The sequence below is a fragment of the Schistocerca gregaria genome, chromosome 3, assembly GCF_023897955.1.
Source record: "Schistocerca gregaria isolate iqSchGreg1 chromosome 3, iqSchGreg1.2, whole genome shotgun sequence".
NCBI classification, from domain to species: Eukaryota; Metazoa; Arthropoda; class Insecta; order Orthoptera; family Acrididae; genus Schistocerca; species Schistocerca gregaria.
Window position 1 is genome coordinate 382,125,196 of NC_064922.1, and position 144,179 is coordinate 382,269,374.

A 144,179-nucleotide genomic window follows, 5' to 3' on the forward strand; every position below is an offset into this window, starting at 1 on the left:
GTAAATATTCTCTGATGAAACAATGACTTTTGACTACATTTAAAGAAAGTGCAGAGTGTCAAATTAAAAATCTCTTGAGTGGTTTAGAACTTGTTCAAGATAATGAGATTAAGATTCTTCGAAAAACAAATAGGCAAATACAGCACAGTAGAAGTATAAGCAGGACAGAGTTTGATAAAATGGTAAATATTGCTAGTATCATTTTTAATTTGGTACACGGTGTAAATGTGAAAAATATGTCCAGCCAGTGGCCAAATAAGTAAAACTAGAAAGGGTAGCTGCAAGAACACAGTTTCTACCCCGGTAGCAACATCAAGCTGCCAGTATTGCGTATGTTAAAAATCATAATGATGGACGATATTTTCTGGTAGATATCAGCAAAGATTTCTCTGTCATACCAGTATCAGAAGGCAAGAAAGTTAAACTATCTGACTTCAGTCTTTACACTGAGAATGGGTCAGAGATAAAAACTTATGGTTTATAGTTGTTAACCATTGATTTGGGGATCAAACGCAATTTTAAACAGCCATTCATTGTAGGAGACATGTCAAAAGGCATATTGGGGGTCAATTTTCTTCATCATTATGCTTTACCTGTTATCTCAAAAATGAAAGGTTGATAGACAACATTGGCAAATTAAACATTTCAGCAGAGGTAGCCACTGTGAATGCTAAATATTCAGTAAGCTCATTGTATGCTAAATACCACTTTTCCAAACTTTTGGGGAAATTTCCTGAACTAACAAAACCATCCATAGTACCAAAGGCATTGAAACACAAAGTGCAGCATTATATCACTACATATATTGGTCCACCTGATATAGTAAGGCTCATAGAATGGACTCTCATAAATTACAGATTGCTAAAAAATAATTTCAATTTCTGTTAATTAATTGTGTTATATGTCCATTGCATTTGCAATGGGCTAGCCCACTACACCTTGTTATGAAGCACATTGATCAGTGGTGAGTTTGTGGAAATTATTTTCATCTGAATGACAGGACTCTCCCACACTGGTATCCAGTTCCATTAGTTGATTATGTAAATTTCGTGCTTCAAAATTAAAATATATTCTCAAAGGTTAACCTACTGAAAGCATTTTACCAAATTCTGTTAGTCGAAGAAAGTAGACCAAAATTAGCTATTATTACACCTTTTTGGTCTTTATGAATTAAATTGCATGCCCTTCAGACTTTGTAATGCACCTAGCACAATCCAGAGATTTTTGCATGGAGTTGTAAGAGAACTAGAGTTCTGTTTGTACTGTACACGGGTCTCCAGCCGGGTGCAGCATTTTCAAACCACGATATTTTGACAGTGTTCCTTGTTCTCATCTTCCAGTGATACCTGCAGAATGAGTGTCTCCGCTGAATCTCCTCCCCTTTATACTCTGATTGCTCCCCACCCCTTCCCCCATGTCCTGCCGCACGCGGTGCTGCTTGGAGGGATGGTGGGGAGGGGTGGGTTGCTGGCTGCTGGATACGAACTGTGGATCATCAGATGTTCTGTGGCCTCCATCGGGCGTGGAAGTCACTTTGGGTCGGTGCTGTGCTTTTAGTTGGCTGAGTGCTGGGTCCCAGGCTTTGCTGAGGTTGAACCCAGTGTCTCTGTTGATCAGCTACATGTATTTCAATCGCCTCCTTCAGAACACAGTCCCAAAAAGATGAGGCCTGCCGTAAAACTTCCATTTTCGCATACTCCATTGTATCTCCAGTACTTGGAGACTTGTGTAGAAGTGGCACTGTGTCAAGACAGGTCCGCATGAGCCCAAGCGACAGTGTCGACCACTCCCAAGAATCAGGTGAGAGCAAACAAGCCATCCCTAAGTGGAGTGCGAGTAATTCCTTCGATGTCGTGTCTAGCCACCGACGGGGGGACTGGATCCTTTCCTTTACAAGTGCCAAGGCCGAACATCACAAAAGCAGAAAGAGCTGCCGTTCGAGAACTACGGAATGATCCTGAAATAGTTATTTTCCCGCGGATAAAGGAAATGCAACTGCACTGCTTCCATTATCAGAGTACAATCACAAAATGTACGAGCTACTCGAGGATCCAGCATACAGAAAACTGAAGGGAGACCCAACCAACAGGGTGAAAAAGAAGACTGTTGAGCTTCCACATCAGTGCCTGCCAAAGGAAATCGTCAAGAAGCTCCGACCTCGAGCTGCTGCACCCCCAAGGCTCTACGGGTTACCAAACGTGCACAAAAAGAATGTTTCTTTGCGCCCTATCGGCAGCAAGATAGGCACTCCTACGTATCAGCTAGCCAAAGATTTAACAACGGAATTAAGCCCTCACTTCGGGAAATGTCAGCATCACATCAGGAATTCAGTACATTCCTTTCAACGGCTGCAGGAGCTGCGCCTCCATAACTAGGACCTCATGGTGAGCTTCGATGTGTTCTCACTTTTCACCAGAGTACCACTTGATGACTCTCTTAAGTTGATTAGGGAGAAATTCAACCCGACAATGACTAAATTTGTCCTCACATTAACATTCTTTCTCTTCGATGGAAACTATTACGAACAAACGGATGGTGTTGCCATGGGGTGTCCCCTGTCACCGGTGGTGGCAAACTTGTTTATGGAGGACTTCAAAGAGAAAGCACGGGAAACTGCAGCACTGAAGCCTATGTGCTTTTACAGATATGTTGAAGACACATTTGTAATATGTCCACATGGAAGACAGTGGTGGTGTGTTGGGGCTTACGGGCGCTCAACATCGAGGGCATCAACGCCCTGACACACATTAAAAGGAACAAACGTGGACAGACCTAAGAAAACTAAAGCACACACTCAAAGAAAGCAGGAAAAGAAGGAAAATGCTACATAAGAAAGTAATACCTAAGGAAAGGGGAAACATAGCAACAAGAATGTCACAGGAAATTGTTATTGGCTGGCCACTTACATAAAATATGGGCTAGCTTGTCACACAGTGAGCAAATTAAAATCCTCTCCCTAAAATCTTTGTAAAAAACATTTGATATGTCATAGAACTTTAGAACTTTAGCCACATTAGTCCGAGTGTTGACTAAAAGAGATGGCAGGTCCGCTGGCAAGTCAGCTGCGGCCCGCTGGTCAGAAAATAAAACGCAATCCAATAAAACGTGGCGCACAGTGACCTGGACGCCGCAAGCACCACACATTGGAGGGTCTTCTCACCGGAGCAGATAGCTATGCGTCATAGGGCTGTGGCCTATTCGAAGCCGAGTGAGGAGAACCTCGTCCCGTCGATGGGGCTGAAAGGAAGTACACCACACACGTGTTGTGGCTTGACTATACGGAGCTTATTGTCAGTCACTTCCAGCCACTCATCCTCCCACCGACGCATAACCCGTGAGCTCAACAGCGAGGTGGGTGCGTGCAAGGGGATAGCACACTGAGATACTTGTGGGGCAAAACACACCTCCTTGGCTGCGAGATCTGCCCTTTCATTCCCAGCAATGCCGACATGCCCCGAAACCCAGCAGAAAGCTACAACCTTCCCCAGTCGCTGTAGTCGGAAGAGGGCATCCTGGATGGTATGGACAGCTTTGTCTGCCGGATACAAACGTTGCAATAAGTGAAGAGCACTGAGTGAATCGGAACAGGCAAGAAATTTAGGAGAGGAAGAATGTCTCATGTGCTCCAGTGCCCGCAAGATCGCAGACAATTCTGCATCAATGACAGCGAAAGTCTAAGGCAGGCGGACCTTGAAGACACGATCTGGAAAAACAACTGAGCAACCAACAGAATCCCCTTGTTTCGACCCATCCGTAAAAACAGCTACACAGTCGTGGTGCTCAGATAAAATGGCAGAAAATGCTGCATTAAAAACGGTGGCAGGAGTGCAATCTCTATTGTACTGCAATAAATCTAAAATCACTCCGGGCCTCTTCAGTAACCAGGGTGGCAGGCGGTTAAAACCCTGGATTTGGGGTTGTACAGACTCCACACCGAGGGACTCTAGTACACGTTGCACACAGATCCCAAATGGCAACGTAGCCCGGGGACGGCGGGAAAAAAGGCGGTCCAGAGGTGGATGGGCAACAAGATGGTGAGCAGGCGAGCTGGGAGCTGCAAGAAACTTACAAGCCTGGCGCATCAGCAAGAGCTGCCGCCGGATGGTAAGTGGCGGTTCCCCAGCCTCAGCACAGAGGCTGGGTATGCGACTGGTCCGATAAGCACCCGTGGCCAGTCGAATCCCAGCATGGTGAACAGCATCAAGGATCTGTTAATAAGAAGGCCTCGATGACCCATATACTGTGCACCCATAGTCCAACCATGAACGCACGAAAGCTCAGTGAAACTGAAGGAGATGCGCCCTGTCCGCTCCCCAAGACCTGTGGCTGAGGCACTTGAGGATGTTGAGTGCCTTCAGGGTTCTGGATTTTTAGTCACGTAGGTGGCAGCCATGACAACCTGGAGTCAAAAATTAGTCCCAGAAACCGCACTGTGTGTCTAAAATGTAGGACAGTATCCCCCATATGCAAGGCAGGCAAAGTAAAAAGATGACGAGAACGATTAAAATGAACACAAACACACTTATTGGCAGAGAACCGAAAACCCGTCTTTGCAGCCCACTCCTCTAACCGCCGCACTGTTAGCTGCAACTGACGGCTCACGGTTGCAACACTGGAGGAGGAACAGAAAACAGCAAAGTTGTCCACAAATAAGGAGCACTGTACTGGACACCTCACTGTAGACGTTATACTGTTGATGGCTATGGCAAAGAGGGTAACACTTAAAACGCTGCCCTGGGGGACACCGTTCTCTTGCTCAAAGCGATCAGACAGTGTGTTACCAACGCAGGTCCGAAAAAACCGCTGAGACAAGAAAGACCGTGAAAATTGGGAGGCGGCCACGAAAGCCCCATTGATGCAGTTGTGCAAGATACAGTATCTCCAAGTAGTATCATATGCCTCACTGATATCAAAGAAGATACCAATACAGTGATGCTGATGGAGAAAAGCCTGCTGAATAGCCGTCTCTAGGAGGGTCAGGTTGTCGACCGTGGACCGAAATTTTTGGAATCCACACTGAAAGCGGCTAAGGAGCTGTCTGGTCTCTAACAGCCAGACCAGACGCCGGTTAACCATCCGTTCCAGGGTCTTTCTGACACAGCTTGTCAAGGAGATACTACGATAAATACTGGGACATGTGCGGTCCTTTCCTGGTTTTGAGGAGAGGGATGAGGATTGCCTCCCGCCACGAGGTGGGGAACACTCCTGTCTGCCATATGAGATTAAAACATTCGAGGAGGATTTCCTTTGACGCCGCTGGCAGATGTTGAAGCATGGAGTACCGGACACGGTCGTAACCTGGTGCAGTGTCAGATGTCTCACTAAGAGCCGATTCAAGTTCCCACATGGAGAAAGGGGAGTTGTACGCCTCAGAACTGTTCGACCGAAAGTCCAAGTTCGCTCTTTCGACAGTCGCCCAGTAGCGACGAAACACTGGATCCTGATTTGCAGTGGCAGTACTTTGTGCAAAATTCTCTGCCAGCGTCTGAGCAATGGCTCTGGGTGTCGTTTGAAGGCATCCCTGGTTCAGGACAGTAGTTATTGGTAAACGGGTATGTTTACCGGAAATCCTCCGGATGGCTTCCCATACTTTTGTGGAACAAGTGGAACGGTTGATGGAGTCCAGGAACGCCTGCCATGACCTTTTCTTGCTCTCTTTAATGACAGGGCGTGCCCTGGCTCTCGCGATTCGAAAGGCGGTAAGACTGACCGCTGTTGGATGGCATTTAAATCGGCGAAGAGCCGCACGCCTGTCCCGGATGGCTGAACGGCACTCCTGTCCACCAAGGCACAAGGTGCCGCTTAAGAGTGCCATAAGACTGTGGTATGGACAGGTCAGCAGCATGATGGATCACAAGCGTTATGTGATCCTCCCATTCTTGGATGCTATTGTGGCGGCCAAAGACAGCCAACCAAGTGAACAGAGGCCAGTTAGCCCTGCCAATTATCCACAATGGTGGCCGCTGTTCCAGCAATACACCATCCAGGAGATGAAGTGGATAGGAAAGTGAACGCTGGAATGAAGGTCATCAATGACCTCCCAGTGAACAGAGTCGGTGAGGGTTGGAGAGCAGAAATATAGGTCAATGGCTGAGAATGACCCTGTAGCAGGAGAGAAATGAGTCGGAGTACCTGTGTTAAGGATGCACAACATTTGAGATGTTAGGAGGCTCTCCAAAATTTGACCTCGAGCGCAAAGAGAAGTGGAGCCCCACAGGACATTATGGGCATTGAAGTCTCCCAGGAGGAGAAATGGGCGGGGGAGTTGGTCGATAAGATCTGTGAGAGCGTCTAAGGTCATTGCATCCAGAGGGGGTAAATAAAGTGAGCAAACGGTAAGCCTCCGAGGTGAATAAATTTCAACTGCAACTGCTTGCAGGTCAGTATCCAGGGGGAGAGCAGAGGAGTGATGGTCATTATTGACAAACACAGCGACTCCGCCTTTGGCTTTTTCTCCAGTCAGGTCATCTTTGCGATATGACGTATAGCCCCTTAGTACAGGAGCATCAGATGGTTTTAAATGCGTTTCCTGTAAACACAAGCACGGGGCGTTGCCGTGCTAGGAGGTGCAGTTCCTCCACATGTGCCCGGAATCCATTCATGTTCCACTGTATAATGGGAGCCATCTATCAGGGTGGGAATACCTTCATTCTCACTTTCTGTCGGGGAGGAGAGCCCACAACAGACAGAGGCTCAGTTTTGGGGCGAGATGAGTGCCCCAGTCTGACATCAACCTCCATTGCCTCTGAATAGGAGTCGAGAGAGACGTCAGAGAGAATGACATCCACATCAGCAGACTGTAGAATGTCGGTCTCCTTTAGCGGACGAGTCTTCACCTTTGTCTTTGGCTTCGATTTTCTGGCCTGAGGCGGCATTGGTGCCAAAACCTCAGAAGCAGTAGGGGGTGTAGCAGTGCTGGGCAATGCACAAGACTGGACCCGGGAAGGGGCAGGAAGTTCCATGACGTCAGCTACCACGGCCTGGTCAGAAGGCCGGGGGTGGGAGGGGGGGGGGGGGGAGCAGCAGGCTTCACAGGAACGGCAGCAGCACATGTACATTGACAAACGTAAGTGATAGTGCTGACAGTAGCAACCTCCGTTTGTGTAGTGGCATCGGATTTCAACACTGGCTGTTTGAGAACGGAAGAAAAGGAAGCAGCGAACGTGGGTGGCTGCACGGACTTGTAAATTTTCTTCACCTCACCATACGAGAGGCGTTTTGTAGTTTTAAGTTCCTGGATCTTCCGTTCCTCAAGGAAAACTCTGCAGTCCCTACTCCACACAGGGTGATCCCCAGAGCAGTTGACACACTTGGGAGGAGAGGCGCAGCCAACTCCCTCATGGGCGGCTTTACCACATTTCCCGCAAGTGGCTTCCCCTCTACAGCCGAGAGTAGTGTGTCCTAAGTGTTGGCATTTAAAACATCGCATGGGGTTGGGGTAATAAGGCCGTACACTGAGACGAAGGAAACCGGCCTTCACATGCTCTGGCAATTTGGTGGTGTTAAATGTAAGGATAAACAAGTCAGTCTTTACGAGAGTACCATCCACCCGTTTCATAATGTGTTGCACGTCGACAGTTCCTTTCTGGGACCATTCAGCCTTCAGTTCGTCTTGGGGAATGTCAATGAGATCTCTGCAAGTCACAACACCCTTGCTGTAGTTCGAGGTGTTGTGAAATTCAGTCTCTATCGCAAACTCCCCAAGAAATTGCGCCTACTGAAGGTTCTGGGCTTGCTGGAAGCTAGATGTTTCAACCAACAAGGTGCCATTTCGCAAGCACTTTACAAATTTTAGAGTGTCAGCAATGCCTTCTAAGCCCTTCTGGATATAAAATGGTGAAACTTTTGCGAAACTCCCATCTTTTCTTTTAATTACAAGAAACACATTTGGCAAAGCAGCATGCGTTCTGTTACGACTACCTGAATCAGGAGGACTGGCTACACGAGCCCTCTTGTTAGATTGGGTGTTAGAATCTACCAGTGGCCCACCCTCCCCGCTGGGAGGAGAAGAAGAAAAGTTCGAGGGTTCCATCTCGGTCCCACGAGCAGCTAGGGAACTAAGAGTCCACCTAGACAGAGCCCCGCGTGTCTAGGTAAGCCTTATACAACTGAGGTGCGGCAGGTTCCCCAGAGGTTGCCCGCTAACAACTGTTCCACCTCAACAGCCATGCATCTCATCGGTGCGCAGCACACCTTGAGATTGAGGGGTTGTTTATAGAGGTTTATTCCATCCTCGTGATCCGGGGGGCCAAGCCAAGATCCCGACTCAGTGAGACACACAACATTCCACCGCCGAGCCGGACGGTGGTCGTTGAAGCATGCCCAGAGCTTACGGTGACAGGGGACTGGTGGTGCTTACCAGTCCCCAGCTCAGGAACCCCGGGGTCGCCAAGCCCGTACCCAGCAAATGAATGCTGGGCCCCTGGGGGCCACATGGAAGACAAAAACTTGAAGAGTTTCTCCAACAGCTGAATTCTCTGCATCCTTACATCAAATTCACCATGGAGGTGGAAGAGAATGGTGAACTCCTGTTTCTGGATGTCCTAGTCAAGCGCAAAGCGGATGGCACAGTGTATACAGGAAAGAAACCCACACTGATCTGTATCTCCACGCTACCAGCTGCCACCATCCTTCACAGCATGAGGGTGTACTGCAACACTGGTACACAGGGGCCGCGCAATATCGGATGAGGAAAGCCTACAAGGAGAACATAACCACCTTAAGGACATTTTCAAGAAGAACGGATATAACGAGAGTCAAATTCGATGTGCTTTCAGGCAGAATGTGCAAGCACAGCAGAGAGAGAAAGAAGAGGACGAGAAGACAATGGCGTACCTGCCTTACACCGGCAAAGTATCCAACAAAATTGGCAGAATTCTGGCTCAGTGTGAAATCAAATGTGTCTTCCACCCGCCTCTGAAAACACATGCCCTGCTAGGTACAGTAAAAGATGACCTGGGGCTCCACTGGGTATTTACCGTATTCCGTGTAAATGCGATAAGGCATACAGCGGGCAAACTGTACAGACAATCGAAGAAAGATGCCAGGAATGCAGAAGGCACACTGAACTGAAGCAGCCTACAAAATCTGTGGTTGTGGAACATTACATGGATACTGGAGATACTATGGAGTATACAAAACAGAAGTTCTACGGCAGGCCTCATCTTTTTGGGACTGTGTTCTCTTTTTGGGACCGTGTTCTGAAGGAGGCGATTGAAATACCTGTAGCTGATGGGCTGATCAACAGAGATGCTGGATTCAACCTCAGCAAAGCCTGGAACCCAGCACTCAGCCAACTAAAAGCACAGCACTGACTCAAAGTTATTTCCACACCCGACAGAGGCCACAGGACATGTGATGGTCCACAGTTCACATCCAGCAGCCAGCATCCCGCCCCTCCCCACCACCCTTCCACACAGCGCCGCGTGCAGCCAAACGCAGGGAAGGGTTGGGGAGCAATCAGAGTATAAAGGGGAGGCGTTCCAACAGAGACGCTCATTCTGCAGGTATCACCTAAAGATGACGGCAAGTAACGCTGTCGAAATATCGTGATTTGAAAACGACTGCACACGGCTGAGACTCGAGAACAGTACAAACAGTTAATTCACCAGGAAAGCCTAAGATCACACAACTAGAGTTCTGTTTGCCACATTTTGATGATATTTTAATAGCGTCTGAATTCCTCCTTTAAACATCTGAATGTGTATGGTCTCATATTAAATGCTGGAAAACGAGTATTTGATGTACAACAGCTAAAATTCTTAGAACATTTAATTACACCTGCAGGAATGAATCCAAATCTAGAGAAGATTGTGACAATAGCAAACTACTAACAACCCAAACCACTTGGTGAACTTAGAGCACTCTTAAGTATCGCAATTTTTATCATCGGCATTTGGAACTTGCAATTGAAAACCAAGTTTTGCTGAATGATTACCTAAAAGGTACAACTGAGAATGAGTAAAGATATATTGACTGGACCAAAGAAGCAACTGCTCAGTTCCAAAAATGAAAAGAAGACCTTGCAAATGCTACACTCCCAACATTTCCTGGATTGTACAATCAGTACACATTATTTGTGGGTACATTGTCATGTTTTGTGGCAGATGCTGCACTGCAACAATGACAAGATAAATAGCGAAGACATACTGTTACTTTTTCTTTCTTTTCCCCCCAAAAAATTCACAATGGCACAGAAGAAGTATAACATATATGACAGACAGATATCTGTCAGCAGGAAGAGACTTCATTCTTTATGCTAATGATGCTCCTCTGACATATGCATTTAAACAAAAGAATGAGAAAGCACTGCCAATCCAATTACACTCTCTCCAGTATATTTAGCAATTTACTACAGATCTGTGACATATATCTGGTAAAGAAAATGTTACTGATAGCTATCTCAGGTTTGAAGAATAAATTCCAGTGAACTATAAAGATATAGCATAAGCATAAGATAATGACAAAGAACTTCAATAACTACAGTCCAGCCATCATATATCACTTAAATTAAAATCCCATTTGACACATGGAGGAAACCAATTGTGGCATGATATGTCAAAAAATATTATTCATCCTTATATTGCTGAAGCATTTAGATAACCTATTTTCCAAAACTATCATAGTCTGGCTCAGCCAGGCATTAAGTCAACTGCAAACATGATCTCATCAATGTTTGTCTGGATAAATATAAAAAAGAATGCCCAAAACAGGGCGAAAACATGTACTGCTTGTCAGAAAAATAAAGTATTATGATATATTCAAGCACCATTAGGACACTTTACTAGTAATGATGAACACTTCAAAATAATTTACCTTGATTTGATAGGACCAGTGCCTCCTCCCGGTGAATATACTAATTGTTTAACATGCATTGATAGAGTTACAGAATGGAAAGATGCAGTACCTCTTCGAAACACACAAGCAGATGCAGTAGCACGAGCATTTTTCAATTTTTGGGTCACTAGATTTGGAACATTATATTTAACTCTGAGATATTCCAACCACTATCAAAAATATGTGGTGTAACCAAACCGAAACTACAGCATATGATCCTCATTCAAACACAAACATTGAAAGATTTCATTGGGCATTTAAAACAGCCATCCATGACCATGTAACTTCTAAATGGAGTCACACTGTAATCCTTCTTGGTCTTTGATACTCTTTTAGAGAAACTGTGCTACAATTGCAGAAATGTATTATGACTAAGCCATCAAGATACCAGGTGATTTTTTCCCCAAGAATATGGCACAAAAGAGATACAGACTTACTCAATTTGTGTCACAACTGAAATAGTATATGAATCATCTGAAACTTGTAAAATATCCCCAAAAAGCAAAGGAAACACCATTCATATGCAAGGACCTCAGAAACTCAATACGTGTGTTAGACAGGGTTGATTGAGTGAAGAAAGCATTAGATCCTCCATATGAAGTCCCATACAAAGTAACTCCAAAATTTTTTGGATTTAAAGTGAAAATAATATCTCCATTGGTCAATTAAAACTCACGTACCTGATGAATGAGAATGATAAACAGCTTGAAGACACTACAGTTGAACTATCAGCACAGGACCAACAACCAGACTCTACAGAGGGTGAAAAACTGAAATGAACAACAAGATGATCATGAAATTCAATTTCCAGCATGATTAGTTGAAATCCTCAACTGACTATGTTATTGATAAGGGTTGATGTAGGAACATGACAAATTACTATTTGTATTCGTATATGTTTGTAAAATGTTTGTAGTGATAATGGTGGCATAATAGTATTATTATTCTTTGGAATTTTAAAAAAAAGAAAAAAGAAGTTGGTTACTCTGTAGTTGTCATTGGGTGTGCAATAAGAAAATAAAAATAATTAAAAAGTCCAGGTGAAATTGGGTCCTTAATAAACTTCATGTGCGACAGACGACATTCAGTCTTACATTTTCTTGTCAAAGTTAATGTTATGGAAACATCAAAGTACTGTCACTGTCACTCACCTGAATGTGTCACAAAAATAATAGGTGCAGTCCAAATTACAGGTTATGTGAACCAGAGGTGATCCAGTTGTTTATCCAGCAGCAATGTGCACTATCATGCCATGTACAGGGCCTATATGACAATGACAAATGCAGTCGGGCAAAGCTCATTCTCCTCAAAGTCTCCTCACATAGATATTTCCATTGTGATGCTCTATGTAAAACTGCAAATCATCTTTAAAGACAAAGTGATGCCACTTCCGTGTCTTTATGTTGTCATTGGGCACAACACTGTTGGTGGGACACTATCTGCTGCCATGTCAAGAGAAGCTGTAACAATGGTCACTGTGCTGTCAGTCTGCGGCTCTCCAGAAGCTGCCACACACTCTGAGTGGTTACTTATTTTGCTCCAAACAAGCCCATGTCCTGACTCAAGGTATGTGAACTGTCTTACAATCCTACTCAAACAAGTGAACGATATGTTTATCATCTGAGGCACGAGGCCAAACGACCAACATTCAGATGTGATTTGTGAATAAGAAACGTGCTGCATCATGATGATGTCTTATACAGGATGTTTCAGGAGGAACTGCAATATTCAGAGGTACGACAGGAATGATTATTTTAACCAAAAGACTTCATATGGACATATGCCATATTTCGAATGGTTTCCAATATTGAACACATTTGTTGCATACTGATTTTTATTTTTGGTGTTATTCAAATCACTGTCAGGTTTACACATGTATAATAGTAAACATTACAATTTGTGTTTTACAAAGTATCAGATGAAAAATACATATTTTAACACATTCATCTCTAATCATCATCATACAAGCCATATTACAGCTGTTGTACAGTTCACAATAAATGTTCAAACATCCCACCATCAACTTATTGCATTTGTGCATTCGTGGGAGAACATGTATTGTTTGTCTGAGCATCTCTACACATTCCCTAATGTGAGCAGCAGCACTCATGATGCAGCCAAGCAGTTCATCTCATGTGTTCACCTTTTGATTGTACACCTCAGACTTCATCCAATCCCATAAACACAAATCTAATGGTTTATAAAGTCTGGTGATCTTGGTGGCCAGTTAATTGTACTGCCACAACCAATCAGGCAATTAGAATAAGTGGGGCTGAGATGTTCCCTCACATATTTGATAAAATGTGAGGAGTCCCACCATCCTGGAAGTACATTGCAGTCCACATGGCCTAAGGAATGTCCTGAAGATGCTCAACAAACAAATTTTCCAAAAAATGCAAGTAATTCTGTCCTATCATTCCAGAGTGGCGATTCTTCTGGAAAACCTGGAATTCTGAGAGAATTACGCTTTATGTAGAAAAATCAGTGAAATCTCAGGGAATTTCATAACCGTCAGAGTTATCTGGATACTTCCCACCAACACCAACCTATCCGAACTCCGGAGATGGGAACTCGCCCTTCAGTATATCCTCTCTTCTCGATATCCGCCAGGCCTCAACCTCCGCTAATTTCAAGTTGCCGCCACTCATACCTCACCTGTCTTTCAACAACTTCTTTGCCTCTGTACTTCCGCCTCGACTGACATCTCTGCCCTTACTCTTTGCCTTTAAATATGTCTGCTTGTGTCTGTGTATGTGCGGATGGATATGTGTGTGTGTGTGTGTGTGCGAGTGTACATCTGTCCTTTTTTTCCCCTAAGGGAAGTCTTTCCGCTCCCGGGATTGGAATGACTCCTTACCCTCTCCCTTAAAACCCACATCCTTTCATTTTTCCCTCTCCTTCCTTCCTTCCTGATGAAGCAACTGCCAGTTGCGAAAGCTCGTAATTCTGTGTGTGTGTTTGTGTGTTTTGTTCATGTGCCTGTCTGCCGGCGCTTTCCCGCTTGGTAAGTCTTGGAATCTTTGTTTTTAATATATTTTTCCCATGTGGAAGTTTCTTTCTGTTTTATTTACATACATACATACACAGACACAAGCTTATGTAAATATGTCTGCTTTTGTGTGTGTGTGTGTGTGTGTGTGTGTGTGTGTGTGTGTGTGTGTGTGGGCGCGCACACCCGAGTATATACCTATCCTTTTTTCCCCCTAAGGTAAGTCTTTCCGCACCCGGGATTGGAATGACTCCTTACCCTCTCCCTTAAAACCCACATCCTTTCATCTTTCCTTTTCCTTCCCTCTTTCCTGATGAAGCAGCCACCGGTTGCGAAAGTTCCAATTCTGTGTGTGTGTTTTATTCATTGTGCCTATCTACCGGCGCTTTCCCTCTTGGTAAGTCTTGGAATCTTTGTTTTTAATATATGGAATCTTAAAACAAAGATTCCAAGACTTACCAAGCGGGAAAGCGCCGGCAGACAGGCACAATGAACAAAACACACAAACACACACACAGAATTACTAGCTTTCGCAACCAATGGTGCTTCTTCAGGAAGGAGAGGGAAAGACGAAAGGATGTGGGTTTTAAGGGAGAGGGTAAGGAGTCATTCCAATCCCGGGAGCGGAAAGACTTCCCCTAAGGGGGAAAAAAAGGACAGGTGTACACTCGCGCACACACACACACACACACACACACACACACACATATCCATCCGCACATACACAGACACAAGCAGACATATTTAGGCAAAGAGTAAGGGCAGAGATGTCAGTCGAGGCGGAAGTACAGAGGCAAAGAAGTTGTTGAAAGACAGGTGAGGTATGAGCTGCGGCAACTTGAAATTAGTGGAGGTTGAGGCCTGGCGGATACCGAGAAGAGAGGATATACTGAAGGGCGAGTTCCCATCTCCGGAGTTCGGATAGGTTGGTGTTGGTAGGAAGTATCCAGATAACCCGGACGGTGTAACACTGTGCCAAGATGTGCTGGCCGTGCACCAAGGCATGTTTAGCCACAGGGTGATCCTTATTACCAACAAACACTGTCTGCCTGTGTCCATTCATGCGAATGGACAGTTTGTTGCTGGTCATTCCCACATAGAAAGCGTCACAGTGCAGGCAGGTCAGTTGGTAAATCACGTGGGTGCTTTCACACTTGGCTCTGCCTTTGATCGTGTACACCTTCCGGGTTACAGGACTGGAGTAGGTGGTGGTGGGAGGGTGCATAGGACAGGTTTTACACCGGGGGCAGTTACAAGGGTAGGAGCCAGAGGGTAGGGAAGGTGGTTTGGGAATTTCATAGGGATGAACCAAGAGGTTATGAAGGTTAGGTGGATGGCGGAAAGACACTCTTGGTGCAATGGGGAGGATTTCATGAAGAATGGATCTCATTTCGGGGCAGGATTTCAGGAAGTCGTATCCCTGCTGGAGAGCCACATTCAAGGTCTGATCCAGTCCCGGGAACTTTTGGGGTTCTTCTGTGGGAGGTTCTGGGTTTGAGGGGATGAGGAAGTGGCTCTGGTTATCTGCTTCTGTAACAGGTCGGGAGGGTAGTTGCGGGATGCGAAAGCTGTTTTCAGGTTGTTGGTGTAATGGTCGAGGGATTCAGGACTGGAGCAGATTCGTTTGCCACGAAGGCCTAGGCTGTAGGGAAGGGACCGTTTGATATGGAATGGGTGGCAGCTGTCATAATGGAGGTACTGTTGCTTGTTGGTGGGTTTGATGTGGACGGATGTGTGAAGCTGGCCATTGGACAGATGGAGGTCAACGTCAAGGAAAGTGGCATGGGATTTGGAGTAGGACCAGGTGAATCTGATGGAACCAAAGGAGTTGAGGTTGGAGAGGAAATTCTGGAGTTGTTCTTCACTGTGAGTCCAGATCATGAAGATGTCAACAAAAAATCTGTACCAAACTTTGGGTTGGCAGGCTTGGCATACGAGGGGGCCATCCTGGTACCCATGGCTGTTCCCTTTAATTGTTGGTATGTCTGGCCTTCAAAAGTGAAGAAGTTGTGGGTCAGGATGAAGCTGGCTAAGGTGACGAGGAAAGAGGTTTTAGGTAGGGTGGCAGGTGATCGGCGTGAAAGGAAGTGCTCCATTGCAGCGAGGCCCTGGACGTGCGGGATATTCATGTATAGGGAAGTGGCATCAATGGTTACAAGGATGGTTTCCGGGGGTAACAGACTGGGTACGGATTACAGGCGTTCGAGAAAGTGGTTGGTGTCTTTGATGAAGGATGGGAGACTGCATGTAATGGGTTGAAGGTGTTGATCTACGTAGGCAGAGATACGTTCTGTGGGGGCTCCCGGGATTGGAATGACTCCTTACCCTCTCCCTTAAAACCCACATCCTTTCGTCTTTCCTTCTCCTTCCTGAAGAAGCAACCATCGGTTGCGAAAGCTAGTAATTCTGTGTGTGTGTTTTGTTCATTGTACCTGTCTGCCGCCGCTTTCCCGCTTGGTAAGTCTTGGAATCTTTGTTTTTAATATATTTATCCCATGTGGAAGTTTCTTTCTATTATATAACAAAGATTCCAAGACTTACCAAGCGGGAAAGCGCCGGCAGACAGGCACATTAACAAAACACACACACAGAATTACTAGCTTTCGCAACCGATGGTTGCTTCTTCAGGAAGGAGAGGGAAAGACGAAAGGATGTGGGTTTTAAGGGAGAGGGTAAGGAGTCATTCCAATCCCGGGAGCGGAAAGACTTCCCTTAGGGGAAAAAAAAGGACAGGTGTACACACACACACACACACACACACACACACACACACACACACACACACACACACACACACACACCATTTGGGATGTGTGTGTGTGTGTGTGTGTGTGTGTGTGTGTGTGTGTGTGTGTGTGTGTGTGTGTGTGTGTACACCTGTCCTTTTTTTTTTCCCCTAAGGGAAGTCTTTCCGCTCCCGGGATTGGAATGACTCCTTACCCTCTCCCTTAAAACCCACATCCTTTCGTCTTTCCCTCTCCTTCCTGAAGAAGCAACCATCGGTTGCGAAAGCTAGTAATTCTGTGTGTGTGTTTTGTTAATGTGCCTGTCTGCCGGCGCTTTCCCGCTTGGTAAGTCTTGGAATCTTTGTTTTTAATATATTTTTCCCATGTGGAAGTTTCTATTACAGGCTGTAGGTCAAGAATGTACCAACATGGTAGCATCAGGTGATAGGCATAATTGAAAATGGTCAATCGATTATGATGGCCCTCCTCTATGATATGGATATGGTACCTTCTTGCTGTATGAGTTATTTTCACATTGGCACTGGCTCCTTACTACAGAGAGCCACAATTAGTAAAAATTGATAATCTATACATGTTTTTGCAATTACTGATTGGCAAATAAAAAATATTTAAATCTTTGTATGAAACTTAGTAAATTTTATGTCTCCTTTTCAAATCCAAAATAAGAATTTTGATATACTTTTGGAGAATATATTGCAACCCAAGCACAGCAGTAGAATCACACCCAGAGTACCGGGTGAAGCTTTTAAGGCTTTATAGCTTTTATTATAGACAAATTAAAATTATAAATAACACATTAAATGAAAGATCAACTCCAACAATTTTCCTTGCGAGTGTTCATTGTGAGAACCTTTCATCACATGGCACACATCAAGTTGATAGGTGAGTTCTTCACAAACCTTGATCAGTGTGTCTGGAGTAATTGTTGCAACAACTGCTTCAGTCCTGGTTCTTAAGTCAGGTAGATAGCTGTCAGCAGAGGCAAATACACATAACCCTTTATGGACCCCCTTGAATAAAGATTCCATGGTGTCACATTTAGTGACTGTGGAGGCCATGCAAAACAAGCTCTGTTGTCGAGTCCCTTGCAGCTAATCCAGTGGTGAGGGACAATGTCATTTAACCAGTCATGTACTGAGTTATGCCAGTGAGGCAGCACACCATCTTGTTGCCAAATAAAGTTCTGTGGTTCAGCTTCTTACAGTTGAGGAAAGAGCCATAGTTTAAGTGCATCAAGATAAGACAAACCAGTTACAGATGCTTCACTGAAAAATAAACTTTCCATTGGTATGTGACACAAAAAGCATCCTATTTAGGGGAATCTTGTTGCAACTGTACCATCTTGGGATTTGTTAATCCTGAGATGTGCACTTTATGTGTGTTCACATTTCCACTTAGGTGAAATGTGAATTCATCACTGAAGATGAGACAATCCAGAAAATATTCATCACCATACAGCAACATTTTGTTGGCAAATTTGGCACATAAACTAAAGTCTCTAGGCTTTAGAGCTGGTAACAGCTGCAAACAATGAAGACACAGTCATAAGTGTGTTCTTAAAAGTCTCCACAGACATCACTGGAACTGCTTGATTCATGGTTAACCTACAGAACTGATTTCTTGGGGCTACATGTGAAAGAGTCTCACTCATTCAACACATTGTTCAAATTTTCTTGATCATCACACACTCCACCCTTTCCAAGGATGGCCAGTATCTTCAAACTGATGATGCCATCTAAAGGTGTCATTATTGGAGGATTACAATGGAACGTAATACAGAATGCATGTTGCACGTAACAACAGATTCAATCCTTGCAAACTGTTAAACACAAAAAGCTTCCTGATCACTAGTCACCATCTTTGCTTCTGACAGAAGACACAGAAAACAGTGCATGCATGCATGCAAGAAAACAAACCATTTGAGTTCCTCTTTCCTGTATTATTTATAATCGTAAGTTGAATGTAATAATTGCTACAAAACCTTAAAAGCCTGATATACATTTTGAAACACTCAGCACATTGAAACAAATGAGCACAGCCTGGCTGTTGCAGGCATAAATATTGCATGTCATGACTGCATTAAAATGAAGTGTCACTAGCATGACACGCAAGACTGCAATAAAGAGAAGCCAAGTATCGGAGTCACATAATGTTGTAGAGCTAGAGCTTGAAGTGAACAGATAGTTGAATGACATTGCTATCACAAGGTGCACCTCATCTCCTGCCCAGCCACTACTGCAAGGACAAGGTACAAAAGTTCTTGACCTGACAGTGAGGTACTACTTTTTAGGAAAAAATGTATTTTTTGTGATATCGTCCCATTATAGGGCACTGCAATTTCTCCAATATTTTTCTGTTGAGTAGATTCCATTATTTAAGTGAGATGTGGGAAGGATCGTAGAATGCTCATCTAGTGAGGAATAACATTTTAAATGGACTAAAAAAATTCATTTTCTTCTTTCTTTATATACTGAAGAGCCAAAGTAACTGGTACACCTGCCTAATATCGTGTATCATGTAGGGCCCCTGCAAGACTGCAGAAGTGCCTTAACATGATGTGGCATGGACTCAACTAATGTCTGAAGAAGTATTGGAGGGAACTGACACCATGAATCTTGCAGGGCTATCCATAAATCCATAAGAGTACGAAGGGGGGGGGGGGGGGGGGGGGGAGAGATCTCTTCTGAACAGCGCATTGCAAGGTATCCCAGATATAATTATGTTCATGTATGGGGAGTTTGACGGCCAGCAGAAGTGTTTAATTCAGAAGAGTGTTCCTGGAGCCACTATGTAGCAATTCTCGACGTATTGGGTATCACATTATCCTGCTGGAATTGTCCATTGCAAGGTATCCCACATATAATAATGTTCATGTATGGGGAGTTTGATGGCCATCAGAAGTGTTTAATTCAGAAGAGTGTTCCTGGAGCCACTCCGTAGCAATTCTGGACGTGTTAGATGTCGCATTATTCTGCTGGAATTGCCCAAGTCTGTCAGAATGCACAGTGGACATGAATGGACGCAGGTGATTAGACAGGATGCTTATGTACATGACACCTATCAGAGTTGTATCTAGTCGTATCAGGGGTTCCATATCACTCCAACTGCACATGCCCTACACCATTCCAGAGCCTCCACCAGCTTGAAAAGTTCTCTGCTGACATGCAGGGTCCATGGATTTATGAGGTTGTCCCCATACCTGTGCACGTACATCCGGTCAATACAATTTGAAATGAGACTCGTCTGACCAGGCAACAAGGTTCCAGTCAACAACAGTCCACTGTTGGTGATGACGGGCCCAGGCGAGGCATAAAGCTTTGTGTCTTGCAGTGATCAAAGGCACACAAGTGGGCCTTTGGCTCCGAAAGTTCATATTAATTATGTTTCATTGAATGGTTATCACACTGCCACTTGTTTATCATCTCATCCAGCATTGAAAACTGCAGCAATTTGTGGAAGCGTTGCACTTCTGTCATGCTGAAAAATTCTCTTCAGTTGTCGTTGGTCCCGTTGTTGCAGGAACTTTTTCCGGCCATAGCAATGTCAAAGATTTGATGTTTTACCAGATTCCTGATATTCACGGTACACTCAGGAAATGATTGTACAGGAAAATCCCCACTTCATCACTACCTCAGAGATGCTGTGACCCATTGCTCATGCACCAACTATAACACCAAGTTCAAACTCATTTAAATCTTGATAACCTGCCATTGCAGCAGCAGTAACCGATCTAACAACTGTGCCACACACTTGTTTTCTTATACAAGCATTGCCGATTGCAGCGCTATATTCTGCCTGCTTACATCTCTCTGTATTTGAACATGCAGTCCCATACCAGTTTTTTTGGTGCTTCAGTGTATTTTGGAATTGGAAGATATTTGGGATTGTCAAATTCAATAGATGGTGCTCCAACTATTTATTTATCACACCCATTTCCATTTGACAAAGCACTTTAGTAGGAAGGTACTGTTTCCTAGTGAAAGGGTTTTTTTTTCTTTTGCAGCTTTGGTCCCTTCTCGTGCAATTATCAGTTGGTCCAGAAGACTTGTGAAGTAATCACCAATTGTTGCTTTGTCCTCTTTTGTAAAGGGTGATTATAATTGAAGTCAAACTTTCAAAACACTGTAGAAATAACACCCATGGTCAGAACGATGTCAAATTGTAACAGAATATCATCAAAGAAGGGGGAAAACATATGGCAGAAGAAAAAAAAAATAGTGTGAAAATTGATCAAAAGATGCGCTATATGTGTCAGAATACGTAAATTAAATTCCTGTCATGTGCACGACCCATTGAAGTTGGTATAAACTCTCTGGGTACACTGCTTTTCCTCCTTTCATGTCTGCAATGTTCACCATGACTGTCTCAACACAGGGTTGTGCTCAGCTTGTAAAGCTGTATTACAAGAATAATGACTGTGCATGCGTCACTCTGCAGAAGTTCTGGACACTGAAGGGTTGGAAAAACAGTGTTGGTCCGATGACTGCCCTGGGTCTGGAGAAAATGATTCAGAAATTCAAAAAGACTGACGTTCTTTTGGTGTGTAACCTGGTAGAGGGAGGAAACAAATTGATTCCACGTCAGTGAAAGCAGTGATCATGGTTATGCAAGAGGAGATGAGTTGTGCTGTGCAAATGTCTAGTACATGGAGAATAGCCCGAACATTGGACATACCTGTGAGCATGATGCATGAAATCCTATGAAACATCCTTCTTTGCTATACATTCAAAATTACCCTTGTGCATGAGTTGCTTCCTATTGACCTGCCAGCAAGAAAGACCTTTGCTTTAGAATTTCTTGCTCACATGGAAGTGGACAATGATTGGCCATGGAAGATTTTGTGGACAGATGAAGCCTACTTCCATCTGACAGGATATGTCAATACACAGAGTTGTTGAATATGGGCAACAAAAAATCCACATGCAAATCAACCAGTACCATTTCATCCGAAAAAGGTCACTGTGTGATGCAGATTAACGGCATCATTTACCCCCAGGGCCATATTTTTCTGAGACACAGATGCTTCCTTGATCCCCTTCTGCACCATTATATTGTTGTCTAACACATTTTGGAGCTACTCCATTTTACAGGACTATATAGTATGACTGAAAATGGAGTAGTAGATCCAAAATGTATTGGGAAATAATTAGAAGATAAAAAGACTGGTGACAAGAATGTTATTAATTAATAATCCCCTAACTTAGAAGTTACAGTCACGAACATCCCATAACTTAACTGTCAATTAATAACATAATTCCATCAGCATTGCCTGATTTAATTTGACTACATCCATTACCCTTGTTTAATAATTACTCTGTCCATGTTATGACTATCATCATTACTATTATTATGTACAAATTAACTTACTAAACGGTTAGGTGTAGGAGAAGGCCTGAAGATGCTGATCTTGCCTTGTGAAATAATGAATAATAATTATGCTTCCGGTCCTGTGTACCTCATTACTGTTTTAGTTCTGAATTTCAGACTCACTAATTTGATGAATTTTAATGACAGCTGTAGCATTTATATGTATAATTAATTATTTATATTCAGAAAAAAAACACAACACCTCGAATGACTAGAGACAGGACATCCAAACTCACAGGATATGTACAATAGTATGTTCTGCAGAAATGATTACCATTTCAGTCCCCTTGGTTGAAAATGTTTCCTGTTGCCTAGTAGAGTTTCCACGCATACATGATGGCATCCTGTGGTATTGCCATCCACGCTGCATTCACCTGGTTCCAAAGTTCACCTGTGGTGGTTGGTATTGTGTCACAGTGCTGCACACGTCACTTCACCATATCCCACACATTTTCTATTCGAACAAGCCTGGTGATGTGGTGGACCAGAGCAAAAGGTTGACATTCTGTGACACCAAGAAAGCATGTATTCATGCAGCAACATGTGAGCATGCATTGTCTTGCTGAAAAATGGTGTCTGGGATGTTGTGCAGAAAGGGTATGGCTATGGGTCGCAGGATGTGATTCACATAGGTCAAACTGGTCACTGTGCCCTGGACACACACCAGCTGTGATTTGTGGCTGTACCCAATAGCATCCCACACCATAAAGGCTTGATTTGGCACTGTATGTCTTATGTGAATGCAGTCACTGTGATGCTGCCCCCCTCCCTAAAGAAAATGCGGCATTCATTTTTAAACAAACAGAACCTGGCTTCAACTGAAAACACTATCTGATGCCATTCCATACACCATCGGTCTAACATGTTTCTGCGCATTCATGAATGGTAGGCAAGGAAGTGGACAATACACATCATAATAAATGGCTATGGACTGCCACTCCTGATAATGTATGATGTGTTACACTGTCCCACTGGTGCACCAGAGCCAAAGGAGGATGCAGATGTGTCCTGCAATTCCGTTAGGATGAGGTGTCGATCTTCTCAGGGGGTGGTCTGAGTCGTGCAACCTGACCCATCTTGTCGTGTTCTACAGCCTTCCATGAACCATTCGGCACATACCTACTGCACTGCTGAAACATGTTGTCACCCACAAGTAACAATTTCACACCTCATTCTCTCATGCCAATAATGCGCTCTCTTTGAAACTCACTGAGTTGACAGTGCAGTTCATGCATACGTCTGTGAGGCATTATGCATAGCTTCTCATGTCACACTGATCCATTACCCCCAGTTTAGATTTCTTCAGAACATACTAATGTACATGTCCTGTCAATATGAACATCATATCTCTAGTTGTTCAAGGCATCCTATGTTTTCTGCACATGAGTGTATTTTCTGTAGGTGCCACATTCTCCAGATTACATCTCCTAATATTCCTGGCTTAGCTATTACCTTAAATCTTACATTACGTCTATCTCTAATTACTGACACATGCATTGGGGTTATCATCCTAAAACATTTTCTCTATACAGTTCCTTATTCACAGTATAAAAATCCTTATGCCTCTTCTGGTTTATCGATACAAAATTAGGGTACCCAGGGTTTTCTATGCTTGAACCAGGCACTCTCTGTGCACTGCCTGGCATAACGCCCTTTTTTTTTATGGCAATTCCAGCTTACTAAGGAATGTGGCTCGTATCGTGCTGAGTGCCCACATAAGTTGTACTGTTTGCATATTACTGGAGATAATGACTCAGTCCCCAGTCAATGAAATGATAACATTACTAGCCTGAAAGCAAGAGGAAATTAAATCCCTTATTTTTTGCAAGGGCATGTAGCTCTGCTGTATGGTTGAATGATTTTGCTTCCTCTTAGGAAAAGTTGTCCCTTATTTGTATATCCCTGAAGGGGCTATTCAGGAGGATCTTGTTGGCAAGGAAAACCAAACTAGCATCCTATGGATCAGAGTGTGGAATGTTAGATCCTTTAATAGGGTTGGTAGACTAAAGAATTTAAAATGAGAAATGGACAGGCCAAAGTCAGACACTTTGTTGATTTGGTGAAGTGTGGTGGCAGGAAGAATACGACCTTTGGTCAAGTGAGTACAGGGCTATAAATAAAAAATCAATTAGTGGATAATGCAGGAGGAGGTCACACTGAATAAGAACACAGGAATGCAGGTAAGCTACAATGAACACCATAGTGAGTGCATTATACCCTGTCCAATCACATTAATGTGACCACCACCTATGTTCAACATCAGTCTGCAATAACCTCTCACAGATGGCAAGTGGCAGCACACAGGGTACATAAGGTGTGTTGAGGAGGGGCACAGACAACAGTGCAGTCACTGTCATACTGTGGGAACTGAGTAATTTACCTGACATCCAAAAGGGCTTTGTCATTGGCTTTCAGTCCAAGGTTGGAAGCATTTCCAAAATGGCTAACTCTGTAAACTGTTTGTGTACTGCGTGGTTAAAGTATACCACGCATAGCATCCAAAACTGGCACCGAGGCAACTGTTATGCACCACGGACCTTAGATGACAGGGGTAAACGACAGCTGTAGAGGCTTGTACAGATGAACAGATTTGCGAGTGTTGAGCAACTGACCACCCAGATGAACCAACAGTATCTCCTCAATGACTGATTAGGGAACATTGCTGCAAACGGGTCTTCACAGCAGGGGCCTGGCTCATACACCCGTACTGAATGCTGTTCATCAGTGATAAGGGCACTGGAATCTGTATGCCAATCCCGCAGCTGCACATCTACTGTGTAGCAACAGGCAGCCTCTTAAGATGAATCACATTTTTTGCTCCGTCTGACAGATGGCCATTGGCATGTACAGTGTTAAATGTCTGGAAGTAAACACCCTGTAACAAATACTGGAAGGATCCAGACCAGAGGAATGAGTGTTATGTACTTGGGAGTGTTTTTGTGTCATTCTCTGTATGATCTCGTCATTCTGGAAAGCACAATGTATCAATACAAATATGCCTCTGTCTTTGGGGACCATGTTTACTCCTACATGCAGAATGATTTTTCTTGGCACTGTGGCGTCTACTAGCAGGACAATGCAACATATCACACAGCTTGTAGTGTACAAATGTTGTTCGAAAAGCACCAGTTTGAGTTTATCGTATTCTCTTGGTCACCAAACTCCCTAGATTCAAACCCAATTGAGAATATGTGGGACTACCTCGATCAGTCTGTTCACACCATGGATCCTCAACTGAGAAACCTAGTGCAGCCAGCCACAGCACCGCAGACAGTGCCCTTTAGTGGCTCATCGATTCTCTTCCTGCACATTTTGCAGTGGTCTGTGCTGTAAAAGGCAGATTTTTAGGCTTTTTACAATGTGGCTGGACAATGGGGTAGTCAAGATAGATGCAAAGCTGACACTCACCACAGGAGTGCAAATTTATATGCATAGTAGCTCCACACATAAGGAAGAGATTGAAAGTAAGGATCATGAGATAAAATAAATTATTTAGATGTAATTGGAATTTGTTAACAGTAAAAGCAAGGAAAGGGAAAATTGTAGTATATTATGGCAGGCAGGGTGGTGGAGGGCATGGGGGGAGGGGGAAACCACCTCATAGAATACTGCACAGACTGTAATTAAATCATTGCCAACACTTTGTTCCACAAAGAAGGGGAAGTGACCTGGAGACACCAGATAGGTTATACAGCGTGTTTAACTAACACAAAAACAAATAAAAGATGTGAGCAGAGGACAACAAAATAATCCTATTACATACAGGTCCATAAAATAATGATTCCCTTGGTACCATGTATCCGTACACCCAGTCATGCCAATGTTTCAATACTGATGTGTAAATCTATGTTTAAACTGCAGCTTTCCTTTGGATGATTTTCCTTATGGTAGGTTGATAGAACATATCTTCAGTTTGTTAATGGAAGAAAGTGTGATGGCTAAAAATTGTACAGTAAGGTCAGTGATTCGATTACAGCAAGTAGTTTCAAATGGATGAGGTACAATAGTTGTGCAGAGATTAAGAGGTTTGCATAGGATGGACTAACAGGCAGAGCTGACTTGAACCATTCTTTGGACAACATTCAGTGCCAGCCCAACATATGGGTCCAAAAGGAGGATGGTAAATATATGATTTTGTCATGTCTAGTCTTGTGGTGTGCGTCCGTTCATTGACTCATTATTTCCACACTTCAATGGCAAAAGTCATGGGATAGTGACATGCACATATACAGATGGCAGTAGTATTGTGCACACAAGGAATAAAAGGACAGTGCATTGGCAGAGCTGTCATTTGTACTCAGGTGATTCACGTGAAAATGTTTCCAATTTAATTATGGCCTTATGACTTTCAATGTGAAATGGTAGTTAGAGCAAGATGCATGGGAAATTCCACTTCAGAAATCATGAGGGAATCCAGTATTCCACAATACAAAGTGTCAAGAGTGTGCCAAGAATACCAAATTTCACACTACGATCAACACAGTGGCTGACAGCCTCGACCAAGAGCAGCAGTGTTTACGTAGAGTCGTCTGTACTAACCGACAACCAAACTGTGTGAAATAACCACAGAATGCAGTGTGGGATGTACAATGATCATATCCATTAAGCCAGGGTGGCAAAATTTGGCGTTAATGGGGTGTGGCAGCAGATGGCTGATGTGAGTGCCTTTGCTAACAGCATGATATCGCCTGCAGCACATATCCTGGGCTTGTGACCATATCTTTTGGACCCCAGATGACTGGAAAACTGTGGCCTGGTCAGATGACTCCTGATTTCAATTGGTAAGAGCTGATACCACCCCCCCCCCCCCCCCCCCCCCCATGAACCTTGCCGTTGGTGGGGAGGCTTGCGTGCCTCAGCGATACAGATGGCCGTACCGTAGGTGCAACCACAACGGAGGGGTATCTGTTGAGAGGCCAGACAAATGTGTGGTTCCTGAAGAGGGGCAGCAGCCTTTTCAGTAGTTGCAGGGGCAACAGTCTGGATGATTGACTGATCTGGCCTTGCAACATTAACCAAAACGGCCTTGCTGTGCTGGTACTGCGAATGGCTGAAAGCAAGGGGAAACTACAGCCGTAATTTTTCCCCGAGGACATGCAGCTTTACTGTATGATTAAATGATGATGGCGTCCTCTTGGGTAAAATATTCCGGAGGTAAAATAGTCCCCCATTCGGATCTCCGGGCGGGGACTACTCAGGAGGATGTCATTACCAGGAGAAAGAAAACTGGCGTTCTACGGATCGGAGCGTGGAATGTCAGATCCCTTAATCGGGCAGGTAGGTTAGAAAATTTAAAAAGGGAAATGGATAGGTTAAAGTTAGATATAGTGGGAATTAGTGAAGTTCGGTGGCAGGAGGAACAAGACTTCTGGTCAGGTGAATACAGGGTTATAAATACAAAATCAAATAGGGGTAATGCAGGAGTAGGTTTATAATGAACAGGAAAATAGGAATGCGGGTAAGCTACTACAAACAGCATAGTGAATGCATTATTGTGGCCAAGATAGATACGAAGCCCACACCTACTACAGTAGTACAAGTTTATATGCCAACTAGCTTAAAATGACGAAGAAATTGAAGAAATATACGATGAAATAAAAGAAATTATTCAGATAGTGAAGGGAGACGAAAATTTAATACTAATGGGTGACTGGAATTCGAGTGTAGGAAAAGGGAGAGAAGGAAACATAGTAGGTGAATATGGATTGGGGCTAAGAAATGAAAGAGGAAGCCGCCTAGTAGAATTTTGCACAGAGCACAACTTAATCATAGCTAACACTTGGTTTAAGAATCATGAAAGAAGGTTGTATACATGGAAGAACCGTGGAGATACTAAAAGGTATCAGATAGATTATATAATGGTAAGACAGAGATTTAGGAATCAGGTTTAAAATTGTAAGACATTTCCAGGGGCAGATGTGGACTATCTATTGGTTATGACCTGTAGATTAAAACTGAAGAAACTGCAAAAATGTGGGAAATTAAGGAGATGGGACCTGGATAAACTGAAAGAACCAGGGGTTGTACAGAGTTTCAGGAAGAGCATAAGGGAACAATTGACAGGAATGGGGGAAAGAAATACAGTAGAAGAAGAATGGGTAGCTCTGAGAGATGAAGTAGTGAAGGCAGCAGAGGATAAAGTAGGTAAAAAGACGAGGGCTGCTAGAAGTCCTTGGGTAACAGAAGAAATATTGAATTTAATTGATTAAAGGAGAAAATATAAAAATGCAGTAAATGAAGCAGGCAAAAAGGAATACAAACGTCTAAAAAATGAGATCGACAGGAAGTGCAAAATGGCTAAACAGGGACGGATAAAGGACAAATGTAAGGATGTAGAAGCTTATCTCACTAGGGGTAAGATAGATACTGCCTACAGGAAAATTAAAGAGACCTTCGGAGAGAAGAGAACCACGTGTATGAATATCAAGAGCTCAGATGGCAACCCAGTTCTAAGCAAAGAAGGGAAGGCAGAAAGGTGGAAGGAGTATATAGAAGGTTTATACAAGGGCGATGTACTTGAGGACAATATTATGGAAATGGAAGAGGGTGTAGATGAAGATGAAATGGGAGATACGATACTGCGTGAAGAGTTTGACAGAGCACTGAAAGACCTGAGTCGAAACAAGGCCCCCGGAGTAGACAACATTGCATTAGAACTACTGACAGCCTTGGGAGAGCCAGTCATGACAAAACTCTACCAGCTGGTGAGCAAGATGTATGAGACAGGCGAGATACCCTCAGACTTCAAGAAGAATATAATAATTCCAATCCCAAAGAAAGCAGGTGTTGACGGATGTGAAAATTACCGAACTATCAGTTTAATAAGTCACAGCTGCAAAATACTAACGCCAATTCTTTACAGACGAATGGAAAAACTAAAGATTCTAAAGGTGGCAGGGGTAAAATACAGGGAGCGAAAGACTATTTACAATTTGTACAGAAACCAGATGGCAGTCATAAGAGTAGAGGGGCATGAAAGGGAAGCAGTTGTTGGGAAAGGAGTGAGACAGGGTTGTAGCCTCTCCCCGATGTTATTCAATCTGTATATTGAGCAAGCTGTAAAGGAAACAAAAGAAAAATTTGGAGTAGGTATTAAAATTCATGGAGAAGAAGTAAAAACTTTGAGGTTCGCCGATGACATTGTATTTCTCTCAGAGACGGCGAAGGAGGGAAGGAGAGGGAAAGACGAAAGGATGTGTGTGTGCGAGTGTACACCTGTCCTTTTTTCCCCCCTAAGGGAAGTCTTTCCGCTCCCAGGATTGGAATGACTCCTTACCCTCTCCCTTAAAACCCACATTCTTTCATCTTTCCCTCTCCTTCCCTCTTTCCTGAAGAAGCAACCATCGGTTGCGAAAGCTAGTAATTCTGTGTGTGTGTTTGTGTGTTTTGTTCATTGTGCCTGTCTGCCGGCACTTTCCCGCTTGGTAAGTCTTGGAATCTTTGTTTTAAATATATTACATATACTCTGACATTATTGATTATCTATGACCTTGTCTCTTGTATATTCTATGACGTACAGTCTCAGACATAAAACCTATCTGCTGGATGACCACTGCAGAGACTAAGTTCGAGTCATTCACTTAAGACGGCCAATAAAACCAGCCATCCCTTAGCATTTTTAAATCTGGCCCTATACACGATCTGACAAGGATGCAGAAATGCATGGAGAAAGTGCTAGTCTAGTGGAGAACATCACACAATGTAGATATAAAGTCAACTCTATTCCCTATATTTTTAAATCACATTCTGGTTGACTGCTCAAGTTATTAGTCTTATGGAATCTCGAAGATAATTAGCTGCATTTTCTAACTCATTGTAATAGCGAAGACTTCCAGAAACTATTCTGCCAAACAGCACATTCCTCCGTCAAGATCAGAACAGTTTATGTTTGAGAGTTTCCTCATCCTACAACAGCCACCAGATGCTGGTCATCTGCCACCCACTGCCTAACACCAGTCACCATCCACCAGAGGAAACGGCACAGTGCTATGAGTGTATTTATCATTTGTTATTTGAAATTCTAGTATTTATCTGCCAGTTACCTATTGGATTTTACATGCTTGAAACTTGTGAATGTTGTTCAAGAGTTGTAACATTTGGGACATATTATTTGCATTAGATTTAATAAAGGGGTGAAGGCAACAAAGGTAGCTCAGTCCTTTTATACTGGGTGTGGGTTGAGTGCCTTTGGACAAAAAATTTCAGAAAAGGATTTTTGTTTTTCAAGAAAGATCATTCTAGGATGAATGATTTTCCACATTCAGGAAGTCTCAATAGCAGACATACATGATGAACTAAACTAAACTAAACTCCTCCCAAACAGACCATGAAGGCCCAATGGTACCGACTGGCTGCAGTTTCATCCTCAGCCCACAGTCGTCACTGGATGCGGATATGGCGCGGCACGTTGTCAGCACACCACTCTCCCGGCCTTATGTCAGTTTCTGAGACCAGAGCCGCTACTTCTCAATCAAGTAGCTCCTCAGTTTGCCTCACAAGGGCTGAGTGCAGCCCGATTGCCAACAGTGCTCGGCACACCGGATGGTCACCCATCCAAGTGCTGGCCCAGCCTGCCAGCGCTTAACTTTGGTGATCTGACAACAACCGTTGTTACCACTGTGGCAAGGCCGTTGGCATGTGATGAACTGCCACCATTTAAATATTGTGTGACAGTTACATTCAACAGGCAAGGTTCAGAGGTTGAGTATAGGAGTACTCCATGCTAATGCAAAGCAACAAAAATCAAAGCAGTGATTATTACTGCTTTTCTGCCTGAACACCATCAGCTCATAAATAAAGCATTTCCTATGTGCTATTGTTACTGGCAGCAAGTTGTGATGCCTTTACATTAACTCCTTCGGAAGAAATTGATGGCAGAGCTGTAACAAGATACATATACTCAAGCAAAGGTCAGTGTGAAAGTATTTTGCATCATTGGCTAAAAAAGGGGGTTGTGTAACAGAATAGCTAAAAATAAGGCCTTTAGTGAGAGTGGAAGTGCAAGCCAACATAGCCTTCATTCGACATGTGACCACATTACCACAGAGCTAGCGATGAACTGCAGTATTCATCTCTCACTTATTGCCCCAGTGCTGGCTAGTACAGATAAACTGCAAAGTGAAAGACAAGATTAGTTGTGGTTTCCACATGGAATGTCTTTCCTAAGCTCAAAACCATAAGTTAATAACATTATGCCTCATATTAAGTGAAAATCACAAAGGTTATTCAATGGAAATGACATGTAAAATCAAGTGAATTTAGGATAATAATTCTGTGCCTTCCGGGAAGTAACTCATCAGTCACAGATTTGCCAAATTTATTCTGGATTGTTGCCAAGGTTCCTTTATACCACCAGCAGAAAGACTACCAGCAGATATGTGCCTTGAGCAGGCTTGGAATATCAGAAGAGAATATTGCTGAGTTTTACTGCCATTTCTGTAACTAGCTTTAGGGACTTGGACATAGTTAATTATAATACTTAGGTGCACCAACTGTAAATAAAATACAATAAATCAATAATTGTAACAATTATTTTTGTTTCTCTGTCTTAAGTGCACTGAATACTGAAAAGCTCATTTGCCAGATATGATTCACATTTTTGGAGGATTCCAGTGGTTTTACTGAAAACATTATGAGAAGCCAACACATCTTTCGATCATTATACACTTCGAAAATATTTTTCTTAAGAACACTTTCATTGACACTATTCCAAAAACAGAGAAACACAAATCAAAAGATAACACAGCATTGAGTTCAAACTGTGAACATCCACAGAGAGACTTCAAGTAGTCTAGTGTGCATGGAAACCATAAGAGATGATCAAAAAAGCAGTCTTCAAAAAAAGTGAAGAAAATCAAACCAGCTAACATGAAAGGAGAAGCAGTTTTCATCTGAACATAGAACAAGGAACACAGAATACTAACCCCTAATGTTTTCATATGAATAATGCCTCTAGGCTAACGTAACATTTAGAGAATTTTCTGGGACTGAGTCATAACACTTAACTTCCACTAGCTTGAATTATGGCCGAGACTCACATTCTGCCTGCTGCTCAGCAGGGGTGAAAATCATTAGGACCTCTGCATCCCAAACACAGACTCTGTATGCCAGTCAATCATGGCAAAATGCTCTAGGTTTACATCTTTCTGCCAGCACTTTAATTTCTTTTACAGCAGACTATCACCTCATTGTGGAGGTAAAACTGCTTCTCCTTTCATGCTAGCTGGTTTGATATTCTCCACTCATTTTGGAGACCACTTTTTCGGTCATGCTATATGGTTTTCATGCACAGCAGAGTACTTGATTTGGAATGTTATGCTATTCATAACTTATGAAGTCTCTCTGTGTATGCTCATGTTTTGCAATCAATGGTGTGCTGTTAACTTTCCATTTATGTTTCTCTGGTTTGAGAATAGTATCAATTAAAGTGTTCTTAATAAAAATATTTTCAAAGTGTGTAATGATCTAAAGATGTTTTGCCTTTTCATAATATTTACAGTAAAACCACTGGAATGCTCCAAAAATATGAATCGTATCTGGCAAATGTGCTTTTCAGTATTCAGCGCACTTAAGATAAAGAAACAAAAATAAATGTTACAGTTATTGTAACATTGTAGGTGATTTGCAGTTGGTGCACCGTAGTATTATTAGCAATTCTGCTCTAGTCCCAAAAGCCAGTTACAGAAATGGCAATAAAAGTCAATGACATTCCCTTTTGGTATTCTGACCCTCAGCAGCAGCATATTTGAGATGTAAGATGTAATAGCTTCCAGGTCTGCCCAAGGCAAATATCGGCTGGTATTCTTCCTGCTGGTGATGTAATGGAATCTTGGCAACAATGCAGAATAAGTTTGGAACTCTATGACTATTGAGTCACTTCCTGGATGGCATAGGATTATTCTGCTAAACTCATTTGATTTTAAGTGTCATTTCCATTAAATAACCTTTGTGATTTTCACTTAAGGTGAGGCATAAGCTTATCAATTTATGGTTTTGGGTCTAGGAAAGTCAATCCATGTGGAAACTATGACTAATCTCATCTTTCACTTTGAATTTTATCTGTACTAGCCAGCACTGGGGCAATAAGTAACAGATGAATACTGCACTTCGTCACTAGCTCTGCAGTATTTACTGATTAATTAATAATTTTAAGAATAATAATTATGATGGAAATTTGCTGGCACTACACAAGAGGCACAACAATAGTGAGTTCATTCAGGAGCACATGTCTCAGCTAATTTACTCACAGTGATGCAGACTCCGGACAGTCAAGCTTATGATTTTTCGTATTCACAAAAAAATCTGTAGCATATAATATTAGGTTCTTAGATGATAGTTCTTCTAGCATTGAAGTTATTTACCACCTCCTCTTTGTTGAAGACAATGTTACAGTGTTCAGCTTAATGTTTAAATATTTCGCTTCTTCAAAGTATTACAGTTACTGTTAATGCAGATAGATAGATCAGGTGAAATAAGCAACTATTAACTGAAGTGGACTGCGTACCATAAGAAGTAATATATTTCATATTATCAGTGAACTAAACAGAAATCCACAGCCTCTCTCTATCATGGGAAAAGACAGACAGTACAAGATCGATGAAACATCTCGTACGAGTTTTTACAAACAAAAGAACATTAATGTTTTTCATCTTTTCATGCTAGCTTTACAGGTTTGATTGCTGTCTGCCAGGTTTCTTTGCCTGTAGATGGCTAGGGACGAAACATGGATAAATTAATAAGGAACAATCGAAGCAGTGTGTTTACAAAAGCAAATTGTCTCTGAAGGTGGTGAAACCAGCCGACAAGGTGATGGTCATGGTTTTTTGGAACACACTTGGAATCATCTAAATTGATTACTTGAAAAAAAAGGACAAACATAACTGGAAACTTATTGAATAAGAAAAAGTCCTCTTCCATCACAATAATGCATTGGTGCAGACCTGACAATTTCAATGGCTATACTTCTTGAATTAAAATTTGAATTATTGAATACACACTGTATTCACTAGACTTCTGAATCTCTTCTTTTTAAATGCTATTACAGCTTATAAGTAGTGCTGAAATCTAAAGAACTTGATATTCAACTATAAGTGATAAATGACCCTAAATTATATAGAAGCCAAAAGTACCATGAGCATGCACTCATGCCACAGCACACTTCAAATGCTGTGACAGTCCACTGTAATCAAAGTAAGTAAGTAAATCCCCTTTTACTTTTGATGGGCTGACTAACATTATGTTAATTCTTCTTGCATTTGTCGGTGAACTCTCTATTACACCTGCAGTTCCCTCTATTGTTTGTAAAGTGGTTTGCTGGCCCACCTCTGTACAATATGGCACCTCACCTCAGAATTTTGTTGGTCATTTACCTTGACTTACTTTTCATAAAGACCACCTAAAATCTGCTGATTTAGCACTTCATTCATGCTTCTCATTTTCTAGAATTCCAACAAAGAGAATACCATGCGTCATCAGTAGCAGAGTGATATAAATAATTTCGGTTGTGTGACCTATATCAATACAGAAATGTTGGTCTTTCCAAATTCTTACTTATCTGCCTTGTTTTTAAGTTGAGTAATATAGTGCTATGCATATGAATTCCTTAGTGCTTTTAAATTTTTTCATAATTAAATAGGTCCACTTAAAAATTTATATATAAAAATTACTCAGCTCTCATTTATTCCTGATGGAGTGATTTCCATCTAGTACTGCAATCATGGATGTCATTACTTCTGCTGAAGTACTAGTTGGGCAAAATAAACTGCCCCAGAAAATAGACAACGCAACTTACATTATTCACACTGGGGAAGCTTATCTTAACAAGCATGAAATTTTTCCGGGTCAGTTTATTTTGCCCAGACTGTATACTGGATTGTTTACAACAAATATCTTGAGAGAAAAATGTCATGCTACACTACAGTTGTGCAATCCTAAAATCTTTTTTTCCAATTTTAATTCTAATAAAAATGTACAGCAAAAGTTTTGAAGAATCTGCCTTCCTAACTCCTGCTTGTGCTTTAAATTTATCACTGATGATGTATCTAGACATGGTAAATCTAATCTATACAATAGTGATGAAAAAATAGCAGGCCAAATAACACAAGGGGAAAAATTTGTTATATGCCAATGATCTGGCTATTACTGCACAAGGGAAGAACTTTGAGGGAGTACTGTAGAAGGAAAACTGGTTAAACACCATGTCAGAATGTTACCAAGAGAATTTCCTCAAACCACGCAAACCCCTCAAAGACGGAAGTTAGTGCTTTCCACCTCCACTCAAAACAGGCAAACAGAAACCTGAAAATCACCTGGAATGGCAGCAAACTGGAACATACAGAAAACCCAGCCTATGGATAAATCTTGTTATACTTGATAGTTATGACCCAGAGAATTTTAGTGCATACTGAATCCATGTTAACGGAGTCATTTTATATACAAAATATGTGGTTACGTTCATGTTTACTGGCATATTAACTTTAAAACAACATTCACCAGTGAACGACACAGGTTCAAGACCTGCCCAATCCACCCACCCAGGACTTCCTATTCCAGTCCTGTCACAGGCTTCTCCTACCCTATGAAGGGTCAGGTCACCTGTGAAAGCAGTCATATCATATACCAGTTCTGCTGCAATCGCTGCACAGCTCTTTATATTGGTACGACTATCAACCAGCTGTCCTCCAGGATGAATGGCCACTGCCAAACTGTGACTATGGGCAAAGTAGAACACCTGGAGGTACAACATGCAGCTGAAAATAACATGCTTGATTTCAACCACTGCTTCCCTCCATGACCAGCTTTTCCAAACTGTACAAATGGGCGTTATCCTTACAATACATTCTCTGCTCCCATGATTATCCTGGCCTCAATCTATGGTAATATACTGTCACCACACCCTCCACCCAAAAATTTCCACCCTCTCTGTCCTACAACCATCTCCCTATTCTCATCACCCACCCTTGTGTGCTGCCCTCTGCCAACACACCCACCCATCTTTTCCCTTCCCCACTCCTCTCCTTTTTTGGTCCCTGTCCCCTCCCCACCTCCATGCCGCAGCCTCCTGATGCCACATCTGTTGGCAGTCTACTCCCTGCTCCTCCAGACAGTGCTCTTCTCCCTCTCAACCCATTTACTGTTATCCCTTCCTTGCCCCCTCCAGATTGCTGCTTCCATTCTAAATGACAGTTGCAATCTGGTCAGAGCTGCCACAGATGACGGTTATGCGTACATGGAGTGTACTTACTTGTGCGAATTAATGTGTGCGTATTTCCTTTTCTGATGAATGCTGTGGCCGAAAGCTAATGCATAAGTGTATCTTAGTTGGATCTGTCTGTGACTTAATGCGTCATCTTTACAGTAAATAGCAATCTATCTTTTCTTTACAATGTTGATATTCTAACCTGGAGTTTCTATTGTATGGTTACATACTAATATTCATTTTTACTTTGGCATACTCCCTGAGATGTCTTCACATACTCCCAAGGTTATGACTAACCTCCAGAGGATATGTCTAGGTGGTTGTATACCAATTCCTTTAATTCATCTAATGAAAGGACTACAGACTGGTTTCAGTTTAAAGAACAAATACATGGCACAACCAACAGAAAAACAAGACTGGTTTCATTTGAAAAAAGAAATAATTCAGTCAATATACAAAACTACAACAAATTGTAAAACTGTTCTCCTTAGGTTGCTTCCGCAGACTGGTATCACTAAAAAAGGGAATGAATAGTACAACCACTTGAATCAATTGTTTTCAATCGGTTGCTCCCACATACTGGTTTTACTCAAACCAGTATGTAAAGCTGGAATCTCTTGATCTCTTGTTTTCATTTGGTTTTTCCTATAGCTGTGTGCTTCCCTTACTTTTTGCACTACCTTCTCTTGTAAAAAGTAATCTGCTAATCAAAAGTAACAAATAAAAATTATGAGAAATGAGAATAAAAATAATTATTATTTTGTAGAATTCAAAAGGTTATCAGTCAGAAACTTATACTATCAATGTAATGAAATTGTTTAATATCAGTTCTTATTTAATATGGTCATAACATAGAAAAATATAAGATACTTATAAAAAAACTATGCCTTTTTTCAATATTTCAAAAAAACTAATGTAAGTATTTTAAAAAAGAACATAACTAGTGCTTACTAACAACAATAAATTGCTATTCATCTGTACACAACAAGACTCATGTTGCTGGTATAGATCTCTCATGGAAATATTTGCAACACAAGATGACACAAACACAGAATTTTGCATATAAAGTTAGCATTTCAGTTATTCATTACATAAGAATAAATGACAATTCAAAGAACATTACTTTATATGATTGTGCAACAAAATTCACAGTGACCTGTGTAAGAAGCATGTGGCTTTCAAGGTTTTTGTTCCAAATATTAGTCCAATGTATCAAACGTGCAGAGCTGTTAACTAACACCCAGAAAAGTGCATAATTCTTCTTGCATATTTAATTTTGTTAACAGCCTCTTTAAATCAATTGTCATTCACAAATTAAACCTTTTTTGATAGGTGAAGTTTTTTTAAGGATAGTAAAATAATAAACAAACATACTGATACAGTATGATTCTTGTCATCTAGTCAGGCAATGTATGTCATAAATGCACAACACAAATTAACAAAATAGGTAAATTAAAATTACAATTGTCAAAAGCTGTCTGAAACTGGACGGATTAAAAAAGCTATATTTCATATACTGAGTTAGTGAAATTGTGCTTCACTCACAAAAAAAATATAACCCTCCCCCCTCCTACACACACACACACACACACACACACACACACACACACACACACACACACACACACACACACACCCCCCAGATCTTATAATGTGCTAAATACAACAACATACAGTAGAAACAAAGTACCTAATATGAAACATTATAGACTTATAAATACAACACACATGAAAAATATAACAATATTTTTGTTTTGTTTTACCAGTGTCTTTTCACCCGCTACTAAAACTATCGAATGGAGAAAATAGCTGAACCTTTCACTTTCATTCCCATTTATCCCTGCAAATATCCACAATGAATCCAATATGGGGATACACAATAAAAGTAACAATTTCCCTCCCACATTACCTGTTGAAATATATATCTGGGTAAAACATACACTATATACTTTTTGATAAAAATAATATTAAGTTGTCATATCACATTTAAAAGTGTTTAACAATAATGCTATCTTGTAAACAGTGACAGCTGACATTCTTCCTAAAAAATATTCTTTTTACAAATCAATCAATTTTTTGCAGACCTCACTCTTTGTCTTGCTGTTTTGATCCACAACTATTTCCTCTAACATGACTTTAAATTTTAATGCTTTGATTGTTTGTATACGTTAATGATAAAAAACTATTAATCCCAAAACTTTTCCTTATGTCATAAAACTTTCAAACATGAATAACTTTTCCCTGAGGTTTGAAGTTCAATAAACCATGGACAACATATACAATGTTCCAACTGTTGCTCTCAGCTCCTTTTGTTAAGCTAAATAATCCTGGATTTTCCATTGTTTAATGGTTTCATTTCCTTCTTCTCATACAAATTGTAGTTCACACATTAAACAAAATATATGATAACTATATGACAATGACATGGGTACTTTAATGACTGCCACTCCTAAACAATTTCCTTTTTCTAATTACATTAGGCAGCAGTCATTTCATCTCTCATTTTCAGCAAATTTCTGCCAAACTGACAATTGCTTTCCTTTCTTTTTCATTAATAAAAAATAAATACACAAAAATGAAGACAATTTAACTTATTACTTGATAGTCTCATCAATCAACCTTTGTGAGACTAACTGCAATCAGCAGTCTGAACAATGATATTCTACTAATCAGTTTAGAACATTACATTCAAAACAACACTGAAATACTCAGTTATGTCACAAAATGATAGCTTTTTAGGCAGTCTTTTTTAAAAGAGTTACCATTACACTACTTATTTTTCTTGCACAATAAATTTATATTACTTTACCTAAAATACTGAAGCAATGTGAAGTGAACCAGAAGAGAAATTTTATTGAGGGAGGGGGGGGGGGGGGGGGGGGGTGAACTCTCTAAGACTTTTCCTGCTCAACTGATATGACACAGGATTCTGTAGAGACACAGTAATACTGGAAATCACATTTGTGCAAGCACTTCTCAAACGACAATTTAACACTTTTCACACTGAAATCTGAAACATTTTCATTAATCTCAAACTAATTTTGCAAGTACTTTGAAACTGTGTAAATAATTACAACTCTTAATCAATTAGATGACAACTACCTTCAGGTTACAAATAGTTGGCATTCCTCTTGCAGAATTGGCCTGCGGTTAGAACTGTAGCTACTGGGAAGTTTGGGAAGATAATTCTAATCAGTGTGAAACATAAAATGGAACACAGTTGATCAATAATAATAATAATAATAATAATAATAATAATAATAATAACCATTATAATAATTCTCCACAACAGGTACACATGGTCCCCTTTCCTGCCGTCTGCATACAGGCAAACTTTTGACAAACCACCACAGTACACTAAACATTTTATAAACGCAAATGTCAGACGTTATCCCAGCTCAATTGCACTCTGGCAGCTTAGAATCGGTCTTTTGATCCAGCAACAGACATTTCAGGGTCCTGCAGATATTGAAGTTCCTGAAGTTCCTGGAATTTCTCATGATCTCGAATGTGTGCATAATTTGCAGAAAGGCACATTAAATAATGAATCTGAAAAATAAATAGATTTCTGTAATTCAAATTTAAATGTGATCACAATGAAATTAATACACTACTGGCCATTAAAACTGCTACACCAAGAAGAAATGCAGACGATAAACGGGTATTCATTGGACAGATGTATTATACTAGAACTGACATGTGATTACATTTTCACACAATTTGGGTGCATAGATCCTGAGAAATCAGTACCCAGAACAACCACCTCTGGCTGTAATAATGGCTTTGATACGCCTGGGCATTGAGTCAAACAGGGATGGCTTGTACAGGTACAGCCGCTTCACCACAATACCACAGTTCATCAAGAGTAGAGACTGGCGTATTGTGATGAGAAAACTGCTCAGCCACCATTGACCAGACATTTTCAATTGGTGAGAGATCTGGAGAATGTGCTGGCCAGGGCACCAGTCGAATATTTTCTGTATCCAGAAAGGCAGGACCTGCAACATGCAGTCATGCATTATCCTGCTGAAATGTAGGGTTTCACAGGGATCGAATGAAGGTTACAGCCACATCTGAAATTTAACACCCACTGTTCAAAGCACCATCAATGCGAACAAGAGGTGACCAAGACGGGTAACCAATGACACCCCATACCATTATGCCGGGAGATATGCCAGTATGGTGATGATGAATACACGCTTCCAATGTGCGTTCATCGCGATGTCGCCAAACACGGATGCGACCATCATGATGCTGTAAACAGAACCTGAATTCACCTAAAAAAATTACGTTTTGCAATTTTTGCACCCAGGTTCATCATTAAGTACACCATCGCAGGCGCTCCTGCCTGTGATGCAGCATCAAGGGTAACCGCAGCCATGGTCTCTGAGCTGATAGTCTATGCTGCTGCAAATGTTGTCGAACTTTTCGTGCACATGGTTGTTGTCTTGCAAACGTCCCCATCTGTTGACTCAGGGATTGAGACTTGGCTGCACGATCTGTTACAGCCATGCGGATAAGATGCCTGTCATCTCGGCTGCTAGTGACACGAAGCCGTTGGGATGCAGCACGGCGTTCCGTATTACCCTCCTGAACCCACCGATTCCATACTCTACTAACAGTCATTGGATCTCTACCAACGTGAGCACCAATGTCACGATACGATAAACCGCAATCGCGATAGGCTACAATCTGACCTTTATCAAAGTCGGAAACGTGATGGTACGCATTTCTCCTCCTTACACGAGGCATCAGAACAACGTTTCACCAGGCAACGCCGGTCAATTCTTTGTGTATGAGAAATTGGTTGGAAACTTTCCTCATGTCAGCATGTTGTAGCTGTCGTCACCAGTGCCAACCTTGTGTGAATGCTCTGAAAAGCTAATCATTTGCACATCACAGCATCTTCTTCCTGTTAGTTAAATTTTGCATCTGTAGCACGTCATCTTCGTGGTGTAGCAATTTTAATGGCCAGTAGTGTAAATTATCACAGTTTATTTTCTTATCAATCACATAGCTACTGAGATTGCAGCAGAAATATCGTACAAGACAAACAGCACGAAATAGAAGACCAAGAATTAAGGTTGATGCATTTCTTACCCTTTCATGTTCCTCTTTTGTCAATGACGATTAATTTTGATACTTGTTTTTTGTATTTAATTATTGTGTTGTGTGCGTTATCTACGAGTCAATTCCACCTACATCATGATGAAGTTTCTTTGCTGTTCTGTTGCACTCAAACTTACACAGAGATTTTTAACCTGAGGAGGATTTATCAAATCTTGAGATAAATTGCAGTTACAATCTATTTCTCTGTTGTGATCCATTTTTTGCCTAATTAAGGTGAAAACTGGACTCTTTCTAAATCATTTTTTGGCAAATTTAAATGTTTCTCCTAAGGGCCTCTTTTTTCTTTCTTGGGGTGGCAACTGACACAGTCTTTTGATTTTTTGTATGAAAAATGTCACACTAACTGCATCGCAGCATCAAACTGACAGTGCTGTTCTACAGCTTCTAACTCCACATCCATTATACTACCCCATTATACTACAATGGTAATGGACAGGTGCAGTTTATGGACAAGAGTAACACCAGTCTGCCCCCTGGCAGAAAACAAAATAATTTTCATTAAAATCTAGAACGTTTAAAATTGTAAGCTACAAATCACATAAAAGCATTAGAGGGGAGAGTTTGGGAAAGGTTGAGAAGCACCTCTGGGTGAGAGATACCCATATTTCCTGATGACAATGAGACACAACAGGTGGTATCAAAATTACGGAACACCTTCCATCTGAGCATAATGTTTTTGACAGTAGTACAGATAAAATCCTAACACTCAACTTTTATTAAAGCATGGTTTCAAGATGGCTAAAAAATAAAAGCAGTAGCTGTCGATCAACTGCAGTTTATGATGCCATATTGAGAGAGATGTCCCTAAAAGTGATTCACTGTAGAACTCTATTAATATGCTATGTGAAGGAAGGGCTCTGTACTTCTACCAGTTTTTTCAACTTTTATATTGCAGATATTCCTAATACTGCCAGCAGAAAATTCACTTACGGAGATGACCTAACTATTGGTATTCAGAGAATGTCCATACAGTAAACTAAAAGGATGCTGACAGATGATATTTCAATCTTGTGGCAACTCAGATCCAGTAAAACAGAATGCTTGTGCTTCCACCTTAAAAACAGGGAGTCCATCTATGAACAGCAAATCTATTTTCATGGAAATTCTATAAAATACAATTTTACTCAAAAGTGTCACATATTCTGTGCTCAAGCATAATGAGGTATCTTGAACAGAATAACCTCCTCCATGTCAATCAGCATGGTTTCCGAAAATGCTGATCACGTAAAACCAAACTTGCACTTTTCTCACAATACATACTGAAAGCTTTGGATCAAGGCAGTTAGGTACATGCAGTATTTCTTCATTTCAGAAAAGTATTTGGCTCAGTACCACAATAATTATTGTCAAAAGTGTGATTATGTGAGGTACAAATGAAATTTGTGACTATTGAGGACTTTCTGGTAGGGAGGACACAGCATGTTATCTTGGATGGAGCGTCATTGTCAAATGTAGAAGTGACTTTAGGTGTACCCCAGGGAAGTTTGTTGGGACCCTTGCTGTTCAAGTTGTATATTAATGAACTGGCACACAATATGATGCAGTTATCTATAATGAAGTACTATCTGAAAGAAGCAGCATAAATATTCGGTATTGATAAGATTTCAAAGTGGTTTGTTGTGATATGAAATGGAATAATCTCACACATTCAATCATGGGTAAAGCAGACAGTAGAGTTCAGTTTATTGGTAGAACACTGGGAAGTGCAATCAGTCTACAAAGGAGACTGCTTACAAATCGCTTGTGCGGCCCATCCTAGGATATTGCTCAAGTGTGTGGGACCCATACCAAATGGCACTAATAGGGGATATTGAACGTATACAGAGAAGGACAGAATCATTGATCATGGGTTTGTTTGATCCATGGGAATGTGTCACAGAGATACTGCAGGAACTGAACTGGAAGATTCTTGAAGACAGACGTAAACTATACCAAGAAAGTCTGTTAACCAAGTTTCAAGAACTTGCTTTAAACAATGACTCTAGGAATATATTCACAGGGGGATTGTGAGGATAAAATTCGAATAATTACTGCATGAACAGAGGCATTCAAATGATCATTCTTCCCACGCCCCATATGTGAATGAAATGGTGGTTTGCAGAGTATAGATGCAGATGTAGATTGTAAGAATGCGTTAATTTCCTATCTATACTATGAGAATGAAAGTCTCTACTCACCATATAGCAGAGATACTCAGTCGCACCTCAGCATCTCGCGACTCAGCATCTCTGCTGTATGGTGAGTGGCAACTTCACTTCTCATAATAATGTTACATTCCATCCTGGATTTTCTATTGTTTGACTTAATTTCCTATTTTATTCTCATATTACTCTACAGTCTCCGACTTGATCTTGAATGACACTCCAAATTAATTCCTGTGCTATCTCATTTCTGTGTACATTTATTTCTCTTTTGTCAGAAGGAAATTCTGGTTCTGAACACCAGTGATTCTATTTCCTGCTGCTTGTTAAGTAGAAATATTTCAATCAGGATGTATTCCCCATATACAAAAGATATTTTAATAATATTAGTGAACTGTGTAATTTTACTCACAAGACTGAGGATCACCAACAAACATGAGACAGACGCAAGAATAAACATAACTTCTGCACGTTCCACATAGTCTTTGCAGAACAGTTTCAGTTCATCTTCACACACTTCCATGTCTGCAGGGGGCGTCTTTGGAGGAAAGAGAAAGTCTGCAAACAACAGAAACTGTATTACACACAAACTGAAATGCTTCACATTGTATGTTCTGCATTAAGAGTACTGTTATTTGATGTTTTAATCTAACTTACCTTACATAAATTAAAATAAAGTTATGTAACTTTTGGTGCAAATTTCTCAGTATTTAAAAGTAAGTGTATGACAATTTTTTTAACATAATGCGTAGGCAATTAGATATAAAGTACATGGTTAACTACAATGAAAATTTTTAAGTCGTAGATCACATCAATAAAAACACAGAATTAATATTTTCAGCAGTTTTACTAATCTCAATTTTGAAAAATTTTGCAAGTTTTGTGGGTGACAGATTTCATGCACACTTCATTATTTTAAATTATGCAAAAAGTAACAAACAGGCTACAAATTCAAATGCATGATGATTGGTTGGTCGGTGACTAAATGGAGAGGTCTTCAGTCTCCCTGTCAAGAGGTGTCTCATCCAAAAGAAATTTGATCCAATTATGAAAACATGTAGAAGCAGTAAAATTAGGTTCTGAAACTAATATTTATGCCAGAACTGAGAAATGATTTAAGGGCAAATAAAAATATATGGGTCAGGCTGGTACATAGGTCAGAGGAGACTAGCAAATTCCCAGAGGTCATCCATGGCAATATAAACTCCACTCGTATCTGACCCCACACCAACTCAATTCAGACGAAGAAGTTACAGAGTATAAAATGCTTTCTAGCCAGGAGTTGCATAATGGTAAAAGCGAGTCAGCTTAAAATGGAATGGACATCAGTTGAACAGACGATAATAAAATAAGATGAGAGAAATAATCAGGTCAGTGCAGAGTTTATGCAAGGGGGCACTAGCCGACCAAATGATGTTCCATTTCCAGGAGAGAACAGATCTGATCTGCACTTGCAAGCCAAATGTGGGATTGTCAACATGAATGTTGGGCAATTATTTGCTTCTCTTACCACTTGGTCAGCTCATTCCCTAAGAGACTCAAATGACTAACTGAGAAAAAGACAACCGAGGTCAGAGAGAAAGACACAAATAGCAGATATCACAGTGGGACATGAGTAACATATGGAAATGGTCAGCAACTGGTTACAACCTAGCTTTCTGTCACTGGGAAAAGGATAGTAATTTCAGAGATTTACCGAGCTATCAACTAATAGTGGCCAGCAGCAGTGACAACACATTAGTTCAGAACTGTTTTGTCAATTAATTGGGAATATAGCGTTCAAAATACCTGTGTACATATGCATGTACTCGCTGAGTTTTGAGCCCCCAGGGGTGTTTATATGCATTTTATTTGTGTTGAAATGAATGCATATCCGTGCATCATTTTCCTTGCTTGTTTTCAAATTGGATTGGACTGTGTGATTCTTTATAAAGTGCACTTGCTGAGTCAGAGCTACAAAATTCTCTTGAGTGTGTTCATTGGTCCAAGGGCCTGCTGCCCCTTCCATGTGAATTCAGTGTATTCTTAAGTCTCGGTCAGATGGGCATCTGCTCACGCAGGCAGAATGCACTGTTGGTCGGAGCAGTTTTTCATTTTCAAATATAGAATGAACAGAGCACATTGAACCTGTTGTTGAATGAAGATAAATGCTAGTGAGTCAGCTGCTTTGTAGTATACATGAGTAATTGTTCTGATGGTGACCAACTGTAGCTTTTATTTGCACACTCTGAGGAAATGGAAGAAGTTGTTATAACATTTTAACGGCAAACGAGATGACTATTGTGAATTTCATTTACTTTGAATGGAACTGTGGTCTAGTGAACACCTTTTCTTCGGTTATCTTCGTGTGTCTCTTGGACAATTCTAAATGTTACACAGGCAAACTGCACCAAAAATCTCCGACTAACTCGAGCTTTACATAGTTAATTATCTAGTCAAAAGAGAGAAAGGGAAAATAATTAGACATCCAAGAATTGTATGTTGGAGGCAACAGAATCATTCGGCAGTCAGCTTCAAATGCTGGTTCTCTAATTTTTCTCAATAGTGTTTCTTGAAAAGAAAATCGCCTTCCCTCCAAGGATTTCTATTTGAGTTCCCAAAGCATCTATTAACACTTACATGCAGTTCGAACCTACCAGTAACAAATCTAGCAGCCTTTCTTCGATTCAACTTGGTACAGATCCCTAACAATCGAGCAATTCTCAAGAATAGGTTGCACCAGCGTCTTATACATGGTCTCCTTTACAGGTGAACCACTCTTTCCTAGCAGGACACTAGTAATATTGTAGCTGGACATTACTGGTTTGTTCTTCCTACACAACCTAACTAACTTACATTTTTCCACATTTAGAGCTAGCTGTCATTGATGATACCAACTAGAAATTTTGTCTATGTTGTCTTGTATCTTCTTGAAGTCATTCAACTGCGTCACCTTACTGTACACAACACCATCATTACCAAACAACTGCAGATTGCTGCCCAACCTGTCCATCAAATTATTACTATGTGCAGGACTAGTCTCTGCGCAGAAATATTTATGATGTAGAACTGTTGGCTGTAAGTTCGTGCAAGTTTAAATTTTGAGGACAGCATAGGATCCTCTGAATTCAGCAATAATGCAACAGTGGGCATGGACATCATCTATGAATCAGTGACAATTGCAAGAAGTCACACGGCTATCCTGTGTGAAGACTGGGACTATATTTTAATAATCAATGGAGTTTTAGAACCAGCTCTGTACATCATGAAATTCAATTTTTTTGTTTACTTCATTCAAACATTTTCTGAATAGTTTTTTTTTTTCTTTTTCTTTTTTCTCTCAGCTATATGAAGCAAGCTCGCTCGTTCTCTCAGAAGTTGTGCCACTTCTTTTGCAGGCAAATAGCACTGTCATGTACCACCCACCACCGCATACACTGTCAGAAAAAAAAATCACAACACCAAAAAATAATTAATATAGAGTTATCAAATTTCAGAAATACATTTGTCTAGGTAACATATTTCAGTGATTAGCATTGCAAGATCACAGATTAATGTAAGCACAAAATAAGCAACTATGCAAATGTGAAATGCTAATTCATTAATAACTGTTGTAACCGCCAGGATGTTAGATGCAGGCATGAAAACGTGCATGCATTGTGTTCTACAGGTACTGAATGTGAGTTTGTAGGATGGACTCCCACATCTGTTGCTCTTGGTCAGGCAATACAAGGATGGTTAATCCTGTTTACAGATGACACTGTAATTGTCATCTGATGATGTCCCATAAGTGCTCGATTGGAGTCAGGTATGATGATGGAGGAGGCCAAGGCAACACGTCAACACTGTATAGAGCATGTTGGGTTATAATAGTGGCTTGTGAAATCATTATCCTGTTGGAAAACCCACCTGGAATACTGTCCAAAAATGGCTGCACAATAGGTCGAATCACCAGGCTGACGTATAAATTTGTAGTCAAGGTGTGTGGTACAACCACAAGAGTGCTCCTGCTGTGGTACAAAATCACATCCAAACCATAACTTGTAGTCAAGGTGGGTGGTACAACCACAAGAGTGCTCCTGCTGTGGTACAAAATCACATCCAAACCATAACTTCAGGTGTAGGACTCAGACTGTCTAGCATGCAGACAGGTTGGTTGCAGGCATTATCCTTATCAACACATGGTCACTACTGGTGCCGGAGCAAAATCAGCTTTCATCAGAACATACCACTGAAGTTGGAAATGGCAGTGGTTTGGGGTCAGTGGAATACGTGCTACAAGGCATCTGGCTCGAAGCTGTCTGTTCTTGAAGTAACTAATTTGTAACAGTCTGTTGCATCACTGTGATGCCAACCAATGCTCAAACTGCTGCTGCAGATGCATTAGGATGTGCCAGAGCCGTATGCCGAATACAATGGTCTTCCCTCCTGGCAGTGTGGCCGTACATTCTTGTGACCACAGCTGCCAGCAACCAGGCAAAGTGGCTACATTACTGCCAAGTCTTTCTGCAATATTGCAGAGAGAACATTCAGCCTCTCTTAGCCCAATTACATGATCTCTTTCTAGCTCAGTGAGGTGTTGATAATGGTGTCCTTGCTGCCTTTATGACATTCTTGATAAATGTCAACTCGCCATGTCTTATCTTAAAGGTAACCAATGCTCATGAAAGTTACAGCATGTATTTAAAGCAAACCTGATTTGCATTCTCATAGTGGCACTATTAGCACCACTCTTGTTTGATAGGTGCTAAATTTGAATCAATATTATCTTTCTGATTGCTTTTTTCCTGTCAGTGTACTTGGCTGCCCCCACATCCATAAATTTAATTTATCATATTTGTATTTTTTCATCACCGAATCTGTCCAAGAAACAAGCAGCATACTACTGCATGACTATGAAAGACAGGACACTGTCTAGCCGATAACTAAGGACACAGCATGTAGCTTCTTTCAACAAAGTCTGACAGATTTCAGTTCATCTAAAAATTAATATTAAACATTGGAACTGGTAATTAATTGGGACTGTACCAAATTCAGCCAGATACAAAGCAGCAGTCATGTAACTACGTCTTCCACTATTATACCCACCCAATAAAAGTAGCGATAACAAAGAGAGTGGACAGAACAATAGTGTCCAGTTTCAATACTTCAAGTAAATATATTGCCATAATCAAACTTTAAGAAGCTAAATCAGAAACCCCAATTTGGTGTATTGAAAAATATGTTACTAAGCTCAAAACATAAATAGACAAATAAATAACAAAATCTCTCAAACCAAGGCCTGTGCAGAACATTATTAAAAACGATAACATGCCTGCTCAAAGGATAAGCAAAACAAGCATTTTTTTTTTTACTTTTGGATATTGTTAAAAACTTACCGAATTGCTTGAAATCAATACACTGATGATTTAACTGCACCCGAGAGCTGGAGCAAAGTGCCCAAAATATTGTATAAATAAGTGTTACTATCACAAGGAAACACAACATCAGCACCCAGGCAAGCTGCAGGATGTAGGTGATACTCATGAACTGAAACAGCCACAAAGAATGTAAAAGAACAGATTGCTACTTACAGTGTTGTTGTATTTTGAAGTTACTTCACGAAACTTTACTTGGATTTGCAATGTGATACTTCAAATGGTTGTTAATTTTACTACAATTATTTCTGTTACACAAAAACTGTCAAAAATATTTAATTATTCTCAAGGTGAAATCATGTACTGGACATCTAAATACCCAACTTTTTCATAAAATAACAGAATGTTGGTGACAAGAATAAAATCTACTCATACAGGTAACTTCCTCTATAGGACAATTAGAGCCTTCACAGAAGCATATAAGAATAAGCATTCAACATAGCAAATTAAAGAAGCTTGTTATCTGCATGCACATATAGTGAACTCTCTGTGTCTCAATAATATACAAGCTTCTTTCTATACCAATAGAGAGCTACAGATTCCATACCTACCCTCCACACTATTGAAAGTTTTTGAAACTGCATAGCTACATACAAATTATCATGTAAGAGCAATATTAAAATCTTTAAAAAATGAAAGTGCAAGCATACCAACAGGCACACTTCAGATGGCTAATTGCAAAAGCTTGTTCTCTATATGCACATATAATGAAATCTCTGCCTCCCAATGTTTTACAACTTCCTTTCTATAATCAACAGAGAACTACAGATTCCATACATACATACATACCTTAAAACTATTAAAGGTTTTCGAACTGAATAGCAATGCACAATATTAAAATAGTAATAATAGTAATAATAGTAATAATAATAATAATAATAATAATAACTCCACACTGCCGGTCCCAAGCCTGGGGCCTCATCTCGCAAGTGATGAGGAAGGAGGAGGGGGAGGAGTAATACTTCATAAAAAAAACTGCATCCATCTGGCTCCGGATGGTAGCACCCTGTGACGGCCCCTGCCTATGGCTACAGATGAAGCCCAGTCAATGGTCTCAAGGGCAGAAGAGGAACCCTAACTCCCAACAGCAGAGAGAGTGGAAGAACATAATGGAGAAAATTTTGAAAAATAATCATTTCGGTCTAGCTATTCAATCTTACCTTGCAATTTATTTCCTACCATGTACATTGTACAATTTCAATTGCAGACTGGAAAGGCCGCTAGAAAGAAGCACTACCCGAGCTGGTAAGTCTAAAGAGGAATCCACCATTGCTTTATGCAACACATCAGGACAAAGTTCTGGGGAGTCCCAACATCTGCATTAAGGATGAGTTGGAGCATCCTTGGTATTCTTCCAAACTCAAGTTCAAAAGGAAATTCTTTGCAGGCACCTTGAATGTAAACTCATTACCAAAAATTGGTAAACAGAAAGAACTTTAAATTCTCTTAGATAAGCATGAAATACAAATTTTAGCAGTTCAAGAAACAAGATCTTTGGATGAAAATGTTACAGAAACCAAAAACCATAGAATTTTTATCCAAGTAGAGGGGGAAGAAGATAGGGTCAAAATAATCCGAGGTGGGGAAAAAAAAAAAGAAAAAAAAACAAAAACATGAAAGACTACTGGAGAAAAAAGAAAGAATAACAAAGAAGGAAGCATTGAAACTGGTGCATGGTCCTTAGATGACCCAAACTAAGAAATAATAATAATAATAATAATAATAATAATAATAATAATAATAATAATAATCAGAAGAATACCAAAAGGCATATTTCACATGACAGTGGAAGGAAGGAAGATTAGAGATTAATATTGCATCGACAGCGGGTCATTAAAGACAGTGCATAATCTCCGATTACTAAAGGATGGGGAAGGGAAACATTTGTATCCTTTTCAGAGGAACCAACCCAGTATCTGTGTAGAGCAACTTATGGAACCACGGAAAATCTAAATCTGGATGGCTGGAGGGGATTTGAACCTTCATCCCCCCAAAAACAAGTCCAATGTACCACCTCGCTCGGTCACATGATAGTAATGTCACTGCAGTTTATGTCCAGTGTCCTATAATTACTCATATTAATGGATGGCACTTCTCTCACAGACTTGCTTTCTCTGCACATGCCTTTTCTCATGTTTCTTTAAAAACAAAAATTGAAAGCAAGAAGTGTGTCTTTTCCTTGCACTAGTGAGTATCAGAGTTATATTTTTTGTGTTAGTACTGTTTCTTTTGATGACAAAGACAAGAAACTGACAAACATACTCACCACTGCACAAGAGATTCGGCCCCCAACACGTGCTCCCCAGGCACGATAAACTTTGTGTCGTGTCGTCCCAGTTGCCAAACAGCCAACGAACAAAATCATAAGCCCAAGGGCACCCATGCTGGCTCCAATTATGACAAAAACCATCTGTACTGCTTCTAACCTATGCACAAAAATAATATTTAAGAACATACATACTGCACACATTAAGAAGTTACTCGACATTAAAAAAAAATAATAATATTTGCACAGCAAAAAACAAACATAAAAAATGGTAGCAATAACTTCTTCACATTCATATTAAATGAAAGCAAAAAGAGCTGCAAAGTTTGATTTAAAAATGGCACGTTAAATACTTGCACATTTTAAGGTTCCAGTTACCAGTTTGATACACACATGTATTATCAAAAATTAAGTTTCTTACCAGCCAAGACGAAGATGGAAGACTTCATTGAACATCAAGATGCTGAGTGTCGCACCACGATACATGGTTCCACAAAATACACCCACTCCCACAATGCACATAATTGTAGCAATGAGGGTGGCATATGGAATGCGCGTCATGCAATCACGGCACTTGTCACCTGTATCACAAATTTTTTGAAGAGAAGATAACCCTTGGTCATGTAGAAACAATAACTGTTGTCATGTGTAACTATTTTACTCTTATTTCAATTAAAATTCAGACAATTTTCACTCTGACAAAAAATTAAAATAGGAACAATTTATAAACAATTCTGACATCTAGAAATAACTAAAAATAATTAAAATAATTTAGGAGTAAAGGAGACTACTAAAACACACACACACACACACACACACACACACACACACACACACACACACACACACAAGAAAAAAAATACATGAAAGACTACTGGAGGAAAAAGAAAGAATAACAAAGAAGGAAGCATTGAAACTGGTGCATGGTCCTTAGATAACTCAATCTACCAAAAGGCATATTTCACACGACAGTGGAAGGAAGGAAGGAAGATTAGAGTTTAATATCCCATCGACAGCAGGTCATTAAAGACAGTGCATAATCTCTGATTACTAAAGGATGGGGGAAGGGAATCATTTGTATCCTTTTCAAAGAAACCAACCCACAGGCACAATGCAGCTGCAGAGGTGTGCAGGATTCCATGCTGGAATATCTACATGTACTATGGCTCATTAAAGGATTCACCAAAAAGCTAGTAAAGTTTTCATCTTTTTTATCCTGCCTGTCAATGAATCAATGCTTTTACTATTCAGTGAGTGGTTTTCTTTAATTGTAAACTATTTACATTCTGACAGAACTTTGCTAACTAAATTTAAAACAAAGACAGTACTTTATTTTCTCCTACTATGAAGATACATGAATGTTGTTCTAATATGAAAATAAATGAATGTTGTTAATTATTCCACTTAGTCACAGTCTTAAAATGGAAATGGAATCTGAAATTTGTAATTGTATTTCAAGAACCCACTGTGTGACATACCTGATATGAACAATGGTCACAAGGGAGTGAGCTACACTAAAACATATCTTTTGGAATTAAAAGTGTTGACACTAAGAACAAAAGGTGGTAGGAAAAAGGATGTAGCAAAGTACAAGAAACTACAGAACATGGCTATTCACAAAGAAAGAAAGATCTGGGGGTATCCAATATGTATAGCAGAAACGCATTCCAGAGGAAAGTTGAACAAGGGCCAATGCAACATGTAAGAAAGATAAATTTGAGAAAAGTTCTGGCTAGAAATGGAGTGAGCAAGGTAGTATCATGTTCCATGAATCATTTGCACAATAAGTTGTAATTATGTGGAATGGCTCATTTTACATTCACATCACAAATTATTTTGAAAATATAGCTACATGCTGATCATTTACAAGTTTCTTAAAAAAAGTCAGATGAGAGTAATTCCTACCCACCACCTTTTACACATTACAGTAATTAAAATTCTCTTACAGGATAGGAGTTGTCGAGAAGAAACCTTTTCAGTTTGTTTCCAATTTTTTCTTTTTTGTCTGTCAGACGTATTACATCACTAGATAAGAGATCAAAAATTTTGGCTGTAGCATTGGGCACCCCTTTTTGCATTTAAGACAATTGATGTATCAGTCTAACAACAACTTGTCTGGATCTGGCAACCATGCAACTCTGGTTTTTATTTATCAGATTTTTGAATCACTTAGCTGGAAGGAGGTAGTATATATCAATGTATCTTAATGCAATCTACCATTTATGGTTTCTAACTGTAACTGATCACTAGAAAATTAGTGACAAACATTTATGAACAATAGTTGAGATTTGTTAATTGCAGTATTTGTTAACTGCAGCATTTTTAAAAGTACAAAAGTGATTTTAGATGTGCAGGATTTTTAGTATTCATGGGTCACAAAACTTGGAGTGATGGGTATATATGCCTAGTATCTGCCTGCATTCATAAATGGAAATTGACAATGAAACTACTTAGGGAATCACTGCAGCTTGGTTTGAAACATCTGAACAGAAGATTTCAGTTGCCTGTAGCACTTGTGAGATATTGAACAAAGTTCAATTTAACACTACAGGAACACTTTCAGGCTGCTGCAGGATGTCTAAAGCTGCAAGCCAAACAAGTTTTCAATACATGCAAAGCATCACAACATGAAAGAAAGATGCCAGTTTGATCATGCATGTTAAAGCACCGCTTGCAGCACGAGGAGGTATGCTAGCACTCTATCAAATCTTGATGGCAGTGAACTGCCCAGCTAGATGTGGTTGGATGTGGTTTCTAGATGGTTTTCCACATCCACTAATACACAAATATTTAGAAAATTTCTGCTCACATCTAAATGAATAACACTACATGCATGCACTTGGGGTATACATATTCCGTCCCATGGGGTAACGTGGTGGTGACAGGAAGGGCACCCAGCCACCCCTTAAATCAGCCATGCCTAATCTGTTAATGACTATGCCTGTCCTGTGCCAAAGTGGTATAAAGGCCCAAGACAATGAAGAAGACAACCAAGTGAAAGAATGTATAGTTCAAAATTAACATAAAAGAAAAATCATGTAAATGATCAGCAAGCTGCTATATGTCACTGTAAAAGTATATTACACATGTAAACATTTGACAAACTTCAAACTACAGAAGGCTGCAGTTATGATTCATGGGACCTACACCTTAAATTCCTGTAAACTGATTGTGTTCTACTTGTGAGAGGAAGATACTACAAGAATGTCTAACCAGTAAAGGAAACAGTGAGGAGTCAAGTTGGGATGTCAAGTAAACATTAAAAGAAGAACAACGAAGTCAACAAAGCAGACAACAGAACAATGTGCAAAAATGCGAAAATAGGTCAACAATACATTGTAATTATGGAATAGATTTTTGGAATAATGCAGAAATCTGAAAGTATGCCACCTGGTAGAGCAACGCAAATGTGTGCCTAATCAGTATGGTGTCCACATGGCTATGATGTGCCACAAAGTTTGGTGGAAATTGCCAAAGATGAACTGAAATATCTTGCCTAACTACACAGCCAAACGCATGGCTTTCAAAGGTACACAGATGTTCATAACCAGGAAATTTGCTGTGTTAGCAGGCTCAATGCTGTTCTGTATGTCTCATGCTGCACTGTGATGTAGTTAATTGCCATTTTCCTCAGCAACATGAAAGGGGACAAATACACCTGTTAGGTCATATCTGGTGAGTTCTTGCCCGCTTGACAGAGAGAGAGAGAAGACACTGCGATATTCACGTGGCTTCACCATGTAGATGCAGTGCTGTACCTTCTGGTTAACAGAATTGGTCCAAAGATGTAGAAAAATATTTAGATAAAACTAGAAAAGAGGAAAAATTGTGACACTGAAAGTGTGAAAAGTATGACAATTTTTTTTAAAGAGAGAGAGAGAGAGAGAGAGAGAGAGAGAGAGAGAGAGAGAGAGAGAGAGAGAGGTAGTATGAAACGGGCTGTAATAAGTATTTTGAACAGCACTTTTGCATTATTACTTTTATTTATTGAGACACAACTTTCAATGCTATGTATTTCATTAATTGCCATTTATCTGAATAAATCTGACTTATGAGGCACTTGCAGCCAGAGCCCCCCACCCCCACCAAGCCAAAAGTCTTCCTCATTTAAACACAGTCCAAGACAAGGTAATGTCACTAACACAACTGGAAATAAGGGAAAGCTTTTTAGCATAATAAGATTTATGGTGAAATAAATTAAATTTACTTACACCCAAAAACACTTTCTCATCATTCCTATACAATGTCTCAAACTTCACCTTCTTAAAAGGCTACGTAGGTATAATACTGAACATATATTTGATATTTTTAACAGATCTGGCATTTGTAGATAAAATTATAACTAATTCACAATAGGCTGGCATTTTTTTATTGAATGGATAATGCAATCTGTAATTATCTGAGAGAAACATAGAATGCAAATACAAATGGGATGTATACCTTAATCTTTAAAATGTGGTTGTCTGTGTGAATGTGTGCACTTTTACCAAATAAAGAACAAGAACTCAAAAAGCTACTCTGAAAACTGTTTTTTGTTATGTTTTTGTATGTGCCAAGCATCCGTCCACTATAAATGAGTAGTTGCCGTTCCCATATTCTAAGCATTAAACTTTAAAATGTTATCCAATTTCTTGTCTCATTTTAAACTAACTAAAAACCAGACCCCTCATGGATTTTGATGCAAACCAAGCTATTAATGTTAGTCTGAATTCGCTATTAATAAAGGTCACCAATTCTATTCCACATATGGTTATATGATTTTAATTAACCCAATTGCCAGCATAGCCACTACTTTAGGAAAAAATTGCTTCTTTTTTTTTTTTTTAATTTGCCCTTACCAAGTGATGAAATGAAATCTTTTGCTCCTGGTGTAGTATTTATTACCTTAACATCCAACCTCTCCACAATATTCTTGTTTTGCTGGGTAAGTTATCAAAAGAGCTTCTGCAAAGTTAGGATTGGAAAGTAAATTTAAGTATTGCAGCCACTATTGTAAAGACAACTATATGTCATTAGTCATCTCAAAGGGGAATATTATTTGCCATAAATGTCATTAAAATGTAAATATACTGACACATGAAGATGAACATCTAGGTCCTAAAAGACACCTCTGCAAGATGTGCCATTACACGTGACTTTACGTAATACTCTGGCTGCCCATTTTTCTAAATATTTTATTGGCCATTGGTGCATTACCCTAGGAAAGCAGCCCATCAGAAAATAGGGGGTAAATGCATGCAAAATATACTAATAATTTTAGATGCAGATCAACATAACTAGAGATAGTTTAAACGCTAAAGCAAGCCAAAATTAGATGTTTAGTCGCCTTATGTTTTAATCATCATGCACTAAAAAAAGAAGTACCACAAAGGAATTATCAAAATGGGAAGGCAATCAGTAGATATGATGTGCACGTACAGACAAACAAATGATTACAATTTTTTTAAAAAAATTGGATTATTTATTCAAGAGAAAGAGGTTCAGAAATTGAGCAAGTCAATTATGTTTTGATCCACCTGTGGCTATTCTGTGAGCAGTTGTTTGGCTTGGCATTGATTGGTAGAGTTGTTGGATTTCTTCCTGAGGGATTTTGTGTCAAATTATGTCCAACTTGCATGTTGGGTCACCAACATCCCAAAACGTCTTCGGCCAGGAATCTTAGTGACAGGAGTAGAATTGTCTTCAGCAATGAGTCTCACTTTGAACTGAGTCCTGATGACCATTGAAGGTGTGTCTGGAGACACTCCAGATGGCACTGGGATGCCAACCCGACTGTCAGCCGCCATACCAACCAGGAGTGACGGTCTGGGGTGCCATTCTTTTCATAGCAGGACCACTTTTGTTGTCATGTGTAGCACTCTTACAGCACAAGTGGTACGTCAGCAATATTCTATGCCCCATTTTCTTGCTGTTCATGGCAAACCATCCTGAGATTAAATTTCAGCATGATAATGCCAGCCCTACCATGGCGAGAGTTTTTACTGCTTGCCATGCTTGCCAAACCCTACCTTGGCTAGCAAGTTCATCAGATCTCTCCCCAGTTGAAAAATTTTGGGGCATTTTGGGTAGGACTCTCCAACTAGTTCAGAATTTTGATTATCTAACATGCCAAGTGGATACAATTTGGCACAGTATCCCTCAGGAGTACATCCAACAACTCTATCAATCAAAGTCAAGCCAAATAACTGCTTGCGTAAGTGCCTGAGGGTGGACCAACCCGTTATAGACTTGCCCAGTTTGTGATGGTCTTTCTCTTGAATAAATCATCCAATTTTTCTGAAACAGCAATTATTTATTTGTCTGCACATGTACATCACATCTACCAATTTCCATCTCACTCTGATAATTCCTTCGCAATCTTAGGGTGTATTTCCATTTATCATCGATTTTTACAATAAGGTACTATATGTAGCTCTGTTCTAATGTGTGATTAGTATTATGTATTGCAAGAATTGGTGGGGAGGCTTGCGTGCCTCAGCGATACAGATGGCCGTACCGTAGGTGCAACCACAACGGAGGGGTATCTGTTGAGAGGCCAGACAAACGTGTGGTCCCTGAAGAGCGGCAGCAGCCTTTTCAGTAGTTGCAGGGGCAACAGTCTGGATGATTGACTGATCTGGCATTGCAACATTAACCAAAACGGCCTTGCTGTGCTGGTACTGCGAACGGCTGAAAGCAAGGGGAAACTACAGCCGTAATTTTTCCCGAGGACATGCAGCTTTACTGTATGATTAAATGATGATGGCGTCCTCTTGGGTAAAATATTCCGGAGGTAAAATAGTCCCCCATTCGGATCTCCGGGCGGGGACTACTCAGGAGGATGTCGTTACCAGGAGAAAGAAAACTGGCGTTCTACGGATCGGAGCGTGGAATGTCAGATCCCTTAATCGGGCAGGTAGGTTAGAAAATTTAAAAAGGGAAATGGATAGGTTAAAGTTAGATATAGTGGGAATTAGTGAAGTTCGGTGGCAGGAGGAACAAGACTTCTGGTCAGGTGCACACAGGGTTATAAACACAAAATCAAATAGGGGTAATGCAGGAGTAGGTTTAATAATGAATAGGAAAATAGGAATGCGGGTAAGCTACTACAAACAGCATAGTGAACGCATTATTGTGGCCAAGATAGATACGAAGCCCACACCTACTACAGTAGTACAAGTTTATATGCCAACCAGCTCTGCAGATGACGAAGAAATTGAAGAAATGTACGATGAAATAAAAGAAATTATTCAGATAGTGAAGGGAGACGAAAATTTAATAGTAATGGCTGACTGGAATTCGAGTGTAGGAAAAGGGAGAGAAGGAAACATAGTAGGTGAATATGGACTGGGGCTAAGAAATGAAAGAGGAAGCCGCCTAGTAGAATTTTGCACAGAGCACAACTTAATCATAGCTAACACTTGGTTTAAGAATCATGAAAGAAGGTTGTATACGTGGAAGAACCCTGGAGATACTAAAAGGTATCAGATAGATTATATAATGGTAAGACAGAGATTTAGGAACCAGGTTTTAAGTTGTAAGACATTTCCAGGGGCAGATGTGGACTCTGACCACAATCTATTGGTTATGACCTGTAGATTAAAACTGAAGAAACTGCAAAAATGTGGGAAATTAAGGAGATGGGACCTGGATAAACTGAAAGAAGCAGAGGTTGTACAGAGTTTCAGGGAGAGCATAAGGGAACAATTGACAGGAATAGGGGAAAGAAATACAGTAGAAGAAGAATGGGTAGCTCTGAGGGATGTAGTAGTGAAGGCAGCAGAGGATAAAGTAGGTACAAAGACGAGGGCTGCTAGAAATCCTTGGGTAACAGAAGAAATATTGAATTTAATTGATGAAAGGAGAAAATATAAAAACGCAGTAAATGAAGCAGGCAAAAAGGAATACAAACGTCTCAAAAACGAGATCGACAGAAAGTGCAAAACGGCTAAGCAGGGACGGCTAGGGGACAAATGTAAGGTAGTAGAAGCTTATCTCACTAGGGGTAAGATAGATATTGCCTACAGGAAAATTAAAGAGACCTTTGGAGAGAAGAGAACCATGTGTATGAATATCAAGAGCTCAGATGGCAGCCCAGTTCTAAGCAAAGAAGGGAAGGCAGAAAGGTGGGAGGAGTATATAGAAGGTTTATACAAGGGCGAGGTACTTGAGGACAATATTATGGAAATGGAAGAGGATGTAGATGAAGACGAAATGGGAGATACGATACTGCGTGAAGAGTTTGACAGAGCACTGAAAGACCTGAGTCGAAACAAGGCCCCTGGAGTAGACAACATTCCATTAGAACTACTGACGGCCTTGGGACAACCAGTCCTGTCAAAACTCTACCAGCTGGTGAGCAAGATGTATGAGACAGGCGAAATACCCTCAGACTTCATGAAGAATATAATAATTCCAATCCCAAAGAAAGCAGGTGTTGACAGATGTGAAAATTACCGAACTATCAGTTTAATAAGCCACGGCTGCAAAATACTAACACGAATTCTTTACAGACGAATGGAAAAACTGGTAGATGCAGACCTCGGGGAGGATCAGTTTGGATTCCGTCGAAATGTTGGAACACGTGAGGCAATACTGACCTTACGACTTATCTTAGAAGAAAGATTAAGAAAAGGCAAACCTACGTTTCTAGCATTTGTAGACTTAGAGAAAGCTTTTGACAATGTTGACGGGAATACTCTTTTTCAAATTCTAAAGGTGGCAGGGGTAAAATACAGGGAGCGAAAGGCTATTTATAATTTGTACAGAAACCAGATGGCAGTCATAAGAGTCGAGGGGCATGAAAGGGAAGCAGTGGTTGGGAAAGGAGTGAGACAGGGTTGTAGCCTCTCCCCGATGTTATTCAATCTGTATATTGAGCAAGCAGTAAAGGAAACAAAAGAAAAATTTGGAGTAGGTATTAAAATTCATGGAGACGAAGTAAAAACTTTGAGGTTCGCCGATGACATTGTAATTCTGTCAGAGACGGCAAAGGACTTGGAAGAGCAGTTGAACGGAATGGACAGTGTCTTGAAAGGAGGATATAAGATGAACATCAACAAAAGCAAAACGAGGATAATGGAATGTAGTCAAATTAAATCGGGTGATGCTGAGGGAATTAGATTAGGAAATGAGACACTTAAAGTAGTAAAGGAGTTTTGCTATTTAGGAAGTAAAATAACTGATGATGGTCGAAGTAGAGAGGATATAAAATGTAGACTGGCAACGGCAAGGAAAGCGTTTCTGAAGAAGAGAAATTTGTTAACATCGAATATAGATTTATGTATCAGGAAGTCATTTCTGAAAGTATTTGTTTGGAGTGTAGCCATGTATGGAAGTGAAACATGGACGATAACTAGTTTGGACAAGAAGAGAATAGAAGCTTTCGAAATGTGGTGCTACAGAAGAATACTGAAGATAAGGTGGATTGATCACATCACTAATGAGGAGGTATTGAATAGGATTGGGGAGAAGAGAAGTTTGTGGCACAACTTGACTAGAAGAAGGGATCGGTTGGTAGGACATGTTTTGAGGCATCAAGGGATCACAAATTTAGCATTGGAGGGCAGCGTGGAGGGTAAAAATCGTAGAGGGAGACCGAGAGATGAGTACACTAAGCAGATTCAGAAGGATGTAGGTAGCAGTAGGTACTGGGAGATGAAGCAGCTTGCACAGGATAGAGTAGCATGGAGAGCTGCATCAAACCAGTCTCAGGACTGAAGACAACAACAACAACAACAACAATTGCAAGAATCTGTACTTCATTGTTATTTATTTGAAACAGTGTAACAGTTTTGCATTAGTATTAAGTTGTGATATTTACTCTCAATTACTTAAAAGTCTGTTTAGCTATTATCTTCACAGTGTCAGATATGCCCATGCCACATGCAAACATTCTGGGAACCATCCTTGTGCTATATCTAATACACTGTCCAACATTTATTACAGGTGTTCTCCTGACATATATACAATAATAGTTCTGTGGGGTCTGGGATCGACAAGGAAAAAGCTACAGGCAAACTGATGCTCTGAATTAGTCCACAATGTATGACTGACTTAGCTAAAAAGAGTATTGTCAGCAAATGGCAAAGTTCTAGGCTACAAGTCCAGATTTAGCACACTACTTATAGCCATCAGGAAGTTTCACTACCTTGCAAAAGATTCACTCTTGTTACTGAGTTTCAATTTCTTGGTTTGGTATTAAGAAAAAGCAATGTCGGGGATTAAGGCCCCACTGATATAAATGTCATCAGATCGATGAATTGATAACAGCACTGGCTTCAAGCAGAATCTCAGAATTCACTTGAAATTATTTAAGGATAGGAAAAAAGGGGGTCATAATTTAGGAGAGAAAAAATGGAATAGAATCATCATTCTCCCAAATATCAGTTCCACAACTCCTCCGTAGCCTGTAAGAGCTTTGCCACTGATACGAAGCATCACTAATTACGCAGAAGATTTGTACAAAATGAACAATCTAAAAACAAGTCCACACTAAATATCACTGCCATAAATTGAATTGTTCTTGTTTAGCTCTGCTCCAACTTCTGTTTAGTAGACCCACTGGAATCGAAATACAGACATTGCTAAAAAGGTATTGCCTGAAAGATGATTATTATTATTATTATTATTATTATTATTATTATTATTATTATTATTATTATTATTATTATTATTATTATTATTATTATTATTATATCGGTATTAGTGCACGCGACATCATGACTCTCAGCAAACGTGCTGAATATGAATGCAAGCAGTTTATGAACCGAGCAAGGAAAGCTTAACTTAAAAATAAAAAAAATAACGTTTAGGATGCACCATTGAAATATAAGTTTCGTATGAGCAGTTGCCAGGGGGTTCATGCACATGCGCAGAGCTGAATTCACGCATGAGCAGTGCCTTCCTCCCGCTTTTAGCTACTTGAAGTGTGGCTGTCTGCTGTATGAGCAGTAGCAGCAAGTAGCCAGAAGCTACCCGGAAAAAATTTTTCTGACACACCCAAGCTGCCGGATTCGCGCATGTGCAGAGCAAGCTGAGTTATAGTGAGGGGGTGGGGGTGTCCTTCCCCATGTGACCCGTGTATGTGTTTAGTGTTTTCGTTTACAGCTCATGTCAAATGAAATCAAAACAGATTTCTGTAGCCGGGAGCCATCAAGTGAATTAATATACATTCTCATAACCATTAAAGACCAAAATAAGTTAGTAGTTTCAGTTTTCTGATTTTATATTATTTCCACGTTATTAGCAATCAACCATTAATGTCTCAATGAAGATATTTCTGTCTGTTTTATAGAGAAATTTAATTCTATTAATTTTTTTCCGTTGAGGCAGTTAGTTTATTTAAACGAAGTGTTTCATTCTGCACTATTGGCTACTTTCAACCTCGTTCAATTTAAAGTGCTTATTTTCATTTTCTGAGACGAATGACGGTATACCATAATAAAGAACCAAACATGAGAATACAGTACTGGACCTCCAAGAAAATTGGTATCACGAAAACCACATGAAAAGCTGAATATCAGGTACTTCAGAGTGCATCTGGACAAAGAAATGTGCAATTAGAGCAAAATGAAGCATTTTAGTATGGTTTATGAAATTCCGATGCTGCTGGAGTAATCTCTGATGTCCTGTTCCTTTTATGAAACTGTAAAATCTCTTAATGCTATACGAACATACGTAAACTTGAAACTGCCTAAGGAGGCAAATTTGGTCAGTAGTTTTGAACTAAATATTTTGTTTCAAATATAATGACACTGTAGCAGAATTTTACAAATCTGCCTTCTGTGAAACAGTATTTTTTAGTCACAAGGCACTTGTCTAGTACTTCCTTTAGGCCTGAAGTTATTTCTTAATTTGTGTTTATGTCTTAAATTTATAGAATGCCATTCTATGCTAAATTTTAGACTGACAGCACACCGTGTTTTATTGTTTTAACTCCCCACATGGCTTCATATTTATTCCTAGAGTAGAATACAAACTGTCAGTTGTACAGTTTATTTGCCTCACAGACAACCAGGTCAATTTTCCACATTTTGAAATAGTCACGAATTTTTTTTTAGTTTATTTATTTATTTATTTATTTTGCAAGAAATTTGTATTCCATCCTACTGTTGGAAATGCTCCATAACAATATTGCAGAAGACGAATTAAAACAAAACAAAAAATCTGTCAAAGTGACCCCTTAGCAAAATTTTATGGTACTTCGAGCTGAGGAGTCAAATTCTGAAATGCCAAGAACTGCTTCCTTATTTGCATCCTTTATCTGTGTGGGATATGATAAAACAATTGCTCTAAGTACAACTCAGTATTTCCTCTCAACAACATGCCGCAGGGCTGCACATGGTCACGTGATGTCCCACCACGCACAAAATTCCACTAGAAATACGACAAAAAGCGTATGAGCAGAGCAAGAATCAAGCACAGGCTGCCCACGTTATCGTAGCTGCGCATGCGCAGTACAGCTTGTTTTCTGGCGCTTTCCAGTAATTGCTCAAACTAACCTATGATCACTTACTGAAGAATGCATGACATCAATGTTTGGGAGAAATGTAAAGGACCACACTTATGTGACACACCTGCAGAGGGCCCAAACCAACTGGGGATCCCATAAATACTAATAATAACTGAATCAGCACTCTCTCACGTCACAAATTATATTGGATGGGACAGCCTAAAGGTTTTAACTTCTGCTTTTTACATAATTACTTTTAATTTGGAATTTTAAGCGTACTTAAGCAAAGAGTAAAAATAGGCATGATTGCCTGTATGTCATCACACGTTCCAGCACATGTACTCAAAGATAAATAAAATTACAGTTAGTGTTGACATAAAATGCTGCTTCGTGAAATAAATATTAACTGGATAAAAAGAGACCAGCTTTTTCCCAGAAGCAAGTGGATGTCTGATCATTAAGATACAAAATGGAGAAGTGCCAGCCACTCAATCATTAAAATCTACTCATGGAGGAGTCCCAGTTTCTCATAAAATGAATTCATCCAATTACCAATTGAAATAAAGGACTTGTTTCTGGTCAAAACTTTAATGTCGTCTTATCAGAGTACAGACAACATTCAGTTAAAATACAGCACACTGTTATAAGGATGCCATGTGCCATATTCTGGAGGCTCACTGTGAAGCAGGAGGAAGTCTTGGATTAAAGGGCAGCACATTACACAGAGGCGAGCTAGAATGCTTCATCTGAGCAGCTGGATGGAAGTATCAACTGTAACTGTGTGGACAAAAGACATGCGAAACAGCAGAAAATCATACAACTGTCGACATATAAAGATATCTTCACCACACTCTCTACTGCATCAGTTTTGCTGTTTACAGTACTGGCAAAGAGGCTGACGCTTAAAACGCTCCCTTGAAGGACACCACATTCTCTTACATAAAACTGTTTGAGTGCGCACCTATTCGATAACTCCATGTATTGTCGTCTGTGTTTCAAATACCAAAGGACACCCCAATAAAGTGCTGTCTGCATAGAACCATTCCAGTACACCCCTGTCAGCTAAGGTGGAATGATGTTTCCTAAACCCACACTAAAATCAACTAATTAGTTCCTTTCTCTCTTAACACCCACACTAAACAGAGGTTAACCACCTGTTCAATGGTTTTTTTTCCTATGCAGCTTGTGAAGTCAACACCACAGCATAGCTGCTTGTGGCACTACCATACTTCACAGGACTAAGGAGAGATATCATGATGGATTCCCTCCATGAATCTGGGTATAGTTTTCGTGATGGTGTGCAGCTGAAAAGGTGGGATTATTCTGATACTCGACACAATTGACATGGCATGCTATACATAACGGCATCTGATGCTGTGGTTGAATCCACAGCTGCAGGTAATACTTTTTCCAATCTCTAGGTTTGGAAGGGGCAGTTGACACAGTTACCTAGCTTAAATGCAACTGTGGCACCTTGGCAGCTTCTTTCTGGAACAGGAATGTGGGATATTTGCTGCCATCAGATGTTACATTATAGAAATAATTAGGCACTGCCTGTTCTATGCCAGCAGAAGTTATAATAATCCCACCATTCCTTAAGAAAGGAATAGGCGTCAATCTGCCTTTATCAGAGATCCTCTTGATCTGACTCATATTTTCATGGCTCATGATGAATGATTAATGAATTTCACAAACTTCTGTTCTCACTGTCCAACACGCCCTCACAAGTCAGATGGCTGTTCTGTTCTATCCTAGTGGTCTTGTCTTGAACCTTTGCAATCTCACTCAAGTGTCCTTGACTAAAATGTGACACCAGTCATTCCACCAAGGGGCAGGTTGTCTCTTAGGGTTTTTTGAGGTCTTTGCTATACATGTCTCAATGGCATGGTGGATCAAACTTTTAACATAACCCACTCAGTCGTCGTCACTATCGTCATATTCTTACATAACTAATCAAACAACAACCAGTTCCTCTGATGAGTTTCATTTAGGCAGTTTAATTTCAGGTTCTCTTCTATCTGGAAAGTGTATACATATAAGAAGTTCCTAGAATGCAGATCAGTGTCCACTTATCACTCTGCAAAATATGTGGTAGCAGATATGCAAAAGTACAGGACTCTGACTGATGATGACACTGCAGCCGAGGAAAAATTTGAAGCTTAGCCAATGTTCAAGACAGATGTACTTCAATACAATGAGCCTCCTATGAACTTAACTCATAGGGCAGGTGTTGTTGGAGACCCAAAGCACACTGTGCGCATTAAAATCCAAACAAGTAGGAATGGTCGGGGAAGTAGTCTAACAAGGTCTAGGAGAGCCTCGTTATGAAATAAATCATGAAGAGGGAAGTATACTGTACATTTTCATTGGTACATAGCTGACAGTAGTTATTGTTTGCAAGATGATTGTGAATGGGATAGGTGAAGGATGTGGCATCTAGTACTAATGAATAAGCCCCCATCACCTCTTTCATGCGAGTTCTTAATGGGAGCTACCCTCAGTGGGGGTCTTCTATTGCCTCTCTCTTCTATGGTGATGCACAGTGGTTGATAGGATAAAAGGGCGTTGGGATATTTAATTTCTCTATGAGGACATTAACATTAGCTACACTGCCTTTGCTGTCAGAAATTTACAGTATTTGACAAGCTGATGGTTTCAAACTGATTTACTTTCACTTTTGGCTGAAACACACTTCTTAACTTCAACTGGTGATTATAGTACAGATAATTATACTGACATTTCAGCTTCCTTAAACTACATAGCTTTGTTTAGTTGACATGAAAGCTTTGGAGCACTTTAAAATTAAGAAAAACTTCTCCTTCTGCGAGTTCAGCTATAATTACATTTATTAGCGCCCGAATATGATTTTTTGATGGTTTGGGTTGAAGCACTGCTTTTGTTGATGAGAGTTTTATGAGATGTTCCAAAGGACACAGTTGCCATTTCACCACAACTACTACTACCACCAGAAAATTTTCACTAGGGCTACTGTTTTTAGCATTGTACAAACTTTATGAGCTTTAATGGGTCTAATGATATAAAACATTCAATGAACTGTTAAATGTAATAATTAAAAGATTATCCTCTTGTGTGTACAACTACTTCCAATTTCGTTCCGCTGCTGTTACTACAATAAAGTGAAATTTTAGGTTCAGCTGCTCTTTTTGTTTAATATCCATGTGTTGACACAATACATATAAGAAACCTACAGTTATACAAATTATAACATTAAAGAAGTGCCCCAGTTAATAAAATTACCAAACAACACATTAATTAAACAAGATAATTTCTAAGTGGGATGTGCAAGTTAGTCACAATAAAAAAAATTCAATGTGTATCAAATAGATAATTAACAAATATTTATGTTTATTTAAAACAAAGTTGAGCAACAGGTATCCGGCCCTGAAATCTTGATGTGGTGACAAACTGGTTGTAAGTTGGCAAAAGCCACTAAATGTTAACACAAAATAAAGGCTGAGGGAACAGACTGGTCTGTAACATGTCCTGATGGTTTTGTTTATGCCATATTTAACAATTTTTTTATTATAAAAATTAAAATTGCATGTAGTGTAAGAAAAACACTACTGCACAATACACAAATCTCCGAGAAGTATTACGATGCATGTTTGGTAGGCCTACACATATCAACATCAACTGCGAAAAATGCGAAGGGAGAAGTTATAGGTAACACATAAAACTCATGAAAAAATTACATACCAAGGAAATTACTGCAACAGTTTCAACAAAATATTTCTAGTACTTAGGATGATGTTCTGCATTATGTGACCAAAAATAAACACCCATTAGAAATGATGGAAATAAGTTAATACATATATGGCACATTTCACTGTTGCATACTGAAAGGAGGGTGACATGTCTTTCCAAGACTACTACTACTAACTGTGCAGCTGTCTGCTATACACTAGTGAACACCACTTGATATTTGTAAGAAACTGATAGTGACCATAAAACAATTATTTGCTAGAAATGATGTTCCTAAAAAATTATTCTTTGCAAGTAACACAATAATAAAATTATATTCCGAATCTTAATTATTTGTAAAACCATTTTTATTGTGATTCTGCCATCTCTTAGTATCATTCTTTTTACAAAACAACAAAAATTTCTGCCTTTTTTATTAATGTTGTCATTTATTATTTTGGCAATATTTTATTTAAAATTTGAAACATCTGGCTTCGTCATATCTCTGACTTAATATTAATAATGTATACTTTTATGCAGCTACTCAGTAACATATCATCAACCAATGATTGAAGAAAGCTTTACAAATTCCACTACAGAGGTAAGCGACTACTCAGATTTGGCACAACTCTAAAATATAGAACAATTTTGTTTGCACAATTCTTTAGAATCCTGGAGATACTAAAAGGTATCAAATAGATTATATAATGGTAAGGCAGAGATTTAGGAATCTGGTTTTAAATTGTAGGACGTTTCCAGGGGCAGATGTGGACTCTGACCACAATCCATTGGTTATGACCTGTAGGTTAAAACTGAAGAAACTGCAAAAAAGTGGGAATTTAAGGACATGGGATCTGGATAAGCTGAAAGAACCAGAGGTTGTACAGAGTTTCAAGCAGAGCATAAGGGAACAATTGACAGGAATGGGGGAAAGAAACACAGTAGAAGAAGAATGGGTAGCACTGAGGGATGAAGTAGTGAAGGCAGCAGAGGACAAAGTAGGTAAAAAGACGAGGGCTGCTAGAAGTCCTTGGGTAACAGAAGAAATATTGAATTTAATTGATGAAAGGAGAAAATATAAAAATGCAGTAAATGAAGCAGGCAAAAAGGAATACAAAAATCTAAAAAATGAGATCGACAGGAAGTGCAAAACGGCTAAGCAGGGATGGCTAGGGGACAAATGTAAGGATGTAGAAGCTTATCTCAGTAGGGATAAGATAGATACTGCCTACAGGAAGATTAAAGAGACCTTTGGAGATAAGAGAACCACGTGTATGAATATCAAGAGCTCAGATGGCAACCCAGTTCTAAGGAAAGAAGGGAAGGCAGAAAGGTGGAAAGAGTATATAGAAGGTTTATACGAGGGCGATGTACTTGAGGACAATATTATGGAAATGGAAGAGGATGTAGATGAAGACGAAATGGGAGATAAGATACTGCGTGAAGAGTTTGACAGAGCACTGAAAGACCTGAGTCGAACCAGGCCACTGGAGTAGACAACATTCCATTAGAACTACTGACGGCCTTGGGAGAGCCAGTCATGACAAAACTCTACCAGCTGGTGACCAATATGTATGAGACAGGTGAAATACACACAGACTTCAAGAAGAATATAATAATTCCAATCCCAAAGAAAGCAGGTGCTGACAGATGTGAAAATTACCGAACTATCAGTTTAATAAGTCACAGCTGCAAAATACTAACGTGAATTCTTTACAGACAAATGGAAAAACTGGTAGATGCGGACCTTGGGGAGGATCAGTTTGGATTCCGTAGAAATGTTGGAACACGTGAGGCAATACTGACCTTACGACTTATCTTAGAAGAAAGATTAAGGAAAGGCAAACCTACGTTTCTAGCATTTGTAGACTTAGAGAAAGCTTTTGACAATGTTGACTGGAATACTCTCTTTCAAATTCTGAAGGTGGCAGGGGTAAAATACAGGGAGCGAAAGGCTATTTACAATTTGTACAGAAACCAGATGACAGTCATAAGAGTCGAGGGGCATGAAAGGGAAGCAGTGGTTGGGAAAGGAGTGAGACAGGGTTGTAGCCTCTCCCCAATGTTATTCAATCTGTATATTGAGCAAGCAGTAAAGGAAACAAAAGAAAAATTTGGAGTAGGTATTAATATTCTTGGAGAAGAAGTAAAAACTTTGAGGTTCGCCGATGACATTGTACTTCTGTCAGAGACGGCAAAGGACTTGGAAGTACAGTTGAACGGAATGGATAGTGTATTGAAAGGAGGATATAAGATGAACATCAACAAAAGCAAAACGAGGATAATGGAATGCAGTCAAATTAAATCGGGTGATGCTGAGGGAATTAGATTAGGAAATGAGACACTTAAAGTAGTAAAGGAGTTTTGCTATTTAGGAAGTAAGATAACTGATGATGGTCGAAGTAGAGAGGATATAAAATGTAGACTGGCAATGGCAAGGAAAGCGTTTCTGAAGAAGAGAAAGTTGTTAACATCGAATATAGATTTATGTATCAGGAAGTCATTTCTGAAAGTGTTTGTTTGGAGTGTAGCCATGTATGGAAGTGAAACATGGACGATAACTAGTTTGGACAAGAAGAGAATAGAAGCTTTCGAAATGTGGTGCTACAGAAGAATGCTGAAGATAAGGTGGATAGATCACGTAACTAATGAGGAGGCATTGAATAGAATTGGGGCGAAGAGAAGTTTGTGGCACAACTTGACTAGAAGAAGGGATCGGTTGGTAGGACATGTTTTGAGGCATCAAGGGATCACAAATGTAGCATTGGAGGGCAGCGTGGAGGGTAAAAATCGTAGAGGGAGACCAAGAGATGAATACACTAAGCAGATTCAGAAGGATGTAGGTTGCAGTAGGTACTGGGAGATGAAGAAGCTTGCACAGGATAGAGTAGCATGGAGAGCTGCATCAAACCAGTCTCTGGACTGAAGACAACAATCAGTCTGTGTGTTCAATCTTGTGAGCTTTTTACTAAAGTTTGATTTTAATCTACAGTAAGGTGATGACATTTTGAAACGCATAACAATAAAAAAATTTGCAGTCAAGGTCTTTCTTTATTTCAAAGCTGTACCCTTAGAAATCTCAGCAATGTATTACTCTTTGGCAATTATTGTTGGAAACAGAGTGTAGCAATAAATCCTGTGAAGTATTTGCTATAAATCAATTAGTGTTACCTTAGTCCTTTTTGCTTCAGTTTCTTTTTATACTTGGGAACACCTGAATTAGAAATAGCTACTTGTTTTGGTGTGTGTGTGTGGGGGGGGGGGGGGGGGGGTGATGGTGTAGGAAGAATGATGAATCAAATACTGTTTCCCATGACTGGGATCTAATTTAGCTTTACAGTGACCACTAATGTGGAAGTCAACACAGGATAGGTAAGATTCAATGGTGCAATGTATGTTTCAAGCAGTACAGACAGCAATCACTTTGTGTGCTTTAATGTACACTATTTACGGTGAGTATCATGAATAAGAGAAAACCACTACCACAAGAACAGTCAGATGAACATCAGCCCAATCCAATAACTCGTGAGAAGCTGTAGCATTCAGAACTATCTTCTTGGTACGGGTTGCAGAAGCCATCATCTCACACATACATCTCTCGATACTCAACATCACACACATATTAGTAAAAGCACAGGAAAAACCGCGCTGAACATGTGAAGTATTGGACTGACAAGTTGTTGTGCACACTGGTGCCCATCAAAGTTGAGGCACGAGTATACTGACAACCACACAAGGTGGTATATCTTGTTTGTCAACAAAGCATTTTTCAGGCAGGTAGTCCAACTTATCTAACATGGAGCCGTTTATGCAGATGGAACAGGATCATTGATATGTCTACCATTATCTGTCACTAGTGTATGAACAGGTATGTACAGCCCAATTTTATGCTGCTGTTTGTTCATCTAAAGCACACTGCAGCTGTACCTTGAGCAAGAAGCGTCACTCCAGCACTCCCACTTTGTCTCACGAGGGTTGAAAAACACTTCGTGATCAAAACAGAGCTCATGTAGCCCTCTAATTCTCTTAACATCAATTCTGTTGAGCACTGACCAAATTAGAGCAAATCACCATGTGTTAAGGGCAACTGTGCATCAAGCATGGACCAGGATCGTTCCTCAATGTTTTTGGTGTTTAATAGTCCATGGCAAGACATGTCACCACCAACATCAGGACAAAAGGTAATGTTATATGTTTTTAGAAAGGGTTGTTAAAGACAATTGATCAAAAGTGCAGAATGAAAAGTGCATATAAGAAAGCATCTACTCCTGAATTCTCACAATTAGGCCTACTTCTACAATTTGATCCACCATTACATTAGCCAAGAAAGCAAGACAAATATTGCTGATCTTTCACAACAGTGTAAGAAGTTAAACAATGGAAAACCCAGGATGGAATGTAAAATATTATGAAAATGATAGTTGCTACTCACCATATAGCAGAGATGCTGATTCGCACATTTGTTGTTGTTGTGGTCTTCAGTCCTGAGACTGGTTTGATGCAGGATTCGCACATAGGCACAACAAAAAGCTTTCGGCCAACAAGGCCTTTGTCAAAACTTGACGACACACACACACACACACACACACACACAAAACCACAGTCTCTGGCTTATTTTGTGACAGTCTTCTTGTTGTGCCTATCAGTGACTAAGCATCTCCGCTATATGGTGAGCAGCAACTATCCTTCTCATAATAATGTAGTAAGCTAACTTTTCATGTACTTGAGAAGATTCTTTCTTTACAGTAGACGTCACAAAGAAATATACAATACTCCACAAGAATCCTTGTTGCAAACACGAATATACTAATATTTCAACATGCTTATACTTCTCATCTGATCTTTCAGTTTCAACAACATAACATAGGCATTTTACCAATGTGGTTACCATGTTTCATTATATGCCACTTGTATTCAACTTATATACATCACACAATTATTGTAAACACTTGGTAATGTTTAATTTTGTACAGGAAGCATTTAATATGTCATTAACTGTCACTTGAATTGTGGTGAAACCGTCTGAAGACTTAAAGCCAGATGTAGTCCAGCCAATTTCCAAACGTCTACTCAAATACCAGTGGATCATCATTCAAAATATGTGAATAGATACTGTCAATGTACTTTACGACCAAATAAAAAACTTTAATGATGGGATGAGATGTGATGTGTACTCCAGATATGCAAGAATTTGAATTGGGCAATTTGTGAATCAATAGTGTTCGTATCAAATGCGCAATTCAGGCTCAATGAAAGTGAAAAACTGCAATCTATTCCTCAAAGACAATCTTTCCTGCTTCAGCGCCAAGTGTATTAACCATACATAATTAACTGAAGAACATACTGAAAATAAAGATGCAACAATAACCTACTTACTAGCTGTTTTGTATCCACCCACTGATACGTCATCATGCAAGAAATGTTCTGAAAATCTTCCTACACTATCGTGTGAATATGCCGACGGTCTTCGTAGGGGCATAAACTGAGCTTGGGTTTCTTCGCGCTGTGCATTGGTTTTTCTTCTAGGACCCATTTTCAGCCAGTATTAAACACTTATCACTCAGTTAGACATAGGGCTGAACTGCTCCACCACCCATTAAGAGAATCGATTGATAAGATTAGATAAAACACACATAACACACAATCTAAACATTCAAGGAAAAATCACACTCACCCATTTTTCCCCTCAACTGCAATTCCCAGTACCGTATAGTATTTAGTTTTACAGGATGTTTACTCAACAGAACGACGGTGCATATGTTTCAAATTAAAACAGGTTGCACCCCGACAATATTTCAGGCATCAAGCACTATGCTACGCCCAAAATTCCAAAGGTGCGCCATTTTTAACTGACAGCACTTATACAACGAAACAACTATTTGACAAACACATTGTATAAATATACGTTCGCCCTGAGACAGCAATTTGTCTTCGCGTCTTGTAATCTACAACGACAACAGGTGTGCGTGACACAAACTCTGTTTTATTGTCTTTCTAAAAACTTGGGTAAAAAAAAAAGAAGCTCAACTCAGCGGGAGATACAAAAGTAATGCAACACTTGAATTGTACTAGACTAGACTAGACACAATAACTTAGGCTGCTGGTCCCTCTATTTTTACGCATGACATGAAGTCCCTCAGTAACTCTGATTAGTATGAGGATATGAAAATACTCTATTTTTAAAACAATACATTATGTATGAGACACGGCACTGAAATCGATTACGTTATCGAAGCGTCAATACGTTGGTCAACACGCGACAAAACGTTTGCGCAAAAGTTTGCTCACATTCTCACAAGAAGTTGGAGTGTGTGGAGACAGTGTGGATCACCGCATACCTGGCGCGCGAAACGTGTTTGAGTTAGTAGTTTCTTCAGTCTAGTGTGTCTCTGCTTCGCCCATACAGTGAATCTGAATTGTCCGATACGCATCACCATTTTTATGGTGTTTACTGCTAAATTTATTGAAATGCGTAAGAGTCATACGTATTTTTGAGAAATTAAGACCAAGGAATACAACTCTAGAGATCAGAAGGAAGCTTCTTGTACTGTAAGTCTCTAATAGAGAAAGGATTATATCTGATTACAAGCAAACAGCACAGTTTTAACAAAAACAAATCACACTGGGTACCAAATGAGATGTCCCACAACATTCCGGATATTTGCTTTTCACAATTCGCGTAAACGATTTACTGAATTTGATGCTATGCAAATACATACTATATGCAGATGACATCACTTTTGTTAGATTGGTAGGGCATCAGACACACTGAAACATAAAAGTGCAGAACAACTCAGGGTATCAAGTACATGGTTAAGAGTACATGAATTACAAATTAACCACTCTAAAACTGAAAATATTATTTTCATCCTATTTAACCATATTAAATGTAGTGCCTCAGTTGCGGTTTTTGGCGTTCATATTGATCCAAAACTAAACTCACATTAGCTGTGTATGCACAAAGTTAGTCCAAATCACCTGCTTGCTACGTAAACTTAGGGCTTGTGTGACTGACAGCTACTGCTGAACTTCTTTACACCTTTTTTCACAGTGCTGTTTTGAGGCAATTCCTCTGGAGCGAAAAGAATTCTTATTTGATAGAAAAAAAACCTTTAATTGCATTCTTGGAGTAAGATAAACACGTATCATGTAGGGAATACATTAAAGAGTTCCAAATACTAACAAATGTATGCCTATATAAGAGCAGATGATTGGTGCATACCAAGAAAAACCAAAACAGCCACGAACTGCCTGGGACTACATGTAAGTATGACACATGTCAAAGACATCCCAATCACTAAGCTTAAAAATTCAAAATAGCTGCACACTCAAAGGGATACAGTTATTTATGAGGGTCACTACAAAAGAAATGCACACTATTTTTTAAAAAAATCCATCTTTTATTCTACATGTTTGTAAGTTTTACGATGTGTAGATACATCCTTTAGGAGCGATATTTTCATTTCTCCGCATAATTTTCATCCCGCTCAACTGCCTTACGCCATCTTGGAACCAGTGCCTGTATACCCACACGGTAAAATTCTGGACCAATCTGCTGGAGCCACTGTTTGGCAGTGTGCACAAGGGAGTCATCATCTTCAATCCTTGTTCCACGAAGAGAGTCTTCCAGTTTCCCAAAGAAATGATAGTCACATGGAGCCAGGTCAGGACTGTAAGGCAGGTGCTTCAGTGTTGTCCATCCGAGTTTTGTGATCGCTTCCATAGTTTTTTGACTGTCATGTGGCCGTGCATTGTTGTGCAACAGCAAAACATCCTGCTTTTGCCGATGTGGTCGAACACGACTCAGTCGAGCTTGAAGTTTCTTCAATGTTGTCACATATGCATCAGAATTTATAGTGGTTCAACTTGGTATGATGTCCACAAGCAAGAGTCCTTCAGAACAGAAAAACACCGTAGCCATAACTTTTCCAGTAGAAGGTGTGGTTTTGAATATTTTTTCTTGGGTGAATTTGCATGATGCCACTCCATTGATTGCCTCTTCGTCTCTGATGAAAAATGATGGAGCCATGTTTCATCAACTGTCACAATTCTTCCAAGAAACTCATCTCCACCATTCTCATACGGTTCCAAAAGTTTGCTGCATACCGTTTTTCTTGTTTCTTTGTGAGCCACTGTCAACATCCTGGGAACCCACCAGGCACAAACTTTTTTTAAAGCCAACACTTTCAGTATTCTGCAAACACTTCCTTCCCCTATCCCAAAGTACCATGTCAATTCGTTCACTGTAATGCGTCTGTCAGCAGTCACCAATTCGTTAACTCTCTGCACATTGTCCGGAGTGTTTGCAGTATGAGGCCTGCCACTGCAAGGACAGTCCTCAATATTGCTGTGCCCGTTTTCATCACTTAACGTGCTTGCCCACCAACTAACTGTACTGCGATCGACAGCAGCATCCCAATACACCTTTTTCAACCTCTTGTGAAAGTTTCCCACTGTCTCGTTTTCACAGCACAGGAATTCTATGGCAGCACGTTGCTTCTGACGAACGTCAAGTGTAGAAACCATCTTGAAGACACGCTGTGACGGCGCCATTCAGGGGAACAGGTTGAACTAAGTTTGAAAACAAGCGGGAAGGATCTAAAACTCTCACACATGCAGAATGAAAACTGTACTTTTACAAAAATAGTGTGCATTTCTTTTGGAGTGACCCTCATAGTATGTTACCATCTACAGCGCACAGTGTATCACTGCTTGTCTTCAGAAATATTACAAAAAGGATGCTTGAACAAAATGAATTTAAAGTATGTAATAAAATGATCTAATCTATTAAATGGCTGTATGATGTGACCAGTATATTATCTGAGCTTTTCTTAAAACTTTTTTTTTAGTTCAGACTATTGTGATTTGTTTTCATAATGCATGTATACTTAATGATTACCACGTATCAAGCACATCTCATTCAGTTGCTTGAAATGTTTTTCTCAGCATGTGCATTGTGTCACACATACTGTTTCTCCTTTTTTTATCTTTTTTTATTTATTTATTTTTTTTTATATGAGAATAATGATGAAGTTTATATCTACATCTACATCCTTACTACGCAAGCCACCTGACGGTGTGTGGCGGAGGGTACCCTGAGTACCTCTATCGGTTTTCCCTTCTATTCCAGTCTCGTATTGTACGTGGAAAGGATTGTCGGTATGCTTCTGTGTGGGCTCTAATCTCTCTGATTTTATCCTCATGGTCTCTTCGCGAGATATACGTAGGAGGGAGCAATATACTGCTTGACTCTTCGGTGAAGGTATGTTCTCGAAACTTTAACAAAAGCCTGTACCGAGCTACTGAGCGTCTCTCCTGCAGAGTCTTCCACTGGAGTTTATCTATCATCTCCGTAACGCTTTCGCAATTACTAAATGATCCTGTAACGAAGCGCGCTGCTCTCCGTTGGATCTTCTCTATCTCTTCTATCAACCCTACCTGGTGCGGATCCCACACTGCTGAGCAGTATTCAAGCATTGGGCGAACAAGTGTACTGTAACCTACTTCCTTTGTTGTCGGATTGCATTTCCTTAGGATTCTTCCAATGAATCTCAGTCTGGCATCTGCTTTACCGATTATCAACTTTATATGATCATTCCATTTTAAATCACTCCTAATGCGTACTCCCAGATAATTTATGGAATTAACTGCTTCCAGTTGCTGACCTGCTATTTTGTAGCTAAATGATAAGGGACCTATCTTTCTATGTATTCGCATCACATTACACTTGTCTACATTGAGATTCAATTGCCATTCCGTGCACCATGCGTCAATTAGCTGCAGATCCTCCTGCATTTCAGTACAATTTTCCATTGTTGCAACCTCTCGATACACCACAGCATCATCTGCAAAAAGCCTCAGTGAACTTCCGATGTCATCCACCAGGTCATTTATGTATATTGTGAACAGCAACGGTCCTATGACACTCCCCTGCGGCACACCTGAAATCACTCTTACTTCGGAAGACTTCTCTCCATTGAGAATGACGTGCTGCGTTCTGTTATCTAGGAACTCCTCAATCCAATCACACAATTGATCTGATAGTCCGTATGCTCTTACTTTGTTCATTAAACGACTGTGGGGAACTGTGTCAAACGCCTTGCGGAAGTCAAGAAACACGGCATCCACCTGTGAACCCGTGTCTAAGGCCCTCTGAGTCTCGTGGACGAATAGCGCGAGCTGGGTTTCACACGATCGTCTTTTTCGAAACCCATGCTGATTCCTACAGAGTAGATTTCTAGTCTCCAGAAAAGACATTATACTCGAACATAATACGTGTTCCAAAATTCTACAACTGATCGACGTTAGAGATATAGGTCTATAGTTCTGCACATCTGTTCGACGTCCCTTCTTGAGAACGGGGATGACCTGTGCCCTTTTCCAATCCTTTGGAACGCTTCGCTCTTCTAGAGACCTACGGTACACCGCTGCAAGAAGGGGGGCAAGTTCCTTCGCGTACTCTGTGTAAAATCGAACTGGTATCCCATCAGGACCAGCGGCCTTTCCTCTTTTGAGCGATTTTAATTGTTTCTCTATCCCTCTGTCGTCTACTTCGATATCTACCATTTTGTCAACTGTGCGACAATCTAGAGAAGGAAGCACAGTGCAGTCTTCCTCTGTGAAACAGCTTTGGAAGAAGACATTTAGTAATTCGGCCTTTAGTCTGTCATCCTCTGTTTCAGTACCATTTTGGTCACAGTGTGTCTGGACATTTTGTTTTGATCCACCTACCGCTTTGACATAGGACCAAAATTTCTTAGGATTTTCTGCCAAGTCAGTACATAGAACTTTACTTTCGAATTCATTGAAAGCCTCTCGCATAGCCCTCCTCACACTACATTTCGCTTCGCGTAATTTTTGTTTGTCTGCAAGGCTTTGGCTATGTTTATGTTTGCTGTGAAGTTCCCTTTGCTTCCGCAGCAGTTTTCTAACTCGGTTGTTGTACCACGGTGGCTCTTTTCCATCTCTTACGATCTTGCTTGGCACATACTCATCTAACGCATATTGTACGATGGTTTTGAACTTTGTCCACTGATCCTCAACACTATCTGCACTTGAGACAAAACTTTTGTGTTGAGCCATCAGGTACTCTGTAATCTGCTTTTTGTCACTTTTGCTAAACAGAAAAATCTTCCTACCTTTTTTAATATTTCTATTTACGGCTGAAATCATCGACGCAGTAACCGCTTTATGATCGCTGATTCCCTGTTCTGCATTAACTGATTCAAATAGTTCGGGTCTGTTTGTCACCAGAAGGTCTAATATATTATCGCCACGAGTCGGTTTTCTGTTTAACTGCTCAAGGTAGTTTTCAGATAAAGCACTTAAAAATATTTCACTGGATTCTTTGTCCCTGCCACCCGTTATGAACGTTTGAGTCTCCCAGTCTATATCCGGCAAATTAAAATCTCCACCCAGAACTATAACATGGTGGGGAAATCTACTCGAAATATTTTCCAAATTATTCTTCAGGTGCTGAGCCACAACAGCTGCTGAGCCCGGGGGCCTATAGAGACATCCAATTACCATGTCTGAGCCTGCTTTAACCGTGACGTTCACCCAAATCATTTCACAATTCGAATCTCCCTCAATTTCCTTCGATACTATTGCACTTCTTATCGCTATAAACACGCCTCCCCCTTCACTGTCCAGCCTATCTCTGCGGTATACATTCCAATCAGAGTTTAGGATTTCATTACTGTTTACGTCTGGTTTCAGCCAACTTTCTGTTCCTAGTACTATATGGGCGTTGTGACCGTTTATTAATGAGAGCAGTTCTGGGACCTTTCTATAGACGCTCCTGCAGTTTACTATTAGCACATTAATATTGTTATTCCTTGTTGCATTTTGCCTACTCCTGCCTTGCCGCGTCTCAGGAGGCGTCTTGTCGGGCCTAGGGAGGGAATTCTCTAACCTAAAAAAACCCCATGTGCACTCCACACGTACTCCGCTACCCTCGTAGCCGCTTCCGGCGTGTAGTGCACGCCTGACCTATTCAGGGGGACCCTACATTTCTCCACCCGATAGCGGAGGTCGAGAAATTTGCACCCCAGCTCTCCGCAGAATCGTCTGAGCCTCTGGTTTAAGCCATCCACTCGGCTCCAAACCAGAGGACCGCGATCGGTTCTCGGAACGATACTACAAATAGTTAGCTCTGATTCCACCCCGCGAGCGAGGCTTTCCACCTTCACCAACTCCGCCAACCGCCTGTACGAACTGAGGATTACCTCTGAACCCAGACGGCAAGAGTCATTGGTGCCGACATGAGCAACAATTTGCAGTCGGGTGCACCCAGTGCTCTCTATCGCCGCCGGTAGGGCCTCCTCCACATCTCGGATGAGACCCCCCGGCAAGCAGACAGAGTGAACACTGGCCTTCTTCCCCGACCTTTCCGCTATTTCCCTAAGGGGCTCCATCACCCGCCTAGCGTTGGAGCTCCCAATAACTAATAAACCCCTCCCCCCGTGTGCCTGCTCGGACCTTGCTGAAGGAGCAGCCACATGTCCACTCACAGGCAGAGCGGGCGATGCCACACGGCCAGCCTCCACATTGACCCTCCGCCTCGTGCGCCGCGAACGCCGCTGAACCCGCCACTCCCCTTGGGGAGAGGGTGGCCCAAACGCGCCCGGTACCCGCGAAGATGTCTCGACAGCAGGGACAGTGGGTGAAGAATGTAACACCTGGGGTGTACCTTGCGACGCACCAGACTCCCCACTGCCGCTACACTCCGAGGCAGCAGCCTGAAGACGGCTGACCGCGGACATCAACACGCTCAGCTGTTCGCGAAGAGTGGCCAGCTCCTCCTGCGTCCGTACACAGCAGCCACACATCCTAGCCATCCTAAGAAATCAATTTACTATAGAGTGTTCCGCTGGACGATTTTATATTTAACAGCTTTTGAATATGTCTAGTATAAACCATATATATCCTTTTAAAATGTTCCAAATGAACGACTAATTATGCAGCTAAACAATGTCAACTGCGCATCAAATGCTTGAAGATGGGTCAATAACTCAGAAAAGAAGAATATTTGGCACTATGGCAAATACAGAAACTTAACCACAATATTCAGTACCTCTTACTTTGCAGTTAGAAAGCTCTCTCATGAGAAATCCGTGCCTGCAGAAACGCAGCTTAAGGCCTGTTCATACTGGCCATCATGTCACATCATGGCACTGTCACATCAGGATGTATTTACACTTTCTGTCATGTCATATCAATTCTATTAGCCCAATGCCAAACGGTGAAAGTGAAGTTATGAGTTCCCATTCATGATACAAAAAGTCAGAGTATAGTGTAGGGGTTGAGGAAGTCACAATGGTGGACTTCATTAATGGCCAAAGCAAATTTATGACATGTTCTCAAAAAGTTTTGAGTGATAAAGTGCTGAGATGCAAAACAACATTTCAAAACAATGACATTTATTTGCTAGCAAGGAAAAATATACCCAGCGAGGTGTCAAAGTGGTTAGGACACTGGATTCCCATTTGGGAGGGTGACAGTTCAAACCCGCATCTGGCCCTCAAGACTCTGGTTTCCCATTATTTCCTCAAATTGCTCCAGGCAAATGCTGGAATGGTCACTTTGAAAGGGTAACAGCCGATTTCCTTTGCCATCCCTGACATGCTCCGAATTTGTCCTCCATCTCTAATGACCTCGATGTCAATGGGACATTAAACCCAATCTTCCTTCCTTTTTCCTAAGGAAAAATATACATACAAATTTATCAAACAATATTTATAAGGGAATAAATACAGCCTGTTTGTCGCTTATTCATCGTTTCTTTGTGCAGAATAGATGTCAGCTCTGTTCTGCTACTGTAAAACCCAAATAATTTTTCGCTCTCAGCTATCTGACCTTACTTGTGGACGATAACTCAATGGAAACATATCCAAGACATCATGAAGAATTTGCGATTTGCCACGAAAAATAAATTTAATAATGAGAAGAAACAACAGCACAAGAACTACGGCTAAAATATGAGTTTGTGAGGTGAGAATGTGTTAATGTCCTGTGTAGGAGACAATGCGGCCATCTCTACTTTGATCCCAAGAAACTTTGACATGATGTGAGATGAAGGTCCACCAGAAATCAGCGCGAATGCCACCATCTGAAATGCATTGTGGATGGTTTTGACTTGCCTTTCTAGACACTGTGAATTGGCTTTTAAGGAACAAGCATTTGCTGCAGGTTCCTTCAAGGGCAGAACGCCCATCATTGCCTATAAAAGTCATGCTCAGTTTCTCCTGAACTGATGCAAATCTACAGATACAAATTATCTACAACTTTTTTCCTTCTTTCACTCCTGCTTAGCATTTTTTAACCAATGGATTTTATTTAATGAAATGAACATGAGACAATGATTATTAATACTATGAAAGTATAACAGTTTACCTAGAATTCAAAGTAACGAGAAACTGTTGCATTTAGCTATCAACATTCACAACTGAACAGCATAAAAAGACAAAAAGTCTTCCTCCATAATGAGAGTTTAACAGAAGTGGTTAGATCATTTCAATTTACGAATAAAAAAAGTGGAGACATTTTCAGTAAACGTTTACTGTAGGCATCAAACATTTCCAATTTCTAAACATGATTTCCTGACCTTTTTCAGCAAATGAAGGTAAATACCTGTCATTCCCATGTACTATTTTTTATTTTAAACGAAAAACAATTGAGGATTGCACCAGGGGCATTTGTTAATTTCTGTCTATGATGGGATGCACTGACAACTGAAAACAGCCTTGTGGTCTGCGAAGAGGATCATGCACTAGCGCATGTTCCTTTGTGACAAACCCTTATGACTACTGAATGGGCCATGTTGCAGTTTACAACATAAATGGTAGGCGTGTTTCTTCATCTGAAAGATGGTGTCTATGCAGATTTCGCGACAGTCGCATAGGAGTGGTGCTAGTAGTGAGGATACAAATGATGTTTACTTTAAATACATACTGTAATGTTAGCACTAGTTACCTTTAAGATTGAATGCAGTGAGTTGATGTTAGTCAAGGATGTTTTTAAGCGACAAAGACAACAATATCTAAACCTCAATGAGGTCATGAGATAGTGCTATGACAAGCTGGATGGTCCTTCAGTGATGTTACAGAAAGACGTGGTAGGAATGCAGCCACTGTACGTGATAACCCACAACAGTTGTCACGAGCATATACAGTCACAAGAAGACCGGGCTCCTGATGGCCACATGGCTCTACCAAGAAGGAAACCATCATGTTTGGGGTATGGTTCTAGAGTTTCATATGGCATCTGCAGCAGCAATTGGGGCAGCAGTTAGCACCTCAGTGACACAACTGTTAAAAAATTTGTTTTTTGAAGGACAGCTCCAAGACAGATGTCCTGTTGCATGCATTCCACTGACCCTAACCCATCACCATTTGAGGCTTCAGTGAGTGAGTGAGAGGCCATTGGAGGACAGAGCGGAGGTCTGCTGTGTTTTCTGATTAAAGCTGGTTATGCCTTGGTCCCAGTGATTACCATTTGTTGGTTACAGGAGGCCAATTAACGGCAGCAACCAACCAGTCTGCATACTGGCCACACTGGATCAACACTTGGAGTTATGATCTGGCATGTGATTTTGTATTGTCCTATAGAGCCTGGATGCAAATTTCAATCTGGTGATTCAACCTGTTGTGCAACCATTCATGAACAGCATTCCTGGGAGTATTTTCCAACAGGATAGCCCTCACCCATATACTGTTGTTGTAACCAAACATGCTCAGCAGAGTGTCAACATGTTGCCTTGTTCACCTTTATCGTCAGATCTCTCTCTAATTCAGTACATATGGGACATCCCCAAACGCCACTGTTCCTGTATTGACTAACCAAGTGCAGTAGGCATGGAACTACAACCCAGAAACTGACATCCAGCACCCATACTATACAATGGATACACACTTACATGCTTCCATTCAACATTCTGATGGTGACACCGGTCATTAATGTAATAACATTTCACATTTGAAATGATGTGTTTCGTGCTTACATTAACCTACGATCTTGCAAAGTTAATCTCTTAAATCTGTTACCTAGACAAATGCATTCCCAAAATTTCATTTGTCTACTTTAATTATTTTTTGATGAAGGGATTTTTTTCTGTAAGTGTATATTAATTCTGTAAGATTATTATAACCATTACCTACTGAAGAAAAATTGACTATGAAAGAAGAAAAGAAGTGACTAGAAATTTCAGGGTATGAATCAGCAGATGTATTTACGGGCTGTAAGGAAACCTGTACACTGACAAGTTGTCAGCCAGATTAAAGTTTTGTGATGTGAAAGGCAAGAATAGTTTTGTCTAAGGAAGGCCAAAGCTGAAGACAGTGGCAGGGGGATTTACAGCCAAGCAAGTGTGCTGGTTGGAGAGCAGTTGTCAGTGAATACTAGGTGTGTTTTTCCAAGAATAAGGAAGCAGCTGGCTTAGGAGCCAGCATGCTTTGAGTTTTATGTGACTGGTACAATGGCAGTTTTGCTATGTGATGGAGGATGATAGTATTTAAACACTTTTAATTCTATAATTATTCAGTATCATCACAGCACAAATCCAACTGCATCAGTGTGCCCATGGCACTGAGACATTCGTGTTATACAGAGCACAGAACTAAAGATATTTGATGAACACAATAAATAAATATCCTTACAACAATTATTGAAAACTAATAACTGATGAATGCTTCATGTTTATTAAACAGTATATTGGACATTACCTTAGGACTCTGACTGACATCCATGAACAATAAACAATTATAAATGTTGTATTAATTGTCTTATTTCGTGTTAGTATCTTTTTATTACATAAATTTATCAGACCATCTGATTCTTCACAGTTGTACTGCAAATAAAAGGAGCATGGCAATTCTCAGGTCTCACCATACATTACCATGTTACATTTATTTAAATTATTAACGTTCCTGATTTATTTACATAAAAGTTAACTTGACTAATAATAAAATATTTGTAAGTTGAAAATGGTAAATTATCCAAAGCTTTAATATCATCACTAGAGTCAGGATGAAAAAGATGCAGGAGCTGAGTAGGTCAAGTTTATATTTTCATATGTTTTAATACTCTTTATTATTTGTTTTAAGTACATATGGACTAGATCTTTGTTTAAATAGTTTTCTATTTTTTAATATGTAGAGTATATAGTGTTTGGTTCTATACAACCAGCAGAAAATGATCTTCCATTTAAGCCATATGTTTAGTTTGTAACGGTATTTCTATGCAAATGGTATTCCATTCTACACTGACTGACAAAGGTCATGGAAAAGCGACCTGCACATATACAGATGGCAGTATGACGCATACTCAAAGCATGAAAGGGCAGTGCATTGGCACAGCTGTCATTTGTACTCATATGATTTATGTGAAATGGTTTCCAATGTGATTATGGCCACATGATGGAAATTAATACACTTTGAATATGGCATGGTAGTGACAGCTATGTACGTGACATTCCGTTTCAGAAAGCGTTAGGGAATTCAATATTCCGAGATCCACAGTGTGAAGAGTGTGCCGAGAATATCACCTCTCACCATGGACAATGCATCGGTTGACAGCTTTCAATTAACGACTGAGAGTAGCAGTGTTTGTGCAGAGTTGTCAGTGCAAACAGACAAGCAACAGTGCGCGAAATAACTGCAGAAATCAATGCGGGACATACGAGGATTGTATTCGTTTGGACAGCAGGCTGAAATCTGGTGTTAATGGGCTATGGTAGCAGACAACTGTCGCAAGTACCTTTGCTAACAGCACGATGACGCCTGCAGCACCTCTCCTGGTTTGTGACCCTATTGTTTGGATAATAAATGACTGGAAAACCATAGCCTCGTCAAAAGAGTCCGGCTTTCAATAGATAAGAACTGATAGTAGGGTTCGAGTGTGTCTCAGACCCCACGAAACCATGGGCCCAAGTTGACAAAAAGGCAATATGCAAGCTGGTGGTGGTTCAATAATGGTGTGGCCTGTGTTTACATAGAATGGAATAGGTGCTCTGGTCCAATTGAACTGATCATTTACTGGATATGATTACATTGTGCTACTTGGAGACGATTTGCAACCATTCATAGACATCATGTTCCCAAACAACAATGGAATTGTCACCAGACCACAATTGTTTGTGATTGGTTTGAAGAATACTCTGGACGACTCAAGTGAATGATTTGGCCACAAGATCACCTGACATGAATTCCATCAAGTGGAGAAGACATGGCTCAATATTTCTGCAGTGGACTTCTAATAACTTTTTGAGTCCATGTCATGTCGAGTCACTGCACTACGACTGGCAAAAGGAGGTGGGACACAAAATTAGGAGATATCCCATTACTTTGTCACCTCAGTGTATATATTTTAAGTAAATGATGCTATTTTGATGGGGGAGTGAATGTTCCCATTTATGCGAGTGGAGGGGCACTTGAGCATTCGGAATACCTTTTGGGAGCAAGGAAGTTTTTGAGGAGTTGAGTTTGGAAGTACTGTGCATTAAGCTATGAGAGGATTTGGTAGTCAAATTTGGTACAAGGCAAACTTCAGTTAACACATTGCGGACATGGTAGTGTGGTAAAGTGCTGGTTTCTGTGCGCCAAGGGATTGTAGAAATATTTTAACATTCGTTTTTTCCTTATAAAAATTTCCTTTTGATGTTGGACGTAGATTTTGAGAACTGATGGGAACTTCAAACTTTCATGAGTATTAGATGATGTGCAAACTGAACTTAAATTATTTCAGTTGTCCTTTTGGAATTTGTATTGGACAGAATATGAGAATCTACTTGAGTATTTGTGTGTTAATGTGTTGATTGCCATAAGTGAACTTTAAGTAATCATGAGTTGGCAAATAAGGTATTTAGTTAACAGAATGGAACCCTGTTTTTCAGGAACCAGGAATACTTACACAGAGTTTAGGATTTCTGCTACCATCCTAATTACATATACACAAGCTTAACTGCATTTATGTTTTAGTAATTTAGTGTTGGACCACCTTTCCTAGCAATTTCTATGTTTTCACTAGCTGAATTAATCAATTTGTTCAATGTAAACCATTTGGTGTTGTCTGCATAAATTATTCATTGGTATAAAATCCTTTTCAGTATTTTTTATTATTATTCAGTTTTAATGCAACCTTTTTGTTTTAATAATTCGTGTTACATGCAAATACTTAGATAACTAGACTGCAAGATCATAGGCCTAACTATTTCATAACGAGTTTAGCTGTTGCACATGAAAGCAGATGTATATGGCTCAAACCTACTACTATATTGAGCCACAAGTACCACCTGTATAGGTACCATCGCAGGACAGTCTGTAGTAACCCAAAGTTTACATAATCAAAGCATTACAGTGGTTAATATTCAAGAGGAACAGAAGCTTCCATAATTTGCGTGAACCATTCTCTTCAGCTAGTCAATGGGCAGTCTCCTTCTCCAGTATTGTGAAAATTGTCAAATCCAGGTTTGTGTATCCCGTCTCTCTCTGTCATCTGCAAAGACTTAGTCAACTCTAACTTCAACAAAAATTTGTACATACCTAGATAGCAGTTATGAGTCACAAGACCTAAATAGAAAGCAGCAGGTGAGAAGGGAGTTACACAGTGTCTCCTATATTATTCAATCTGTATATTAAACAAATAGGAAATTAGCATAAGGGGGAAATTTGAAAACGCAGTTTGCATTCAGTGAGAAAATACGAAAATTTTTACTTCTGCTGTTGAGACTTGTGCCATCTCTGTTTTATGGGATCCACAGAGATAAAATAGGAAACAGGGTCATGTTGTGAAGATAAGGTGAAGTGTGAAATGAAAGCCAATACAGTACATCCACAACATATAAAATGTATAAAGAGTAGTAGATGACAATATTTGCTTTGAATAAACTCATCAACTTCTCTGGCGTAAAAAGATATAAATTGCCACCAGAAAGAAAATTACTAACTTTCTTTTGTCTCACTGTATAAGAAGCAAGCTGTTGTAAGTTGTTGTAATAGCATCCCTGTCGCTTTTACAGATTGAAAAACGGAAACAGATGTATTGTAAATATATTACTTTGTGCTTAATTTCAGAACGTAATTCAATAGTTGAAATATTATTCTACATTGTTCCTTTTTGAAAATCTGCTCTTCTTGAGTTATTAAGTAAATAAATAAGACTTTTCTAACAGCAATTAACTGTCGCAGATTATTGCTTGATCTCGCATATAAACCGCTAATAGCTTTATATTTAATTACAGAATGTATGTATAGCCACCTTGGCTGCATAAAATTGTTGTCAAGTTGACCATGGTTCCGACAGCATTAAGGTGGTATTCATCAGAATAAAATTTGCATAACATTACCTAGAAAATATAACGACATGGCTCAAAAATCCAATGTACTTAATAGGATTACTTCTATTAAATGTACAAACAGCGTACTTACATGTAATCATACCATAGGTGAGAAACATATGAGCAAAAATGCTCTTGTCAAATTGAAATTATCACAAGAATAAAAATTAAAATGTAAAAATATACTGTGTTTGTCAACTGGAATAAAATGTTCCATAGAAATACAGTGGCAGTCACTAGGTCGCTTAGGGCCAAGAACTGCATCAAACCGCCTCTACCGTCACACTAGGCAGCTAACAGGCAAAGGCAGTCATGTGTTGGACACGAAAACAGATTCGCGCCATCTAGCAAGAAGTGATCGAACTACAGACAAAAGCAAATGAGGCACTGCATAGACAATTTAACATTACAGACAACAACAGGAAGCAGTGCATGAAAATTACAACATACCGTGACGGCCTTATTTTACAAAAGAAATATAGTTAAAAAATGTACATAGAAAATACAAAAAAGGAAAAGAAAAAGATTTTAAAGTGTCTACATTGAGGAGAGTATTACCATTCAGACCATTTTTAATTAGCGGCTCCATACCTTGAAAAAAGTTTTTGTTGCATAATTGCAAGTGTTCATTAAGAATGAGACTGTCCTTCAGAGATAGGTGTTTAAAAATCTCTAGCTCTTCTAAGATGTTAAGCCTAAAGCCTTTTTTCTCTGAGTGCAAGATCTGGCTGTCTCTTACATCTTTAGGATTATGTCCTGTGATTAACAGATAACAAGCAAAAGTTGAATTGTGAACATTGGTGCCCTTTTTTTTTTTTGCTGAGAAGTTGTTCCTTATATCTTGTCCAGATAGCTCGGCCTGTTTGGCAGATGTAATAGGCAGGACAATTGCCGCAAATAATTTTATGGACACCAGAATTCTGCAGAAGGGAAGTGTAGGTTTCCAGTATATATAATGCTACTTTTTAAAGAATTAGTAGTGGAGAAGGCTACTCTACAGTTATATTTATTTTGAAGTAAACGCTGTACCCTGTAAGACTTTGGACCCAGAAATAGTATAGAGAAACCTTATTGGTTTTCCTACTAAAAATGCTGTCTACTAGAGAAGCGAACTAGTGACTGCCACTGTATTTCGATGGAACATTTTATTCCAACTGACAAACATGTTATATTTTTACAGTTTAATTTTTATTCTTAAGTGCAAAGGAATAATTTTTTTGCTTATGTAATAAAATGCTCTGACTTAATTGATTTCACTTCACAATATTTGATAACAGTGAGTGGTCTATTAAAGAATTAACTTGGAGACAAATACTGCACTAGTTAACAGAGTCGAGTGTTTTCATTCTGGATGCTCAAATAATAAGAATTACTTCATTCCAATACTTTTTCGTTACGTGAATGTTTGAACTGGCAATTCCTCTCGATTTTATGTCAGGCAAATCTAACAATTTTATACCGTTGACATCACATACGCCAAGCTTTATCAGTCATATTTGACCGAAAGATTAATTTCAACAACGTTTCAAAACCATTTGCTCATGTAATGCTAAATCACCTACAGTGACAAATGCAAGGCAATTTTCTGTGCTTTTTCGGTGTATTCATTTAATTGTTTTCACACTCTGAGCAGCTGCAGCGTGTGTGTGTGTGTGTGTGTGTGTGTGTGTGTGTGTGTGTGTGTGTGTGTAAATCATTACAGATGATTCTAGTCTCATAACCACCGACAAAGTAAGATCAATACAATCATTCATTCTTAAACATTATATTTAAAATAAATTCATATAAGAATATAAGCTAACGGAGGGAAGTTCACTACAGACTAATTGTATCAGAGATAGGAAAGGTTTTGGAAGGACAGTTGAATGGAACTGATTATGTCTTCAAAATAGGTTATAAGATGAACTTCAACAAAAATAAAATTAATGAGATGTGGTAAAATGAATTGAGCAATGTTGAAGAAATTAAATTCCAAGGCAGCAAAATAACTCATAATGGCTGAAGTGCAGTAGGAATAAATGCAAACTGAAAATAGGAAAAAAGTTTTTGAAACATAGAAATTTGTCAACATCAAGTATAAACTTAATTGTGTGTCTACAGAGTAGTCTTGCATGTAGAAAAACGAAGGCTCTGAGCACTATGGGACTTAACATCTATGGTCATCAGTCCCCTAGAACTTAGTACTTAAACCTAACTAACCTAAGGACATCACACAACACCCAGCCATCACGAGGCAGAGAAAATCCCTGACCCCGCCGGGAATCGAACACGGGAACCCGGGCGTGGGAAGCGAGAACGCTTCAAAAAAAACGGCAATGATTACTGCAAATACAGGGTTGTCAAGATTAGGAGTTGCTGTAATGCCTTCCACGAAAAAGAGAGGGGCAGATGAGAATGAATGTGTAATAAAATGGTGGAAGTTAAATTTTATGAAAGCCAATTCTTCAGAACTGGGATACACCACAGTGACCACAGCAGGTGCACATTAAAGAACAACACTAATTATAACTTTACTAGTTAGCGGTATTGTAACTACTACTTGGCCAAAGATTAGTGCATTACCTGCATTTCCCAGAAATTCTTTTAGTGTCAAGTGCAGAGCCATCATGGGGGAGCAGAAAAATTTGGAGATGGCAAATCGTGATAATATAGAATATAATGCAACAAAACGATTTGCATAGGAAAAAAACAGTAATCAGATTTTGTAATGAGAAAATTAGATTGCACAGTTCGACTTATACAAAATGCAAATGTGCATACAATAATGCTCTGATGGCCTAAATCGACACATCACCAAACTAGGCGGGCCCCATTGTAGTCCATAGCAGTAAGATAAATAAATTCTGAATACATCATTAATGAAGGGGTTCTGACTAAAAAGCTACTAATCAAAAGCATAAGTGAACATAAATATCATCTTTATTATTACTAAAATTACAAGTACCAAAGAAATGTGTGCTTCCACAAAGACAGACAGAAGACAAAAGAGATACATAGTATAATTTGATCTTTGACATCACAACATATTCAATTACAATGCCCCCTTGAGTGACTAAGACAACATTTGTTAATTCAACTACATTATTTAAGAATTGTTCTTTAAATACAATGTCGATATACAGCTATTGTAGTTTCATAATAACATTCAATCAAATATGAAGTTGCTATATCAACAAGTGTTTTTTTTTTTAATGGTTCAAATGGCTCTGAGCACTATACGACTTAACTTCTGAGGTCATCAGTCGCCTTCAACAAGTGTTAGGAATTCTTGTAAATAGTCAACAGAAAACCTAAGATTACTGTAACAAGGCCTTCATACTTCGACTATACAAGTAACAAAAGTGATTTTATATTACCAGAATTAAATAACATACTACACTGCACACACTAAAAATTTGATAATTACTCTTCTCTGGAAATACAAGCCATCATAATATGCAATTTACAATTCTTGGCACAATTTAATGTACAAAATTGTTAAGGCTTTAGTGGCCACTTGTTGACAAACTGCCTGTTAGCTTCTGTCTTGCATTCTTCGGCCAACGTTTGTTTGATGATTTTTCTGACGTTTCGTCAGCACAAGTGGCTGGCATAGTCAAAGCATTACCACCAGCAATGGAAGGTGAGGCTTTGACAATGCCAGCTACTTGTGCTGGTGTAACATCATAAAAATGATCAAATAAACGTCAACTGAACAACCCGAGATGGGAACCAACAGACAATTTGACACTTTAATGTACTGCACTTCAGCAGTTTGAGTTTTGTAATTTGCCATTGGCTGTAACAAATGTCTTATACATTGCTTAATTTTCAACTATTTCTGTTGACAATATAGTAAAATCAAACACAAGCAGTCACAATAATAGTAAGTTATTGTTTCTTTTATTTTTTCTTGGACGATACCCATTCTAGTTTTGAGTTGCTGTGTTGTTGGAATGGTGGAATGTTGCAGCAGAAGATAACCAAGTGTAATGGACCAAAGATAAAGTTCACGAGACGTTGTCAGCTGTGGGTGGTTCAATCTTAATTATCAAGTTCTGGACAGGAAGGTCATTGATTGAGACTGTAGGAGGAAGGTAACTGCTTACTTCCCCTTGGGTCTGAAGTTCTTCAAACAGTTCGGCATTACCAGGTTACATGAAACAATCCTACCCTGAACTACTACAGCAAAATATGCGACCTAATCAGGTTATCATAAACGAAATAATTTCATTGTTCTTCTTAGAGCACAACTAAAATTTTAGGTAAATATAAGTAACAGGATATAATTTAATATATTACATGGATTCCTGTTCAGCATGGGGGGACTCTTATCATGTTTCATTTATTAAGCATCACTCATTGTCCATACCAATGTGATTTAAACAACTAAAGTTTATGATGAACGAGTTCAGTAATCAGTAATGACTTTTGTAATTACTGTTCACAACATGCACGATGTGAGCAACTCTACTGGGATAGATCATATTGTTTCCAGTACATAGTTGATTTCGCCGGCCGTGGTGGTCTCGCGGTTCTAGGCGCGCAGTCCGGAACCGTACGACTGCTACGGTCACAGGTTCGAATCCTGCCTCGGGCATGGATGTGTGTGATGTCCTTAAGTTAGTTAGGTTTAAGTAGTTCTAAGTTCTAGGGGACTGATGACCACAGCAGTTGAGTCCCATAATGCTCAGAGCCATTTGAACCATTTTTTTTTAACATAGTTGATTTCAACAATGACACTGCACTTAACATTTGCAGTGACAATCACGACTAGTATCCTGCCTGCAGAACAGTTCGAAACGCCAGTGTACCACTGACCCTAGCACACTGCAACTGTGAATTCTTTAGTGTGAGTGTTTGTGAAGCTTGAGAACGAATGTTGTACCACACACTTAGATAACATCATCATTGTGCACCATACCAGTACCAGCTAGTAAGTTGCTTAGTTCATCTTAATTCGTTGTAGACTATGCACTAGAACTGTAGTTTTGTGGTCCATGTCAACACGCCCTGAGAGAGAGCTAATTTGATTGAAAAACTGTAATTGATATGGATCCACATGTTTATCATATTCCACATATCACTAGCACAGTTATCTTTTCTCTAGAAATGGTTCAGAGCATTACAGGTAATTAGTTTACTATTTATAGTACACGCTTTTCTTTCTTCCCAAGGATCTCAAGTAAAATATAGTGTGGCAGTATGTTTAGCGAACAGCTGTGTACGTTTTTTTAGGAAGCACATTCGTAGTGCATATATGGCAAAAGTAGGCTTACAATCATTCAGTATTTTCCATATTACGAATCAGGCGTCACTTTATATCCTCCTGCTCTGTGTAACAATCACATTTTGTGCAGTTCAGGCCAACATTCTCTATTTATAGGACAAAATTCAATCGTTGCGTAGAATCTTAAACCAAATCCCTATGTGAAACACAGAAAAGGAAAGTGAAAGCATAAGGACATATACTCAAAGCTGAGTAGAACACATAAGTCGTGAGGAGCTCATTCAAAGCCAGCTTCCATTTCTAAAGCTAATATAAACATTACTTTGTACATCACTAATACTAATTCATCATTTTAAGACTACCTAATAGTAACATGACAGATCAATATTTACAACAGGTTGCCAATCAAAGCACTTTCTTCTTGAACAAGACCTGTCTCTTACTAGTCCTAGAAAACCTGGGAAATAAGTACAAAGTAAATTATGCAGGTAATTACTCAGTACTGCGGGTATTATAAGTGACTCTTTACACTGTGAAGAATCTACTCATACCATTGTATGAGTTCCTTCATTTTCTTCTCTGAACACAAATACGCTAATCTTCGTGAGATACTATGAGCTCACTTTAATGTGATAATCATAGGTAATGAATCTTCTGATTCAGGGCATAGGTAAATGTATCTACATCATTGATCACCACAGCACTTAGGTGCTTAGGTGCTGTGTCTTATGCTGTACATTACTTACAGCTAATATTTATACACTTATATACATCAGTTAATATTTGAATCGTGTAGATTGTGCAGGACCTAGCAAGTAGTTCATTCACATGTGTAAACAGTAAGCAAGGACTAACTTTGCTTAAATATAATGGACTTTTAAAGTGTCTTCTTCTGCCAATGAATGGTCAATTACTGAGAGTATTAACCTCGTATAATTCCATCTGACCATTCATATATTTTTCTTACATGTGGTATTAAGGTTTCTTCTCATGCCACCAGGCAGGTAAGTCATGTATTATAATTTAAGCATTTATACAAGTATTTCTTAACGTCATGGTGGGCATGCAGTCCCTTAATTTTATTAGTTTTAAGACAGTTTTAGAGATAACTCCCTTCATGTGGAATCCTCATTATCTTATAAGGACCCGTCTATAAAGGTTGCAATTTACAGTTTCTTTAGCGAAGTTGAGTTTTTGACAGAATATGCATGGTCAAATCACAATAATGTGATCTCTGGTCAAAAGCCTGAATAACAACTTTTCGCAGCACAGATGTGCAAGAAGGGAATCAGTGACATTTTGGAATGTTCTCTCAGGATGTGGAGCCATGCTGACTCCAGCGCCATAGCCAGATGCACTAATTTTTGGTTGAGAATCCATGGCGTGAACAGATCGAGCGAGGTGGTCCCAACTAGTTTCGACTCAGTTTACATTCAGAGAGTCTCATGGCTAGGGGAATATGGTAAGTCCATCTGGTGCTCTTTGAACCACACATCTACACTACGAGCTGTGTGAAAACGTTGCACTGTCCTGCTAGTAGATGCCATTGTGAACTGCATGTAAGGATGGACATGGTCCCCAAGGATAACTGCATATTTGTGTTAACTATTGTGCCTTCGAGAATGACAAGATCACCCAAGGAATTCCACAAAAACATTCTCCAGGCCATAGCGCTACCTCCTCTGGCCTGGTCGTTCCAACGATTGTTTTAACAGCTGTACATGCCAAAGGCCACCTGTACAATGTACCAGTTAGTGGGCAACCAGTTGCGGTGTTGGGGAGCAAATTCCAGCCCTTGTAATCAACGAACAACAGTCAGCATGAGTGGATGAGCCAGGTGCCTGCTGTGGGGGGCCCATATGCAGGAACATTTGCGGATAGATCGTGGAGGAGACACTGTTGATAGCCCCTTGGTTCATCTAGGCAGTCAGCTGCTCTACAATTTCATGTCTATTGAGTCATATACACCACTGCAGCCATCGTTCAGCCCCATCATCTATGGGCCTTGGTGCACCACAGTTGCTGCAGTGCCAGTTTTGGATAGAGTCATTTTGCCGTGCATGATATACTTTAACGACTATGGCAGACAGATAGTTTACAAACTTAGCCATTTTGGAAATGCTTCCACTTTTTAATATAAAGGTCAATGATCACGCACTTTTGGACAACAGATAAACCGCTCTGTTTCCGCATTATGACAATTACTGCACCGTATTCCACATCCCCAACACACTTTACATATCCTCCACTGTTAATGGCTGGGATGTTTCCTTTGAAAGCGCACAGCTGATTTCCTTCACCATCCTTGACATGATCCGAGCTTGTGCTCCATCGCTAATGGCCACGATGTCAATGGGACATTAAACCCTATCTTCCTCCATTCTTCCTTCCACTGTTAGTGCTGTGAGTGGTTATTACACGTAGATGTCGAACATAGCTGGTGGTCATGTTAATTTGACCAGACTGTGTATTCTACTACTTGATACTTTCGTATTTGCCGAAACATCTTTCATAGTTCATGTTTCACAGGCAGGCTTGCTCGATCAGTGAGATTAGGACATTTATTACCTTCTGTTTCTAGGAATACTCTTTTCTGCGAAGACATGGAAGTGAATTTATCCATTTATTCTTCTCTTTCATCCTACTTATGAGTTCTGCTGGACTGAATTGTGTGTTGTACAGTGACAAATTGTCACTACCTATTCAAACAACTCTAAATATCCTATCCACTTTGCTTGATTAATGTGTGTATAAATTCTGACAGGTCAGTTAAATTCTTAGAAGATATGTGCAGTGGGATTTCCTTCAGAATGAAAATGTGATCTGTTATAACTTTAAGCCTAATGGGAGTGATCTTCCCTTTAATACTATTATGTGTTGATAATACCAGGCTTGTTTTGAAATACACAAATATAATACTTTAATAGTAATTCTTTTAATTCTGCTTGTTGCAGTGAGCTATTAGTAGTAGATTCTGTGAGCTTACCCTTTATTCAATTTTCAAAATTTTCAACCTGACTATAGTGCATGGGCGTATTACTGGTGTATGTTGTCGTTTACTTAAGTAACTTTACTCCTAAGGCCTGGCAGTATTTACCATGCTCTAGTGCAATCTTTTGCCTATCAACTTTTGAAAATCATTTACCTAAACAGAAGTTTATTACCACATCCTTCTATCATAGGAAATTGATGCTGACAATGCATTCAACTACCAATCCATTTGTAAGAAGGCACTGGCATTTTATTACTCCAGTTCTTATTTTAACTTCCACCTGTGTTGCATTTTGATGTTGCACGATTTAAAGCCAAAAGCTCCTATGATATTGCAGTTCTGTACCAGATACATGGGTAATTTGGTCACATCACGAATCTCATTGGACGAGTTAGACCACATAATGTTCACCACAGCAGCTATGTCTATTAAAAACATAATCCATATCTTTCCTACTATAGTGCATACAGTGGCTTGAACAATCTCCTCTTTCTAAACATGCCGTTTAAAATGATCTGTGGTTACTTTCTCTCTAATGTCTGTGCCATTTTCATAACATAACAGGTTTGCTGTATTATCTACATTTCCCCCACGCCACCTCACGGCGAACATTTGAGGGCACAATGTACCACATCCTTCTATCATAGGAAATTGATGCTGACAATGCATTCAACTACCAATCCATTTGTAAGAAGGCACTGGCATTTTATTACTCCAGTTCTTATTTTAACTTCCACCTGTGTTGCATTTTGATGTTGCACGATTTAAAGCCAAAAGCTCCTATGATATTGCAGTTCTGTACCAGATACATGGGTAATTTGGTCACATCACGAATCTCATTGGACGAGTTAGACCACATAATGTTCACCACAGCACCTATGTCTATTAAAAACATAATCCATATCTTTCCTACTATAGTGCATACAGTGGCTTGAACAATCTCCTCTTTCTAAACATGCCGTTTAAAATGATCTGTGGTTACTTTCTCTCTAATGTCTGTGCCATTTTCATAACATAACAGGTTTGCTGTATTATCTACATTTCCCCCACGCCACCTCACGGCGAACATTTGAGGGCACAATGCTGCCAAACTTAATTTGTTGAGCCCAAATTAGCAGACCACAGCTCTTCCCCACTTCAACGATGCTCATAGCTAGGTTGTATGTGCACCAATCTCCTTCAAACCTCATACACCAAATTATTGTTATGGGTATTCTTAGAATGTCTCAGTTAGATATTGGCTCAACACAATATCTTCTTTTGCTTAGGTATTTTTTGAAATATTTGCAAAGTCTATCCTGTCTAACAGTAATAGACTCTAGATTACAAACCACCTTTCAGAGTCTTTCTTGGACACACCGAGACCAGTATTTAATTAAAAAGGCCAGCTCAAATTGAGAGTCATCTTCACCTTTTTCTACAGTCTCAAGGGTGGCATCTTCCTGAATGAAACCTGTGATGACATGAATTCTTTTTTTTGACTGGTCCATGACCTCCATAGTACATCTTTAAAAGGCTTAATGAAGACAATAGAATGAATACTTTTTATCCAGAGTGAACACTTCAAATTGTGTTTGCTTTAGTAAGCTTCAATGCAACAAAACAGATGACAAATATGGTACTGCCCCATGCCATGTAATACAGAGTTAGGTGGCACACCTATGTGACTTATGACAGTACTGTACCTTCTCTCATATACTGTAGGACTTCTATGTTCCTCTGTTGCTCTCACATCAGAGGGTGATGAGTGAGTTACATTGTGTCTAAGCAATTCCTGCTGGATCTTATTAATCAGCAATTCGACATTATCCCTCCACTTCAATAAGTCTCTGTCTAGCGCCACTTTAATTTGGCTTAACTCCATATTAATGGCTTCTCATGACATGCCTCCCTGAGATAATACCTCATTAACTATCTGCAGAACAATAAGCAGCATTTCTGAATTCAATATCTCATTAATATGGGTTTCCCTACAAGAAAACCACACAGAGTAATCTTTCTCAAAACTTCCTATTTGTGTGTCAAACTGAAGTTTAACCTTAGTATCTAGTTCTGCAGCGAAATTCTCCATTTCGGAACCTAGTTTACAAACAGACTCATTGAGCTTGTGAGTCTGTCAGATAACTGTTTCATTATATCAGACTGGCCTTGATAGGCAGTTTGTAACGCTGTAATTTCAGTAGTTATTGTCACTGGCCAAGTTAACATTTCATTCTGTAGTAATATTAAAACTGATACATTGGTTGTTAAACCTTTTAACTGAGAGGACATCTCATTACTGGATTCATCTTGTTTAGTTGGGATTTCACTATGCATAGTTGACATTTCATTAGTAAATTCATCTTGTTTGATAGACATTTCCTTCATTATATCCATTAAATGGCTAAGCACTGCAGTATTTGGATCAGATACACGACTGGTGTCTGGATTAACTACAGGATTCATTACTTCGGTTTCATTCTATGATACTGTTTCACATCGTGAAACCCCGCACCATCTATGGCTCTGACAGTAAACTCGTTCTCATCAATGTTGAATTCTATTTCACCTAGAGTTTTGGGTTCACTTTTGGAAATTTTCCCAGGCTTTACCATAATACATAAAATGACTGAAATCACGTAATTATATCATCAAATGGTTTGTACTGCAGAGCAAAACGACATTACTAAGACAAAGCAGCACAACATCACTGCACCATTACGTGCACTCGCCACTATAAATCAGCCATCTTGTACCAATTAGATATTAATTATCATTAAAATTAATTAATATAAAATTTTAATTCTCAATTACTAAGCTAAATTTTGGCTTGATTGAGTGTACAGATGGTAAGAGATTTCAGAGTATGCACAGACAACGGTAATACACAATGAGGTACTTACCTTTTCTTTTATGATGTAGTATGGACAGTAAAATCACATCTTAACCAAATCAGAATGGCTTTCGTACTGAAAATACAAAATGTAGTTGTAACAGCTTCAAAACAGTAGATGACAATTGACGAGGGAGAAAGAGCAATGTAATACTCCAGGCTGGTTTTGGGGTGACACCCTGTGTTTGCTATGGTTTCTTTTGTGGTGCATCTGATTTTTTACTTCCAGTAGCAGGCAAAATTATTTTCTTTAGCACTTGAAACAAGGAACCAGAACAGTTTTAATTGTGTTATAATAATAGTAAAGTTTGTATATCATGTACATAAAAATTACATATGGTCAGATCACAGTGTTTAAATGTAACAATGTTAGAGAAGGAAAGTTTCTACTCACCATATAGCAGAGATGCTGAGTCGCAAAAGGCACAACAAAAAGATTCACCCAATTATAACTTTTGGCCATTAAGGCCTTTGAACACACACACACACACACACACACACACACACACACACACACACACACACATGTTCTCGCAAAAGCAACTTCTACATATGTCTGCAGGCTCAGACAACTGAAACCACCAATGTAATGTATACCATAAAAAAGTACAATTGAATACATAATAAAAATGACTGACCTTAAATCTTCTGAAAGCTAATTGTTTCGAAGTGACTATATTAAAGAAAATCAATAATTACAATTTCACTGTATTACAACTTCTACTTGGGTAAAGATGGCTCTGATACCTCTCAGGGATTTTTTTAGCGCTATATGCTTAGTCATGTGTGTTATTTCATTTTAAAAGTAACTGATAAAAACAGTGATTAATCTAAAAACTGTGATATGGAAACTGCCCTCACGACTAGTGTACAAGATAGAATAATCTCTGCAAACAAAAGCAAAGAATTTGAACGAATATTTGTAAATGTAATATTTTGTGACAGGAAGTGTATCTCTTGTAATACAATTGTGAAGGTTATGGAAAGAAACAAGGACCACAGTATTTGAACAGAATCTACTTCATCATTCAGCTACAAAACTTCACTTAAAGAAACAACAGGTGGAAGTCGGCACTTATGTGGTAAAAAAGCAGTTAATGGTATTATATGTTTCAAAGGTAAATATGTTTTCCGCTATAATTGTGTAAATGTGAATGCAAAACAAAAGGGGTGGAGTTGTGGTAAATGTGTAAAAGTGATCAATAATGAGAGTAAGGAAGAAATAATTTTAGAGTGTTAGGAGAGGTGCAAATGTTTTAATCTGAATATGACAAAAAATAATGAGGTAAATGTGAAATCGAAATGAAAGCAATATTTGGGACCAGCTTTAAAAGATACCAAAACATTTCATTACTCAGCAATTAAATCACGTGATTTTAGTGCCTTACATCTACATCTACATCTACATCTATACTCCGCAAATCACCATGTGGTGCATAGCAGAGTGCATATCCCATTGTACCAGTTATTAGGGTTCCTTCCTGTTCTGTTTATGCATGGAGTGTAGCAAGAATAGTTTTTTGAATGCCTTTGTGTGTGTGTGATAATTATTTTAATCTTATCTTCCTCATCCCTATGTGAGCAATACCTAGGGGGCTGTAATATATTGCTAGAGTAATCATTTAAAGTTGGTTCTTGAAATTTTGTTAACAGACTTTCTCAGTATAGTTTACATCTGTCTTCAAAGGCCTTCCAGTTCAATTCCTTCAGTATTCAGTGACACTCTCCCACAAATTAAACAAACCCATGATCATCAGTACTGCCCTTCTCTGTTTACTTTCAATATCCCCTGTTAGTCCTATCTGGTACGGGTACCACACACATGAGCAGTATTCTAGAACTGGTCACACAAGTGATTTTTAAGCAATCTTCTTTGTAGACTGATTGCACTTCGCCATTATTTACCACTTAACCGAAGTCTCCCATTTGCTTTAGCCATGACTGAACTGATGTGATCGTTCCATTTCATATCTCTATAAACTGTTACACCCAGGTATTTGTATGAGTTAGCAGATTCCAGGGATGACTCATTGCTGTTATAGTTACAGGATACTATGTTTTTTTCGGTTTGTGAAGTGCAAAGTTTTCCATTTCTGAACATTTAAAGCAAGTGGACAATCTCTGCACTACCTAGAAATTTTATCAAGATCTGACAATATATATGCCCCTTCTTTCAGGCAGTACATCTTTATAGATAACTGCCAGAAGCCTGGTTTTTCTATTAATATTGTATGCAAGGTCATTAATATACAACATGAACAGCGAGGGTCCCAACACACTCCCCTGGGGCACACTTGAAGTTACTTCTTCATCTGATGAAGTCTCTCCATCCAACATAACGTGTTGTGTCCTCTCTACCAAAAAGTCCTCAATCCAGCCGCAAATTTTACTTCACACGCAATAAGATCGTACTTTTGACAATAAGCGTAGATGGGGTACTGACCCAAATGCCTTTCAGAAATCAAGAAATACATCTTCTACCTGAGTACCTTGATGCAAAGCTTTCAGTACATCATGTGAGACAATTGTGAGTTTAGGTTCTATATGTTCGATGTTTTCGAAATCCATGCTGGCTGGCATTGAGGAGGTCGTTCTGTTCAAGATACCTCATTATGTTTGAGCTCAGATTATGTTGTAAGATTCTACAGCAAATCGATGTGAAGGATATTGGATGGTAATTTTGTGGAGCACTTCTACTACTCTTCTTGTAGATGGGTGTGACCTGCGTCTTTATCCAAGTATTGGGCACAGTTTTTTGTTTGTAGGATTTACGATAGTTTATAATTGCGAGAGATGTTAACTTGACTGCAAATTCACTACAAAATCTGACAGGAATTCCATTGGGTCCTAGAGTTTTGTTCACTTTTAACGATTTCAGGTGTTTCTCAACACAACTGGCACTAACACTTATTTGATTCACCTTTCGAGCAGTATGAGGATTAAGTTGGGCAATTCTCCTGAGGTTTTCTTCGTAAAGGTACATTTGAAAACGGAGTTAAGCATTTCAGCTTCTGGCTTCTGCCTTGCTACCCTCAGTCTCAGTTCCTGACAGTTTCGCTAGGGACTGGATACTAACTTCGATGCCACTAACAGCTTTTACATATGACCAGAACTTCTTTGGGTTCTGTGAAAAATCACTCGACAATATTCTGCTATATTAATCAATGAAGGCATTACGCTTTGCTCCCTTGACAGCGAAATGCGTTTCATTCAGCATCGCCCTATCTATAGCGCTACGCTTTGTTTTACACATATTACACAGCGATCTCTGTTCCTTTATAATTTTCTTTACGGTGACTGGACACTATGGAGGTTCCTGTCTATCCAGAGCATGGTCAACTATACTTCTAAACTTGAGCCAGAGTTTTTCTACATGCTCCTGCCCTGTATTGAAAGTTTCCAGTTCCTCTTTGAGATATGACACTACTGATTTTTTATCTAGTGTACTGAAAATATATGACTATCTGCTTGTTTTAGTTATCATTTGTACTTTGGTAATCATTGTTGTTACAACTGTGTCGTGGCCACTGACTGCATTTTCGATGTGGACATCCTTAAAAGAGGTCTGGTCTATTTGTTGCCATTAGGTTCAATACATTTCCATCATGAGTAGGGTTCCTAACTACCTGTTCTAGGTAGTTTTCAGAGAAGACGATTAGTAAAGTTTCAGAGGATGTCTTACCACACCCACCACTAACGAAACTGTAATTTTCCCAATTAATTGTTGGATGAATGAAGTCTCCACCAATGACTACAGTGCGATTGGGGAACTTACAAGTGAACTGATGGTTCTCTAACTGACGGTTTTCAGTTACATCAGGAGATGAGTCTGGAGGGTCACAGAAGAATCCAATTATCATTTCATGCTCTCCCCTGACACTAACTCTTGCCCAAACAATTTCACATGCAGCTTCAATTTCTACATTGGTGAGCTTTCAGTTTCTTGTCTACTGCAACAAATACACCACCTCCATTTCTCATTTGCCTATCGTTTGGATGTACACGTAAAATTTGCACTAAAAATCTCACTGCTATCAATTTCAGGTTTCAATCAACTTTCTGTACCTAGTACTATGTGAGCTTTAGTGCTTTTCATGAGTATTTCCATCTCTGGCACTTTGTAGCGAATGCTTCGGCAGTTTACCATTATGATTTTAATACTCTCACCTGTGGGAGGCATTTCTTTCGATCTTACACAGATCCTTCTGGGTTTCCTGCAGCTAACATTATCTGGATTGGTTGGAGAGTCGCCTAATCTAAAAAAAAACTCTTGCGTGCACCCCTCACACAGTCACCTACTTCAGTAGCAGCCTCTGATGTGTAGTGCACACCTGACCCATGTAGGGGATGCAAGTTCATGAAGTCACTAGTTCGGTCCTTCCACTCAACTCAGAAAAACAGGGCCACCATCAGTGCGAGGACAATGCTGCCAATAGTGAGCTTTGTTCAAACTCCATGCCCAAGGCTGGTCTTCTCAAACTACTCTGGCAGTCGCTGGAATGATCCAAGAATGACCTCAGAGCCCAGACGACTGGTATTATTTGCTCCAATGTAGGCCACAATCTGCAATTGGTTGCACCCTGTCCCATCAATGGCTGCTGCAATAGCCTCTCCAGCTTGTTGAACGAGGCCCCCAGGCATACACACTGACTGGTTCTGGTGTCCTTTCCTGCCCTTGCTGCCATTTCCCTATGAGATTCCATCATTCACACTATGTTTGAACTGCCAACGAATAATAGACTCCTACTCTTTTGTGTTTGTTTCCTCCTGACACTGGACAAAAAAGTTTCCCCAAAACAGGCGAAGTGAGTCCCACTGAATAAAATTGATGAAACACAAAAATCCACTGAAGTAACAAAAGAAGGACAGCCATTCCGAAAAAACGGAAAAACACACAAAAGAATCACCCCATGGAAACCATTTAAGTGCTATCCAATGGTAACTTCCGAAAATGCTCATCCTTGCTTGCTAAATGACCGTGTAAAGCCTAAGTAGTGTGTGTTATTAAATAAAATGCATGCCCCATCAGTGTGACGGAAGAGACATCCAAACTTGCTAGTGATATAAAATGTTTCAATGCAACTTTTTCCACGATTTAGGAAAGGATATATCAAAACTTTAATCACAGAAACACTTAGGTATATACCATTCCTAACTGTTATGATAAATCTGAATCAACCAAACAGTGTATAAGTTTAATATACTGAATATATCATCAATGTTTGCGTAATGTGAATGTAATCGAAGTCAACCTTCTCTTGCAAAGAAGTGACTACACTAATTATGGCATATACCTGAACGAAACAGGGAAGTTCAGACTGTATAATGTGAGTGTACAAGCTGTGGCGGAAGATTAGAGCGGCAGTTTCCCGACGCAGAGAACGTGGTTGGCGGTTGCTACAGGGCCGTGGCGAGCGACTAGCGTCTACGCGGCCTTGGAAAAACCCGAGCGGACGTTTGTTAGGGGCGCCTATGGCCGTGTTTGCGCGTATGGCCGTGTTTGCGCGCTTGGAGAAATTTATTTGCCATAGAAAAAATGATAAAAACAAAACTAAGAGTGTCACCGAGGTGTGAGTTGGCACTCATAGATGCAAAAATATGTAAAGTTAAATTATCTACGCGCCATAAAAATATATAACAATTTAAGAGTTATAGTCGTCTTAAAAATTATAAATTTATGAAAGTTCAAAAGCTAATATATCGGCAATGCTTTGGCTGATTAATATAAACAAAGTGTCTACGGATGCGACTAGTTGGGCTGCATCGACCAACAATAGCCGATTTAGCATAATCTGTACCATTTTTGAATATGGGATTTGACTGAGAGAAACTGTGTTTTTGATAATAAATAATTTTAAAGAGACGAAACTAGTGGCAGCATTCTAAAGTTTAAAGAGGTAGATGAGTGATTAAGTATGCATTTTAATTTGTTTATTTATTTTAAGCATCGAAAATTCGGGAAAAGCTATATGACGCCACCAGAACATTATTTGTGAAAAAACGGTGGCAGATAGAGAAAATTGGACCTTCAATTGTTATTGCCCGGAAATTTTCCATATTTTTCAATGACTCATATATGTTTTAGTGTATAGTGCTAGAATATTAGTAATTCCTTTTGTCAAACATTGATTTCAGTTAGTCATTTCAAGGGTGCATATGGCGACCATCTTTGATGCCCTGGGAGTTGAATCTGGGGGACCTTCTGGGAGGTGCATCGAGTTATGAGTTCCCACTTCGCCTGCTTATAGTGTGGGTAGGTACCTATCACATCCTAAAATTGTAGGTGCCAATGTGACCATGATTTTGAAATAATGCCTGTTAAAGTTTGGGCAGCTCTTTATATACAGAAAAGTTTCACTCTTGTGGCAAGTGAGCGAGTAGCTGAGTGAACCGGCATGGTAGCTCAGCGTGTTCAGTCAGAGGGTTTAGCTACCCTCTGCAATAAAAAAACTGAGTGAACGGATCAACAAACAACCTGAACGGGTGTCATGAGACGTCCGCCCCGAACATATATCACGAACAAAATGAGACCATAAAAAAAGGTGCAAGCGAGCAAGACGCCCATCTGGGCGACCCTGGTTCAAGACCCATCTATGCTACTTTTGTTTCCTTTTTCTTCAATGCCTGTTTTAATTTTAATTAATAATGAACACTCCATAATGAATTGATTCAGAAGAATTACAAGCTTCTATAAATCAAAATTACAAATTGAATGTCACATTTTGTTTCAATCGTTTGCGTTTTTTTGTATTTTAACAGGAAATTAATTGTAATGTAATTTCTTGAGATTTTTTATTATTGTTCAATTTGTTTTCGTTGTATTTTTAATTTTGTTCCATTGAGGTAGGGAATATTAAAAAAAGCAACGAATGAGGGATTAAAAATATGTTTCATTTAATGGTAAGTTAATAGATATTTCCTATGTTTTGACGAGTACATTCCGATGGAAGATACTTGTTATAAAGACAATCAAAACATTTGTATTTTCGACACCATGAAAATTGTACAAATGCACATTCATTTTCGTAGCAATCGCATCTGTATTTTCTCAAGTCCGCAGGAAAGGCCACTTCATTGACGTTATGGAATACTTCTTTTTGTGTTGGATCTAGGGTCGCGAAAACAAAAGTAGCATAGATGGGTCTAGGGTCGCCTGGACGGGAGTCTCGCTTGCTTGCCACTCACCTACTCGCTCACTTGCCATGAGAGTGAAATTGAAATAAGAACACCGTGAATCCATTGTCCCAGGAAGGGGAAACTTTATTGACACATTCCTGGGGTCAGATACATCACATGATCACACTGACAGAACCACAGGCACATTGACACAGGCAACAGAGCATGCACAATGTCGGCACTAGTACAGTGTATATCCACCTTTCGCAGCAATGCAGGCTGCTATTCTCCCATGGAGACGATCGTAGAGATGCTGGATGTAGTCCTGTGGAACGGCTTGCCATGCCATTTCCACCTAGCGCCTCAGTTGGACCATCGTTCGTGTAGGACGTGCAGACCGCGTGAGACGACGCTTCATCCAGTCCCAAACATGCTCAATGGGTGACAGATCCGGAGATCTTGCTGGCCAGGGTAGTTGACTTACACCTTCTAGAGCACGTTGGGTGGTACGGGATACATGCGGACGTGCATTCTCCTGTTGGAACAGCAAGTTCCTTTGCCGGTCTAGGAATGGTAGAACGATGGGTTCGATGACGGTTTGGATGTACCGTGCACTATTCAGTGTCCCCTCGGCGATCACCAGAGGTGTACGGCCAGTGTAGGAGATCGCTCCCCACACCATGATGCCGGGTGTAGGCCCTGTGTGCCTCGGTCGTATACAGTCCTGATTGCACCTGCACGGCGCCAAACACGCATACGACCATCATTGGCATCAAGGCAGAAGCGACTCTTATCGCTGAAGACGACACGTCTCCATTCGTCCCTCCATTCACGGCTGTCGCGACACCACTGGAGGCGGGCTGCACGATGTTGGGGCGTGAGCGGAAGACGGCCTAACGGTGTGCGGCACCGTAGCCCAGCTTCATGGAGACGGTTGCGAATGGTCCTCGCCGATACCCCAGGAGCAACAGTGTCCCTAATTTGCTGGGAAGTGGCGGTGCGGTCCCCTACGGCACTGCGTAGGATCCTATGGTCTTGGCGTGCATCCGTGCGTCGCTGCGGTCCGGTCCCAGGTCGACGGGCACGTGCACCTTCCGCCGACCACTGGCGACAACATCGATGTACTGTGGAGACCTCACGCCCCACGTGTTGAGCAATTCGGCGTACGTCCACCCGGCCTCCCGCATGCCCACTATACGCCCTCGCTCAAAGTCCGTCAACTGCACATACGGTTCACGTCCATGCTGTCGCGGCATGCTACCAGTGTTAAAGACTGCGATGGAGCTCCGTATGCCACGGCAAACTGGTTAACACTGACGGCGGCGGTGCACAAATACTGCGCAGCTAACGCCGTTCGACGGCCAACACCGCGGTTCCTGGTGTGTCCGCTGTGCCGTGCGTGTGATCATTGCGTGTACAGCCCTCTCGCAGTGTCCGGAGCAAGGATGGTGGGTCTGACACACCGGTGTCAATGTGTTCCTTTTTCCATTTCCAGGAGTGTATATATAAAGAGCTGCCCAAACTTTAACAGGCAATATTTCAAAAACGAGGCCGCATTTGCAACTACAGTTTTAGGGTGTGGTAGGTGCCTACCCACATTATAAGCAGGCGAAGTGGGAGCTCATAACTTGATGCACCTCCCAGAAGGTCCCCTCGTGAGCGAGACTAAGAGCCGCACGTTCCGCCCATCTGAGGGTGGGAGTTGGTTCTGAGCGACTTTAAGTACTAGATGTGCCACACATCTGGGGGGGGGGGGGGGGGGGTTGGTTTGGCAGCCACATTCGGTGACAAGTATGTATTTATCGACGTTTGAAAGCGATCAAATGGAGCACAATATAGTCGTTTAGGACAGCAAGCAAGAGTGTATTCTGTAAATAGTGAACAGGCTGTCGAGTGCCGTGATTGCGAAATATGAATTTTATAGTGAAGTGTTGCAGCATCATTTAGCAACAGCCGCCCTAACTTAACTGCCCCACAGACTGCATTTCCAGTGTTTAGGGCATATATTGGAGAAAAATAAACTACTTGTTCAAATTATACATCAACGTGAGTGACTCGATATTTTAAATTTCAGCGCAATACCTGCCTGCATTATTTTATTATATTTTATTTCAGCTTAAAAACTGAGTTTACGGCAGGTGTGATCTGACACCCTATGACGAAAAACGTAGCAAAACATTGAGACCAGCCACATCTCTGGGCCACTCAATTAAGCTGAGTGTAACAAATATATATTTTTTCGTGCCACAGTACATGGAGGCTCGAGCCGAACTATTCAAACGCCAATGTGTAGTGCCCAGTACCGTCGTAGCAAAAACAATGCAACAGTGACAGCAAACACATAGGAACAGTATAAAGTAATACAAGCACCTACAGCCACCACCGCAAGGAAAGTCACCGTTTGTGCTGCATAAGCCACTCCATACCAGGCTGTCAGTGAAACAAACACATATGAGTGCAAGGAATACATGTTTATCCTTGTCTCAGCCTAGCACCGTTAAATCTAAGAAAAATCGCTCGCTTGCTGGGTGCATGGCAAAGATTCTCCAAAAGCTGTGGACAACAGTGGTATAATTTCATCATAAGTACCATCAACAGAAACATCATTGCTATACGATGTTTCACTCAAAGGTCCTCAAAAGCTAAAAAGTATTTCTGCTGCTACATGTACAAATGAAAAAAGTGCACTATGAGGTTCCAAAAGAGCAAGAAGAGTGCCAAAGGGACACAGCGCCTTTTTTTATCCTGTCACATTCATTACAACATAACATCATCAAATGGCCAAACCTCAAGCAGCGACTTATGACACAATACAGACAACTCTGCTCAAAGTCAAAGTGTGAAATTTGATGTAAATGTACTAAGGGACCAACATCAGGCAGTGGGAGTAGCTCTACAAGCGTTATCATATTTCACCAAAGTGTCAGAGGTCCCAAAAATAAAATAGATTTCTTATTGGTAAATATAGGTAATATGGATCTTGTTAACCATATACATGTTTTATGGCTTACTTAGCACTATATGATAGTTAGAACTGAGAGGCTGCAGCTTGAACAGCATTATTTAGCTACTCATTATTGCCAAAAAAGAAGAAAGAAGGGGGGCATTGTCATTTATATTGATAATACAATTATTTATAAAACGCGAAATTTAAATGCACTATTGTCCAGATCAACATTTTGAAGACTGTGGCATTGAAATTACTGCAAAGGATGTAGCAGTAACAGTTCTTATAGTTTATAGAGTTCCGCCAGAAAAGTGTTATGTTTCTATAAATAAGTTAGAATCTCTTTTGACTAACCTTTTTTCCTAATACCAGAGGTTTAATAGTTACTCAGGAATTTAATGTTAACTTCATAATTGATAACAACTGTAAGACTGACCACGAGCATTTAATGAATTTTAAACTTAATTGCTATGGTTAACATCACCACTAGAGTTACAGAAAATTACAAAAGTCTTAATAGACAATATTTTTATTTACAAGAATAGATTCAGCAGTGCAAGTATAAGCCAAGTCATAAATCGATTTTATGAACATGATGGGCAACTTCATAAGGTTAACAAGGTTTGACTAAATGCAGTTTCCCAAACTTATAGTTTTATTAACATTGCATCTCAGCCTCCCTTTAATTACCATGTGTCACAGATTGATTGTGACCCAATCTATAGAATAACTAAAATAAATGGAAAAAATTCTTATTTTCCTAAATGAATTCATCTTTGTACTTGAAATAACTTTTCCTAAAAGGATTATGAAGGTGAGTGATAATGTTTCTTCCAATAAACCATGTATTACAGAAGGAATTAAAGTTCTCTGTAGGACTAGGAGGGAATCACATGTCTCATTAAGAGTACCAAATGATCCTCTTAAAATATCTGATTATAAATTTTACTGTCAAATTTTAGAAAAGGTGGAAAACAAATCCAGGAGCTTATACACTCCTGGAAATTGAAATAAGAACACCGTGAATCCATTGTCCCAGGAAGGGGAAACTTTATTGACACATTCCTGGGGTCAGATACATCACATGATCACACTGACAGAACCACAGGCACATTGACACAGGCAACAGAGCATGCACAATGTCGGCACTAGTACAGTGTATATCCACCTTTCGCAGCAATGCAGGCTGCTATTCTCCCATGGAGACGATCGTAGAGATGCTGAATGTAGTCCTGTGGAAGGGCTTGCCATGCCATTTCCACCTGACGCCTCAGTTGGACCAGCGTTCGTGCTGGACGTGCAGACCGCGTGAGACGACGCTTCATCCAGTCCCAAACATGCTCAATGTGGGACAGATCCGGAGATCTTGCTGGCCAGGGTAGTTGACTTACACCTTCTAGAGCACGTTGGGTGGTACGGGATACATGCGGACGTGCATTGTCCTGTTGGAACAGCAAGTTCCCTTGCCGGTCTAGGAATGGTAGAACGATGGGTTCGATGACGGTTTGAATGTACCGTGCACTATTCAGTGTCCCCTCGACGATCACCAGAGGTGTACAGCCAGTGTAGGAGATCGCTTCCAACAACATGATGCCAGGTGTTGGCCCTGTGTGCCTCGGTCGTATGCAGTCCTGATTGTGGCGCTCACCTGCATGGCGCCAAACACGCATACGACCATCATTGGCGCCAAGGCAGAAGCGACTCTCATCGCTGAAGACGACACGTCTCCATTCGTCCCTCCATTCACGCCTGTCGCGACACCACTGGAGGCGGGCTGCACGATGTTGGGGCGTGAGCGGAAGACGGCCTAACGGTGTGCGGGACCGTAGCCCAGCTTCATGGAGACGGTTGCGAATGGTCCTCGCCGATACCCCAGGAGCAACAATGTCCCTAATTTGCTGGGAAGTGGCGGTGCGGTCCCCTACGGCACTGCGTAGGATCCTACGGTCTTGGCGTGCATCCGTGCGTCGCTGCGGTCCGGTCCCAGGTCGACGGGCACGTGCACCTTCCGCCGACCACTGGCGACAACATCGATGTACTGTGGAGACCTCACGCCCCACGTGTTGAGCAATTCGGCGGTACGTCCACCCGGCCTCCCGCATGCCCACTATACGCCCTCGCTCAAAGTCCGTCAACTGCACATACGGTTCACGTCCACGCTGTCGCGGCATGCTACCAGTATTGAAGACTGCGATGGAGCTCCGTATGCCACGGCAAACTGGCTGACACTGACGGCGGCGGTGCACAAATGCTGCGCAGCTAGCGCCATTCGACGGCCAACACCGCGGTTCCTGGTGTGTCCGCTGTGCCGTGCGTGTGATCATTGCTTGTACAGCCCTCTCGCAGTGTCCGGAGCAAGTATGGTGGGTCTGACACACCCGTGTCAATGTGTTCTTTTTTCCATTTCCAGGAGTGTATATTAAATACTGAGCATGGTGGTGCAGTGGTTAGTACACTGGATTCGCATTCAGGAAGATGGCGGTTCAATCATGCATCTGGCCATCCTGATTTACGGTTTTCTTCGATTTCCCTACATCGCTCCAGGCAAATTCTGGGACGGTTCCTTTGACAGGGCATGGCCGACTTCCTTCCCCATCCTTCCATAATCCAATGAGACCGATGAACTTAATGTTTGGTCTCTTCCCCCAAACACCCCCCCCCCCCCCATATATATTAAAAGGAAAGGAAAACTCTAGTAAATAAATAAAATCAATAATGAGAGAGTGGGGTAAGTGCAGTAAGAATGATTCTACCATAGGGATAAGCTACAATGACAAGGTGGTACATTGTTTTGAAATTTAATTGTAACTGAACAAGTAGATTTTAAAGGCTTGTTAAATATGTTCATTAATATATTACAATGAGCTGACCGCAACATATATAACCTAATTTTTGTAGCTCCAGTCACTATTTTGAAGTTTAAAATATGGTCAAGGCCTTTAAAAACAATAACACCACAGGTACTGCCAAATTATAAAGCATTGGTAGGGTTACTGTTAAAATTTCATGATGTTTGTTCTCTATTTTTGTAAGTTGAATTGTTTGGTAGTTATGTGTGATTTTTAACATCTTAGTCTTTTTACAAGGACTTGGAGACTATTTGTGAATAGCCAGAAAGCAATGGAGAATGTACTGTCCGTACTTTTCATTTCACAATCCACTTCTCAGCTTTGCTAAACTGAGATAAAATGTTCTAACTCCTTAAGAATAATGGAAAACAGTCAGGAACCATAACAATAAATAAACGTCTACTGTCGCTTAATGAAACAGTGTATTATGATTAAAGTTCACACACACACACACACACACACACACACACACACACACACACACACACACACACACACACACACACAAAAATAAATACCAAGTTCACTAAATCTTGTCCTATCGTACTCAGCACTCGAAAAAGTACATAGACGATTTATATTGTTTCTTTCTACTTACGAAATGTTAGTTCTCGCCTTAAAAGGGGAGGATAATCTCAGAGACTAGCCATGTGGTTTTCTATAATATAGTGGATGCCACACAAAACAGAAACATTTATGAAACATGTGTTTCCAGAAAATGATTAATACAAGTAAGTTTACTTTTATATAATTTCACCAGTTATATGCAATACATCATTCGACCAATACACAATAATGTCAACCATTATTAACGCCATCTGAGGCTTAAGCAGACATGAAACAGATGAACATTAGAGGGTAGCATATTACTGAAAAACCGATAACAATCGACTAGCCCCTCTGGTGCAGGCACCTTGTTATTTATACATGCTCAGTGCAGATGACTAAGGGAACACTTGTTTAAAATTGCTTCTAGTATTCGTAGCAGTGAACAGCCAGTACACTTTATGACCAAATAATTATTTATATCCCAATTTTTCTATAAGAAAACCTGTAATTTATTTATATTCTATAAAATCCTCAGTACAATAACTCTTAAAATTAGAACTCCAGAATTTTCTGAACAGAACCAACAGTAGAGGTGATCTCTAAGCTGTTCCTGTTTTAATCTTCTGTACCTTGAAGCTTTACAATATTATTTTGGAACTCGGTACATCTTCATGATTACATATAATGAATACTGTGCTGTCATCTTGGCTTTTCAGCTTAAAAACAAAGATTAGTTAACCATACTCGTTTTACAAAATTTAGGTACAAATTTTATTTCTTGATAATTCAAAAAGTTATCACATATCTTCGTAGAAACTTCTGTCATATGTGTTTATGATAAACTGAACATAATTCCAAATGTTGAGTTCTGTAGCTTTAAATTATGCACTTCTAGAATTTCGAAAAAAGTGCAACAGTTCTAAAAGCAAAAGAGTACCTTCGTGTAAATTTCTACGATGTGTTTTCATGACAAACTGCATGTCATTCTAAAAGTAGAAGTTTCTAGCGTTTATGTTGAGCACCCCTTAGAATTTTACAAACAGTAGAAACAGCAGAAGTAAGCAGCGAGTCATAATGGAATTCATCACAATATTTAACATGTTCATATCCTTTTATAATCTGATCAAGTTTTGAAACAATATTTAAAGATTAAAGTTATACATAAGTGTATGGATCCATCTCTTCATTAGCAGCCCACAACATATGCTCAGGGTCTCTGTTGGACTGACCATAACTGAGTAACTGTGAGAAAGAACAGTACGCCATGCGCTGTGTTACTGTGGGCTTGCTGCCATATTTTAACCCATATTTTATTTTGTGAAGAGGTTTCTTTGGAAAAAATATGAAATATTGGAAGCAAGACCTCTCTGTATGGTGAGTGTAGTATGATCACCCTCGCTTTGGGTACAGGGACGTAATCACTGTGGTGAGGGTTCTTCTCACCAGTCTGTTGCTAAACAAGGTGTAAGATAAGAATCACTTTCGTTGGCGTCCTTCCTTGCCGCTCTCTCAATTACACGAGAAACATATAACATAAACTTGGCTTGGGTCTCTCATTATACTAAGGGAGGTGTCGTGGTTGCAAAGATGGACCTCGCCATGGACGTCGGGAGTGAAGTTGCGCATCATGCAACCTATTGCACACAGTTTGAGTCGTAATATGATGTCCTGTGGCTGCACAAAAAGCATTATTCAACCAGGTGGCGTTGGTGTCAGGGTTCCTCTGAGCCATAATCCGTATGTAGCAGTCATCCACTACAGTAGTAGCCCTTGGGTAGCTTGAGCGAGGCATGTCATCGACAGTTCCTGTCTGTCTATATCTCCTCCATGTTTATACGACATCGCTTTGGTTCACTCCGAAATGCCTGGACATTTACCTTGTTGCGAGCCCTTCCTGGCAATAAGTAACAACGCGGACACGATCGAAACGTGGTATTGACCGTCTAGGCATGGTTGAACTACATACAACACGAACCTTTGAGTACAAAGTTGTGTCACCCACAAATTGCAAGAACTTTCCATGAGAGCTTAAGTCATTTGAAAAAACTAGGAACACGAGGGAATCCATAGTAGTTATGGCTTGCGAGTACATATTTCAGTTGTTCACAATTTTTTAGATTCAGATAAATCTGAGAGTGTGAAATACCAACAGCTGTGGAATGACTATAATTATGAAACAATTTATGCAACTGCAGCCACTGTCAATAATAATAATAATATGTATCACTTGTTTGATGAAAGAAAGAATTTTTTGTGGGATTTTGTTGTTTAGTACATAATTAAGTACAGTCTAGGGAGTTTTCATGCTTTTTTATTTTTTTGGATACATTTTCAAGATCCCTAACACTTATTAGTTTTCAAATTAACTTCCAGGCGGAAAATCAGAAATTATTACTTTGCATCCACCCAACCACATACGCTTAATGTACAGTTCTGTGTTAAATGTATATTTGCAGTCACGCTTATTTCATTAAGTCACGTTTTCAATCAATGGATCTACATCTACATCTACATTTACACTCCGCAACCCACCCAACGGTGTGTGGCGGAGGACACTTTACATGCCACTGTCATTACCTCCCTTTCCTGTTACAGTCGCGTACGATTCGCAGGAAGAACGACTGTTGGAAAGCCTCCGTGCGCGCTCGAATCTCTGTAATTTTACATTCGTGGTCACGTCGGTATAAGTAGGGGAAGCAATACATTCGATACCTCATCCAGAAACGCACCCTCTCGAAACCTGGACAGCAAGCTACACCGAGATGCAGAGCGCCTCTCTCGCAGAGTCTGCAACTTGAGTTTGCTAAACATCTCTGTAACGCTATCACGCTTACCAAATAACCCTGTGACGAAACGCGCCGCTCTTTTTTGGATCTTCTCTATCTCCTCTGTCAACCCAACCTGGTACAGATCCCAAGCAATAATCAAGTATAGGTCGAACTAGTGATTTGTAAACCACCTCCTTTGTTGATGGACTACATTTTCTAAGGACTCTCCCAATGAATCTCAACCTGGCACCTGCCTTACCAACAATTAATGTTATATGATCATTCCATTTCAAATCATTCCATACGCATACTCCCAGATATTTTACAGAAGTAACTGCTAGCAGTGCTTGTTACACTATCACATAATAATACAATATAGGATTTATCTTTCTATGTATTCGCAATACATTACATTTGTCTATGCCACTCCCTGCACCAAGTGTCTATCCACTGCAGATCTTCCTGCATTTCGCTGCAACTTTCTAATGCCGCAACTTCTCTGTACACTATAGCATCATCCGCCAATAGCCGCATGGAACGTCCGACACTATCTACTAGGTCATATATATATATATATATATATATATATATATATATATACTGAGAAAAGCAATGGTCCCATAACACTCCCCTGTGGCACGCCAGAGGCTACTTTAACGTCTGTAGACGTCTCTCCATTGATAACAACATGCTGTGTTTTGTTTGCTAAAAACTCTTCAATCCAGCCACACAGCTGGTCTGATAGTCTGTAGGCTCTTACTTTGTTTATCAGGCGACAGTGCGGAACTGTATCGAACGCCTTCCGGAAGTCAAGGAAAATGGCATCTACCTGGGAGGGTGTATCTATGAAAACTGGAACTACCTAAGCTCTTTTCCAATCATTTGGAACCTCCCGTTCCTCTAGAGACCTGCGGCACATGACTGTTAGAAGGGGGGCAAGTTCTTTCTTGTACTCTGTGTTGAATCTAACTGGTATCCCGTCAGGTCCAGTGGACTTTCCTCTGTTGAATGATTTCAGTTGCTTTTCTATTCCTTGGACACTTATTTCGATGTCAGCCATTTTTTCGTTCCTGCGAGGATTTAGAGAAAGAACTGCAGTGTGGTCTTCCTCTGTGAAACAGCTGTGGAAAAAGGTGTTTAGTATTTCAGCTTTACGCATGTCATCCTCTGTTTCAATGCCATTATCATCCCAGAGTGTCTGGATATGCTGCTTCGACCCACTTACTGATTCAACGTAAGACCAGAACTTCCAAGAATTTTCTGTCAAGTTGGTACATATAATTTTACTTTCGAATTCACTGAACGCTTCATGCATAGCCCTCCTTACACTGACTTTGACATCGTTTAGCTTCTGTTTGTCTGAGAGGTTTTGGCTGCATTTAAATTTGCAGTGAAGCTCTCTTTACTTTCGCCGTAGTTTTCTCACTTTGTTGTTGAACCACGTGGGTTTTTCCCGTCCCTTACAGTTTTACTAGGCATGTACCTGTCTAAAACGCATTTTACGATTGCCTTGAACTTTTTCCATTAATACTCAAGATTGTCAGTGTCGGAACAGAAATTTTCGTTTTGATCTGTTAGGTAGTCTAAAATCTGCCTCCTATTTCTCTTGATAAACAGATAAACCTTCCTCCCCTTTTTATATTCCTATTTACTTCCATATTCAGGGATGCTGCAACGGCCTTATGACCACTGATTCCCAGTTCTGCGCTTCCAGAGTCGAAAAGTTCGGGTCTGTTTGTTATCATTAGGTCCAAAATTTTATCTCCACGAGTCGATTCTCTGTTTAATTGCTCGAGGTAATTTTCGGATAGTGCACTCAGTATAATACTCGATACTCTGTCCCTAACCCCCATCCTAAACATCTGAGTGTCCCAGTCTATACCTGGTAAATTGAAATCTCCTCCTAAGACTATAACATGCTGAGGAAATTTATGGGAAATGTATTCCAGATTTTCTCTCAGTTGTTCTGCCACTAATGCTGCTGAGTCGGGAGGCCGGTAAAATGAGCCAATTATTAACCTAGCTCAGTTGTTGAGTATAGCCTCCACCCATAATAATTCACAGGGACTATCCACTTCTATTTCACTACAGGATAAACTACTACTAACAGCGACAAACATGCCACCACCGGCTGCATGCAATCTATCCTTTCTAAACACCATCTGTGCCTTTGCAAAAATTTCGGCAGAATTTATCTCTGAGTTCAGCCAACTTTCCGTACCTATAACGATTTTAGCTTCGGTGCTTTCTATCAGCACTTGACGTTCCGGTACTTTACCAATGCAGCTTCGACAGTTTACAATTACAATACCAATTGCTGCTTGGTCGCCGCATGTCCTGACTTTGCCCCACATCCTTTTAGACTGTTGCCCTTTCTGTACTTTTCCGAGACCATCTAACCTAAAAAACCGCCTCTGATTCAGACCCTCCACTGGGCTCTGTACCAAAGGTCTGCAGTCAGTCCTGTCGACGATGCTGCAGATGGTGAGCTCTGCTTTCATCCCACTAGCGAGACTGGCAGTCTTCACCGAATCAGATAGCCGCCAGAAGCCAGAGAGGATTTCCTCTGATCCATGGTGACACACATCATTGGTGCTGACATGAGCGACCACCTGCAGATGGATGCACCCTGTACACTTCATGGCATCCGGAAGGACCCTTACCACATCTGGAATGACTCTCCCTGGTATGCACATGGAGGGAGCATTGATTTTCTTCCCCTCCCTTGCAGCCATATTCTTAATGGGCCAAATTATGCACCTGATGTTGGAGCTCCCGACTACCAGTAAGCCCATCCTCTGTGACCGCCCAGGTCCTGCAGACTGATGGGCAACCTCTGGAACAGGACAAGCAGCCATGTCCGGCCTAAGATCAGTGTCAGCTGGAGACAGAGCCTGAAACCGATTTGTCAGACAAACTGGAGAGGCCTTCTGTTCAGCCCTCCGGACTGTCTTTCGCCCCCTGCCACACCTCGAAATGACCTCCCACTGCACCACGGGTGAGGGGTCAGCCTCAATGTTGGTGGTATCCTGGGCAGCCACAGCCGCAGCCGTAGTCCGATTGGGGGATGCATGGGATGAGCTGGCTGTCCCTGTCTGGACCCCAACAGTGATGCACAATGGCAACAGCCTGAAGCTGTGTGACTGAAGCCAACACTGCTTGAAGCTGGGAGCGAAGGGATGCCAACTCAACCCGCATCTGAACACAGCAGTCTGATCTACGACGCCCTAGTTCCTATTTGGCTAACTTTTCCTGGTAATTTACATTTCTGTTTGCACTAAAATAGACTTAGCAGAGTTCATCTTGACAATGCACAAAAACGCCTGTTACCACATACAAAAAAAAAAAGGAATTCACACGGATTATTTTATGATAAAATCCAAAATTCGGCATACTATAACTCATTGATAAATATACAAATAGGTTTTTCTGTTAGTACAACTATGACACATACTGACATCCGATCTAATTGTACTAGATATTGAGTGAGTTGGCATATCTGAGTAGTGGCATTGATGTAAACTTGTAGTTAAATGGTAAGGGCTAGCTGTGGATCAAATCCACATGTGTTTGACTCATAAGGCAATTCAAAATGGTTCTGAGCACTATGGGACTTAACTTCTAAGGTCATCAGTCCCCTAGAACTTAGAACTACTCAAACCTAACTAACCTAAGGATGTCACACACATACATGCCCAAGGCAGGATTCGAACCTGCGACCATAGCGTTCGCGCAGTTCCAGACAGTAGCGCCCAGAATCGCTTGGCCACAATAAGGCAATTATGTATGACCAATTTCACATGCACAAAAGCTCTTAAATTAAGCATGTGCTCATGGCCCTGATGCCAAGCTTCACAGAGTCTAGAGGTGTAGCATACCATGGTAGTTTTAAGTGCTGTATATTTCATATTAACACATCTCTGTTTTGTTTAATGGAGCATTCAAAGAAAAATAACCAATAAAATTCTGAGTTTCTTCATCAAAGCACCTTCTCCCACTTTTAATTATTCTAATGGACAGTTCCCATTTCTCATTATCATTAACAACATGCTTTCCAATGAAAGACACAGTAATTATATCAGTCAGTTCAACTAGGCTCTGATCAAAGTCAATCTTTCCCTGGTACATTAATAAGAAATCAGTGCCAATCAACAGCTAGAAATTTAAACCCAACATAATTAAAAAACGATGCTCTATAATTACATCTCTGACTCCTATTGGCATCAAAGCCTCTTGGTTCACTAGTCTGTATTTTTCCAATAGCACCTACTATTCTTAACATGTTCAAGACAATTCACCCCACCAGGGTGTGAGGACTGCCTTGTGTCCCAGATGGAGCATGCCTGTGTGGTGTCACTGACCCTCATGGTGCCACACTTTGTAGACCTTTTTCGGTCGTTTAATGAAGTTCGCCCATGAGTTGTAGTGTCAAGTAAATTGGTGCAGCTCATCAAATATCACAATGGCCGGCCGCCGTGGGCGTGCGGTTTTGGGCACTTCAGTCCGGAACCGCGGGACTGCTACGGTTGCAGGTTCGAATCCTGCCTCGGGCATGGATGTGTGTGATGTCCTTAGGTTAGTTAGGTTTAAGTAGTTCTAAGTTCTAGGGGACTGATGCCACAGCAGTTGAGTCCCATAGTGCTCAGAGCCATTTGAACCATTTTATTACGGCAGAATTTCGACGTTTTTCATTTTGTTCTCAAAGGTAAGTGAATAATCCAGTTTATTTCATAAACCAATTTCTCAGAGACATATCCAAAAATGTTTTTGGAGGTATCCTGGGCCTTTCGACGTAATTATGAGGAGGGGGTGTCAAAATATCTCTGGCTATGCTCTTGTCTGTTCTAGGTATTTTACAAAGCATAGTGTCATTTCATGACAGTCTTTTCATTTTTATGGATATTTTTGAACAGTGAATATATGAGTTCTCCAGATATGTTCTGTTATCGAAGTAAAAATCTTGTCAACAATAAATAAAACCAGTATTTCTCCCATTAGTGGACAAATTTTTACTAATGGGAATACTCTCATCTGTAACTAAATAATAAACATATACCAGTTTTCCCATAAATAATATTTTCCAGGTGCAATATTTAATGTTTTTCTTCTTTCGCAGTTTTTAGATGTTGGAGAGTCCATTTATCTGGCCATTTGGAAGCATAAAGACGCAAACCTACATTGCATATGAAGTCCACCACTTAGTGAGTGGATAATGGTTGCCAATGACTTTAAATATTTGTCAGATGAATCGAGTTCAAGTGAGGATGAAAAAGCGCCCACTAACTTCCAAGTTGTACCCGGTGTTACAGAAGTACCAGCGCTACTGAAGTATCAGGTGCTACATCTGATATAGCAATGGCAGGGCCCAGTAATGAGGCTTCAGAACCCAGCACAGGTCATTAATCCCAGCAGGCCACCACATCTCCTGTTTTCTCCCTGAAGGTAAGGGTAATGTGTATTTACAAGATAACAGAGAGGAGATACCTTTTATTTGTTTTATTTATTTAGTCCATCTAATCCCACATGTATAGAATATGCAACGATATTGGACATGGTTAAGTCTTTACAACATAAAATACAGTTTGTATTGCATCCCTAGGGTCTAGATATTTAAGTAATTTAGCAAAGAATCATATATACAATAAACATTAGAGACAACTTACAAAGTAGCGTATTCATAATGCATATTTATTTTGTTGTTTGGTTTCTAGGTACTCTGTCAGACTGTAAAAGCAATGACCAATTAAATATGTCTTTAGTTCAGCCTTAAAACTACTGAGATTAGTTACTGATTTAATATGGTCAGGCAGATTACTGTAAATTTTTATCCCAATTTGTAGATCGCCATTTTGGCAGAATGATGTTCTCGCCTGCTTCATATGAAGCTCCGATTTTTGTCTTATATTGTATGCATGTGTATCATTTTAATGAGATATATGGGTGTCTATCAATGTAATGTTTTATGAAAACTGACATTTCATAGATACAAATGCAAGGAAGGGGAGGAACTGACATTTTTTGAATATGGGTTTGCATGATTTCCTTTTCTTTTCCCCTTCAATAATTCTTAATATTCTCTTTTGTGTCCTGAAAAGTTTAATCTTCGTTGTTGCAGTGTCCCAGCAGATTATGTCATATTTAATTACAGACTGCACATAGGAATAATTACATTTAATAGGCTGGATTTGTTGCGACAAGTTTTCTTTGCAGATATTCAATATGTACCTCCCATTTTGTGTTGTTCTGGAGCCAGAATCCCAGAAATTTTGTGCTGTCAGCACTTTCAAGATCTCTGTCTCATAGTTTTATCTGTATATCTAGATGTACCTTCCTTTTAGATTGTAGAAGTTCAGCACTACTGTCTTTTCTTTATTTATAATTAGCTTGTTATAGCTGAACCACTGTTCTATGCTGTTCATTGTTTGGATAGCAGAGTCTTTTAGTTTTTCTTCTGTTTTCCCACTAATAAGGAAGCTTGCATCGTCCACAAATTGGAGGGTAGTTTAGCAATGCTTGTTGTATATAAGGCCATTTACATAGAGGAGAAACAGATTGGGTCCTAGTATTGACCCTTGAGAGATGCCATATTTCATGTTTTCATAACCTGAATAGCAGTACCTGATTTTGTTATGGTCAGTATATTGAACTTCAGACACCTGTTTGCGTCCTCATAGGTATGTCCTGAGCCATTCATTGGATATACCTCCAATTCCTCAATGTTTAAGCTTTTGCAGTAGGACATTACAGTCAATGATGTCGACAGCTATGGATAAATTAATACATGTGCCTGTCACAAACTCACTCTCATCCAGTTTAGAATGGATTTCATTAAGAAATCATTTGAATAGCCTTTCCTCAAACCGTGTTGTGAGGAAGAGAGAATTTTACGTTTATTTAGGAAATCAGACAATTCCTTATAAAACAATCTTTCTAAATTTTTTGAAAATACAGATGGTAGGGCTATTGGCGTATAATTTGAAATGTCTTCTGGATTTCCTTTTTTGAGCAGTGGTTTCAGATTTTCTTAAATTTTTAAGCATGAATGGAAAGTTCCTGTTGGCAGTGAGCTGTTGCACAAGTGTGTCAAGGGCTCAGCTAAGCCAAGACAGCATCTTTTAATGATCGCATCTAGCATTCCATCAATTCCACATGAATACCCTGTTTACAAGATTTTTATAACTGATAAAATTGCTTCTGTATTTGTGGGTGAAAAGAACAATGACAGACATTTCTTATGCTACTGGATGATGGAAGTGATATTTTGTTGCGTTCTTTCAGTCCACTCACAAACTATTCCCTCATGTTTGCAAAATACTTGTTGAAAGTCTCTGCAATTTCTGGTGGACGCGAAGTCGTTTGTCCTTCATAACATAGCTTTAGATTTGTTTTTTGAATTTTCGATTTGTCATTTGACATTGTTTTAGCTTTCCTTATGACATTTTTGAGGATCCTCTTGTTATTCTTCAGTTACAAATTAAATTCTTGAGGCATATTCGTCTTTGCTACATTGTGTAATCTTCTCATCTCTGCACAAGATAGCCTAAAACCTGTTTGAAACCATTTGTCTTTTTCGAAGTTTAGTTGACCTTTTTTAATGGAAATGCAGCTTTAAAGTAGGACATTAAGATTTCCATGAATTTTTCGAACTTTTTGTTCGTATTTTCACAAGTATTCACTTCATACTAGGTTTCTCTACTTAATCTGTATATAAAAACTTTTGTTTGTTTGTTCCTGAATTTTCTTGTTTCTTTTACAAGTTCCTCTTTCTCATTTGTTTCGCCTTGGGTGTGAAAAACAATGAACTGTGCATAGTGAGCACTGAAGACAGTATTAAGATTTCTGGCACAGAATTTGTGATCCAAATTTGTGGATATTAATATCTGATCATTTGTTGAGCTTGTTGGTGTAACTTGTAGAAGAATCAATAGTGGCTTTTATATTATGTGTTTCTAGTAGGGTCATTAAGGATTGTTAGTCTGTTGAGATTTCCTGAAAATCAATATTAAAACCTCTACACATGATCACTGTTTTTTGAAGTTTTTTTTATCGGATCTAAAGCTGCATCTAGTTGATGACAGAAATCATTTAAGTTCCCATCAGGTCTCCTATATACATAGATTATTAATTTTAATGCTGATAGATCAACTGCAAATACTTCCATAACTTTCTCTTCAGCTAACAGTTCCATGGGTTTTATGTTACAATAACCAATACCAGTTCTAACAAATATACGTTACCCTCCATGACTAGATGTAGTTTTAGAGAAGTATGCAAGTTTCGTGACTAACATTGCATCTTTATTCAGCCTGTTTTCAGTTATACACATTACAGAAGCGTTTTTTTTTTCAAATCATCAGTAAATAAAATTTCAAGTTCCCATAATTTTATTTGCAATGATTGGACATTTTGGTGAATCAGCATGAAATTACAGGATTTTTTGGACTTTGACATATTTAATTGATCATTTACCTTTATGTTGGAAATAAAAAATCGTTCAGGTGTACTGGAAGTACTGCACTTATTATTCAGTTATCATCTGCTACAGAATTTTGTTCCCTGTCTGCGTCCCTTGTTATTTATTCAGTTGCTCCAGTTGTTGATTCTGCTGCTGATTTTTTTGCTGGTGTTAAATTTGGGTCTGCAGTTGGTGAAGCTGTAACTGCATTCATTGTTGTTGCTGTGACTGAATATTGGGGTACCTTGTTTCTTCTTTTATTGTTGTTGTTGATCGTGACTGAGGTCTTGTTGGAGTTGTATCCTTTGAATGATTTTATTTTTGAGTGTTCGAGGCCTTGTGTTGATAATTTCTTTTGTCTTTTGAGAAGCAAATATTGCTAACATTTACGAGTTGTACATTTCTGAAATGCGTGCAAAAGAATGAAATTTGTTGATTGCCATTGATTGTTTCTTTATTAATGCATGATGAAGGCAGTAAGTCATGCCAATGTGGAATGTTCACCACTAAAACATTTGTGTGTGTCACCTGTCCTAAGCACCTTTCTAGCCCTTGTTTTGCTTTGCGAGTTTCATTTTTGTACATGTCATTTGACCCACCAAATAGCGTAACAAAATCTTGAGAGGATAAGACAGAGACGTCTGTGGATTGTACATGCTTACAAACTTCCGACGTAGAAGCATCAGGCTTTATATAAGTGATTGTTTGTACACTGGATTGACTGTTTAGAAGGCGAGCAAATCCACGACCATGACTGTTTTTGCATATTTAGAAGGGCCACCAGCGTTATAGCCAAAACATTTAGTATCAGCGCTGTACAAACACTTGATATTTAGGTCACGCAAGTGTTCATGTCTTTCAGACACCCTCTCTCTCAGATGATAGTAATTGAGTTGTTGAATCTGATTGTAAAAAAGATATTAGGTTCATTTAATGAGCTTCGTTAAGAATGTGGCACTTTTTCACTTTGCCCGGAATTTCGAGGTTATCATGAAGCAAGTTCACTGTCAGTTCACACTTTTAAGATGTAAGTTTTTTTTAGTTTGCTCATTAGGTCACTAATGGATGGTTGCAGACTACTTACACATTCATTTAATTTTCTGATTTCATCACTACAATTTGCGCACATGCTGTTTTTCTCGATACAATTTTTACTTTTTTCCACATGAACACTGTTTGTCAACACTAGCTGCTGCCTACTGACACATGCTAACATGTTCTCCAGGACTTTTGGAGATCTCCTCTCCTATGACACCAATATCGTTATTCTTCTTCTTATTCACCCAAAACTTCTCAGAACTAATAGTGCTTAGAGGCAAATGTTTTTTCCTTGGAAGTCGTTTTTGACAGTGGGAACAAGCATGCCAATATAACTTCTTGGAAAGATACTGCCACCAAAGAAATGAAATCATTTTTAGGAGTAATATTTTATATGGGGCTCATACTCATGAATAGTGTGAAAGATTACTGGAAAACATGCTATGTATTTATATTGACCAACAGTAAATATGTAAGCAGAGATACGTAACTTTTACTGATAAGATGCCTACATTTTGTTAGAAATTATGCTGGGATGCCATCTATCGAAAAAATTCTGCTGGTGATAGATCATTTCACTAACACCATGGAGAAAATCTATTAGCTGTGGAAAAATCTCTCTACAGGTGAGTGCATGGTCAGTTGGAGAGTAACGCTGAAGTATCGCCAAAATGTACAGGGGAAGTGCCACAAACTTAGGATGATGTGTTAGCTGATTGTAATGGGATTGTAAATAAGCTCCACTTATACAGCAGTGCTGAGGACCCTGTTGTAGAAGGGAGGAATCACACTTTGGAAGCGGTTAGCAAAATGTTGGATGGAAAAAAAAACAGATTTTGCCCATAGTTTCTTTATGGATAATTATTATAATACTGTTTCCCTTGACAGTGGATTACTTGAAAAAATTACTCTTACACTGCTCCAACCAGAAGGGTACTCTCAATAAATTGCTGGGATGAAATTTAGAAATAGGAGAATCAGTTTCTTGTTTCCACGAATATGGTGCATGTATTTGTAAATGGAAGAACAAATGTGAAGTGCTGGCCATATCCAGTGAATACAGAGGTGAAGTGACGGACACTAGGAATCATTATGGAATATGCATCAAGAAACCATACATGATTGTCGAATACAATATATATATATATATATATATATATATATATATATATATATGAAAGGCATTTACAGTATCAAATGCTTGAGCGTTATCCAATTCCTACTAGGCATTGAGATTATGTAAGAAGGTTGGGCTTCATGCAATCCATCTTATGTTGGTACCTGCACACTGTTTATATTTGAAATGTGTGATTGAAAAAAATCGATCTTAACGATTTACAGTTGGTCATAGTTTCAAATTTGCTCCTAGAACAAGAAAATCCTGCAGAAAACACACCACTCATGCAAATTCACCTGTGAGAACAAGTAAAAAAACTCTAGGTGGAAAAATGCATGGCAAGAGCTGTAAAAATTGTATGGACAGGAATAAAAAGAGAATGAACCCAATTTATTTTTGCACTCAGTGTCCAGAACAACCAGGTTTTTGTCTTTCTCCCTGCTTTACAAAGTATGATAAGTACCGGACTCTTTTCATAGCCCTTATTACATACGTGCTATTTTTTATTACTGATACTTTAGGATAACTGTATGTGCTATTTTATAATTCTGTTTCTTTATTGTTATTCATGTAGATAAATTATATATCTATTATTAATACTTTACAATTCTTGTATATATTCATTCAAGTTCTGAATGTTGATGTATACATATAAGTGGCAAGTTTATTTAAACGAATGTTCCATTTTTACATATTCGGAATTGTTTTTATATATAGGGTGGTCCATTGATCGTGACCGGGCCAAATATCTCACGAAATAAGCGTCAAACGAAAAAACTACCAAGAACGAAACTTCTCTAGCTTGAAGGGGGAAACAAGATGGCGCTATGGTTGGCCTGCTAAATGGCGCTGCCATAGGTCAAACGGATATAATTTCCTTTTTTAAAAAAATAGGAACCCCCATTTTTATTACATATTCTTGTAGTATGTAAAGAAATATGAATGTTTTAGTTGGACCATTGTTTTCGCTTTGTGATAGATGGCGCTGTAATAGTCACAAACATATGGCTCACAATTTTAGACGAACAGTTGGTTACAGGTAGGTTTTTTAAATTAAAATACGGAATGTAGATACGTTTGAACATTTTATTTTGGTTGTTCCAATGTCATTCATGTACTTTTGTGAACTTATCATTTCTGAGAATGCATGCTTTTCAGTGTCATTACCTGTAAATACCACATTAATGCAATAAATGCTCAAGATGATGTCCGTCAACCTCAATGCATTTTGCAATACGTGTAACGACATTCCTCTCAACAGCGAGTAGTTCGCCTTCCGCAATGTTCGCACATGCATAGACAATGCGCTGACGCATGTTGTCAGGCTATATCGGTGAATCAAGATAGCAAATATCCTTCAACTTTCCCCACAGAAAGAAATCCGGGGACGTCAGATCCGCTGCGGGCCATGGTATGGTGCTTCGACGAGCAATCCACCTGTCACGAAATATGCTATTCAATACCTCTTCACCTGTACGCGAGCTATGTACTGGACATCCATCATCGCCATTCTGTCATGCAGTGAAACATCTTGTAGTAACATCGGTAGAACATTATGTAGGAAATTGCACCATTTAGACTGTCATCGATAAAATGGAGGCCAATTATCCTTTCTCCCATAATGCTGCACCATACATTACCTGCCAAGGTCGCTGATGTTCCACTTGTCACAGCCATCGTGGATTTCCCATTGGCCAATATGCATATTATGCCGGTTTACGTTACCGCTGTTGGTGAATGACGATTCGTCGCTAAATATAATGCGTGCAAAAAATCTGTCATCATCCTGTAATTTCTCTCGTGCCCAGTGGCAGAGCTGTACACGACGTTCAAAGTCGCCGCCATGCATTTCCTGGTGCATAGGAATATGGAACTGGTGCAATCGATGTTGATGTAGCAATCTCAACACCGACGTTTTTGAGATTCCCGATTCTCGCGCAATTTTCGGCTACTGATGTGCGGATTAGCCACGACAGCAGCTAAAACACCTACTTGGGCGTCATCATTTGTTGCAAGTCGTAGTTGACGTTTCGCATGAGGCTCAACACTTCCTGTTTCCTTAAATAACGTAAATATACGGCGAACTGTCCAGACTCGTGGATGATGTCATCCAGGATACCGAGCAGCATACATAGCACACATCCGTTGGGCATTTTGATCACAATAGGCATACATCAACACGATATCGGCCTTTTCCGCAACTGGTAAACGGTCCATTTTAACATGGGTAATGTATCTCGAAGCAAATACCGTCCGCACTAGCGGAATATTACGTGATACCACGTACTTATACGTCTGTGACTATTAGAGCGCCATCTATCACAAAGCGAAAAAGTGGTCCAACTAAAACATTCCTATTTCTTTACATACTACACGAGTATGTAATGAAAATGGGATGTAATAAAAATGGGGGTTTCTATTTAAAAAAACGCAGTTGATATCCGTTTGACATATGGCAGCGCCATCTAGCACGCCTTTGTGAGATATTTGGCCCAGTCACTATCAATGGACCACGCTGTATAGAACTTTTCCCCAGTTTAGTAAACAGATTCTATTTACCGATTATACCCCAATTTTCGAAAACAGTTATGTCTCAATTTAAATAGTGAAGTATCCCATAAAAAATAAAAAGATTTGTTATTGACTTTTTGTAAAATATATAAAAATGTCAATAAAACTTACCAAAGTTATAAAATACACCAAAATATGAAATATTCCGTTCAAAATAAGAGTGGAAACAGGAAGACAAGAATTTTCGATATAGCTAGAGGTTCCTTACTGGTTGTTTGTTTTACAAGGCCGCCTACCATAGCATCACTCTATCCTGGCGGCCTGTACATGACCATTACAAACGAATTAGTTTTCTCTTCCCTTTTATTAGTATTGTTTCCTTTTCAAGCTTGTCCCACTTTTCGAGTGCGTCCAAAACGCTTTCAATCACATAATCAGTGTGTTTGAATACATCATCAGCGCAGTTGCTGTTTATGAAACATGATCCATGTCATCGGTTTGTATGTTTTGGTTTTATTTTGGCCTGTTCAACAACTATTGGCTGCATCAGTGTCTCCAACTGGTGAGCGCCTGTTTCCTCGCAGACGGGAATTAGTTTAACTTGTGCGGCCTATTATCATCATTAATTATGCATTCAGATCAGAATGCATTTTGCTCTCCATTCCGTCTCAACGGTACATTTTCTACACTATTGTTTTCGTCGCAACTGTGAAAATGTGGAAGGTGTCTTTCTCTGCCACGATAGTTAAAGTTTATATTTCGAACTTCTTAGCTCTGTACATTTACGTTTCTATCTTGATCATTCCTATTGTTTACATTACTATCAGAGAGCATATTATTACTGGGTATTTGTTTCTCATTAGCTGCCACTCATTCTATCTATTCTTGACATTCAAAGAATCAATCTACACGTCTGTCAGTATCGACATCATACTTTCCTGCCCATACCAAAGTAATTTATGTCCTAATCCCATAATTATTATTTCTGACTTCATCTTTTCTGTGATATGCAAAAGACATGACACCTATTTCTAGAGAACTCTTCATTAGATTCACGACAAGGAATGTACCTCTTACCTCTCCAAAAATTCCCTTAATATATTGTTTTGTGTATTGCGAGACCACTACTCACACAGGAATGCAGATTTAAAATTTGGCAGTGTTTTACATCTCATCATGACATCATCTGGCCCTTGCAGAGCACCTCCTGATACATTATTTCTAATAAAAGAGATTTTCTCACGTTCAGATCACCCATTTGACCAACAGGTCTTCAAAACCATTCCAGAATACTTATATGCATCAAAATTTAGAAATTGTTGACATGCATTGAAAGCAGGGTAAACAGAAGTAACACATTGTATGGTAGCATTATCCAAACCACCAGGGGTTCCTCTACTGTCTATGCTATCAATGCTAGAATTTAGATCTAGTACTTGGAGCTGTACTGCTTTAATCTTTTCTGAAACCTATTTACAACCAGTTTTTACCGCTTTGATTTCTATTTCCAACTGTTTATTATTTATTTCTTCAAACTGATTGCCTATTCTTTCTGTTATCTATTATGCAGTTTTGTTAACTGTTGCACTACTTAGATTTTAAAATCATGATGACTAGAATCAATTTTATAATTTAAATTATCCATGTCAGACTTTAAATCTCTGCTCAGTATATTATGCCTTGACTCCATTCTATTTTCTTGACAGGACCGTAAAAAGCTTTAAGCTGGATTCTAATTTATTTTGAAATTTAATATTACTGGATTCCATTTTCGTATTAATTCCTTCAACTTTGGAAAACAGCACATATATACAATCTGATGTTCGCACATTTTTAACTTCAATTTTAGCCAGTTTCAAAGAAGTCTCTTGCATTAATTGACTCGTTTGAATCCTTGACTTCAGTTTCACTATCTTAGATATTCAGCAACTCAACCTTTCTTTCTTAACCTCAGCGTCTTTTATATCTCAATCATCAAAAGTCACTTGCATCTTTACTGTAACTTGGCACTGTTTTTCCAATAACTCATCACCCAAAATCGCTTCTACTGTGATTTTCACAGGGTTCTCTACATTAGTTTCTACCTTTGAACTACTACCTAATTGTATTCCACTCATCATCAGAAAGGTGTTGTGTTTTAACTTTTACATCTCCCTTTTCAGTGAGCACCATTTCTGATCAATGTTTAGAAGCAGGTAATAAATATTTCAAGTAATCTCACCTAAACTTGACAAACTGTCGCGTCCCAAGCGTGGGTTTTGCGAGGGATTGAGCGACACGGTTCGTAAACGGGAATTAGCCGGTTGACCTAATTGAGAGGGAGACTTTTGATCTGGCTAAGATGTTAAATTCCCTGGTGTGAAGGTACAAGGCTAGGATGTTGGTAGAAGTAAACTCGTATGGACGTTATAAAAGTTCTAATTTATTCATAAAGAATACAGATCACCCTAACTGCGTAGTGATTGTACCTACAGAATAGCCAAGCCCATTTCAGAGACGGTGACTGACTGCCACCGTTCTGGCTGCCTGATAGAACTTTCCGGCACTTTGCTGCCCACACTAGCACCCTACGTCAGAGTCCCGCGGTCGCTGCCTAAACGCTCATCGGCGACTATCTCCAACTGTCTGCCTGCAGCCCGCCCTCAGCCCAAGTCGGCTGCTACTCACGCTGACTACCGTCGCTGCCTAAACCCGAGAGAGAGAGAGATCTCCCCGGAGCGGCGTGCCTCCGAGTTTTGTTAGCTCTTCCCCTTCGACCCCGCCAGCGCTTGGCATGACGTAGCGTCGAGTGCAACTTTTCCTTATTAGGGATTGTTTTAGTATTAACTTCAGTACTTTTCTTCAGAAGCTGGGTGGAGGGGTAGAGGGGCCTCTCCCTATATGGTCACGCACTGCGTCCTGAGCCCTTCATTGGCTCCTCATGACGTAGTGCGGTCCCCACCTAGGGCCCTCTTTCTTTCTCTCTCCCAGACTTCTCCCTCTAGCCAAGAGTGTTGATACTGTAAGTTATTGCTTATTAAGGGACCTGCCCAGAGCGCCCTTTTTATCTTAATAGCTGAGTCTGCTTCCTTACTTATCACGCGCAGCTGCCTGGCCGCTTGGACCGCCGCCTCGGCTATCTGGCTGTGTCGTTATCTTTTGTGACCCCTCTGACACGCCTGGCGTCCCCTGTTAACTCTATCTCCCCGTATGATTTCTGGTGTATCGTCTGAGAACAACTGCATTTAGACTTGGCTTTTCTGCGGTTACAACAAAACGATGCTGGCACAGTGTACCAGGTATCATGTAAAGACACGTCATACTGCAGTAGTGCAGGGGGTGGGGTGTAGCACGGGCTGGTGAGAACACACAGCAAATCATAGACTCGTGGAAACCTGCAATGAGGCACTGCCTCCATTCATATGTCAGCGCCATCCTCCCCTCTTCTCCAAAGTCGCTGTTGACACAATTCAAGTTTTTACACTCACAGAAAATATTCTCTCTGTTTATTTCATTGGCTTCTGCCTCCATATGTTCCATTTCTGTATGCTATTTGTTCCTGCTGGGTTCATTTTTATTTACTGATCACATTCACAGTTCTGTTTCCCAGCCGATAAACCGGATGTTGGGTGGTGGGTAAAAATATGTGATGTTTGGTAGTGTAGTGCGAGTTTTGTTGTACCACAGTCTTTTTATAAGGACCTGAAGAGTATTTGAATGAAGAGCCAGAAAGTGATGGAGGACATACTGTCTATAGTATTCATTCCTCTAGTCCACTTCTCAGCTCACTTAAACTGAAATAAAATGTCCTAACTCTCTACGAATAATGGAAAAGTGTCAGGAATCACAACGATGAACAAAAGTCGGCTGTTCTTTTTAAAACCTCTGTGCATTAAGTAACACAATAAAAGTAAAAATTATTATTTGATTATATTTGTCATGTGAGTATGTGGGAACGACAGAGAGTGTATGTGGGACATACATTAAAATTTAATATTTCATTTTTCGTTAAACCTTGTACGTGCTAGGCAGTGTAAAGCAGCGGTGATGAAACCACCACCTAATACCTACCGCACAGGCTGCGTAACTCTGGTTGAAGGACAGTTCCTGACAGTTCATGACTAAAAAATCGGGCGTTCGAGATCTTAAGTCTACTTGCAGAGAAACGTTTAAAATCGGATTAACTCTGCTTTTTATTCATATTGAAACACATGAAATGGCTATCAAGTCCGTATTTACTATGATAAAACGTTATCATTCAAAGTTCACTGTCTACATAACAAATTTTCATTCAAAAAGGAGCCAGAATTTTAGTAAGTTCGACCCAATTAATTTTCACATCCTACCAGTCACAGACCCACAACTACTCGCGAGTTAAACTTTTTGTCGTTTCAGTGGTTTTCCTCGTAAGAGGTGCTCGCCAAAATATTCTGTACACATCACTAAACACGCCACACAGAGTTGTTACTATGACCAGAAAGTTCGCTCGCTCATATCCCTCAAACTATTTGATATAGAAACACCAAACTTTCATTAAGATGTTCATAACTCCAGTCACTTCAGTTACGATATGTAGCTCACTATTTCCTCATCTTACAGAGTATTTTGAAGGGGCGATCTGACTTCGTGTTATCCACAGACTGGCTAGCAAGCGACTCTTCTCAAGGTACTCTCCTATATGCCCACTTCTCTATTTGCGTGGGAACAGCTTAATTCTGATAAGCTGTTGATCTAAACGACCAATCAAAATGTTCTTTCCACATCAATCAAAATGTTCTTTCCACATCATTCTCACGGAAATCTTGCCTTATCCAATCGCTAATTTGATAGTAATTAATGTCAGCAGAACTTCAATTTCTTGTATTTTGTTTAATTAAAATAAATGAAGTGTGAAATATTCTTCAAATTGATAAATTCTTCAAATTGATAAATTAACTTATTCCACCTTTAACTGAGATTCTGGTTGCTTTTATACAAAAGCAAGCACACACTGACATATGTCACCTGAATCGTGGTTTGCAGCATAACATTCCCACAATTCGTTTGTACAAGGTTTAACGAAAAATAAAATATTAAATTTTAATGTATGTCCCACATACACTATCAATCATTCACACACACTCACTTGACAAATATAATCAAATAATTTTTACCGGTTATTGTGTTACTTAATGCACAGAGAGGTTTTAAAAAGAAAATTCTAATTAACTGACTTTTATGCACTGATAACTTTGGAATAGTCAATCTATTATTCTTCCTAACTTGGTTTTAAAAAAAACTAGCATGGTTTTAGGAGTTTTAGGTAATTCTCTTTATCTCAAAAACAATAAATAAAAATCTGAAATTTTGACAGCATCATTCAATTAATAACAAAAGGCTGTGTACCAAATTTGAACAAAATCTGATAATCACTAATATGGATTATTTAGATTCACAGAGGTATGAATCTTTGTATTGATTGAATGTTATGCTATGCAGTTCTGACGGAAGGCAGCCACCGTACTAGATGGCTGCTTGCCTTACTGCAACGAATGTCATCTCGTAATAACTTGCTGCGCTACACTATATCTAGAAGATGAGCTCTGTAGCTTTAATATTATGCGCTTCTAATATTTCTAAAAAAAGTGGAATAATTCAAAAAGTAGAATAGGTAGGTCCCTTTAAACTTTTATCACGTATTTTCATGACAAACGGCATCTAATTCCAAAAGTAGATGTTTATAGCATTAATACTGCATGCCTCTTAGAATTTTACAAGATGTCGATTTTTGATGTATTTTAAGTAATTAGTGATTCACATTGGAATTCAGAAAATTTTCAAAGTCGTACATAATCTGATCAAGAACTGAAACTATATTTCAACATTCAAGTTTTATATAAGTAGCAAGATATTTTAAATTATTAAACACTACCACTGAATATCTCTGGCCAGGCAATCCAAACAACTTCAGTAATACGAAAATGACACTTCACTACACCAACTGAATATTCACCACAAAATTTTTAATTTTAAAATAAAAATTAGGTTTTATGATAAAATACAAGCTAAGTTAATAAAAGAGTGTGTGTCTGAGACTAGTATCATTAAGTCACTTGTTTAGTCAGTCATTTATCAGTGGGACATTTGCCTGAAGTTAAGTCTTTGTTTAAGAAGGAAGATAAAGAAATATCATCAAATTGCTCTCCAATTTCATTCTTAACCACAAATCTCGAAAATAATAGAATATAATGTACAATCAGCTTCTTAACCATCAGACAACAAATACCCTGAGGTGGCAAAAGTGATAGGATGTCTCATAAAATGGTGTCAGATCTCCTTTTGTCTGGTGTAGTGCAGAAACTAGATATGGCATGGACTCAACAAGTCTATGTTAAGCTCCCGCAGAAATGTTGAGCCACACTGCCTCTATAGCTGTTCATAACTGAGAAAGTGTTGTCTGTACAGGATTTTGTACACAAATTGACCTCTTGACTACATCCCACAAACGATCAACAGGATTCATGTCTGACGACCTGTGTGGCCAAATCATTTGCTTGCACTGTCCGGAATGTACTTCAAACCAGCAGCAAAGAATTGCGTCCCAGAGAAAATGCCATCATTTTTTTGGGGGGGGGGGGGAGGGGGAGGTGCCAATCTGAAAATACTGGCTCTTACATACATACAATGTGATGAACTTTCAGTAAATAGAACAGTGAAAACAAGAAAAATCAGCAGCAGAAACAGACTTATCCAACTTGATAGTTACGAAAGATAAACGAGGAGGCGCAAAAAAGAACTGTACTACACCTTCATCACTTAAAGAAGACACAGCGAAACAAAACTACCATCGACTAAACCAGGCTGTGATACCGGCAAAAGCATCTAACCCAAAAAAAAAGCAGCAGAACAAAGTTCCACACCCGAAGATATTCAAGATACAAGAAGAACTGGGCACTGGAAACCAGAAGCAGTACCTACAGGAGACCCACTAAGGACATCAGCAGATCCAGTCTCAAAAGTATCACCAAGGACATATTTTACACGTATCAGTGAACACCAACAACTGCCAGGTGTCTGAAGTTGTACTGCAATGACTCCAGGGCAACACTGAATAGATTTTCGTGGAAGCCACTGAGTATGATCACAGCTGGTTTAAGTGACTTACTAGCAGGGTGCCACTGATTACTTGTCTTCCACAGGTAGCTCTGATGGCACTCCTGAAGGGTCAAGTGAAATACATGCTGCTGCTGATTTGTTGTTTGCATTTTGTCACTAAATGGACATTGGAATTACATTCTGAATCAGTTAATGGGAGCATGGTTTTGCACCAAAACTTTGCTGTGTTGCATTGGATATTTTAAGCAGTATTACAGATGTGCTGCTTCCCTTAAAGCAGTGCTGAGTTGCATCTGACAGTTCAAAAGTTCTTGCTATTTTTAAGGAATCTTTGAGAGTAGAATTTGTTAATTACAGTGCCTGCACAAAAAATCTTCTTTATTGGGTGTGTTAAGAATATTTATTAACACAGTAAATATTTGATCTTTACACTGTGAACACACTCACTAAATGATTGTTCTGCTGCGAACTTTTTTGTCATCAGTCTTCTGATTGGTTTGATGTGGCTGACCATGAATTCCTCTCCTATGCCAACCTTTTTATCTCAGAGCAGTAATCGCAACCTACATCTTCAATAATTTGCTGTATTTATTCCAGTCTCTGTCTTTCTCTACAGTTTTTACCACCTACAGCTTCTCTTGTACCATGAAAGTTATCCCTAATATCTTAAGAGATGTCCTATCATCCTGCTCCTCCTTGTTTTCAGTCTTTTCTATGTACTCTTTTCCTCACAAATTCTGTGGAGAACCTGCTCATTCTTCACCTTCCCAGTCCACCTTATTTTCAACAGTCACTCGTAGCACAACATCTCAAATGCTTCACTTCTCTTCTGCTCCAGTTTTACCACAGTCCATGTTTCATTACCATACTATGTTGTGCTCCAAATGTACAGTTTCAGAAATTTCTTCCTCAAATTAAGGCCTGTGTTTGATACAACACAGTACCCATCTCTTCAGCAAGAATGCCCTCTTCATGACACACACACACACACACACACACACACACACACACACACACACTCGAGCAGCAGTGATACAAACAGGAAAATTCAGGAACAACCATTGTTAAGAACTTGTCGATAGTCTCAACGTCTAATTGTACTACATTTCAACATATCTTTTTACATTGATATGAGAATGAAATTACAATAAGAAAGTTTAAGTTAATACAGTCAATTTTTCTCAAAATTTCACCAATTTATCATTGGTCAGGGATATAGTAAAAATGTCTTCTACACTCTTTTCTGAATTTAAATTACAAATGTATACAATTCTGTTATTAATATTCGTTCAAAAGATGGTAAGGTACTTCAATATATTTTGAAATTTTAGTTGAAGTACCACTTCTTGTATTACTGACTACCCCTGTTTTGTCTCAGTTTACTTTAACACCTGTCAGACTTTGTATAAAAATATTCAAAATATTTAGAATTAACTTAATCTCACTGAGATATACTCTGTAAAATTAGATGATTTCATAATACTTCCTTTATTCTTGGGGTTCCAAAACATTGCATTTCTAAGTAATCTAATAACGTAACCTGGTGCAGACTTAGGATTTACTATTCCCCCGGCCCAGTCTGCAGATATAAAACCTTATAAGAGATTAGTATTTTCATTTTTTCCATACATTATCTCCAAACCTTTTGTTAGATACAAATTTTCCAATACTCTCAAAGCATGCTTGAAATACCACTGTTAACAATTTTGATATATACTCAAGTAATTTAACTGTAACTTTTATCTGACCTTACTTCTGAAGTCTGTACCAGAAATTACTTTACACATTTTCTGAGAAAATTTTCCTTTTAAGAATCATAGACTGTATATGAATTTGTTCTGCAATCAAGGATTTCAGACAACAGTATGAGAACTAAAGTTTGTGTGTTTGCAATTAGTGGACAAATATCATTCATGTTTGTTAAGCCCCTTACTATTAATTGTGCTTTACAAGTATCATCTGATATTCTTGTAAAAACCTACTTTAGTTTCACACTTCTATTTTTATTTAGACATCCAATTTTCTTACCCACTGGTTGTTTCCAAAATTTTGTGTGATTACTATTCATTGTTTCTTCAAAATTTTCTGGACTATAAGTGATTTACATAAATGAAGTTACTCATAACTTTATCATTAAATCTCATTTCAAAGGCCCTGGGGAAAAAACTGTAGTGGATATAATGATAAAACTGCATCATATACAAGAGCATATGAAAGAATCCAGGGCACCTATCCATGTAACCATTTGCAGCAGGAAGAATAACGAGTCTGTATTCAGTTTCTTGCCATGTTCTGTTGCAGTCGTATCAGAGATACAATGTGCTGACATACGAATGTCGCCCATTTTGGTCACATACCTTCGTTTACGAATCTCCACACCAAAAACTACAGTGGGGTAATGTTGGGGGAACGTGACGCCATGCAATAGGTTCTCCACATCTGCTCCAGTGATTGGGGACTTTCACGTTGAGGAACTTGAGGACAGCTGTTGACCAACGTGGTGGAGCTCCATTTTGTTGAGAGATGATGATCGGTCGGAAGTCCTATTTGAGAGTCTGTTCAAAAAATTCTGGAAAATTTGTAATTTCGCGCCAATGATGTGTTGGAGCACAACTCAGTTTGTATCCCTGCATATGCCTATGTTTAGAGTGTAACTGCCAAAAATGTCATTGTTGTTTGCTATTAGTTATTTTTCAGGGCTGTACTGAGTAGAACAATGTGTCGCAAAGTTTGTGAATTTTGAGATGGTAGGGGAACAATGAGTCTACTTTAAGTTTTACATGAAAAATCAAGAAAACCTTTGCAGAGACACATCAAATGATGCAGGACTCCTGTGGTGATGAGTGATTCAGCTGTGCTTTGTGTTACAAATAGTTAACATGGTTTCAAAATGGCCAGACAAAAGCTAAAGGTATTCTCATTCAGGACCCTACGACCTCTACCGACAACGCTCATGTCAGTAACGTCAACGAAATTGTGCGTGCCAATCGAAGATTGTCCGTGAGACTGCAGAAGGAAGTAACATTTCAGTTAGATCATGACATGAAATCTTGACACACTATCTTGGAATGCATCATGCTGCTGCTAAGTTCATCCCACAGGTCACGAGTAAAGACCAGAAAGACCTTTGCCTCATTATCTGTGAAGAAGTTTCAGATCTCGCAAATGAGAACAAGATGTTTCTTAGAATGACAACTGGTGACGAGACGTGGGTCTACACAGGCCTTATTTCGACTTAAATCTGCCAATGTTCTATCAAATTCTTCTTGTAAATACCATATATTGCACTTCATCTACCTACTCTTCTGTATCTATTAAACTGTCTTCAAGTTCATTTCTCTTGCATACATTCCTACTACCTTTCGGCTTTCCCTACTTTGCTTAATACTGATTTGCCTCCAGAGCTCTTGAGATTCATACAACTGCTTCTCTTTTTCCTAATTATAAGTTTCTATAGACTTACATTTATCCTCTAGCAATTCCTGCTAAGTCATTTTGCCCTTTTGATCAATGTCTTTAGACCTTAGTATTCCCTTTTGCCTGCTTCATTTTTATATATTCTCCTTTCGTCAATTAAATGTAATATTTACTTTGATATTCAAAGATTTCTGCTAGGCCTCACCTTCTTGCCTATGTGCTCCTCTGTTACCTTCACTATTCCATCGTTCAAAACTACCCAATTGTCTTCTATTGTAATCCTTTCCCATGTTTCGGTCAATTGTGCCCAATGATCCTTTTGAAACTCTCAACAACTTCTTGCTCTCTCTGCTTATGCAGAACCAATCTCCTTAATTTCCAACGATTTTACAAATACTTCAGTTTTAACTTACACTTCATAAGCAATAAATTGTGGCCAGAGACAACATCTGCCCCTGGAAATTTTTTACAATTTACGATCTGCTTCAGAAATCTCTGTCTAACAATTACATAATCAATATGAAACCTTCCAGTGTCTCTTCCACACATACAACCTTCTTTCACGATTCTTGAAGCAAGAGTTAGTGATGATTAAACGAGACTCAGTGTAAAAATTCTATCAGGTGATTTCCTCTTATTTCTGTCCTCCAGCCCATAATCACTTACTATTTTTTTTCTTTTCGCCCTTTTCCTATTATCAATTTCCAGTTGACCATCCCAATTAAATTTTCCTCTCCATTAACTATCTTAATAATTTCTTTTATCCCATCATAAATTTTTTCAGTCTCTTCATCGGTGGTGCTTGTTGGTAGACGAGGGTCATATCATAAGGTCTGCACAATGCAAAACAGCACTGAAGAAAATAATTTATTTTACATAATACTTTTATTGGCCTTCAATGTAATTTCTATTCTTGCTTATGACAGCTTCTCTATGTTCTAGCAACTTCTGTATTTCTGATACGGCACCTTCATTGTTGATCTTATATGGGTCAACTCACTGGAAGCTTCATAAATTTTATTAAAACATTTTCCACAGAGCTGTCCCATTGATTTGAGAAACAAATCAAAGTCTGGTCGACTTAGATCAGGACAGTATGGTGGGTAGGTAAGTATTTCCCATTCATATTTCTCAAGCATCTTTCACTGGTAGGGCAATTGCATTAAATGTGAAAAATTAGGACAGCAGATGCAAGCATGTCAGGCTTTCTTTGATGAATTTTTGGGCGCAAAACATTTTTCAGAAGCAGCTTGTAGTACCTGCGCATTACAGGAGTCCCCTAGAACATTCTGTTTGAAGCTATGCTTTGTCTATTGGTAGCGAAATTTTTTCGGTCATCAAGATGCACTTTTCCATCATGACAAGTGAGACTTAAGTTATGCATAAAAATCTCACACCCACGTTTCATAAAGCGCAACTATCCTTTTCAGATACCTTTCTCCGTCTGTTCAATAATGTTAAAGCAACTCTTTTGCTACTTCCTTTCTGCTCTTCATTCAGATTGTGTGGAGAATATCTGGCAGCAACTTTCGTCATTTTTAACTCGAGTTATGATTCGGTAATCTGAAGTGACAAACATTCTGGTCTCATACGCAAATCCTCAACTTTTGCCCTGATCGTTTCTCAAAATGTTACTTACAATAAAAAATAACCTGAGAGACGTCTTTTGCAGTTGATGGCCTTCCATTCCTGGGTTCTCCTCAGGGCTTCCCTGACCTTCATGGAAACGAGCAGACCACTGTGCTACAGTCCACTGCACTAATCCCACAGATCTCTCCCAAAGCATTGTAAATTTTCTTGGGTTCTTTCAGATTTGATTACGATGTAGGAATGTTGGTCACTATGTGTCATCTGATCTGAAACAGTTTCATCTTCCATTTTAAAACTGAATTACAACACAGCTATGCAAAGCACCACACACATAATATAAGACTGTCTCACCTATAGTCTTGCTCACAGCTGATATGAATTTCAACTTTATCTTTCACCATGATGGCCACTCATGTGCACTGTGCAGGACTTTTGAAATGACTCTGATATAAACTTTTATTACTACAGTGGGTATTGTCTTTTTGTCTACCCTATGATAATGCATTCACTATGCTGTTTGCATTACCTTATGTGAATTCGTATTTTCTTGTTCATTATTAGATTTCTACATCTACGCGATTACTCTGCTATTCACAATTAAGTGTGTGGCAGAGGGTTCAATGAACCACCATAAAGCTGTCACTCTACCGTTCCACTCTCAAACAGCGCGCTGGAAAAACGAGCACTTAATTTTTTCTGTGCGAGCCCCGATTTCTTATTTTATCGCTATGATCATTTCTCCCTATGTAGGTAGGTGCCAACAGAATGTTTTCGCAACTAGAGGAGAAACTGGTGACTCAAATTGAATGAGAAGATCCTGTCGTAACGAAAAACGCCTTTGTTTTAATGATTGACACTCCAATTCACATATCATGTCTGTGGCACTATCCCTCCTCGAAACGAGCCGCCCTTCTTTGAACTATTTCAATGTCATCCGTCAGTCCCACCTGATGCGGATCCCACACCGTACAGCAATACTCCAGAATAAGGCGGATAAGTGTGGTGTATGCAGTCTCTTTAGTAGACCTGTTGCACCTTCGAAGTTTTCTGCCAATGAATTGCAGTTTTTGATTGGCTCAATCCACAACATTATCTATATAATCATTCCAATTGTAATCCCCAAGTATTTAGTTGAATTTACAGCCTTCAGATTTGTGTGACTTATTGCGTAATCGAAATTTGGCGTATTTATTTTAGTATTCATGTGAATAACTTCACACTTTTCTTTATTCAGCGCCATTTGCCACTTTTCGCACCATACATATATCTTATCTAAATCATTTTGCAATTCGTTTTGGTCTCTGATGACTTTACAAGACAGTAAATGACAGCATCATCTGCAAACAATCTAAGATGTTACTCAGATTTTCTCCCATGTCGTTAATATAGATCAGGAACAATAGAGGGCCTATAGCACTTCCTTGGGGAAGGCCAGGTATTATTTCTGTTATACTCGATGACTTTCCATCTATTACTACGAACTGTGACGTTCCTGACAGGAAATCACGAATCCAGTCGTACAAGTGAGGCGATACTCTGCAGGCACGAATTTTGGTTAGAAGACGCTTGTGAGGTACGGTGTCGAAAGTCTTCTGGAAATCGAAAAATATGGAATCAATTTGACATCCCCTGTCGATAGCACTTATTACTTAATGAGTAGTAAGAGCTAGTTGTGTTTCACAAGAACGATGTTTTCTGAATCAGTGCTGACAGTGTGTCAATAGATCGGTTTCTTAGAGGTAATTCATAACGTTCAGACACAGTATATGTTCCAAAACCCTATTGCAAATGGATGTTAGTGATATGTGCCTGTAATTCAGGGCATTACTCCTATTTCTCTTTTTGGGTATTGGTGTGACTTGAGCAGTTTTCCAATCTTTAGGTATGGAACTTTCTGTGAGCGAGCGGTTAGACATAATTGGTAAATATGGAGCTATTGGATCAGCATACTCTGAACGGAATCTGACTGGTATACAATCTGGGCCGGAGACCTTGCCTTTATTAAGTGATTTAAGCTGTTTTGCTACACCGAGTGTATCTACTATGTTTCTCATCTTGGTACTTGTTCTTGATTGGAATTCGGGAATATTTACTTCGTCTTCTTTGGTGAAGAAGTTTCGGAAAACCGTGTTGAATAGCTCTGCTTTAGTGGCACTTTCAGCAGTGACTTCACCGTTGCTATCGCGGAGGAAGGTATGATTGCGGCTTGCCACTGGTGTGCTTTATGTGTGACCAGAATCTCTTTGGGTATTCTGCCAGATTCTGAGGCAGAGTTTCGTTGTGGAAATTATTAAAAGCATCTCGCATTGAAGTACGCGCTATATTTATAACTTCTTCAAAACTTTCCCAAACTTGGGGATTTTTATGTTCTTTTAAATTTGGCATGCTTTTTTGTTGCTTCTGCAACAGCGATCCGACTCGTTTTATGTACCATGGGGGATCAGTAGCATCACTTATTAACATGGAGGTATACCATGCTTATTAATCCATGTGGTATATATCTCTCTCAACTGCCGTCGATACTATGTCTTTGAAATCGTTCCACATCTTTTCTATGCTTACGTGATAAGATTGGGAGTTAAGACTGTCTCTTAAAAAGGCGTTAAGAGCATTTTTATTAGTTTTTTTTTAAGTAGATTTATTTTGCGTTTCTTTTTTATGTTAGTGGATGTTACGGTACTCGGCCTAGCAGTAACTGCCTTGTGGTCGCTAATCCCTGTATTCGTCATGACGGTCTCTATTTGTCCAAGATTATTTGTTGCTAAGAGGTCAAGTATGCTTTCGCAACCATTTAGTCTTCTAGTGGGCTCATGTACTAATTGTTCAAAATAACTTTCTAAATAAGCATTCAGCACAATTTCGGATGACGTTTTATGCCTGCCGCCAGCCTTAAACGTATAATTTTTCCAGCATATCGGGGTTAGATTTATAAGTCACCACCGACTATGATTGTATGAGTGGGGTAACTATTTGAAATTTCTTTGAGCTGTTCAGCGAGTACATCTTCTGAGTGGGAAAAACGATCCAATTTATAGTTTTGTCCGATTGTCAGGTATAACCTCGTACTATTTCGCACTTCAATTTCTCAACAAGCAATAAATACCCCACCACCAACTGCATTTAATCTATCCTTTCTGACAAGTTAGGTGGGTTGAATAAATTTCGGCTGAACTTATTTCCTTAACCAGCTTATGAGCATGTAATGGTAGTGGACGTCAATACATTCCTCAGCAGAAGCGATTATACAAAGCATGGACTTCACTTGCGAATTGAAGGCAAAGAGAAATTATGTAGACATTCACAACTAGCAGTAGGTGCCAATCTGCAAATACTGGCTCTAACATACATACAATGTGACGACCTTTCAGCAAATATGACAGTGGAAAAACAAGAAAAATCAGCAGCACAAAAGGACTTATCCAACTCGATAGTTACGAAAGATAAACGAGGAGGCGCAAAAAAGAACTGTACTACACCTTCATCACTCAAAGAAGACACAGCAAAACAAAACTACCATCGACTAAACCAGGCTGGGATACCGGAAAAAGCATCTAACCCAAAAAAAAGCAGCAGAACCAAGTTCCACACCCGAAGATATTCAGGATACAACAAGAAGAACTGGTCAGTGGAAACCAGAAGCAGTACCTACAGGAGACCCACTAAGGACATCATCAAATCCAGTCTCAAAAGTATCACCAAGGACATATTATTTTACATGTATCAGTGAACACCAACAATCAACTACTACCACCCCAGCAACAGGAGGAAGTTCAGCAGTTCCAGTGAGAAGAAATGTAAGGCGACCATGTCATCTACAAGATTTTTTTTATTCCCAAAAATCCTTAAGTCCAAATTAGGATAACTAGTGCACCTATCAACAACACCTCCAGTAGACAACACCTCCAGTAGCAGTCCTTGCAGCAAAAACACTAACCACGTCAACATCGACCACACAAGTAAAATGACCAGAGATATGGAGAACTGCCCCTTTCCACCATCAGGACATTTTCTTATGGCCAATGGAAAAAACCAACTCACGCTTCTAGATGAGAATGAAGATTTCTCACACAATTTAAATTCAGGAATAAAGGTAAGTGATCAACTAAGTACAATCAGAACAAACCTAAAATCTCACCAGG

The 144,179-nt window shown here is 39.7% G+C and overlaps 1 protein-coding gene across 3 annotated transcripts; it reads right to left on the minus strand.

Annotated features, from left to right (window-relative positions):
• Window positions 1-36,464: 36,464 nt before the first annotated feature.
• On the minus strand, window positions 36,465-73,180 carry LOC126355016 (neuronal membrane glycoprotein M6-a). Of its 3 annotated transcripts, XR_007565428.1 has the most exons (8): window positions 72,879-73,180; window positions 72,581-72,785; window positions 51,491-51,650; window positions 51,070-51,229; window positions 48,765-48,915; window positions 43,820-43,965; window positions 39,405-39,685; window positions 36,478-36,836 (listed from the first exon to the last, which is right to left on the minus strand). XR_007565428.1 is itself a non-coding variant. In XM_050005157.1 (7 exons), the coding sequence occupies exons 2-7, from the start codon at window positions 72,735-72,737 to the stop codon at window positions 39,554-39,556; spliced, it is 906 nt and encodes a 301-aa protein (XP_049861114.1). In that variant the 5' UTR covers window positions 72,738-72,785; window positions 72,879-73,180; the 3' UTR covers window positions 37,473-39,553. The 3 variants fall into 3 exon arrangements, 1 of the variants encoding a protein (XP_049861114.1); XR_007565429.1 differs by lacking the exon at window positions 72,581-72,785 and having other exon boundaries at window positions 36,465-36,836; window positions 72,879-73,176; XM_050005157.1 differs by lacking the exon at window positions 36,478-36,836 and having other exon boundaries at window positions 37,473-39,685.
• Window positions 73,181-144,179: the final 70,999 nt, after the last annotated feature.

Coding starts and splice junctions, on each gene's coding strand:
- LOC126355016 (XM_050005157.1), bottom strand. CDS start 72,737: ATGGGTCCTAGAAGAAAAACCAATGCACAGCGCGAAGAAACCCAAGCT. Junction 43,966..48,764: donor TATTGATTTCAAGCAATTCG/GTAAGTTTTTAA, acceptor TGTTGTTTGCAG/ACTTTCTCTTTCCTCCAAAG. Junction 39,686..43,819: donor TGTTGGTGATCCTCAGTCTT/GTGAGTAAAATT, acceptor TTTATTTTTCAG/ATTCATTATTTAATGTGCCT.